Source organism: Musa acuminata, chromosome BXJ1-1 (assembly GCF_036884655.1).
Source record: "Musa acuminata AAA Group cultivar baxijiao chromosome BXJ1-1, Cavendish_Baxijiao_AAA, whole genome shotgun sequence".
Classification (NCBI taxonomy): domain Eukaryota; kingdom Viridiplantae; phylum Streptophyta; class Magnoliopsida; order Zingiberales; family Musaceae; genus Musa; species Musa acuminata.
This window is the reverse complement of record NC_088327.1, coordinates 36,309,599-36,446,581: the sequence shown is the minus strand read 5'-3', so window position 1 is coordinate 36,446,581 and position 136,983 is coordinate 36,309,599. Positions and strand designations below refer to the sequence as shown.

At 38.0% G+C, this 136,983-nt stretch overlaps 6 protein-coding genes across 17 annotated transcripts; 2 read left to right on the top strand and 4 right to left on the bottom strand.

The window, feature by feature from the left end:
- Positions 1-28,064: 28,064 nt before the first annotated feature.
- LOC103973332 (pentatricopeptide repeat-containing protein At3g22690-like) lies at positions 28,065-33,604 on the top strand. Its single transcript, XM_065190900.1, has 2 exons — positions 28,065-30,346; positions 33,326-33,604. Exon 1 carries the CDS (start codon positions 28,065-28,067, stop codon positions 30,219-30,221), a length of 2,157 nt encoding a protein of 718 aa, XP_065046972.1. The 3' UTR covers positions 30,222-30,346; positions 33,326-33,604.
- On the bottom strand, positions 29,364-36,738 carry LOC103973333 (uncharacterized). 3 transcript variants are annotated; one of them, XR_010514892.1, is made up of 7 exons: positions 36,582-36,738; positions 35,634-35,792; positions 33,991-34,158; positions 33,615-33,769; positions 31,300-31,466; positions 30,544-30,697; positions 29,364-29,500 (listed from the first exon to the last, which is right to left on the bottom strand). XR_010514892.1 is itself a non-coding variant. In XM_009387868.3 (6 exons), the coding sequence occupies exons 1-6, from the start codon at positions 36,661-36,663 to the stop codon at positions 30,643-30,645; spliced, it is 786 nt and encodes a 261-aa protein (XP_009386143.1). In that variant the 5' UTR covers positions 36,664-36,738; the 3' UTR covers positions 30,442-30,642. The 3 variants fall into 3 exon arrangements, 1 of the variants encoding a protein (XP_009386143.1); XR_670828.3 differs by lacking the exon at positions 29,364-29,500 and adding an exon at positions 29,797-29,928; XM_009387868.3 differs by lacking the exon at positions 29,364-29,500 and having other exon boundaries at positions 30,442-30,697.
- Positions 36,739-37,058: 320 nt separating this feature from the next.
- On the bottom strand, positions 37,059-42,775 carry LOC103973331 (potassium channel AKT1). 2 transcript variants are annotated; one of them, XM_009387865.3, is made up of 11 exons: positions 42,397-42,775; positions 41,583-41,948; positions 41,414-41,471; positions 41,008-41,325; positions 40,654-40,899; positions 40,456-40,554; positions 40,290-40,319; positions 39,972-40,157; positions 39,626-39,823; positions 39,452-39,527; positions 37,059-38,228 (listed from the first exon to the last, which is right to left on the bottom strand). In XM_009387865.3, the coding sequence occupies exons 1-11, from the start codon at positions 42,591-42,593 to the stop codon at positions 37,333-37,335; spliced, it is 2,670 nt and encodes an 889-aa protein (XP_009386140.2). In that variant the 5' UTR covers positions 42,594-42,775; the 3' UTR covers positions 37,059-37,332. The 2 variants fall into 2 exon arrangements, with proteins under 2 accessions (XP_009386140.2, XP_065046962.1); XM_065190890.1 differs by lacking the exon at positions 42,397-42,775 and adding an exon at positions 42,043-42,157.
- A 15,142-nt stretch (positions 42,776-57,917) lies between these two features.
- On the top strand, positions 57,918-59,921 carry LOC135678268 (probable receptor-like protein kinase At5g20050). Of its 2 annotated transcripts, XM_065190874.1 has the most exons (2): positions 57,918-58,434; positions 58,546-59,921. In XM_065190874.1, the coding sequence occupies exons 1-2, from the start codon at positions 58,361-58,363 to the stop codon at positions 59,726-59,728; spliced, it is 1,257 nt and encodes a 418-aa protein (XP_065046946.1). In that variant the 5' UTR covers positions 57,918-58,360; the 3' UTR covers positions 59,729-59,921. The 2 variants fall into 2 exon arrangements, with proteins under 2 accessions (XP_065046946.1, XP_065046939.1); XM_065190867.1 differs by having other exon boundaries at positions 57,918-59,921.
- Positions 59,922-86,850: 26,929 nt separating this feature from the next.
- LOC135678258 (uncharacterized) lies at positions 86,851-89,322 on the bottom strand. 2 transcript variants are annotated; one of them, XM_065190856.1, is made up of 3 exons: positions 89,099-89,322; positions 88,531-88,598; positions 86,851-88,251 (listed from the first exon to the last, which is right to left on the bottom strand). In XM_065190856.1, exon 3 carries the CDS (start codon positions 88,194-88,196, stop codon positions 87,273-87,275), a length of 924 nt encoding a protein of 307 aa, XP_065046928.1. In that variant the 5' UTR covers positions 88,197-88,251; positions 88,531-88,598; positions 89,099-89,322; the 3' UTR covers positions 86,851-87,272. The 2 variants fall into 2 exon arrangements, with proteins under 2 accessions (XP_065046928.1, XP_065046923.1); XM_065190851.1 differs by lacking the exon at positions 88,531-88,598 and having other exon boundaries at positions 89,099-89,320.
- Positions 89,323-94,256: 4,934 nt separating this feature from the next.
- LOC103973326 (uncharacterized) lies at positions 94,257-129,891 on the bottom strand. Of its 7 annotated transcripts, none has more exons than XM_065190836.1 (15): positions 129,604-129,723; positions 128,405-128,546; positions 128,068-128,204; positions 127,814-127,956; positions 126,698-126,846; positions 126,346-126,425; positions 110,010-110,267; positions 106,268-106,378; positions 102,064-102,186; positions 97,322-97,443; positions 97,174-97,243; positions 96,316-96,408; positions 95,906-96,033; positions 95,675-95,816; positions 94,257-94,630 (listed from the first exon to the last, which is right to left on the bottom strand). In XM_065190836.1, exons 2-15 carry the CDS (start codon positions 128,439-128,441, stop codon positions 94,499-94,501), a joined length of 1,725 nt encoding a protein of 574 aa, XP_065046908.1. In that variant the 5' UTR covers positions 128,442-128,546; positions 129,604-129,723; the 3' UTR covers positions 94,257-94,498. The 7 variants fall into 7 exon arrangements, 6 of the variants coding, with proteins under 6 accessions (XP_065046908.1, XP_065046894.1, XP_065046875.1 ...); XM_065190822.1 differs by lacking the exon at positions 128,405-128,546 and adding an exon at positions 129,419-129,471 and having other exon boundaries at positions 129,604-129,686; XM_065190803.1 differs by lacking the exon at positions 128,405-128,546 and having other exon boundaries at positions 129,604-129,889.
- Between the last annotated feature and the right edge of the window lie 7,092 nt (positions 129,892-136,983).

Below are 136,983 nucleotides of genomic sequence, written 5' to 3'. Positions count from 1 at the left end.
TGGTGAAACCCTTTGGCCATTAGACGTACTTTGTATCTAGCAACAGATCTATCTTAGTTCACTTAATTCAAAATATCCACTTATGCCTGAGAATATTTTGTACATAATGAAATAGTACAAAGGTCCATATGACATTATAGAGTTAGACATCATATTCTTCATACATGGTTTTGCATAAGTGTGAAAATTTTTAGGCTTGGATAATAGTTGTGGGTTCAATGGGTTTAAGTGAAGAGCTTGTGATAGAATATAAGTCAAAGATTTGACGTGGTTTGAAGATATCATTTTTGAAGTATATTATTATATGACGTTTAAGCATAATAATATTATTGGATTATGTTGGAGGCATAAGAATTGGTGAAGTGTTATTAACACATACCTGATCAGGCTGATGCACTTCATTGTAACTTAGCCATAGAGAGAATAAAGGTATTATTTGTGGTGTTGAGGGTATTACTTCATTGGTCATTGTAGGAAGAATTTATGAAGAAGTAGGTGGAGAAGTTACAAAGGGGTGAGGTATTATTAAATTGGAGTAATAAGGGAGTATATGTCTTGAGAAGAACTACTAGTTGACGTGGTGAGAGATATATTTTAGTTGGAGGAGCGGAGGAGTGCCTACCATGCAAGTGTGAGAGAAGACATGCATGATGGGATATAATGCGAAATAACATTTGTATATGAACAAATACTAGCAGGCCATGATATGCAGCAAAATTAAATGAAATTATAATCAAATAGAATACCAAGATATACGTGGAAAACCCCTCCAATATAAAGGGTAAAAACCATGGGGCAAACTAAAGATAATCCACGAGAATAATAAATATACAAATCTCAATCTCTTGCCCTAAACCTTAGTAATAATCACAAGAGAATAACTGGGATATAAGGATCATGTCACTGTCCACAATATCTAAAACCTCCCTAAGTAATCACAGCAAGAGTCTACTGTAGATTTGATCTAACCTGAGATGAGAACGCTGCTAGATGATTATGAACAATCTCTCTACGTTGTCCTTATTTTCTTTCCTATCTTTCTCTTGTTTTTCTGTCTTTTTCTTCTCCTCTTTGTTATTGTCAGGATCTACACTTTGCTATCCTTTTATAGCATTTTTCTGCCTCTAAAACATAGCCACCCACACCCCCCTAATATTAATTAGGGTTAGGTTAAGAGGGAGTGAGATGTAGGCTAATAAAGCTCATATTGGGTTGAATATGTGCAGTCAGCCCAACAATCTCCTCCTTCAGCCCATAAAGGAGGTTGTTCCATGACTCCTCAATATGAAGCCATGCCGACCAGCTGTCGGCATATCTCCTGTCTTTCTTTTGGTAAGGTCTTTATTCCATTGGGTAGTAGCACCAAATCATTTGGTAGTAGCATCCATCTCTTCCTGTATAGCAACTAACAATTTCTCTTTCTGCTCACTTTCAACTGCTTCCTGATAACTCTCTGGTTCACCTGCATCAGTAAGTATCACATACTCATTTGTAGAGTACCTTATGGAAGGTTGACGTTGTCTAAAAGATTTTCTCAATTGAGGTTCTGCAGGAAGTTGCTCTCCAACTTCTTCTTGCTCAACATGTCTTGTAGGAAGATCAACATCAGGCTCTACACTATCTTCTTGCATATCTCTCCCATCACCCTGATATACTGGAGGAGTAATTGGGTCACAATCTGCTAATCTTTCTGTAGAAGTATTGGTTGGTGCATTCTTCTTCAAATCTTCAAAAGTCTGATCCTCAAAGAAGACTACGCCTCTGCTTCTAAACACCTTCTACTTTTCTGGATTCCAAAGCCTGTAACTAAAATGATCATGTGAGTAGTTAAGAAAAATACATTCTTTAGTCTTACCATCCAGCTTGGACCTCTCATTGTCTGGAATATGTGCAAATGTACGATAACCAAACACTCTCAATTGCTTGTAGGAAACATTTTTCCCTGACCATACATGCTCTGTAACATCATCATCTAGGGTTGTACATGGTGATAAGTTGATCACATCAACTGCAGTCCTCAAAGCCTCATCCCAAAATCTTTTGGGTAGCTTAGCCTGTGAAAGCATACATCTGGTCTTTTCCATGATGGTGCGATTCATCCTCTCTGCAATTGCATTATGCTGAGGTGTACCAGGAACTGTCATCTCATGTTGGATCCTATGTGACCTACAATAATCATTAAATAATCATGTATACTCACCACCATTATATGATCTTATGCATTTCAATTGTCTTTCTGTCTCTCTTTCAACCCTGGCATGAAACTCTTTGAAGATATTAATAACTTGATCTTTGGTCTTTAAAGCATAGGCCCAAACTTTCCTGGAAAAATTATCTATAAAAATGACAAAATAAAGTGCACCATTTATACAAATAATATCAACAGATCCACTAGGAGTTTTTGTCCTCAAATGACCACATATATCTGTATAAATACGGTCTAAGGCATACATTTTTCTAGATAAAGCCGGATTAGCAAATGAAACTCTATGTTGTTTACCAGCCAAACAATCAATACAAGGGTTCAGATGTATACCTCTGAGGTCTGGCAATACATCTCTCTTGGAAAGAGCTTGCAGCCCCTTCTCGCTCATGTGTCCCAATCGCCTATGCCACAACTCCATGCTGAAGTCTTTTTCTGTAGCATTTAATTGCTCACCATAAGCTTTAGCCTGTAATCTGTATAAAGTATGATATTTCTTTCCATTGGCTATAACAAGAGAACCCTTACTGAGCTTCCATTGCCCTTTGTGAAATCTGCTATCATAGTCTTCATCATCTAGCCTTCCAACTGAAATTAAATTCAGCCTCAAGTCAACCACATGCCTTACATCCTTAAGTACCAACTTGCAGCCAAGGTTGGTCTTTAAATGGATATCACTCATGCCTATGATGTTTGCTGTGCCATAGTTGCCCATTTTGACAACACCAAAATTTTTTGTCCTGTATGTAGTAAAAAACTCCCTCCGTGGTGTAGCATGATAAGAAGCACCTGTGTCAATCACCCACTCAAGATCTTGACATACACAAGAAAAAATATCATCAGAAGGAGACAAAATCAAATAATCACCACCCTACACTGTAGTTGTGATATTATCTTTTGACTCTATAGACTCCACTTATTTTCCCTTTTTCTTGCTCTTCTTAGGTTGCTTACATTGATTCTTGTAATATCTTTTCTCACCATAGTTATAGCAAACAATATTTTTTCTTGATTTTGACATGCTCCTACTCATGCGTGAATTGCTTCTAGACTTTGACCTTCCTCTGTTCTCTGAGATAAATGCCTGTGAATCATTCTGAGATGTTGCTGAACTCTTTCTTTTCAACTCCTTATTCAACAAACTGCTTGTTACTTGACTCATAGTGACAACACCATCTAGCGCAAAATTACTGAGGGAAACCACCAGTGTCTCTCAACTTTCTAGTAATGAACTGAGAAGTAACAATGCTTGCAACTCATCATCAAGAGATATTTTCATAGAGGATAACTGGTTAGTAATACTTTGCATTTCATTCAAATGATCAGTAATAGAAGCACCCTCTCTATATTTTAGATTCACAAGTTTTCTGATCAAAAAAGCTTTGTTGCTAGCTATTTTTCTTTCATAGAAACTTTCTAACTTTTTCCAAAGAGAATATACAAAAATTTCAGTAGAAACATAGTGAAAGACACTATCATCAAGCCATTGTCAAATAAACCCAATTGTTTTTCGATCTAACCTCTTCCACTCATTATCTGTCATAGTTATGGGTTTTGCACTATCCCCCTATAAAGGTCCATACAAATCTTTGCAATACAAAATATCTTTCATTCTTGATTTCCATATCATCCAATTGTTTCCATTCAAACTAATCATGTGAGAAACATTATTGGCCTCCATGTTCAAATACAAAAATTAAATCACCAAAACCCTTGCTCTGATACCAGTTGATGGGATATAACGCGGAATAATCTTTGTATATGAACAAATACTAGCAGGCTATGATATGTAGTGAAATTAAATAAAATTATAATTAAATAGAATACCAAGATATATGTGGAAAACCCCTCCAATGTGAAGGGTAAAAACCACTAGGCAAACTAGAGATAATCCACTATGAGAATAATGAATATACAAATCTCAATCTCTTGCCCTAAACCCTAGCAACAATCGCAAGAGAATAATTGGAATACAATGATCACGTCACTGTCCATAATATCTAAAATCTCCCTAAGTAATCACAGCAAGAGTTTACTGTAGATTTGATCTAACCTGAGATGAGAATGCTACTAGATGATTGAGAACAGTCTCTCTACATTGTCCTTATTTTCTTCCCTTTCTTTCTCTTATTTTTTTGCCTTTTTCTTCTTCTCTTTGCTGCTGTCAAGATCTACACGTTGTTGCCCTTTGTTCTTGCATATATATAGACAAGATCTTCTTGGGACTAAACATGACACTATACGTGGTTACACAATGTGTGACATGATGATACAAGACAAATCATGACATTGAGATATTATGATTCCTCTCTCATCCTCCCTATCCCTAATCTATCAATCTAAGTGGTCCTATAAAAAGATAGGAAGAGAGGAGAAAAAAAGTCTAGTTCTCCTTACAGATCAATAACGATTTTCGGATCTAAAGATGATACCCCTACAAATCTAATAAAGTTATTTCTAAATTACATCGAAAGGTATGCATAATAAACCTGATCTATTATTATTTGATTTTAATCCTAGCATAAATTTTTTTTCACGTTACATATGTAGGAGAATCTAGGGGCAATATCATATACGTAGTGGAAGAACAAAAAGAAAAATCCTAATTTTTTTACAAAAAGGTTTAATCGTCATGCGAAGATTGGTGCGAAAAATCATAAAATCGAAAATCGTGCATATATAAGCGATGTTTTACTTATGGAGATTATATATCCTTAAAATCCTGTAGATCTATGGGAGAGGATGAAGGAGGTTAACTATCCTCCTCTCTAGTGGTGATCTACATGGTAGGGGCTATGAAGATATTCCTTAAATCGTTACCTAAATCTCTACAAGCCCCAAATAGGGGCTATTGGCTAAGGGGTAGAAGAAGAAAGGAGAATATGAGGTGATAACCAAAAAGGCCTAGCTTATGGCCCTTTAGTTCTCTCCTATCTATAGAGGCCCCTTGTCGATTTAATCCTAATGGATCTTACCCTATTGGGTATTGGATCTTCATCCAACTACCCAAGCCTCTTAGATTAGTGGATCTTTATCCAATAATCTCTCATTAGCTCTTATTAGATCTCATCCACAAGATCCATTAATTCAGGAGCTTATTAGATATCCAATAAGATAGAAGCTCTAATAGTTAAAACGTTTTCAATCAAAAGGTTTGATTTGTTACCTATATTTCTTTTGTCAATAATTTTTCATTTATTGTTGTCTCCGAATGTGACATATCTTTCGTCTTGGCTAGTGAGCTTAGAGAAATGTGCTAGATCTTCGGTCATGTGCCTTGTGCATCTACTATCAATATATCATCTCTTGCTCCTAGCTTTAGATTGTAGACATATCTACAAGAAATGAGGGTTTACTTTAGGTACCCATTTAGCTTTAGGTCCCTTATGAAAAAAATTATCTATCTTGACTAATGGTATTAAGTTATTTATGGGTTGTATCCTTTTTGAGTTTGTTTTTATTCTTAGTATATTTTTTTACAAGATTTATTTTATTTCTTCTTATAAATTTTTTAAATTTTCTTATTAGGAATGCCAAGTCCGCATCATCACTTGAGCTTTCGCTCAGAGTAGTTTTTTTTTGTTCTAAGTATCATATCATTCCTATTCTTTGGAAAGTTGTTCTCATATTCATCTTGTGTCTTACAAGTCATTTTGCAGGTTAATAATGACCTTATGAGTTCTTCAAGGGGAAAATAGTTCAAGTATTTTGCTTCTTGAATAGCAATTGCTTTTGGATCCTAATTTTTAGGAAAAGATCATAAAATTTTATTAATAAGTTCAAGATTAGTAAAACTTTCACCAAGTGCTTTCAAACTATTAATGACATTCGTAAAATGAGTGTATATGTCTCCAATGGTTTCGCTTGGATTCATTTAAAATAATTTAAAACTATGTATCAAAAGATTGATTTTAGACTCTTTAATTCTACTTGTGCTTTCATTTGTAACTTCGAGTGTGTGTCAAATGTCATATGCAGTTTCGCATATAGAAACATGATTAAACTTATTTTTGTCTAAAGTATAAAATAAAGTATTCATAACTTTTGTATTTAAAGAAAATAATTTTTTCTTTAGATCATTCTATTCATTAACTGGTCTAGAGGATTTTTAAAAATCACATTCGACAATGTTCCATAAATCAAAGTCCAAAGAAATTAAAAAAATTCTCATACATGTTTTCCAATATGTATATCCATCTTATTGAATATATGAGGATGAGTGATAGAGTGACCCTTTAGATTACCGATAAAAGCTATTTAATCTCTCTTGGGTGTTAAACTAATTGAGAGAAACTTGGCTCTTATATCAACTATTAGGACTTCAAATGACACAATGGGTGGGGTGGGGTGAATTAGTGCTTCTGATAAAATGTTGGTTTGAAAAATTTTATTCTATGAAGCCATATAGAAATGTGTTTAAACTTAGAGTGCAAGTAAAAGTAGTAGACAACTAAATCAATAAGCAGTGATAATGAAAAGTAGAATAGAAATTATACATCAAATTTATAATGGTTTGATCGTCGCGACCTACGTCCACTCCTAATTCCTCTTCCATCGAGGCCACCAACATTCACTAACATTTTTCTTTTAATGGATAAAGACCAACTATCCTCTTTACAACTCTTTCTCCTTTTCACAGGTTTAGGGAAGAACCTTTACAAGTCTTGCACATCTCTTAGAATGATCTCAAAACTTTAAGGAGGAGGAGGGCTCTAAGCACTTTTCAAGAATTTACAACTCAGAATTACTAGCCTTTTCATTCACTTTTCTTGCTATCTCAAGCAAGAAAGAGTGGGATATTTATAAACCTCAAATAGCTTCAAAAATGAAGCCAAAAAAGGTCCTATTCCGAGTTTCTAGGGTACTGATAGTACCATCGCTTGCTAGACTGACAATTGATAGTACCACCACCCAGTTTAGGTAGTACTACCACTAGACTTCATGGGAGACCATGCATTGGTGGTACCACCACTAGTCTAGGCGGTACCACTGCCTGACATTGGTGGTACCATCGCCTAATCTTTTGGAAAACGTACACTTCGTATATTCCAACTCATAGGTGGTTCCACTGCCTGATCTAGTAATGCCACTATCTGATATAACTCTAGATCATTGAATGGGCCTCCCAATAGGCCCAACTTAGCCCCAAATCAGGCCCAATAGGCCCCTAATTGAGTTAGTAGGGTTACACCCAAAAGTGACTCAATTTAAGACCTAACTATGATAATCAAGACCTAAACAAATACAAGATAAGAAACCTAAGTTATCTGGCATGTCATTGGTTCATTCGAACTCCCAATGAACTTCCAACATGTCGTTTGAACCTTCAACGTATCGCCCGATCCATCAGCATATTAACTCCCGCAACATTCGATCTTGGTGCAACATCCGATTCTTTCGATTCGATACCTGATCTCTGACTCTAACCCAACTTCTAATTCTTCTACTATAATTGTTTTGTCTTTCCATGATCAAGGTTAGTCCTGTATCACTTTTTTTAAACCACAGATTAGATCGTAAACTCATCAATTGATTCCATCATCAAAATTCGGGATTCAACAAGCCTACCCAAATATTTTTGGGTTGAAGCCGTTAACACGGCATGGTATGTTATAAATAGGGTTCTCATAAAACCCTACTATCTAAAACTTCTTATGAATTATGGAATAATAAAAGTTACAACATTTTATATTTTAAAGTTTTTTGTTGTAAGTGTTTTATTTTAAACGAAAAGGATGCCTTAGGAAAATTTAATGAAGATATTTTTCTTAGATATTTCTCTATTTCTAAAGCTTATCAAGTTTTTAATAAAAGAACTTTAGTTATTAAAGAATATATCCATATTGTTTTTAATGAGTCTTGAATTTAAGAATAATGATTTTGATTTTGATACATTGAATTTAAATAAGAATTCTCCTCTCCTAACCAACTTGGATGCATGTACTTCTAAAGAATCTTTATCTAAGGAATTAAAATATGTAGATGCACATTCGAATGAGCTAATTATTAGAGATATATCAAAAGGTATTCAAACTTATTCTTCATTTTAAATTTTTTGTGCAAATGCTACATTTTTGTCTCAAACTGAGCCTAAATGCATTGACGATGCTCTTAAAGATGACTCATGGGTTTTTGCAATACATAAAGAATTAAATCAATTTAAAAAAAATAAAGTTTGGATGCTTGTTTCTAGACCTAATGATCATCCTATAATTGGTACTAAATGGGTCTTTAGGAATAAGTAAGATGAACTTGGTATCGTAGTTTGAAACAAGGCTAGATTAGTTACTAAAAGTTTCAACCAAAAAGAATATATAGATATGAAGAAACCTTCGCTTCTGTGTTAAGACTTGAAGCCATAAGGATACTTTTTGCCTATGCATGTTGTAAAAATTTGAAGTTATTTTAAATAGATGTTAAAAGTGTTTTTCTTAATGACTTTATTTCCGAAGAAGTTTCTGTTGAGCAACCACTCGGATTTGAAAATATTCTTTTTTCAAACTATGTTTTTAAGTTATCTAAGACTCTCTATGGGTTGAAGCAAGCCCCAAGTGTTGGGACCAAGTCAGCACTAAGAGGGGGGGTGAATTATGTATACGTGAAAATTATATCGAGTCAAAAATCTTCGCACGATAAAATTGTATCAAGGAGTGTTTAACTTTGAAAGCATTCATAAGAGTATACAGCTAAAGTGACGAGGAAGTAAAGCAGTTTATAATAAAGGTAAATAGCAAAATAGAAATACAAACTGATTTATAGTGGTTCGATCGTCATGACATATATCCACTCCCGATTCCTCTTCACTTGAGGTCACCGGTTTCCACTACCGATTTTTTTTCAATGATGAAGATCAACTACTCTTTTACACTCTTTTCTCCTTTTCATAGGCTCAAGAGAGAATATTTACACCTCTCTTTTAGACCTCACTCCTCCTTTAGAAACCTTCTAACTCTAGGAGGAAGAGACTTACTAATTTAAAAATATTATAATTTTTACTCAAGTATTCTTTTCCCCTCTTTTACTCAAATTCATGCTTGTCCATGCAGAAATAGCTGGGGTATTTATAGACCCCAAATGGCTCAAAAATTAGAGCTAAAAAAGATCTCATCTCGGATTTTCTGGGTCCTAGCGGTACCATCGTCGATATTGGGCGGTACTACTACATGCAGCACTGACATTGGATGGTATAATCATCTAGTCTAACAGTACCACCTCCAATACTCTTTGACACCGAACAGGACCACTGTCCAGTCTAGTGATTCTATGTTAGAACCCTTACAGATTCTAAACTTGGGGTTGATCTCTTTAGGGGATCGGCCTCCTTGGAACTCTATAGGGGTTCCTCCCTCCAAGTTGCTGCTCAAAGGCTGCATAAAAGATTCATCTATTGCTTATGAAAAGAGAAGGAATACATGGCTATTTATAGGGCTTCTAAACCTTAACTCCTAATAGGACTCCTACTTAAGACTCTTACTTCTAATCAACTCCTAATAGGACTCCTACTCAAGACTCCTATTCCCTTACAACTCCTAATTCTTCTCTAAGAAAAAACTTCCTACATGAATGCCCCTCTCAATTAGGACTCTCCTAGCTAGAGTCCTAACAGAATGTCTATCTCAATTAGGACTCTCCTAGCTAGAGTCCTAACAGTTTTACATGAATGTCCCTCTCAATTAGGACTCTCCAAGCTAGAGTCATAACAGACCCGCCCTCTTCAAATCAGCCTTGTCCTCGAGGCTGATGATTCATGAATTCTGGGAATTTGATCTTCAAGTCGTCATAGTTCTCCCAAGTGGCATCTTCTATTGGTAGGTTCGCCCACTATATTAGCACTTCATTAGTGGGTCGTCATCGTCGAGTCACGATCCGTCGATCAATAATGGCATTTGGCTGGGTCTGGAGTTCTCTTTGGGTAGTCATATTTGGTGGGTGGCTTTGGGCTGTCTCCATGCACCTATTTAAAACTTTCGCTTGGCTGTTGGTTTGTGGGTGATATGTCGTACTTCTTTTCAATTTAGTACCCTGCATATGGAATAACTTTATCCAAAATCTGCTCTTAAAGATGCAAGTAGAATTTGTCACAAGCATAATGCGTCCCTTATAGCATAATTCTTTTGAATCCCGATTGTAATGAGCCACGGAGCTTGGTGCTTCCTCAAAATTTTTTTTTTTCTTACTGGTCTCCGAATCTTCCTGCCATTCCATCTTAATATCCTCAAGGAAGTCGTTGGTTGGAAGTAAAACGACCGAAAATTCAGCTTGCTCAGGTAGCTGCGAAAGCGCATCTGCAACAACATTCTCTTTCCACCTTTTGTAAGTTATTTCATAATCAAATCCAAGAAGTTTTGTTACCCATTTTTGCTGCTTGGGGGAAGATATCTTCTGCTCCAAGAGATATTTTAGGCTTTTATGGTCGGTCTTGATTTGAAAGTATCGCCTGATCAAGTACGATCTCCACCTCGTTGCTACGTGCACAATGGCGAGCATCTCCTTATCATACGTTAACATGTTTTGATAGGGGGGAGACAATGTCTTGCTAATGTATGTGAGTGGTCGACCATCTTGCATGAGAACGTCTCCCATTCTGTCTCCAGATGCATCGACCTTAATGATGAAAGGTTGGTTGAAATCTGATAGCGCTAGCACCGGCGTCATCGTTATGGCTGCCATAAGTTTGTCGAAGGCAGTGGAGGCTCTGTCCGACCATTAGAAGACATCTTTTTCCAGTAAGGAAGTAAGTGGTGCACTGATCTTTCCATAGTTTTTCACGAACTTACGGTAGTAGCCTGTTAAACCCAAAAAACCATGTAGCAATTTTATGTTCCTCGGGGTAGGCCAGTTTTGCATTACTTCAATTTTGAAGGGGTCCACCATCACACCTTCCTCTGATATGATATGCCCAAGATATTTCACCTTTTGTTGAAGAAAGTAAAAATTCGTAGTGGCCGTTGTGTGTTCGAAAGGCGATTTTCGGTATGACTTCTTCATACACTCGTATTTGATAATACCCAGATCGAAGGTCCAGTTTTGTGAAGATTTGTGCTCCCTTTCATCTAGCAATTCATCTGCTATTAGAATAAGGTATTTGTTCTTGATGGTTATGCCATTGAGAACTCGGTAATCAACGTATATTTTCCATGTTCCGTCCTTCTTGTGTACAAGTAGCACCGGCGAAAAGTAGAGGTTGCAACATGGCTGAATAACTCCTGTTTCAAGCATCTCTTTTAAAATCCTTTCTATTTCATCATTCTGGAGATGTGGATACCGATATGGCTGAGTATTTACTGGAGATTTGACTAAAAAAATCATTATACAATGATCATGCCGACGAGTAAGAGGTATGTTGTGCGGCTCATCAAATATATATGAAAATTCAGCAAGCAAAGGAAATATGTTTGGATTTTCAAATTCTATTGGCTCTCCTTTAATTTGCTGCTCAAGTTGTACCAAAAAGCCCCTGCATGCTTTATGCAAAACCTTCTCCATTTGTTGTGTGCAAATCATCGTTATGTCGCCCTCACGTTTCCCATGCAGTATCACCTGTTTCTCCTTACTGTAAAATTTTATAAATAGTTGCATAAAATTTCAAGAAATATCACCTAATGTTATCAACCATTTAATTCTGAGTATGGCCTCATAATCATCAAGAGGGAGGAAGAAGAAATCTGCAATTATCTCTTGGTCCTACAGTAATAGTTTCACCTGCGGCCACCTATGATCACACTTTAAAATCCGTCCGTTGGCGACCTTAACGACAAACCTACTACAATTCTCAATAGGTAAGTTCATATGGACAGCAACCTTACTGTTTATGGAGTTATTAGTGCTGCCCGTCTCGATGAGAACAGTGATCGGTTGTTGTTTGAGAAGGCCTCCAACTTTCATCGTTTGCGGGTTTGAGTAGCCAGCTAGTGCATGTACCGTAACTTCGACTGGTTGTGGCTCTTCTTCTGCATCTTTTTCTTCATGTTCAAGGCTCTCTTCTGAATGTTCAATGACCTCTTCTTCTATCGGTTCAATCATAAGAAGTCCTCCTTTACTACAGCACTTCTCTTGTTAACCTCTTTAGTCTAGGGACTTGGTTGATAGTAGGGGGCTGAGGGCTTCAATATTACTAGTTGAGGAGTGACCCTAGTCCTCCGAGATTCATGGTTCAATTGCTCCTCTTGATGTCGTGCGAAAGAGATGGCTGCCATAAGCGTATACGGTTGTCGCGCTTTAACTTCTCCTCGGATCTCTGGCTTCAAGCCCTCAATAAAGGTCCTCAATAGCTGTTTTTGAGACCAATCATGAGTTTGATTAGATAACCTTTCAAACCTGGTTTGGTACTCCTGAATGGTGGAGGTTTGTCGGATCTTTGCTAGTTGTCCGTCAATATTCTCGTAATCGATTGGTCTGAAGCGAATCAGCAGTCCTTCTTTGAATTGTCGCCATGAAAGGACTCCATAAGTATGTTCAAACCAGTCAAACCACTATATAGCATCCCCTTCAAGATGTATAGCTGCAATTTTCACCATAGATACATCCGCGATTTTGTGGTACCGAAAATATCGCTCCGCGCGCGAGATCCAACCAACCGGGTCTCCTTCTTCCCATCTAGGGAAGTCCACTCTCATGCATGGATAGTTGGGGTCAATTATAGAGCCTCCCCTCCCTTGGAAGTCATCTCTTTGGGCTTGGTGTGATTGGGCAAAGCTCTCTCCTTGATATGATTTCTTCGGGCTTAGTGGTCGGCCCAATCTGAGTTCGGTAAAGAGCATCCGAATCTTATCCTCCATTCGCGCCTCCAAGGCTTCGAATTTAGTATTGATTGCCTCCTTAGATGCCATAGTATATGCCCCCAAATCTATGATGTTAAGATCTCTCTTTTGTTGTTGGGTTAAAGGCATGTATAGGTTGAGAGAAGTGATGGTTGAAAGGGTTGGTGTATTGGTGGATGTAGGCTGCGGTTTAGGCTTGTTTTGTGGCTATTTTGGGTGCAGTTTGAGGGTGTGGTTTGGCAGAGTTTTAGGGCTGTGGATGAAAGTTTTGGATCTGTGGTAGATGGTAGCAAAGGTTTGACAGAAATTAGTGGAAGTTGCAGCAAGTATGTGTTGTCTTGTAAGAGCAGAATTGTCATCGAAGAAACAACGGTTTCTCGACATAATTTCTACCAAAAACTTGAGAGAATTACGGAGAAAATTGATAGCAAAATCACAGTTTATATGACAACAAGGATATCTAATTTAATCAAGAAAATTTCGGCAGTATAACAGTAAGGAAATTGGTGCAAGTTGCGATAGCAGAATTCTCATCGAGAAATTTCAGCGGGCTACGACGAAAATTTACAGCAACACAAAATCATTTTTTTGAGATAAATTTCTTTATAGATCAATCTTAGATGGAAGACAAGATGATCTATGAAGTGTATAAGAAATTTCATTCAAAAAAGATTGCAAATAGATGGGTTAAGCCAACAATATGCGGCTGAAATTTTCTGCAGCATAGAATTTTAAGTATAGCAGATTGGACGTAAAAGATCAGTGGTTTATATTAAGAATTTTTTGATGAAACCAAAGGGAATTCCACTATTAGGAAGTGTCAAAGCTATCATAAAAATTTCGTAGAGATTTGGATAGAAACAACATAGTATCAAGATCAAACAAACATTGCTATGCGGCTAAAATTTTACAGTGCAGATTTTCAAGTATAGCAGATTAGACATAAAATATCAATGGTTTATATTGAGAATTTTTTGACAAAACCAAAGGAAATCTGCTGTTAGGAAATATTAAAGATGTCATAAAAATTTTGTGGAGATTTGGATAGAAAAAACACAATAGCAAGATCAAACAGATGGTGCTATACGGTTGGAATTCTGTAATATATCTTTCGTCGTAGAGCTCAAAAATTTGTGACGAAAAGTTTATGCAGCAATATAGGAACAATATTTTTGGGATTTTTGAATAAGGATAACTAAATTACAGTAGCAGTAAGGTAGAAAACCAGAATCTGTTGCAATTCACGGGGAGATCAAAGGATGATCCGCGGGGGTGGAGATGATGGCGGAATTCGGCGACAATCTTTTAAGCAATTGTGGGAATTGCTTTGGGTGGTTGTGGAGGGTTGATGGATGGCTTCGGAAGGGCAGCGAGACGCCAAGAGCGCTGCTCTGATACCAGGAGTTAGAACCCTTGCAGATTCTAAACTTGGGGTTGATCTCTTTAGGGGATCGGCCTCCTTGGAACTCTATAGGGGTTCCTCCCTCCAAGTTGCTGATCAAAGGCTGCATAAAAGATTCATCTATTACTTATGAAAAGAGAAGGAATACATGGCTATTTATAGGGCTTCTAAACCCTAACTCTTAATAGGACTCCTACTTAAGACTCTTACTTCTAACCAACTCCTAATAGGACTCCTACTCAAGACTCCTATTCCCTTACAACTCCTAATTCTTCTCTAAGAAAAAACCTCCTACATGAATGCCCCTCTCAATTAGGACTCTCCTAGCTAGAGTCCTAACAGAATGTCCCTCTCAATTAGGACTCTCCTAGCTAGAGTCCTAATAATTTTACATGAATGTCCCTCTCAATTAGGACTCTCCAAGCTAGAGTCCTAACATTCTACTACATAATAGTCTCGAAGACTATCTTGGAGACTGAGCCTCTAGCGTTGCCACCGCCTAGACCGGTAGTGCCACCACTTGACCCAATATTTGGATCACTAAATGGACTTTTCTCTTGGCCCAAAACAATCTCAATTCGGGCCCAGTTGGCCTCTAATTGAGTTGGCATGATTACACCCGAAACCAAACTCAATTAGCCCTCTAAACTACTTTAATCTAGACAAATTATTACAAGCAAGAATACTAAGTTGTTTGTCATGTTATTGGTTCATCCGGCGCTTCGTCTGAACCTTTCGTGCTTCGTCCTCTTTTGCGGCATATTACCCAATCGGCATGTTAATCTCTATAACACCTGATCTTTTTAGCATAATGTCCGATTCTTCGACCTGATGCCCGAACTCATGACACGAAACCTTCTACCGATACATTGACCATTCCTCCGATCTGACGTCCAATCTTTTGACATGTTCAATTTTGACCCAACTTTTTATTCTTTCTGCTTTAATCAATTTATCTCTCTTGATCGAAGCTAGTCTTGCGTCACTCAAAACATCGATTAGATCATAACATTATCAAATGGTTGCATCATCAAAATTCGAGATTTAATAATCTCTCCTTTTTTATGATGACAACTAATTGATGACGGAGTTAACCTTAACTCCTCGTATCAATATGCCATATTGATAGACCTTTAAATTTAAAAAATTATATAATATTTTAAAATATAAAAATACATCATATCATATATGATTCAAATTATCTTCATTACTTCTCCCCCTTTGTCATTAACAAAAAAGAGAAGTGCATCTAACAAGTTTTTAAGATTTGCAAGTTTTACAACATACAAGCTAGCAACAATTTTGAGTTGGGCAAGTTTGTAAATTTAGCTTCCTCTTTTTTTTAGATATGCAAGTTTACAAGTTTTACTTCTTGAGATATGCAAGATAATACTTTTGCTTCTCTTGAGATTGCAAGCTAGTAATTCTTAGTGATGTTCATGATAACAAGTTCTTTCTTCTCTTTTGAGAAATGTAAGCTAGCAATTTTGCTTCATAGTAAGTTTTTCTCCTTAAAATATGCAAGCTAGCAATACTTTCTCTCCCTTTGTCATTGTTAAAAAGAAGAAAAGAATACAATAGTACAAAATTTTTCTTTTATATCAATGTTCTAATCTTAACAAGAGATATACACATAGAGAGACAAAGGAGTCATGAAAGATATTAATATAAAGGATCAAGAAAGATCATTTCGTGAATACCAAAAGACATGATTTACTTTGACAAATCTCCTTTTTAGTAAATAACGAAAAAAATTCTCAAGATAACAAAGATTTTGATTTATAAAAAAAAAATCTCAAGTATCAAATGAAAGATTTGGATTAAATTCATTCAAATTTAAATCAAAAAATCATCAAAATTACTTTCAAGAGATTCATAAATAACAAAAATAGATTCATCATTAAAGATCTTTATAATGAAATCTCAATAAGATAGAGATTCAGATGTTTTCAAAAAAAAATATTTTTTTCTTTTATTATTTTAATTCATCAATTGATTTCATATAAGCATACTCAAGTTTTTATTTTAAAGCTATGTATCATATGCAAAACCAAAAAGCAATATAAAAATCATCAAGACACACATTATTGTTTCTTAAAACTTATATAGAATTAATCTTATTTAGTGCACAATTATCACATTTAATTTTAACATTTTTAATTCTTTATCATAAAACATGTAATTGTCATGATATATATATATTTTTAAAACTAATTCATCAAAGTATGAAAGCACTAAGTAATTTCATGGTAAGGTAAATACATTTCGAGTGAGTTGCTTGTGAAAGGTCACATCATCTTTGTTAATTTTAAAAGATTAATTTTTGAATCTTTAACTCTACTAATGACTTCATATGTGATTTCAAGAGTGTATCAAATGTCATGTGTAATTTCATAAATAAAAATATTATTAAATTTATTTTTGTCTAATGCGTAAAATAAAGCATTCATAGCTTTTGCATTTAAAGAAAAAAAAAATTCTCCAAATCATTCCATTCATTCATTGGATTAGAAGACTTTTGAAAATTATTTTTAATGATATTCCATAAATCGAGATTTAATGAAAGCGAGATCTCTCATCCGAGTTTTCCAATAAGTGTAGTCCGTCCCATTGAACATAGGAGGATGAATGATAGAGTGACCCTCTTGAAAGCCAAAAATAATCATTTCTCTTAGGCGTTAAACTAAACGAGAAAAAACGTGACTTTGATACCAACTATTACGACCAAGTCGACACTAAAAGGGGGGGTGAATTAGTGCATACATAAAAATTACGTTGAGTCAGAAATCTTTGTACGCTAAAACCATATCAAGGAGTGTTTAACTTTGAAAATGTTCATAAGAGTGTGCAACTAAAGTAATGAGGAAGTAAAGCAGTTTGTAATAAAAGTAAACAGCAAAGTAGAAATGCAAACCAATCTATAGTGGTTCGGTCATCATGACCTATATCTACTCTTGATTCCTCTTCACTCGAGGCCACCAGCTTCCACTATTGATCTTCCTTCAAAGGGCGAAGATCAACTATCATTTTACACTCTTCCTTTTTGCAAGCTCAGGAGAGAACCTTTACACCTCTCTTTTAGACCTCACTCTTCACTTAGAAACCTTCTAACTCTAGGAGAAAGAGACTCACTAATCTAGAGAGATTATAATTTTTACTCAAGTATTCTTTCCCCCTCTTTTGCTCAAATTCATGCATGTCCATGCAGGAATAGTTAGGATATTTATAAACCCCAAATGACTTCAAAAATAGAGTCAAAAAGGGTCTCATCTCGGGTTTTCCAGGTCCTAGCGATACCATTGCCAATACTCTTTGACACTAGGCGGTACCACTGCCCAGTCTAGCAGTACTACCACTTGACAGTCTCGGAGATTGTCTTGGAGATTGAGCCTGCGGTAGTGCCACCGCCTGACCCAACTTTTGGGTCACTGAATGGGCCTTTCTCTTAGCAGAAAATAGTCTCAATTCGAGCTTAGTTGGCCCCTAATTGAGTTGGCATGGTTACACCCGAAACCAACTCAATTAGCCTTATTAACTACTTCGATCTAGATAAATTATTACAAGCAAGAAGATTAAGTTGTCTGACATGTCATTGGTTCACCTAGCACTTCATCTGAACCTTCCGTGCATCGTCCTCTCTTGCGACGTATTGCCCAATCAACATGTTGACCTCCACAACACCCGATCTCCTTAGTGCAATGTCCGATCCTTCGGTTCGATACCTAAACTCATGACACGAAGTATTTTACCAACACATCGACTATTCCTCTAGTCTGAGGTCCAATCTTTTGACATATTCAATTTCGACCCAACTTCTTATTCTTTCTACTTTAATCAATTTGTCTCTCCTGATCAAAGCTAGTCTTGTATCACCCAAAATGCATATTAGATCATAATATTATCAATTGATTTCATCATCAAAATATAATATTCAACACCTAAGGGCTTGGTATAAGAGACTTAGTTCATTTCTTATTAAAAATAAAATTTCAAAAGATAAGGTCAATATCACATTATTTATTAAATATTATTAAAATAATTTTTTTATTATTTAAATTTATATTGATGATATTATTTTTAGTTCTACAAATAAATCTTTATGTGAATCATTTGTGAAAAATATGAGCCAAGAATTCCAAATGAGTTTAATGGGTGAATTGACATTTTTCTTATGATTGCAAATTAAGCAACTAAGTGATGAAACTTTTATTAGTCAAATTAAGTATACTTTGGATCTACTAAAATGATTTTACTTGGATAATGCTAAGGCCATTAATACACTAATGAGCACTTCTACCAAATTAGATATGGATAATGAAGGAGAATGCTCTGATCAAAAGGCTTATAAAGGTATGATAGATAGCTTGTTATATCTTACTACAACTAGAACCGATATAATATTTAGTATTACACTTTGTGTAAGATTTCAATCCAAATGAAAAACATATTAGAAGACTATAGACATTACTTGAAAAATATCTCTATAAAATATAATAATACTATGTAATTTATTTAATAAAGAATCTCATTTAATACTCTAGAACTAAACACATTGATATTAAATATTATTTTATTAGGGATCATGTTAATAATCATGATATATCTTTAGATTTTATTAATACAAAACATCAATTAGCATATAATTTTACTAAACTATTGAATGATGAACAATTTAATTTTATTAAAAGAGAATTATGCATGTTGAATCTTTCAAACATATGAATTATTCTCACATATTTTTTATGAATCATTATCTTGATTTCTCTTTTTTTATGACTTGAGTTTTCTTTTGAATCAAGATTGTTTACTATGATTCATTCTTCTCGCTATTTACAAAAGAAGAGATTTGTTAAAATAAATCATAATTTTTTTTATATTCACAACTTGATCTTTCATGATTTGAACTTATCATTGTAACACCCCTGATTAGTCCCACATCGAAAGTGGGCAGGATTAAGATTGACTTATAAGGGTCTGATGAGTATATTACTATCAACTCCCGCTTAAGCATTTTGATCAGTGGTTTAGACCAAACGAAGTTGATAGACCAGTTAGCCCATCAGGCCCGGGTCATGACATTTAGTATCAGAGCCGACCTAACATTTGGGCATGGTGAGAGGGCTCGAGTAGGAAAGCGCCCGTAGACTGAGTTTCCCACCATTGTATCTTTCACCCTTTTTTTTTTAATAATGAAAGGGGGAGTGAAAAGTAGTAGCTTGCACATCTCAATAGAAGCAAAAAATTACTAACTTACATATCTCAAAAAATTGCTAGCTTGCATACTTCGAAGAGAAGTAAAACACTTACACATTTCTTATTTTTTTGATGACAAAAGGAGAGAAATTATGATGATTTGAAATTTTAATATTTTGAAATTATGCATGTTATGAGGTACCTTGATGATTTAAAATTATGCCCAAAGTTATGATGATTTGAAATTTTTATATTTTTGAATTATGGATGTTATGATATACTTTGATGATTTAAAATTATGTATGTAATACTCATGATTTTGTGATGATGACGATAATATATATATATATATATATATATATATATATATATATATATATATATATATATATGAAGTAAGTAATGATTACTTTGATATGATTAAAATTATTTTAACTTAAATTCAAATACTAGCATTAAAAAGTTATCATTATTTTTGAATTCAAATTTGTTATATTTCAAAATAGCATATAGATAGGGGGAGTTTAGTTAGAACTCCATCATCAATTGGTTATCATCAAAAGGGGAGAGATTATTGAGTCCTAGATTTTGATGATGAAATCAATTGATGAGTTTATGATTTAATTAGTGTTTGAGAAAAGTGATGCAGGACTAACTTTGATCATGAAAAAGTAAATCGATTAAAGTAGGAGAATTAGACGTTTGGCCAGAGTTAGATATCAGGCATCGGACCAGAAGAATCAGGATTATGCTAAGATCGAATGTTGCGGGAGGTCAACAAGTTGATGGATCGAAAAATATGCCGAAGGAAAGCACGACGCTCTGGGAGTTCAGATGAAATGCCAAATGAACCAATGACATGCCGGACAATATAGGATTCATGTTTGTAATTATTTATCTTGATTAAAGTAGTTTAGGTTTTAATTAAATTGATTTTGGGTACAACCATGCCAACTTAATTAGGGGCCCATTGGACCAAAACAGAGTTGAGCCTATTGGAAGGCTAATTCAATGACCTAAAGTTGGGTTAGGTGGTGGCACCACCAAACCAAGCGGTGAAATTGCCTATGAGTTGGAAAGTATGAAATGTACTTTTCTAGAAAACCCAACGGTGGTACCGCTAAGGTCTGGTACCACCCAAACTGACGGTAGTATTGCTAGAACACAATCTTCTATGTTGTTTCAGGTAATGGTATCGCCCAAGTAGGCAATGGTACTGCAAGTGCTTAATGTTGTAACTATTGGGCTGATAGCCCATATTCAGCCCATGTGGGCTAGGGCAGCCCACAACCCACACCCCCTCTTAACCTAACCCTAATTAAGATTAGGGGGGTGTGGTGGCTACATTTTAGATGCAGAAAAAGGCTATAAAAAGGCAGCAATGAGGCAGATCTTGAAGGTCACGGGATTCCAAAGAGAAGAAGGAGAACAAGGCAGAAAAGGAAGAGAAAGAAAGGGAAGAAGACTGTTCTCAATCATCTAGCAATGTTCTCATCTCAGGTTAGATCAAATCTACAGTAGACTCTTACTGTGATTACTTGGGGATATTTTAGATATTGTGGGCAGTGACGTGATCCTTGTATCCCAGTTATTCTCTTGTGGTTGTTGCTAGGGTTTAGGGCAAGAGATTGAGATTTGTATATTCATTATTCTCATAGTGGATTATCTCTAGTTTGCCCCGTGGTTTTTACCCTTCACATTCAAGGGGTTTTCCACGTATGTCTTGGTGTTCTGTTTGATTGTGTTTCTATTTAATTCCGCTGCGTATTATGGTCTTCTAGTATTTGTTCATATACAAAGGTTATTCCTCTTTATATCCCCATCAACTACGATCAGAGCGGAGTTTTGGTGATTTAATTTTTGTATTTGAACATGGAGGCCAATAATATTTCTCGCATGATTAGTTTGAATGGAAATAATTGGATGATATGGAAACCAAGAATGGAAGATCTCTTGCATTACAAAGATTTGTATGGACCTTTGCAGAGGGATAGTGCAAAACCTACAACTATGACAGATGATGAGTGGAAGAGGTTAGATCAAAAAACAATTGGGTTTATTAGATAGTGGCTTGATGATAGTGTCTTTCACCATGTTTCTACTGAAATTTCTGCATATTCTTTTTGGAAAAAATTGGAAAGTCTCTATGAAAGAAAAATAGCTGGCAACAAAGCTTTTTTTATCAGAAAACTTGTGAACCTAAAATATAGAGAGGGTGCTTCTATTGCTGAGCATTTGAATTAAATGCAAAGTATTACTAACCAGTTATCCTCTATGAAAATGTCTCTTGATAATGAGTTGCAGGCATTGTTACTTCTCAGTTCATTACCAAAAAGTTGGGAGACACTGGTGGTTTCCCTTAGTAATTCTATGCCAGATGGTATTGTCACTATGAGTCAAGTAACAAGCAGTTTGTTGAATGAGAAGTTGAGAAGAAAGAGTTCAGCAACATCTTAGAATGATTCACAAGCACTTATCTCAGAGAACAGAGGAAGGTCAAAGTCTAGAAGCAGTTCACGTATGGGTAGGAGCAAGTCAAGATCAAGAAAAGATATTATTTGCTATAACTGTGGTGGGAAAGGACATTACAAGAACCAATGTAAGCAACCTAAGAAGAACAAGAAAAAGAGAAAAGAAGTGGAGTCTACAGAGTCAAAGGATAATACTACAGCTATAGTGCAGGGTGGTGATTATTTGATTTTGTTTCCTTCTGATGATATTTTTTCTTGTGTGTGTCAGGATCTTGAGTGGGTGATTGACACAGGTGCTTCTTATCATGCTACACCACGGAGGGAGTTTTTTGCTACATACAGGTCTGGAAACTTTGGTGTTGTCAAGATGGGCAACTATGGCACAGTAGACATCATTGGCATAGGTGATATCCATTTAAAGACCAACCTTGGCTGCAAGTTGGTGCTTAAGGATGTGAGGCATGTGATTGACTTGAGGCTGAATTTAATTTCAATTGGAAGACTAGATGATGAAGACTATGAAAGCAGATTTCACAGAGGGCAATGAAAGCTCAATAAGGGTTCTCTTGTTATAGCTAGTGGAAAGAAATGTCATACTTTGTACAGGTTGCAGGCTAAAGCTTATGGTGAGCAGTTAAATGCTATAGAGAAAGACTTCAGTATGGAGTTGTGGCATAGGCGATTGGGACACATGAGCGAGAAGGGGCTGCAAGCTCTTTCCAAGAGAGAGGTATTGCCATATCTCAGAGGTATACATCTGAACCCTTGTATTGATTGTTTGGCTGGTAAACAACATAGAGTTTCATTTGCTAGTGCTGCTTTGTCTAGAAAAATGCATGTCTTAGACCGTGTTTATACAGATGTATGTGGTCCTTTGAGGACAAAAACTCTTGGTGGATCTGTTGATGTTCTTGGTATAAGTGGTGGACTTTATTTTGTCACTTTTATAGATGATTTTTCCAGGAAAGTTTGGGCCTATGCTTTGAAGACCAAAGATTAGGTTATTAATGTCTTCAAAGAGTTTTATGCCAGGGTTGAAAGGGAGACAGAAAGAAAATTAAAATGCATAAGATCAGATAATGGTGGTGAGTATACAGGATTGTTTAATGACTATTGCAGGTCACATGGGATCCAACATGACATGACAGTTCCTGGTACACCTCAGCATAATGCAATTGCAGAGATGATGAACCGCACCATCATGGAAAAAATTAGATATATGCTTTCACAGGCCAAGCTACCCAAAAGGTTTTGGGATGAGGCTTTGAGGATTACAGTTGATGTGATCAACTTATCACCATGTACAGCCCTAGATGGTGATGTTGCAGAGCATGTATGGTCAGAGAAAGATGTTTCCTACAAGCATTTGAGAGCATTTGGTTGTCGCACATTTGCACATATTCCAAACAATGAGAGGTCAAAGCTGGATGGTAAGTCTAAAGAATGTATTTTTCTTGGTTACTCACATGATCATTTTGGTTACAGGCTTTGGGATCCAGAAAAGCAGAAGGTATTCAGAAGTAGAGATGTAGTCTTTTTTTAGGATCAAACCTTTGAAGATTTGAAGAAGAAGACACAGGCCAAGACTTCTGCAGAAGGATTAGCAGATTGTGACCCAGTTATTCCTCCAATATATCATGGTGATGGGGGAGATGTGCAGGAAGATAGTGTAGAACCTGATGTTGATCTACCTGCAGGACATGTTGAGCAAGAAGAAGTAGGAGAGCAAGTTCCAACAGAACCTCAGTTGAGAAGATCTTCTAGACAACGTCGACCTTCCAGATGTAGGTGAACCAGAGAGTTATCAGGAAGCAGTTGAAAGTGAGCAGAAAGAGAAGTGGTTAGTTGCTATGCAGGAAGAGATGGATGCTCTTCAGAAGAACCACACTTATAATTTGGTGCTGCTACCAAATTGAATGAAGGCCTTGAAGAACAAGTGGGTTTTTAGGTTGAAGACTCAAGAATATTGTTTTCAACTAAAGTACAAAGCTAGATTGGTTGTGAAAGGCTTTGGTCAAAAGAAAGGTATTGACTTTGAAGAGATTTTCTCTCTTGTTGTTAAAATGTCTTCTATTCGTGTTGCTCTTGGTATTGCTGCTAGCTAGGACTTGGAGGTTGAGCAGTTAGATGTGAAGACAGCTTTCCTTCATAGTGATTTGGATGAGGAAATTTATATGGAGCAACCAGAAGGCTTCAAAGTCAAAGGTAAAGATAATTTTGTCTGCAAGTTGAAGAAGATCTTGTATGGGCTAAAGCAAGCTCCAAGACAATGGTACAGAAAGTTTGATTCATTTATGATAGAAAATGGATACAAAAGAACGACTTCAGATCATTGTGTGTACATCAAATGGTTTGGTGAGATTTTATTATTCTCTTACTTTATGTTGATGACATGCTTATTCTAGGGAAAGATATGTCTAAAATTGACAGGTTGAAGAAGGAACTGAGTGAGTCTTTTGCAATGAAGGACATGGGGCCAGCAAAGCAAATACTAGGCATGCAGATTTTTCGTGACAGGAAAAATAAGAAGATTTGGTTGTCACAGGAGAAATACATCGAGAAGGTATTGGAAAGATTCAGTATGAGCAACGCAAAACCAGTTGGTTCTCCTCTTGTAGGTCACTTCAAGTTGTGCTCAGAACGGAGTCCGTCAAGTGATGAGGAGAAGGAGAAAATGCAAAAGGTTCCTTATGCTTCAGTAGTTGGAAGTTTAATGTATGCAATGGTATGTACGAGGCCGGACATCGCATATGCAGTGGGTGTTACTAGTAGATTTCTTGCAAATCCAGGCAAAGAGCACTAGGCAACAATGAAGTGGATTTTTAGATATCTCAGAGGGAGCTCTAAGGTTTGTTTAAGCTTTGGAGGTGGACCACATGTGTTGACAGGTTACACAGATGCAGATATGACAAAAGATATAGATACAAGAAAGTCTACTTCAGGTTATGTACTTACTTTTGCAAGGGGAGCTGTGTCATGGCAATCCAGGTTACAAAGGTGTATTGCTCTCTCCACCACAAAAGCAGAATATATTGCTGCTACAGAGGTATGCAAAGAAATGTTATGGATGAAAGAATTCTTACAAGAATTGGGGCTGAAACAGGAAAATTATGTGGTGCATTGTGACAGCCAGAGTGCCATCCATTTGCGTAAGAACCCAATATTTCATTCCAAATCAAAACATATAGATGTCAGATACCATTGGATTCGAAATGTATTTGAAGAGAAGCAGTTGCAGCTTCAGAAAATTCATACAGATGACAACGGAGCAGACATGTTGACGAAGACCTTACCAAAAGAAAGACAGGAGATATGCCGACAGCTGGTCGGCATGGCTTCACATTGAGGAGTCATGGGACAGCCTCCCTTATGGGCTGAAGGGGGAGGTTGTTGGGCTGATAGCCCATATTCAGCCCATGTGGGCTAGGGCAGCCCACAGCCCACACCCCCTCTTAACCTAACTCTAATTAAGATTAGGAGGGTGTGGTGGCTGCGTTTTAGAAGCAAAAAAAAGCTATAAAAAGGCAGCAACGAGACAGATCTTGAAGGTCATGGGATTCCAAAGAGAAGAAGGAGAACAAGATAGAAAAGGAAGAGAAAGAAAGGGAAGAAGACAAGGACAACGCAGAGAGACTGTTCTTAATCATCTAGCAGTGTTCTCATCTCAGGTTAGATCAAATCTACAGTAGACTCTTGCTGTGATTACTTAGGGAGGTTTTAGATATTGTGGGCAGTGACGTGATCCTTGTATCCCAGTTATTCTCTTGTGGTTGTTGCTAGGGTTTAGGGCAAGAGATTGAGATTTGTATATTCATTATTCTCATAGTGGATTATCTCTAGTTTGCCCCGTGGTTTTTACCCTTCGCATTGAAGGGGTTTTCCACGTATATCTTGGTGTTCTGTTTGATTGTGTTTCTATTTAATTCCGCTACGTATTATGGTCTTCTAGTATTTGTTCATATACAAAGGTTATTCCTCTTTATATCCCCATCAGTAACTGGTGGTACCACCCAATATTGGTGATAGTACTATCAGTACCTTGAAAACTTAGTGATAAGATTTTTTGGCTCTATTTTTTAAACTATTTGGGGCTTATAAATATCCCACTCATTATTACTTGAGATAGCAAGTAAAGTGCATGAAAAACTTGTGATTCTAAGTATAAAAACTACGTTGAAAGTGTTAAGTTCGTTCCTCCTCAATCTTTTAAGTCATTCTAAGGGAGGTATAAGGATTATTTATAAAAAAGAGTTATAAATATTATCTCATGTGAAAATAATAAAAGAGTTATAACAATAATAGTTGATCCTCGCCCGTTGAAAAGAAGAATGTTAGTAAAAGTTGATAGCATCGACAGAGGAAGAATCGAGAGTGGATGTAGGTCGCGATGATTAAATCACTATAAATTCTGTGTGCATTTTCTTTTATGTTCTTCGTTGTTATTGCTTACTGATTTAATTACTACTTATCTTACTTATATTCTAAGTCGAATAAATTTTTGATATCAATTTTATCGAATAAGTTTTCATAATAATGATCCTAACAATGATCACTCATTCTCAAAATAATATCTATGAACCAAAAAGAGTCTATTAAACTACCAAACATTCATTACTGAACTTCATTGTACTAATATATGCCTACCAAATATTTAAACATCCTTAATTGGCATCAAGGATGATACTTAGAGACCTAGTCCTTATTATCCAGTTGTTTTTAATGCCTTAGAATTTATTATCATTGCACCATTTAATCCGGTTGTTAAATCAACAATAACGTAGGTGGTCATTTCCCTAGCTATCAATTATGCATGGAATTTTTATCAACTTGATATAGATAATATCTTTCTTACTCAATGAAGATATATTATTTATACAACAACCACATGGATTTATTGGTGCAACACATGTATGTCAGCTATACAAAGTAATATATGAATTCAAGTAAGCACCCAAAGGATGGTATAATAAACATAAATAATTTCTTATATCCTATGGTTTAACCAACCCTAAGTTTGATGTATCATTTATTTATTTATCACTATGATGGTTACACTATATTTTTTTTCTTATATATATTGATGATCTCTTTGTCATAAACATACACTCCACATATATCAGTTCTTACATATGCTCTCACATAAGTTTTTCATAAAATATTTTAGTGATCTTCGTGATTTCTCGAGTGTTGAGTTGATTCTGATGTCTAAAGAAAGTTTTCTTTCTCAACACAAGTACATTAGAGACTTGTGGACCTGAACAAACATTTGGGCTGCTGCAAAGCAATTGCTATAATATTTGAAGAATACTTTACATTATGGATTATATATTTATCGTGACCAACATCTCGATTTAAGTACTTTCTACATGAACTAAGATGATTTCACTTCAATCATGACATATTTTTATACTTTTGTAGTAATCATATTTCTTAGTATTCTAAATAAAAAACTAAAGCCAAATATCAAGTTATGACATTCACCATAGTTCAACTTTCATGGATCATATCTCTTCTATCTGAAATGCACATTTCGTTAAGAGTTAGAATCCTCGTCGATGATCTATTGTGATAATATTGGTGTTATTTATTTATGCACAAATCTTATATAACTATTGACTATCACTTGGTTCGAATAAAATATCAAATGGAGATCTACGAGTATCTATCTCATATTTCAACACATAATAGATCGATTGATATTCATATAAAATCTTGATTTCTTTTACTCAAATCCAAGATTAACATATTCAATGAGAGTATAATTTTATGGGGGACCAAATCAAATTATATCTAAAGAAATTATATAGATTATGAATATCAAATCATATCTACTAACATCCCGCAAGTCATAGATATCAAATTATATCCGAAAGATCATAAATATCATAAAAGATTAATTATATATTCTTGATTATAATTATTTCATATATCTGACCATCAATTAGCATAGGCTTTTGATGTCTGTATGAGCGGACGGCGATGCATAAAAAATCATTAAAGTGAATAACACGATTCAACCACTACACCGACGTCACATGCGCCATCTCTGCTTCGAACCCAAGCGATTTCCCGCAACCTACGAGCCATGGATCTCTCGAGACCATCGAAGCATCATCCTGCTCCTCCTCCAGAGCTGCTCCTCGAAGCAGCAGCTCGCTCAAATCCACGCCCGAATGATCCGCACTCGCCTCGTACAAGACACCTTCGCCGTCAGCCGAATCATTGCGCTCCTCACGTCTCCCTCTGCCCTCTTCGGCACGGTCTACGCCCGTCGCGTGTTCGACCAGATTCTCCATCCTAATCTCTTCATGTGGAACTCCATGATCAGGGGTTACACGCATCAGCGTGCTCCCAGGGATGCGCTGTCCACTTTCAAGTTGCTGCTGGCTTGCGGAGGCTCCTCGCCCGACACCTACACCTATGCTGCCACAGCGAGAGCCTGTGCGCAGCTCAACAATCTTCCCACCGGAAGCGCGGTGCACGGGCTGGTCATGAAATGCGGCTTCGATTCGGACATGTTCGTAACGTCGGGAATCATCAACTTCTATAACGGCTGCGGAAAGGTTGATGTCGCGAGGCAGATGTTCGATGAAATGCCGCACAAGGACGTGGTGTCGTGGACGTCGATGATCTCTGGTTACCTGCAACTGAATCAGCTGGATGAAGGTTTCCGGTTGTTTGATGAGATGAGAAAGGTCGGCGTCGAGCCGAACAAGGTCACCGTAATGAGCCTGCTCTCGGCGTGCGGCCAGTCGCGAGCCCTCGAGAGGGGTCGTCGGCTTCACTCGAGAATCTTGGAGCACGGATGGGAGAGTGACTTGGCTGTCGGCAACTCCGTGGTGAGCATGTATGCAAAGTGCGGAGACACGATAAATGCCATGGATGCATTCGAGAAAATGCCCGCTAGAAATACCGCAACATGGAATGCCCTGATGGGCGGCTTCGTCCGGAGTGGACATTGCAGAGAAGCTTTGAGTCTGTTCCAAGAGATGACGTGCAGCTACACGAGGCCTGATGAGATAACAATGGCTACTGCGTTGTCAGCATGTGCTCAGCTGGGGGATCTGCAGCAGGGGAAACTTGTTCATGCTTTCATGGAGGAGGACAAGATGATTACCTGTGACGTCTTTCTTGGAAATGCCTTGATCAACATGTATGCCAAGAGTGGAGACCTGGCTGAGGCCGAGGCCATCTTCCATAACATGCTTGTGCGGGATGTATTCTCGTGGACAGCTCTGATATCTGGTTACGTGCAAGGAAACTGCTACAAAAAAGCTTTGAGCCATTTCGAAGAGATGCGGCTTTCACGAGTAAAAGCAAATGAGGTCACATTGGTCAGTCTGTTGTCTGCTTGTTCGCAGCTTGGAGCTCTGGACTGGGGCAGACGCATTCATGCTTATATCGAGGAAAATGAGGTAAGGAAGGATACTTGTCTGCAGAATGCACTCGTGGATATGTACGCCAAATGTGGCTGCATTGACATTGCATTGCAAATATTTCACGAAATGCGCTGCAAAGATGCCCACACATGGAATGCAATGATTGGGGGTCTCGCGGCTAATGGACGTGGAAGAGAAGCTATAGGCCTCTTCGATCAAATGCATGAACTCAGAGATGTGAGACCTGACGACGTAACTCTCATGGCTGTTATTGGTGCATGTGGGCATTCAGGGTTGGTGAAGGAGGGGCTTGCCTATTTCAATTTAATGGCTCGGTCATATGGTATTGTTCCTGGAGTCGAACACTATGGGTGCTTGGTAGACTTACTTGGCAGAGCCGGGTTCATAGAGGAAGCGATTGATCTCATCGAGAAGATGCCTATGACAGCAAACAATCTGATATGGGGTTCGCTTCTTGCGGCTTGTAGGATCCATGGGAAGATGGAGCTGGCTGAGAGGGCTGCACGAAATTTAATGATGTTAGCACCTAATGATGAAGGGGCACATGTGCTTGTTTCGAACTTGTATGCGGAAGCTCGTAGATGGGATGATGTGGGACAGGTGAGAAGTCTCATGGGATGCAAGGGAATAGCCAAGTCCCCCGGGTGCAGTACCATCGAGGTGGATGGAGTCGTTCATGAGTTCGTTGCAGGGGATAGATCAATACGGCAGAATGAGTTTGCTTGTTTGGTTCTTGATAGCCTCGTGCTCCAGACAAAGCTGATTGCTGGAGGATCATGTGGCTATACTTGAGGCCACATATGTTGTGCTTCTTCTGAAGCATGGTATTCTTTCGTCCGATTCTTTTTCATTTGATGGGTCAAGAAGACAAAATCTTGATCTTGGATGACAGAAGAATTTGACGGAAAATTTAACAGGTACGTATGCATGCTGCCAAGTATTAATTCTACATTTTTGCATCGTTTCAGTTATCAAATTTGCACTTTCCGTAAAATTATCAGTCTCAAGACACTTTCTGCCAAAAGAATCGATATTTTCATTGCAGTTTTTATCAAAACATAACATGAAAACCACAATGCGTATATGATAAATGGGACTCCAACGACATACTGACCTGCTCCGGTTTGACACCACAGTTTCCACACGCAAACCTTTCGCATAATATACACAAATGAATTATCAGCTCAAGGATGACTCCGAAGAAAGCGATATCTCAAGAATACCCTTCCAGCATAATATACACAAAGCCACTTGGTGCCGAGGTTCTCCTGTTGGCAGTAGCAAAAAAGAAATGAAAAATTAACTTCATATCAAACAAAGAATGTATTCGATATAAATGCCTAGTCAAGCTCTATGTTAACCTGCAAGATAAACAACCGAAAATGGACGAAATGATCTGTAGCTTCCTAAAACTTCCCCCAATTCTACATTTTATTAGACAAACCAAAGGAAACCAGCCAGTATAATAAAAGCTATAATTGAGCCAGTATCTCACAAGCAGCTTTTTTGTTTTGCCAAATCAGTACATCCTGCCACAGAGATGACACCATATCAAAGTGCATGGCGGGTGGTGGCATTTCAAAGTGAATTGACATGCCACGGGCTTCGGAACTTCTAGGTAGATACAATTCCAATTGTAAAGCACAGGCTATTGTTTCAAATAACATATGCCACTAGGTACCTACAGTTTTTTTGTGTCGAAGGTCCAAAGCTGCTATGTTTACTTAGTGACTAACTATTGATAGGCAAGACATAAAATAGCCACCAAACAAGGAAAAAAAAAAGGTTCTGCTGTTTTTATCAAGTAGCACTATGTTCCGTTAAACGATTAAAAAGCACCATAAATTTAAGGAAAGGAACGTATCATTACCTCTTGTAACAAATGTAGCCTGCAAAACCAACCCCACCGACAGCCACGAGCCCAAGAATAACAAGCAAAGCAACCAACCACCCAGACATCCCGCTTGGCTTGTCACTTGATTCACTGATGCTCAAATCTCCACAGCTTTGCAGATTACAAGGCTCCTGCCTAAGGGGCTGAAAACAATTAAGAATAGTAATTAGACGTAACACATGAAAGAACTAGCTCATAATACATCCTAGCACCTACAAATGAATATCATAGGAGATTTTGAGCTTCAAGTCTCGAGTCTAAAGTTTCAGAGGAATCCCCAGTTTTCTGCTTGTTATGACATGAAGCCTTGTTCCAAAGCTAAAATCATTCTAATTTAGCCATTTCGCGCATAACGCTTTAAAAAATATGAATTTTGGCCGAAGTTTAGCTGATACTATCAAACTCAATAGTTTCATCTATTTGGATCATGAAATGATCAGAAAGTCCAATAATTCACCGTAAGGATGGGTACTGTGGTGTCAATTTTGACAACAGCCAAGTCATCCGAAAACCTAATTTGGTAGATATGAAAGGACATAGTAACTATACTTTAGCTCACCATCACGTGAGATGACATGACCCAAGCTCAAGACATGGAATTCAAATTGAAAGAAGGAAAATCGCCAGGCGCTGGAGACTCGAACAAAGAATCTTTCACTCGGAAACCATGCCAACTTCGGACCACTGCTCATTCATCTAATGCTTGAGCTACTAGACAAGATAGGCTTCAATATCCATATTGTAATACCTGGTTTGAGGACTAAAGCACCCTTCAAACCACAAAACTTTCCCCAGCTTAAATTTACTCCAAAAACATTCTCCAAACATTTTTCATCAAAAATCAAAAGAAACTAAGAGCCATATTCTCTTCATCAACAGATACATAATCCCCAGAAGCAACATCATGTGTTATTCACGATCAAGATAGCATTTAAAACCAGTAAATAGGTCTTTTTTACTTTATGGGATCTACGCAAGGGATCTCACAGTACACAAGAACATGAGATCTTCAGTTACTCCAAGCAAACCTTTAAAATGGATATTGAAATTAAAATATGTAGATTTGTTGCATTGCTATAAGAAAAAAAATTAGAACATGAAGATAAGTTGTATCAATTGCTTTGCTAACACTTTTTGTTTGCTTTTTCATGTCTTCATATCTTTAGTAAGACTCATATTGAAAAATATTCTAAACCATCATAATTGTCAGCTATTTGCACTCCACCCAGTGGTTAATAGATTAACAATAACTGCAAAAGTACAATTTTTTAAGGTTCTAAAGCTGGTGTCTTGTTATTTGCCAAGTAGAAGTTACCAACTATCTAGATTGTTGTTCTCCTGATCAAATCATGAAGTAAAAAGGTCTTAGACAGCAGAACACATTTTTTTATGAGTGAAGACACAATAGATTGTTTGCATTCAGACAGAATTTTATAAAAAGAACTATTAGGTAAGAATAACCTCAGACTGAAATCCTAGGAGCATACAGAAATGTTGCTCTAAATATAGTCCTAAGAAAATTTGGGGCATTAAGGCAGAAAACAAAGTCATAAAAATGGCATGTAGACAAGTCCAAAAACATCAAACTGGCAGAACAGAAAGAACAAAGAAGAAATAAGAACAAGGCAGAAATACAAACAAGAGAAGAATTGAGAGTAGTTATGGCAATATATGGTGAAGCATCCGTTCTTGGGAGCATCAAGGCTGAAAAATCATTACTATAAATGTGGCACATGAATTTTCTACTCAACAGATCACATAACATACAACTGGAAAAGTTTTGTTTCTTGTTTCTCTGGATCATTTCATTAATTCTTGTACAGCTTATGGAAGTAACATTTAGGGACATCTGATCAATATTTTTAAGTCATATCATGTGTAGAAATATAACTTAAGAAGATACGTAAATATTTCTCTTATTTGTCTTATGAGAGCCCTAATTAATAAGTTCTAGTCAAGGAAGCTTGGATTACATGACATGATAAGAATTTCTTTTCCATAGGTCAAGGAAAACAAATCAATTGGCTGAGCTTCTAGATGTTGGTTTGAAAGGGCTTTTTTCAGAGACATGCAAATCCATAGAGGTGTTATTCAGCAACCCATTCAATGATTGAGCCAAACACAAACTAGTAAATGAGCTTTTTGTGATATCTGTGACTAATCCAACATGTATATTGATGACTAACTTTTTTATCGATCCAATTTATATAATGTCAAGAAGAGACAAAGAGTTTATTAAAGATTTTGCAGATCAAGTGTAAATAATTTATCAGAGAAACATTTTGACTCACCATTTCTTGATCTGAACACCTACTGTCATCCACAGGGTAGTGCTTGATGGATGGATCATCAGTGCTTCCGTAGCAACCAACATCTCTATAACGAACTCCACCATCACAGGGAGAAGAACACTTCATCCATGGCCCAGCAACCCACTTGAAAACTTCTGAAATTTGTAGAGGTATTAAGTTGCATCTTAACAATGGATGAAACCACTTCCATTATTATTAACTTGTTAGACATGAAAACGGAAGTAATTTGTTTACCTATCGAGATGAAAATTTTACTTATCAATAACAAAATGCATTATTGCATTTCCATTATGAACAACCCTGTGGATGTTCATGGTGGCACAAACAAGGGGATAAAATACACAAGGATAGCTACCTTGTGGCTTTAGTTGCACTGCCAGCACTGCACCAGTCTTACAGTAGCCCAATTTTCTATTCTTTTCTATGAGGTAAGGATCTGAGCAGTCAGTGCAACATATGTACTCGTCACCAAAGTCTAACTTGTTCTTGCATATTGTGCACTTGTTGGTTAACCTTGGGCTCTCTGCTCATAAGACAAGGAATAATTAGTTTAATATACTTTTGAAATATTATTTCCATCTAACAACTATAGTCTCAGGGCACCAAAGATGTTCACCGAGAAAAATATATCCACATATGGATTTAAACAGTAAGGTTGTTTACAAGGAGGCAAACACACAATATGGCACATTTGCATTCAAACAAAAAGAAAAACAAAGGAAGTCTATGCTTGCCCAGGACAAGCATAGTAACCATTTAAGTATCCAGTAAAACTTTACAAAATGTTTGGGAGGATGTTCACCAATTCAACCATAGAGCACAGATAACACCCCATTAGTACCATAGAGAACATGCAAGGATTGGACCCATACAATGGATTTACTGTCTTACAACTAACATGCTGAATTTATACGTTCTCGACCAATGCTGTTAAGACTCATTCCATAGAAGCTGTTGGATAAGCATTAAAATGAGACCAATTTTCTGGACATCTCCTTGAGGACTGACAAGCAATTTAAATATTTGTTTCCTTGGGTTGGTCCAACACTAAAATATCAACTGTAGCTTCCAATCTGCAAAACTATCCATGCAGGGTAGCATGCATCAAGATATGTTGGTCCAACACCGAAATAGCAGATGATGGATCTCTAAATGAAGAAGATTGTTATCTTTAAACAGTTCTTCATCTGGGGAACTGGTTGTATGATTTCATTGAAAAGATGGATGTGGTTTATAACAAGACCAACGCAAATCTATCAGAAACAATCCTGTTTGTCATTAATAAAGTAAAAATAATTACAGTTTATTTTCAAGAAACATAAGATAATGGTCTTGACTAAAATGCCTGTTTAAAATGGTTTAAGATCTCATCGTCTGACTAGTGGAGTTACGCCTCTTAACAAACAAGAGAGAGGGACTTCATCGTAAGAATTACCCCTTCTGAGTGAAGGATGGAACTATGCCTCTGTTTACCAACTAAGACAGGTGAAGATATTCATGAGCTAACTGAGGACATTATCAAAGAATAAGAGGGCACTATCCAGAAGTAATATTGCCAAAAAGTACTGCAGGTTTGTCAACCACCAGTATCACATAAATGGAGATCCGGCATTGAGAAAATTAGACATAAACCTCTCAGAAAGAAGACAGTATCTCTATCCTTTACCTGCTTATTGTCTCCTATCTCAATAATTACTAAAGATTAGACACGTGATCTATGTTGTGAACTATTTCCAGGTGTCATATGAAAATGGTAAAACTGCAGGTTTGGCATCACAGTGATTTCAAGGTACAAAGAAACTCTCTGCCTCAACTTTCAATTTGCAATGAACCTGAAATTGCATCAGATATGTTTATAAAAAGGTTAAGACATGGGACCAAACGTTAATGTTCTCCTTTGAAGTATTCTTTGAAATGGTATTCAATCAATTTTAAACCATGAAGTTGAAGGATGTAAACAGCTTGCTTAAAGTTAAAGAAGAAGGGGGGCAATGATACCTGGTTTACAACAATGAAAATGTGTATGAAAGGGAAGGCATGGTGGAAATTTCGATTCTCCACAGAGACCATTGCAATTATCTGACCGATCAACAACCACAAGCCCTGCACTGCATCCACCCACCCATTTGCTTTGACATGATTCAGTCCAGAAGCACCCTACAATTTAAGTAGAAACAACATATGCGTTGGCCGACCAATCTATTTCACCTAGTAAACAAAATGAATTGTCATATATATAGGTGGAAACAACAAAAGGATGATGAAATTAAAGCTATCGATAGGCATTGCACAAGTTCAAGGTGAAGCCATAACGCATAACTAGATGGATAGAGGAAATTGTACTTGACCACCTAAGAAGACGCTTTACAAAGTGATATTTGGCTGTTGACGTAGGAAATCAGGTTTGTGGTAACAAAACATTGGATACCACACTTTTAGGACAGGCTTGGCTTTCTCCAACAAACACCAACCCCGATCATTTGACTGAAAACACAAACTTGCTAAGTTTCTAGAATAACGTGGAGGCAAAGCTTGTAAACCCCCTTCAAACAGCAATTTGATAAGAAGAAGATGTCTTCCAATCAACGCTCCCAAATTATCCTAATCCTGATGAACACTAGACCCCAGGCAAAACAAAAATCACCAATTATTGCAGATTAATCAGCTGGTTTTACAAGTGGAACAGACAACAAAATCACACTAGTTTACAGATACAACTGGATCTTAATGTCGAGTGGAGTTGCCAAAATCAACTGGCACCGATCTAGTAACAGCCAACAATTAACAGTCAGACGAGCAGAAAATAAAAAACGAATTAGATAGAACCAAGGACTCAGAAATTACGCTACGAGATCGATCTCGAAATGACCGATTCAAGAATGGGAAGCACGCCGGCCACATGAGGATTCAAGAGAAAGAACGTGAATCTGGGTTTGGCGGTGTTACCGTGGGAGTGGAGATCGACCGGGACCGCCGAAGCAAGGTGAGAGATCAGGAGGAGGATGTGGAGGAGCGAAGCGGGCTGCATGTCTCGCCGCTTCCGTCCTCTGTCGAGTGTCGCCTCTCGGCTGCCTTCGACGCCCTCCTTTCCCTTCTTATATGCACGGGAGGCAACGGTGGACCAGGGCGTGCGGCTCAGCTGTCTCAGTCCAGGTAGGGCACAGGGAAAGTGAGTTCTCACTTGCCTGTGATAACAACCCTTCTGTGGGACCCGCGTAGCGACGTAGATGAGTTTTCCTGCGCTCGGTTCCCGTCCCGACAGCTACGCCTTTATGGTGGACGGCGGTCATCGTTCGGTGGAAGGGTGCAGCGCATTGCCGCGTTTCCCGACAGACGGTTGTTAGAGCAGCGATGTTCAATCAATCCAGCATTATTTTCTTTGATTTTATTTCCTGAAGAGTGTCAAAATAACTGAAAAGCTCATAAGCTGAATGAGAAATATTTTTTAACAAGATCGATCATATGACTCCCATGTACAGACAGAAAGGGAAGGACGAGATACAACTCTTCTGCAACTCTCCTTACATCCATCGTGAAGCATTTAAGAAAAAGAAAAAGGAGAAGAGACCCAGTGTTGCTAAAGTGGCTCATAGAACTGCAGCAAGCTCAGGTCAGGTTGCTCAATGGTTGAGTTCCTGTTATACGTGATGGACGATGCGGTCTTCGTAACATAGCAAGTTCACTGAGGAAGCGTGTTTCAATCATGTCTCGTGGCCGCGACGGAACCTCCCCCGACCAGAACGAGACGATCACCATCTCTTATCAGTTTCACGTCATCGATCTCGGCGCCATCCGCCGTGAGCACTTTGCTTGCCGAGAAGCCAAACTTTTTCGACCCGATGTCGAGGAGCTCCTGCAGCGAATCCGGCAGCAGCACGAGCTTGTCCGCCGCCTCGTCCCGCTCGGGGCAGCTGATCGTCACCCGCAGCAGATTCATGCGCCGTTGGTTTCCACGGCCCCTGCCGCCAAGCATTGGCCTCGGAGGGCCAGCGACGGACGAGAGCATGCCGCTGTGGCCCTGCGTCCTGCCGAAGTTGGCAGTTGATATGATCCCGAAGAGCGAGTTGTGGAAGTTGGCCCGCCGTGCCCGCTCGCTCTTCTCCTGCGGACCGTCCTGCGATGGCGGCCTGATCGCATCGGCCACGATAGGTACGATGGGCTCGCTGCTCAACCTCCTCAGTTCAGAGGAGAGCGGTGCGCCAGAGATGGGATCCGAGGTTTTCTTGCCTTCAAACAGGGCTTTAATTTCGTCGTGGCTTTGCTGATCCGCCAGTCTCCTGGGAGTCCAGCCCTGATGGTCTGGCTTGTCCATGTCGGCTCTGTGTTCGAGCAGAAACTCCACCAACTGCAGGTTCCCATCGCAGACGGCTCGGTGGAGGGCTGTGTTACCGTCCCTCTTGGCCGCCGCCGTCACGTCTCCTCCGTACCGGATGATGTCCTCGAGCAGCTCTAGGCTGTTCTGCTCTGCGGCCGTGCAGGCGAAGAGGCCCATGTCGCCGGACAAGAGTTGTGCGCCGTTCTCTCTGAGTACTTTTGCCACTTGCTCGTGCCTCCCGAGGATGGCCTCCCACAAAGGAACGCTCCCTTCTGAATCTGTTTCATGTTTATGGTACACATATTGGCAAGCAGAAATAAAGCCAAGAAGAAATGAAGCTGATGTTGCAGGTTTACATCGAGGTGATCTTTGAGTTTTAGATGAAAGTAATTAGATCCTCGCAGCCATGGTGCATACTAGACCATGGTATGCAGTACCGAATGGTACTGTCCGGTACAGGCGGTATGTACCAATCCGATAACATACCGGTACGTGGACCGTCCGATACCGCTACAGTGATACAGTGCTATACTGTAGCAGTGCTAGAGTGTTACAGTAATAAAAAAATATATAAAATTATTCGGTACACCATAGTGTACCGCTCGGTACGCTTTGATGTATCGCTTGGTACACCGGTACCGTACCATACCGAGCCAACCTCGAACCACCGGTACGATACGGTATTACATACTTTCTATATTACTACATGATTGACCAGCAAATAAGGATAGTCAAAAGGCATTTGAGTCATGAACTCTAAATTATTGTGAACGATGTTACTGAATTCAAGTTTGTAGAACTTGATTGGGTTTTACATGCATATGAAGTTTTACTGTAGCAATCGTTTCAAATGTAGCAATCTTGTAGTTTCAAACTTAAACACCAAATTTCTTTGACTGAAAAGATATAATAAGGATCATTAGTTTTACTCAAAAAGATCAACTACACTATTGTGGTTCATGATAGCCTAGTAGCAGATACAAAGGAAACGTGCAGGCAAAGCATGGCTTAGAGCAACAATAGGGTAAGTAAAACATGTCTATATATGAATGAAGACAACCAAACAAGCATAAGATGGTCTGTTTAAAAGTTCACTACCAGCGAATCTAATTATCTTCTAGGCATAATTAAGGGCGACTAAGCATTGCAAGAATGAGGATGCCAGTGAGAAGTCATGAGATCATTATCATGCCTAATTAAAAATAGCAACCGAATAATTAGAAAGAGGAAGACGTATGAATTTGCATGCATATGACAGTTAAATATGATTGTTTAGTCTGCAAAGGGAAAAGGATAGTGACACCCTTTTGATGATAGAATTCTGTAATGCAAAAGTCTAAAGCTTGTCGAGCCATTAACTTTTGCAACTAATATGATGCTGGCACCTAAAAGGATAGGCACACCATTTTGATGAAGTGAAATTCTACATGCGTATAATACCATGGCAGAGGAACTATGAATCTAATAACTTGCAAGGTTTAAGAACAAGTTTGCAGCATACCTCTACGATTGGGATCTGCCCCTTTATCTAGCAAGAGATGAACACAATGCTCATTTCCCTTTGATGCTGCTATATGCTAAATGTTACAAAAGAATGAAATGAAGTCAACCTCTGGTTATCTTAGATAATATAAATGAATGAAGATTAGAGATGTCAAAATAATTGTATTCAGACCAGTGCTGTGTGTCCATTGTTATCTGACTCATTTGGATCTAATTCGCGTTTTAGCAGTTGAAGTAACAACAAATCATCTCCTCTGATAACTGCGAAACATAGAGTAAGAGGCAAATCCAATCGGCCATGGGTCAGCATGCTTTCTGTTTCTCTTAGAAGTCCTTCCATCAAAGGATCATCTACCTGCTCCTTGAGATGCTGTACCATGAAAAGTTGTATCAGAATAGTGCGTAATAATAAGTAATACTTAATATTAATGTTATATATTAACTACCAAATACGCAACACTTAAGTGGTGAAAGGTGATTTTATAACTATCCGATAAATTGTACTATCATATATTAACCTGTAGAAAGTTATTGATGATTATTGTTCCATCCCCGATGTTCGATTGAATGATACTGTGGAAGACAGTTCGGTTTAAACGTAATAGTTGGCACAGCGATCTTGTTCGCACTGTGAACAGTTGAGGTCTGTAACAAAGAACCCCAATCTCTCCAAGGACATCACCTTTTTTTGCGACCTGAACAATCTGCAGAATATGCACAAGATTTTCAGAAAACTATTATGTAAATGCTTTAGTATCATGGATTATACAATGATACTATTTATAATCACAAAATCAAGTAAATATATTTTTAGGGGAGTTAATCAAACAACTTGCCTCTTTTTCATCCTTGTGATTTATTACCTCCTGCAAAGCAAGTCCATGTATCAGCATTGTGGCAACTAAGAAGGATTACTAGAAACATAATATATAGAGAACATTTTTTTAGTCTGTGATCCTAGATTCAACAGTAAAATACTTCTGAAAAAGGAAATTTCTTTACCAAAGTGCCAGTCACTAGTATGTAAAAATCTGTAGGTGCTTCATTCTGCAAGATCACATCTTCCCCTGGAGGAAAGTATTCACCTTTCATCTCGGAGACCTTCAAACAAACCAACGAAAGGATGCCAATGTGAGAGCAACATTCATGTAGCAGCAAAACTGAGATAACCCGGGAAAGTCTGACATTTATAATCATTACCAGTTGAAACAGCAGGTCCTGAGAAACTCCTTGAAACAAGTACACCTTTTGAACAAGAGAGTAAAATAAATAGTGAGAAATGCTGGATCGGATTGCTTTCGGAAGAGCATCCAAAGTCTCTTGCTGCTGAAGCCCTTCTGAATCAGTCCTGAACTTTAAACTGAGATGTGAGATCATCTGGTCTTGCAGCCGTTCAGGGAGATGGTTTCTCTGTGCAAAACCTGTGGCTGCTTGAATAGTATCCCTCTGCAATCCAAGAGACATCCTTAATAACATAGACAGATTAAATATCAACTGCAAATTCAGCTTCTTGCTTGCTTATGGAGCAGCACAATTTTTCATGAAAGAACTTACATATTTTCTAGTTCTTCTAGTGCCATGAACAACCAAATTGGTCATATTACCAATCAAATAGGCTGTCAATCCAAGGTTAAAGAGCATGTAAAAAGTGTTAAAAATCATCTCCCCAATATTTTCAGCATGCAAGTCACCATAGCCGACCGTCGTAAGGGTGGTGATTGACCAGTACATTGACGTTACATACTGGATCCACAAGCTTTGCTCATGAAAATCTGGCATGGAAGCACCAATCCAAGTTTGGCTAGGATCATGATGCTTTGCAGCAAGAAGAAAATAGAAGCACCCAGCACAATGAATAGCAAATACTGTCACCTGTGAGATAAAAAAGAAATGACTATCAGTAGAGTTCTACACAAGGAAATGCACAGAAAAGCCACCACTTGAAGGTGAAATTGCTTACACAAATAAGTTTTGCGCATCGAACCCAAAAGTAGTTGAAGTTCCTATCTTTTTCTAGCCTGTAAAATCAATAAAATAAGCAGTCATCAGTCAGGTGCCAATCTATATTACTTCAGAACGAAGCCACCGACTGAAGCCTAAAAGCACGGCATCAAGCACGGCAGACAAACCTAGCAAATAGTGCGCTGACTCTCCGGAGACGCCAAAGCCGTAGCATGTTGAAGAATCCATAAGATCGGATCTTAGGAGGCAGCATTTTTCTGGCGATTTCAGAAGGGATTGTGGAGGCAACATCGAGAATAAACCAACTGTGCAAGTACCTCCAAGCTATTTTCTTACGATCGTCGACAAGCAGATAGGTTGCTTTGTCGAGGTAGGCCACGAAGAAGGTCAACATGATATCGATGGCAAAGAACGCATTGACGATGTTGTCTACCAGGGCAAGAGAGCCCCTTGAATCCTCAAGGAACCCAAACTCGAAAGGAGATACCCAAGCAGAGTAGATGACCAGAATGATCAAGAAAGTCTCCCATGCTCTGCAAGAAACAATTCTAACATCAGCAATGAATACAAAACTAAAGGCTCCCAGATAAAATTTCTAGTTTCACACTGCTCCCTTTTCCTTCTCACAGAGAAGAAAGCAAAAGGATTAAGCGGACAAGCACAACTCCATTTCCTTGTTCGTGTGGAAAAGCTCAAAAGGAAGGCAAACGAACGAATGACTCCGAAAGAAATCCATATCCACACCAATCGATTTGGGGAGAAATTTGTCCTTTATCACACATCTGACCACCTACCAACCACGAAAAGGAAACGGCACGGAAGAGCACACTTGCAAACAAAAGAAAAAGGTGCGTCAAGGCATCCCCTTTTCCTTCTTGATCTTCCCAAAGAAGAAGCAAAAGAAATCTCGATTTCAACAAATCATTAGCTAATTCCATATCTCACGATCTTTGGGGGAAGCAGTAGGAGCGAGAACAACACCTGTATCTTCGATCGTAAGGGGACACGATGAAGGACCGGAGCTTGACCCGACGGTTACTCCTCGCGCCGAGGGAGGGGAGAATGCCACTCGACAGACTGTAATGGCTGCCGTCCCTCGACAGCTCCCTCTCCGCCTCCTGGACGCAGATGGTCGGCACCGACACGTTGAACAACCCTGACTTCCGCCTCTCCGCCATCGCTGTTGTTCCACTCCTCCCCCACACTCTCTTTCTCTCTCTAGACCATGCTTTGATGGTTCTCACTCACGCTCTCCTCATCATCCGAAGATGGAAGGCCCAAAGATGATCTCCATCGGAGGAAGGGAAGGAGAGGATTCGAAGGGCTTCAGTTGGGTAGCGGAAGGCGGCTGTTCCTTCGATATTTATAGGGCCAGTTTCCCAGCTGGCCATGGTCTTTTATCATTTGTTTGTGGGAATGCGAGCTTCTTCATCTTTTCATTTCATCCCATTTTTATCTTAATCTTAATTCTATAAAGCATTTATATTTTTATTTTTATTTAAATATACCAACGGATGAGATTTTTAGAAAAACGCGGATTAACGGTTTTGAAACGACCTTCGTATTTTTAATATTTCTTTTTATCTGGATATATGAACGGCTGAGATTCAAACAAAGACTGATGAACGGTTTTGAGAAGACCTTCACGACTGCACGACATTCGCTTTCCTCTGTGGTTATATTCTCTCTCTCTCATATATATATATATATATATATATATATATATGATTATCCATTTCAAAATCGTTATTGCTCGATTGTTACTCTATCGATCATCCAAATTAGTCATTTGACTCCGAATCCAATTCAGGTAGAGAGTAACAGATAATATATTGAACGAAAAATAATTAGAGGACCAAAAAACAAAAACATATGAAAATGCCTACATTTTGCCGGCCATGTACCCAAAAATGATTTGAAATGAAAGAGGAAACAAAAATTCACATAATATTGTTTGCCGTGGACTATAAGTTGCTGCTGGTTGGTTGCATCAGAAAAGTCAAAGATCATTTTTCATGATTACATTACGCCGCAAGAATGAAGCCCCCTTCTTTTATTTATTGATTTTTTTATATTATTGAAGAATGTAGTCAACGGGGGTTTATCCAACTTGGGGATGGATGAGATGTACACGATTGATTGTAAGTTAAAAGAGGATATGAATTAAAGACCGTATTCGATGCACCCATACCTATCTGGTTTGCCTCAAATGATTGGCGATCGGCCCTTGTCCAATCACTCGCGGTTTTTGGACAAATCTCGATATCCCTTTTGCTTTCAATCACAATTCATAGCGTAACCTTAGACTTATTACAGGAAGAAATCCATACAAGTCATGAGCATTAATTTCATTTTGGCATATTATATATATATATATATATATATATATATATATATATATATATATATATATATATATATATCGTTTCCAATAACCGTCTTTATTAAATTGGGGACTTCCAAACTTATAAATATAGTATCAAAGAACGAAGTACTCAAATAAGACATCTTTGATGTTTCAAGTCTAAAGACTAAATACACGATTAGGATTATGGAATTGTTGTATAACGATGAAGTATAATTAACCAACCAATATATATTTATTATCTAATATAAAATAAAAAAATATAATAATAATAATAATAATAAAATAAATTATGCAGCATGTCACATGTGTCATCACTCATGTGATTAGCTTACACGATACTTGTAACTAGTAGAGATTATAGTCTGAGTTCATCCCACAAATATTAGAATGCAATAGAGATGTCAACAGGAGGCAGCATGGTGCAACGGATCATGGTAGAACAATTCGAGACAAATATGATATACATGAGAGAAGTATTAGTAAAAATTCTAAGTGTAAATACTAATGAGTCCCATATGGGGGGGTGATGATACAGAGGTATGATTACAGCAATTAGAGAGTTAGATTGGTCTAAAGCTCATATTCGCTTAAAGAAGTTTGACAAGTCAAAGGACAAAATCGAGTAAGTGGACATTACTACTAAGGAAGCAAAGAAGAACAAAATCGACATGAGTCCTATAACATGATGGTTGAGGTCATGTATGATAATTGTAGTCTATCTTTCCATCAACTAAAGGGAACTACTTATAGAACACAACTGTATTAAAGTATGTGGCCGAAAAGGGTGAGGAAGCGAGTCCGAAAAGACTCAACTACCCAAAACCAAGCATCAATTAAAATAGAGGTGGACTCGGAGGAGTGTCATAATACCATAAATGCGGATCTACTAATCATAAAGAAATGGACATAGATGCAAGGAGACGAATAGTAGGGCCATGGGTATGATAGTGCCATGGTACCATAGAGACGAGATTTTTATGGAGTCATCGATTATTGCTCTCATGGAGGGAGAGCGCTTAGTCGTGAAAGGGGCCTAAGAGGTATAAAATATAGAGGTAAACTTTAAGTACCAAGACAAGACTAAAGGGTAGAGGCTAGTGAATTTCGTAATCGATGTCAATAGGTATCTCATCAAAATAGCCAAAAGTATAATACTTCGGGTTGATACAGGAGTGCTCGATTAAAGAACAAAGTAGGTAATATATTGTGTTGTACCTTTTCTACTCGTAAGAGTATGTGATATAAATGATAGAGAAGATGTTATAATTCTAGAGGCAACCAAAACTAATGGAAACTTACTCTATGTTGAGGCAAAATTTTATTTTTTTCAAGCAGAACTTCTTCTATTCTAAAAGTTCGATGGCAATAATAAAGCAAATCACTATAGCTAACTCAATGCAAGGAGTGTAAATATTTCATGTACTTTAGAAGTATAAGCAAAGAGTAGATGAAGGCTAGTAACCAGCTCGATGCATGAAGTATAACCCTCGAGGAGGTGAGCGAAGCTGAGTAACACTTGCCTTCTCAGCTCTTAAGAGAATGGACAATATCAAGTTCTCTAGTTCTTTTATTTATCTAGTAAAAGAGTTTTACATAGGTTTAAAGACCCTTCAAAGAAACTTAACGGAAGATAATAAATCAAATCCTCACCAATGATGATCGGTGTTATCGAGAGTAGACTATTTGCTTCATTTCCTAATAAAATACTAATTGAAAGTAGAAATAATGTGAACTTACTTAAAGGTGATAACTAAGTAGAAGAGGAATCGATTGTCAAATTTTGTAGAGAAAAGATCCCAAAAATTTGAAAGTCTGCGAGACAATGCTCGTTAAAGCTCCAACAGACATCCATATAGGCCAAGCTACATGAGACATTTAAGAGACTAACGCATAATAAGAAAGGTCTTTTCCTTCATCTGAAGGATCTATAAGAACTAACAAGGATCAACACAACTCGACTAATCCTACACTAGAGTCAAAGTCATTGGGGAGTTGAAAATAACGTGACAGATCAAAGTTTGACTACTCAACTACAATGACGGAGTGTAGTTGGAAACCAAGAGACACCTTGCAATCGAAGTAAAAGATTAAATATTCAACAAAGGCAAGGCATTGCAGCATCCGCAAAAGCTTCGATGAGGGAATTAGAGGAATAAGAGGAGAAGAATGTGACAAACAAAGTTATAAATAAAGTGTTCGATATAATGCTCATGTATGTTCATATCTTTTGATTTTGTTTATGCTTTGCATAGCATGTAGAGAGCTTACAATAAGCCAGCCCCATTTTATTTGGCTTCTAGTGGTCATTTTAGACTTGTAAACATATGTTGTGTGCAGTCGTTGTGTAAAGATAAAATTACCTAGAAACAGACCATTCAAGTAGCCATTTTGGAGGTTTTTTAGTTCTACGGTGTTGAGTGTTAGCTACTATAGCACCCAAGAGCTGCCTAGGTGACATATAATTAGATGATCCTTTGGGATAGTATTTACGATTAGTTCATTGCTTTATTATGCAACAGTGTCATATGGGCACTTGTGGGGACTTTTTGGTTGTAGTGGATCACCTTATTGTGCGACCATTCAGATCTATATTTATAATTTGTATTGCCTATTAAGTATTTACTGAAATGACTACTTATGGATCCCGAATTAAATATCTTCTTTAATCCGTCATCTCTTTTGTAGGTCCGTAAAAGACCATAAGAGATTTCAATGAGATTAACATTTTACGGATGAACACACAATATTGCCAAACAATATAGGTAAAACCAGTTAAGTTTGTGATAACAAACAAATCTTCGTAATCTTGGGAGAACCAACTCTTAAGGAATAATCTAAGAAATCATATGCTTAATTGCGACATCAAATGACATCTATATTAGTCAATTACTAGAGTCACTAATTCATGTTATTGTCATTTCTTTCCTATTCTACAATCGATTTTATCAGGCTTGATGGTGGGAATACATTATGATGGGGAGTGCGAACGCATGCATGCTTACTTGACATGCCACGGAAACTCGTGATGCTGCGTTTAAATAAAGAGAGAAAGATGCTCGAGGAAGGACTTATGTGTGCTATGATGACACATTACGATCACAAGCACGCCTCGCCAAGTAATAATTGTTATAAGCTTGTGCACCAGGCAACCAACTACCAACCAATAATATCATTTTTTCCGTAAAAATAAATCATAAAAATTTAATTGTTCACATGAAAACAACTTAGGTGAAATTGTCTTGATTTATATATTAAATCTAATAATACTTCGAGAAAAGAGGAGGCGATTTGGGGTTGACAAAAAGCCAGTTGACCTTTGCAACTGTCTCGTGGGGCCCATCTTCACGTCCGCGTAAACCAGTGGCTACAGCTGTCGGGAAACGGTCGGTGTTCCCTTCCAATTTTTATTCCTCCTTTTTATGATCATATCACTGATCTCCTGTGGGGTTGACCAAGTTCGTCTGCTCTCGTGCTCCTGATGTAATCCACGAGGCTAACCAAATCTTTCGGCAGTCAACGCGCTTAGCTGCTAAATTATTCGACATATTATCATTTCCTTTTTTAGTTTCTACTCCATATTCCTTTTCTGGTTGATGATCATTTCGATGACGCGTGGGGCGCACATGTGGAAGTCTGGAAGCATCAGTGGGCACACAAGATCATCGTCGAGCGCGAATCATAAAGACGTCAATCAGGTTTTCCACTCTTTTGCGACTCGCAAGACGCGATGTTCGACTGGTATTTGGGCCCATGCTTCTGGCCCAGACAACGCGAGTCGAGGAACGCTTCACCCGCCACCACACGGCCGTCGGATTAGGTATTTTTCTTATCTCAGCGGCGAGCATTAAGCTCGTTCTCGTCGGTGATGGAGGAACTGGTTCGATCTCCGTCTCTTTCTCTCTATCTCTCTGTTCTTGTGTGTGTGCACATATTCCTCTCCGCATTTGATTTCACGAGCATATATCTATCTTTTCTCTTGTATTGGGAACACTATTCTTTCTGCTTTGATCAGTCACTTGGGCATATCGGAACTCCTTATTGGTGGTGTTGTATTTTTGGGTGTTTTGAGAGATTACTGCTAAAGGATCAAAATGCTTGTATGAAAGATTCGTAATTTCTGTCTTATATTCGTTGTTATGACTACAATATTTCCTTTTCTCTAAAGTCTTTTGTCCAAATGTTACTTCCTATTCATGCTGTCATTTGATTGCGGGGTTGCTTGTTAACGCTGACACGGGAGTGTTTAATTTGATACAATCTGCTCATACGGACATTGCCGATGCTATGATATTTTTTTCTGTCAATATTGTTGCCTTATAGTCTTCAACTCAGCTCATTCAAATATGACAGCTCATCAGCATATTCCCTGCAGAAAGTTAAAACTATTTCGAGATACTTTTTTTCATGACCAAGGAATACATTAAAGGAGTTGGTTAGCAGCTATAAAATACTTAATTTCGAAATTTCCTATGAAGGGGTGTTTCATACACTAGTATTTATTTTGGTACTTAGGGCTTAGAAAGAACTTTAGAAACTGATGATATCTTGGCAGAAGCTCTCTTGGAGAACCCCCTTAAACTCTGTATCTGTTGAATGCATCTTTTAGTGGTGAGTTTTTTTATTTTTGTTCTGTATCCTCGTTTATAATCCTTGGGATGGTGAATTTCTGTATCCCTTTGTGATTTTAATTTGGTGGTGAACTATTTTTCGATCTTATTTATGTTTTATCGTGAGTTTGTGCCTTTTCTATCCAAAACACTCATTTCAGCAAATACAACTATATTGCGACTTTTCTTTAAGAGTTCGTTCCTTTTCTATCTGAAAAACTGTTCCATCGGTGTTCTTTCGAAATCCATTCTGCATTTTACCCTCCCTGGTATCAGTTTGGTATCAGAGCTAAAGGCTATAGATCATGACAAGGTGGAATGGAAAAGATATAGTTGGTGAAGGTAGTTGTCATAAAGATGATGTTGAGTTGTTGAGGCTTCAACTACGAAGATTGCTGCGTAGTCTACAAGAAAAAAATGAAATAATTGAAAAACTTCGAAGTAGAAACAATCTGCATGAAAATGATATCCGTGAGTTTACTTCTGATGATGATATACCTCCTTTTCCAAGGGAGTCGAGAAGATGTCGGACAAGAAATGAAATCCAAGACAAGTGACAGAATAAATATAACCCAAGATTGGAGATTCTAGAGTTTGAAGGTAAAATAAATATTGATGACTTTATCGATTGACTTAATACAGTAGAAAGAATTTTCGATTTTTATGAACCACCAGAACAAAAAAAGGTCAAACTTGTGGCACTCAAACTCAAACGAAATGCATCTTTTTGGTGGGAAAATCTAAAAAAACAAAGAGAACGTGAGGGGAAGAGTAAAATCGTGACATGGGAATAAAAAAAAAGAGAACTGAAGAGAAAATATTTACCTGACAATTATTGACAAGAGTTCTTTCTCAAAATCCATGATTTTAAACAAAAAGATCTTAGTGTGGAAGAGTACATTGCAGAATTCGATAACCTAATGTTAAAAGAAGAGCTTGTGGAACCAGAAGAGCAAACCATTACAAGATTCTTAGGAGGTCTGAAGTATGAGATTGCTAAAGTTTTTCAATTGCAACCATATTGGTCTTTAAATGATGTGAGCAAGCTGACATTAAAAGTTGAAAAGCAATAGAAGTTTGAAAAGAGTTCTCGGTACGGCTCAAAAGAAGGCTATACAAAAGGAGGAAGTTCCAAGCCTACTATCCAAAGCAAGGTGATATCGAAGGTGCAAGAAAAGGGTGAAGAATCTATTGGCAGCGAAAAAACACATAATTCTTCTACCCCAAGTGGCCGAAAATGCTTCAAATGTTATGGTTTTAGGCATATTGCTTCAGATTGTCCAAATAGGAGGATTGTAACTTTGGTTGAAGATCATAGTGATGGAGGAGAAGATGAAGCTGATGACGAACCAAAATACGATGATGATGAGGAGGAGATTACTTATGCTGATCATGGTTTGTCTATTGTATTGCAATGTAACTTACAAGTGTCCTATGTAGCCGAGGATGAAAGTTGGGTGAGAAAAAATGTGTTTCATACTAAATGTACTTCTCTTGGCAAGGTGTGCTTGGTGATCATCGATAGCGTCAGCTTTGAGCATGTGGTATCTTTGGAGATGGTGCAGAAGCTAAAGTTGGACACAATCCCTCATCCATATCTATACTAATTATGTTGGCTGTAAAAAAGAAATGATATCAAGGTAACCAAAAGATGTTTAGTTTTATTTTCTATTGGCAAGTATTATAAAGACGAAGTATGGTGTGATGTTGCTCCTATGGACGCGTGTCATTTGCTGTTGGGAAGACCTTGGCATTATGATAGGAGGATGTTGTATAACGGCTATAAAGATACTTATTCTTTTAAGGTGAATGAAAAGAAGATTATCTTAGCTCCATTATAATCTTCCGAAATCAACGCACCAAAAAGGGAAGTTATCGTTTTTATGTCCTATGGTAAATGCAAAGGAGAATTGGAAAAGGGTGGTCATGTTATGGTTTTAGTGGTAGTAGAAGAGAATGAACAATATAAGGAGACACCGACAATCGTGAAATCAATCCTAGAGGAATTTCAAGATGTTATACCGGAAGAGATTCCAAATGACCTTCCACCTTTGAGAGACATCCAACATCACATTGATCTTATTCCGGGGGTTATTATACCTAATAAAACATCATATAGAATGAGTCCCAAGGAGCATGAAGAACTTCAAAGGCAAGTTGATGAATTGGTGAAAAAGCGGTTAATTCGAGAGAGCATGAGTCCTTGTGTGGTTCCAACCTTGTTGGTGTCCAAGAAGGATGGTTCTTGGAGAATATGCGTGGATAGCCGCACCATCAACAAAATCACAGTGAACTATCGTTTTCCTATTCCAAGGTTAGATGATTTACTTGATCAATTATGTGGTGCTTATATTTTCTCTAAAATTGATTTAAGGAGTGACTATCACCAAATAAGAATGAGGCCCGGAGATGAGTGGAAAACAATATTTAAAACTACAGAAGACTTATATGAATGGTTGGTTATGCCATTTGGGCTATCTAATGCTCCTAGCACTTTAATGAGATTTATAAATCACATACTTATGCCATGTATTGGAATATTTGTTGTAGTTTACTTTGATGATATATTGGTGTACAGTAAGAGCGAAGAAGAGCATATGATTCATCTGAAAGAGATCTTTCTTATTTTGAGACAGCAAAAGCTTTATGCTAATCTAAAGAAGTATGATTTCTTTACTTCTAGTGTTGTGTTTTTGAGGTATGTTGTTTCAAAAGATGGAATCATGATCGATCAAAGCAAGGCAGAAGCTATTCTCAATTGGCCAACACCTGCTTCATTGTATGATGTGAGGAGTTTCCATGACTTAACTTCTTTTTACAGAAGATTCATCAAGGGTTTCGGCTTTATTGTCGCTCCAATCACCGAATGTCTAAAATGTGATAAATTCAAATGGACTAGTGAGGCTAATGATGCTTTTGAGCTTTTAAAAAGAAAGGTGACTGAAGCTCCTATCTTAGTTCTACCAAATTTTGACAATGTGTTTGAGGTTTAATGTGATGCATCTAATGTGGGAATAGGTGCTGTTTTGAGTCAAGACGGAAAGCCCATTGCATTTTTTAGTGAAAAGCTAAATGATATGAGAAAGAAATATTCTACTTATGACGAGGAGTTTTATGCGATTTATCGAGCTTTGTTTCATTGGAGTCAATATCTATTTGCCAAGCCATTTATCCCATATTCTGATCATGAGGCATTAAAGTTCATTAATCACTAGCACAAGCTAGACAAGAGGCATGCAGCTTGGGTGGAGTTTTTACAATCTTATAACTTTACAATCAAGCACAAATCTGGTGTTTAAAATGTAGCTGCTGACGCATTGAGTAGCAATGATTGAAAGAGGTGCTCGGGTGCTCGCCTAGGTGCTCGGGCGAGGCGAGGTGAGGCCCGAGCGCCTCGCTAATGTCCCAAGCGGCGCACTTCAAACAGGCGCCGCTTGGGCGCTCGCCCGAGCCCAGGCGCTGGGCGCTTCGGGCGAGCGCTTGGGTAAACCAAGTGACCGAACTAGGATTTTAGGTCTGGTTCGGTTGTTAGTTGGTTCAATCGAACCAACTAAACCGATATAACCCTTACCCAACCCTAACCCGCTACCGCTACGGCTCCCGATCTCGCTGCTCGTCGCTCTTGCTCCCGCTGCCGCTGCTCGTCGCTTTTGCTGCTCGCGCCTCCCGCGAGCCCTCCAGCTGCTCGCGCCTCCCGCGAGCCTTCCCGCTGCTCGCGACTCCCGTAAGCCCTCCCATTGCTCGCGCCTCCCACGAGCCCTCTCGCTGCTCGCGCCTCCCGCTCCCTTTCCCTTTCCCTTTCCCGCTGCCGCTGCCGCCGCTCGCCGCTGCCGCTGCCGCCGCTCGCCGCTGTCGCCACTCGCTGCTGCTTCCTCGTGTCTCCGTCAGGCTCAATATACAGTATACTCTTAATATTAAGTTTATTTAAATTTTGAAATGATTAATTTTCAATGCTGTTAATAGATTAATAATATATTATTTTGATTTTAATGTTGTTAATTTTTATTTTGATGTAAAATTTTATTGTTTTGAATTTTGAAACTTTTTGTTAATGTGACATTGTGATTTTGTATCTTAGATTTTCTTAATTTAATAGCATATTTTTATTTAAAATTTTAAATAATTATATTTATTAATTATATTATATATTTTTATATTTTAGCGCCTCGCTTCGCTCGGGCGAGCGCCTAGCGCCTCGGGTGTTTTTGGACCTTGGCGCCTTTTGGCGTCTAGCGCTTTTTAAATCACTGTTGAATAGAAAGCATTCTTTATTATCAATAATGAAAGTCAAAGTGGTTGGATTTGAAACATTCAAAGATCTCTATGAGAGTGATGTAGATTTCGGCTTAATATGGCAAATTTGTAAATCAGGTTCCTTTCAACAATTTTCTATCTTTGATGATTTTTATTTTCGAGCTAATGCTTTATGTGTTCCCTCTTGTTCTTTGAGGCAAGTAATTCTAGCTGAAGCTTATGGTGGTGTTTTCGATGGACATTTTGGTAGAGACAAGACTCTAGCTCTTATTTAATCAAACTTCGATTGGCCTAAGATGTTTAGAGATGTGGAGAGACATGTAAAGCAATGTCGAGTGTGTCATTTGGCAAAAACAAGAAGTCAAAATTTTGGATTGTACACTCCATTGCCTGTGCTAGTTGCTCCATGGGAGGAAGTGAGTCTTGATTTCGTTTTGGGACTGCCAAGAACTCAAAGGAACAAGGATTCTATCATGGTTGTTGTTGATAGATTTTTAAAAATATCTCACTTTGTTTCCTGCAATAAATCGAATGATGTATCTCATATTGCTGATTTATATTTTAAGGAGATTGTTAAATTGCATGGTATTCCAAGAACTATGGTGTCTGATCGAGATTCAAAATTTCTTAGTCATTTTTGGAGAACTCTTTGGAGGAAGCTGGGTACTTCTTTGAATTTCAGCAGCTCGCATCATCCACAAACTGATGGGCAAACGGAGGTAATAAACAGAAGCTTGAGAAATTTGCTTAGAAGCTATGTTGGCAAGAATATTAAGTAGTGGGATCTCATTCTTCCATAAATTGAGTTTGCTTACAATCGTTCTATCCATCATAGTATCGGTAAGAGTCCTTTTGAGGTTGTTTATGGTGCTAATCCTGCTGGTCCTTTGGACTTCGTCCCTCATTCGACAACTAAGCAATTTAGTGGAGATGCTGATGAGAGAGCAAAGCAGATAAAGAAGCTACATGAGGGTGTTAAAGCAAACATAGAAAAGCAAAAAGAGAGGTACATGGAAGCTGCCAACAAACACAAAAAACATATGGAGTTTAATGTTGGTGATTTGGTCTGGATTCATCTAAGAAAGGAGAGGTTTCCACCGGACAAATTTGAAAAATTAAAATCAAAGGCTGATGGTCTATTTAAGGTGCTTAAGAAAATTAGTAAAAATGCATATAAGATCGAGCTACCTAAAGATTACGGAGTGTCCCCAACATTTAATATTGCTGATTTACGTCATTTTCACAATCAAGTTGACGAAACAAACAAGGACTTGAGGACAAGTCTTTTTCAACCAGGGGAGATTGACACGGGAGTGTCTAATTTGATACAATCTGCAATCTGCTTATATGGACCTTGCTGATGCTATGATATTTTTTTCAGCCAATATTATCACCTCATAGTCTTCAACTCAGCCCACTCAAATATGACAGCTCATCAACATATTCCCTGCAGAAAGTTAAAGATATTACAAGATGCTTTTCTTCATGACCAAGGAATATATTAAAGGAGTTAGTTAGCAGTTGTAAAACACTTAATTTCGAAATTCCCTATGCATGAAGGGTTGTTTCATGCACTAGTATTTATTTTGGTGTTTAAGGCTTAGAAAGAACTTTAGAAACTGATGATATCTTGGCAGAAGATCTCTTGGAGAACCCCTTTAAACTCTGTATCTCTTGGATGCGTCCTTGAGTGGTGAGTAATTTGATTTCTGTTCTATATCTTCATTTATAATCCTTGAAGTGGTGAATTTCTGTATCCCTTTGTGATTTTAACTTGATGGTGAACTATTTTTCGATCTTATTTAAGTTTTATCGTGAGTTCGTGCCTTTTCTATCCAAAACACTCATTCCAGCAAATACAACTGTACTGCGATTTTTCTTCAAGAGTTCGTTCCTTGTCTACTGTGATATTTTCTATCTGAAAAACTGTTCCATCGATATTCTTTCGAAATTCATTCTGCATTTTATCCTCCCCGGTATCAAACGCTTTTGCCATTCTGTCCTTGTCGAATTTAATCTTTTTTTGTGTCGTCACAATTAGGAAATCACCATTGACTATATTGTTTAGATTATAAACTGGCCTTTTGGAATCAACATGGATTTAGCGCTATGTTCATTCTTAATATGTAATATGATAACCATAGGTTTCTGTTTTCCTTTCATTTCCCGTCATTGTCTTCACATCCCTTCTGTAACAGTTAGGACCTCTTGTTCCTTCTATTGCTATACAAAAGGGTTCTCAAAATTTTGCTTCCCTTTTGTTATTTTGAATGAACAAGAACGAATTCTTATATATTGTATATGCTTTACTTATCTCTGGCACAGGAAAAACAACATTTGTGAAGAGGCATCTTACTGGTGAATTTTAGAAGAAGTATGAGTGTAAGTATCATGGAAGTTGCCACATCTTGGATATACTTATATTTTAGCTACTATCGGTGTTGAGGTCCACCCGTTGGATTTCTTCACAAAATGTGGGAAGATCCAGTTCTATTGCTGGGATACGGCTGGTCAGGAGAAATTTGGTGGTCTTCATGATGGATACCAGTATGTCATAAATTTTATTCTTTTTAATTTTGATCATTGTGTTTTCATGGATGTACGAGATGGTTAATTTCTGTGTTGCAAGCTGCAACTATTAACATACCTTGTTACTTAATGTCTAAACAAAAGGACTGAGTTCTTATAGTATATCTTCTCATAGCCAGCCCACATTTGATGCTGAATTACTTCATAAGAAGTTTATTTAAGCAAATGATTAGAGGCTATTGGCATTAGATACAATGAGTAAATTATTGTACCATGTAACTAATTTAGGTATATTAGCTTATCAGAAATCTAATTTGTTGCAAATAGTTCTGTTGTGATTGTGATGCATGACTTCTTTTTTGACTCTGAAAAATCTGCTCTCTGTGCTAACCAGATATGAAACTTACTTTGTAAAACATTATTTTGCCTTCAGCATTTGATTGAATTGTTTCTTGTTAAATGCATCTTAGATAGGCAAAACTGAGTTGTCGGTGGAAAACTGCAAAATTAAGATGTGCCACGATTTCAAGAAGACAATGAACAATCAGTATAAACACAAGTTGCTCTATGTCTAGGCCCATAAGAGACGTCAAACATTAAGAAGATTACCTTTTCAAGAGGGCTTGCTAAGGTGTGTAAATATCTAAATGCTACTTTGGGTAATCAAGCAGCATTATGTGATTATCTCCTTGTACATATCAGATCACAAAGACATTGCATATTAGCCAACAGTTCCTAGTCTATTTCGTAATTGATCATAATTGTCAGAATTGCAGGTAGATCAGATCAGATGAATTTTGTTTTAATATGATTCACAGTATAAATAGATAACCAATCTGATATACAAAGTATATCTGATGCAATGTTATGGGAATTTGACCAGTAAATTACTGCAATGAGATGTTTTTTGGATTTTTAAAATTGGTTGTCCTCATTTAAATTGTTCATTCTGATTCGTCTGTTGTGGCAATATTGCTAATTGGCCTTTTTATATTAAAGATTATAATTTTGGTCGTAGTCCTTGAGGGCTACACAAAATTGTTTGAACTTCTTTTTTCTGCCATTGTGATGTCACATTGGTACCATTGCAGTAACTGTTCTTGTGAACTTTGTTGTTTTGAACCTCACTCTTCCTATGTTCTGTCCGCAGCATCCATGGTCAATGTGCTATTATCGTGTTTGATGTCACAGCCAGGCTAACATACGAAAATGTTCCAACTTGGCACCGGGATTTATGCAGGTTGTTTGACGAGATGCTTGGAATTGAATGTGCACAAACTGTCCTCTTCACTTGCATTTTGAACTGTCTGATTCTTCAACCTGTTTTGTGAGCAGGTTCTACGAAAATATTCCTATTGTTCTTTGTGGCAACAAGGTTGATGTGAAAAACAGGTAGGTTAAAGCAAAGCAAGTTACATTCCACAGGAAGAAGAACCTCCAATACTATGAGATTTCTGCAAAGAGCAATTACAACTTTGAGAAGTCCTTCCTTTATCTTGCTAGAAAACTCGCAGGGTAAATGAGAGTCATTTTGGTGTAAGCATCCATCATGTAGAATTATATCTGCAAGGTAAATTTAATGACATTTTTTTATGGTAGGGACCCAAGCCTTCACTTTGTAGAGTCATCTGCTCTTGCACCTCCGGAACTTCAGATCGACCTGGCTGCACAGCAAACAGTAAGTTACACTGTTTAGTAGTTTGAAACTTGTTTCAATTTCTGTTCGATGGTTTCAGATTTTCTTTAATTATTGATTACAACGTGAAGCACTTTTGATATCTATATTAGATGTTTTCTCTGCATTTGTTATTGTGTTTTTTCACTTCTTGTATTTGCGTTGGATAATTCATTCACATAATCAATTTTTGAATAGTTGATGCAAAATTGGTTGTTAGTTTGATAATCGAGTTATCCTGGGTAAGAACTTTACAGAAGACCATACTTATGAATTGTGAACTTTTATATAACAAAGAATGTCATTTGACATGCTGTTTTAGTGTAACGGTATACAGACATTGTAAAAGGTTTCAGGAGATTTAGAATTAGGGTTTGTCTAATTTATCGATGGCTTTCTTACATTCGTTATCAGTTATCATGATCATATTCTAATCACCTAGTAGAGATCATTATGTTACATATTATATAAAGTCAAAGCACCTTCTGCTGTGGCTGTATATACTATAAAATGTTGCACTCTTTTTTACTCGAGTAATGTCCAGTGTCAGCAATTATGCTTCTAATTGTCTATTATGCTTCATTTGTGGTTTCAAATGTATAGGATAATGTCAACCATCGAACCTATTCTATCCACATCTTTTTCAGGCACGAAGCAGAGTTGGCTGCTGCTGCTGCGCAGCCTCTTCCCGACGATGACGACGACGATGACGATGACGTTGACGATGTATTTGACTAGGATATCTTAGGTCAAGTCTATCGCAGCGAGGTCTCACAAAGCGTCATGTAAGTTATCCTTTTTTGGGTTTATTGTGTCTCGAGTCATTTCGGTTCGACGTGCCAATGAGTTGGAACTTTCGATATTTTCCATTTTCTAAGTGATGGATAATAGTTTGCATAATTGATTCAAGAATTTTTTTTTTCCACCTTTGACGTGGATCAAATTTATTAACGAGTCATATCCAGTTATTCGATTTGTCAGTTTGATGTCTTACATTGTGATCTGTTTGATCCGACAAAACTCCAAAAACATTATAAGAAACATAACAATATATATGTCTTGATATAAATATATATTGCTAAACATTACAGTTTGCAAGCCAGGTCTCTTCTCCATTCATTCGGTGGCTAGTAGATATGCATTAATCATACCCAAACTATGGTGATGTTACACTCGAATTCGAACAAGTCAATGCGATTGAATTATTTAGTTGTCAGGACTGATACATTGATGAACACGACTTGGATTTAAGTAGTGTGGAAGTCAAGCTTTAGCTTGTGGCTGTAAAATGTTCGACACCTTTTAAGATCCGTGCTAAAACTTATGTATGGACGATGAGGCTTTTCATGCCATTGCTGGAGAGGATTAGTCTTCAGCCTAAGCTCCCATGCCATATTAGAATAGGGAAATTAGATGTTAGACATCGATCCCCACTTCAATTATTATTCCGATAAATTTGAGATTGGATTATGAATTGAACACTACCTAAGCTTATGGGCCTCGTCTGAGTCGATGGAGGCGAAGAGAGCAAAGGCTGTTGCAGCTGCTGTAGTCGTCAGCCTCCTGTTCCTGCTCGTCATCCTGTGGTTCTGCCTCGGCCCTTCCCTCGTATTCTTCATCGTCCTCGGGTTGGGTTTTGCCGTGATTCTGACGGTCTTGGCGTGGGTTTTGGCCATGTACACGGCCCTCGACCGCAGGCAGATGTCCATGGCGCGGCGATCGGCCGTGGAACGCGAGGAGCTCCGTGTCGACTACAGCTTCCTCCGCAAGGTCGCGGGCCTCCCCATCAAGTTCCGCATCGAGGTGCTCGTGGCTGCCACCGACAACTTCCAGGTCCTGCTCGGGAGCGGCTCGTCGGCGTCGGTCTTCCGGGGGATCCTCGACGATGGCACGTCCGTGGCCGTGAAGCGGATCGACGCGGCGGAGCGCGGGGACCGCGAGTTCCGCGCCGAGGTCTCTGCCATCGCCAGCATTCAGCACGTCAACCTCGTCCGCCTCCTCGGCTACTGCATTGTGGCCGGCGGCCCCCGGTTCCTGGTTTACGAGTTCGTCGCCAACGGTTCCTTGGACAAGTGGATCTTCCCGCCCGCCGGCGGGGACCGGGAAGACCAGCAGTGCCTGCCGTGGGCGCTGAGGTACCGCGCGGCCGTCGATGTGGCCAAGGCCCTGAGCTACCTCCACCACGACTGCCGCGACTGCGTCCTCCACCTCGACGTGAAGCCGGAGAACATCCTGCTCGACGAGAGCTTCCGGGCCCTAGTGACGGACTTCGGCCTGTCGAAGCTGATGGGGAAGGACGAGAGTACGGTGCTGACCACAATTCGGGGGACGCGCGGCTACCTGGCCCCCGAGTGGATCATCGGGACGGGCGTCTCCGACAAGTCCGACATCTACAGCTACGGGATGGTGCTGCTGGAGATGGTCAGCGGGCGGCGGAACGTGCAGCTGATGGGGGGCGGCGCGGCCTCCCAGAGGAAGTGGTCCTATTTCCCCAGGATCGTGAACGAGAAAGTGAGGCAGGGGAGGATGATGGAGGTGGTCGACGAAAGGCTCAAGAGCGGGGGGGAGCCGCCGGCCGAGAGAGAGGTGCGAACCTTGGTGCATGTGGCGCTGTGGTGCATCCATGAGAAGGCCGAGGCCCGGCCAAGCATGGCGCGCGTGGTGGACATGCTCGAGCGGAGGATCGCCGTTGACGAATTGCCGCTGCAGACGGAGATGATCATTTCCAGAATCTTAGCCTCCGACGAGCCGAACGTTCTCGACGAGGGAGCCGCCGGCGATACACGTGCGGCGGCTGCAGCCGCAGTTGCAGTTTCAGGGTTGGAGAGCCACTTATCCACATCCTATTCGTTGGACATGTCGGTCTTGTCCGGTCGATAGCACTCCTCTCCGGCTGTACCGTACCCCAGCCTCTCTCTCTCTCTCTCTCTCTCTCTTCATTTGCGGTGTCTACTTTTTATCTCATGGAGCTAATTCTTCATCCTACCCTTTCATTCTTTTCTCACGATTCACAAAGATTTGTACTGTATAATTAAGCTTATGTTGCAGTGTAAGTGTTGGGACATTGGTTGTATGGCTTCCTTTGTTTCACCACTCCTGAATGCCTCCAAAAATGCTTATACTGTGGGCTAAGTAATGCTTCAGGTGCATATATCACTCACTGGATTTAAGTTGAGAGAAAATGATGGAGAAGAAACCATTCAACCAATCACAACCATAAACATTAAAGACAAAGAAAAAACATATCTTACAAGAGTCATCCAATCGAAAAATTATTCACTTTGTGAGACATGTGAATTCTAAAAAATACATTTGAAAGTACGAGAGACTTATGAGACCTAAATTCTCATACTCCTCAATTAATATGTGATTAAATGATCTTATCGGATAGATGCCTTCTCTCATATATTAGAACCAAAATTAGCAAATGAAAACATAATTACTAATTCTTCGCGACACTGACAAAAAAATGTCCCTTTAATCCATGACTATGTTGAGCATTAATATTATAAAGAAAACAATGTGCTAAAGAGACTCCAACTTGCTTGAATGGTTTGTAGATAAAGGTCCCTATCTTCCACCTACTGAATAATAATGAACACACCCATTCACCACCTACTATTTATTGCTCCAGTTTGGTAAGCTTAAGATAGATAGATTACTCTCCACTGTTCTTAAGATAGATTGCTCACCCTACTGCTTATTTTTGTGCTTAAGTCTACAACAAGCGGCAGCGTTGGAGATTGAGGAAAGCCTCCCTGAAGCAAAGCTTGTTAAGAGAAAATTCATGTTTGTGGTAAAAAAATTTAAGAGAGGACTAAGAATAATGTGAACTCATAATTTAACATGTTTATGTCTCCCATTTGAATTTTCATTTATCGAAATCGAGATTTATAAACGAATTCATGTACGAGTAAAAAAAAAAAAAAGAGTCAATTACAGTCAAGTGAAAAAGAAAAAAATATATAAATAATAAAAATAATTAACAAATTACATATGTATGAGGTATAGATTGAAAAGAGGAATACAAATAATCTAAGAGAATCCGATAATATATATATCTCGGGCTCAAAGATCAAATTTGAGTCAATTCCAAGTCCTAAAGGTATCAAAGTCCTCCAAGTCTTAACTGCATTAGAACTCTCCAAATCATGACATAACTATAACTTGACCACTTCAAGGCTATAAAATAAGGGTTGCAATCTCCTTGAAGGCATCCAAGTCGGACTCCCTCTTAGAGTGTTTAATCAATCTTAAGTAAAGAAGAGAGGAGAGAAGACGAGAAAGAGATGAACACGTAGACAACCTTCAGAGTCATAGGACAACAAGTCACAGCCCCCTTGAAGGCATCCAAATTCGTGGCGTACTCACTCGGAGAAAAAACCACCAATGGGATAGCTTTAATGGATCTTACTACCCAAATAACAGTATTAACCCAACAAATGAATATTATAATGACTTGGATGAAAACCTAAGCCAATCTGACAATGAAAGAGGGAGCATCGTCCCCATCTAAGACACATAACTTTGAAGAAGATGTCGCAAAGCAAACTATAGGAGCAAAAGTTCAATCATTTTAAGTCAAGGCTCACATCAGTATATCCTTGATCAGTATTAGATTCATGTATAGATGAACTTGAAACTTACTTTAATTTATATGATTACAATAATGAAAATAAGGTAATGCTTACATGACTAAAGTTGACGGGGCATGTGCTCACATAGTGGGAAGTCTATCTTTGAATCAACGGTGACAAAGACACGTCATGAACATAATGAACATAATTCTAAAGGCACCTCATGAACATAATTCTAAAGACACGTCATAAACATAATTCTAAAGGCTTAAATGAAAAGAATTATACTCTTTGAGATAACTTGAAGAAAGATAAAAGGTGGCATTACTTAGCAAGGACTAACTTATGTAAAAATACACCACTAAATTTTCACAACAAACGGTGACACTTGGAATCTCCCTGGATGATCACTCAACAATAATTAAATACATCTCCATGCAAATATTTATATAGAGTTGAATCTTTTCAAATATTTATATAGAGTTGAATCTTTTCAAAGTATATGATATTTCGATCACTAATAATATAATGATAGTGTTTAAGAAAAAGAATCACATTCATAGCGAGAAGCCTATAGAAAAGGCTAAAGGAAGACATGCGAAGGTCCAAAAGAATTTTGGACGATAAAGGTTCTTCTTCCTCCAAACAAAGTGATCTTTTTTAATGAATAATATAAATTTATAAATCACTCTAAAAAAAGTACTGAAAAGTTCACTCAGTGCTCATTCCAAAAAAATGTTGAATCTCGAATTTGGATGATGAAACCAATTGATAATTATTTATGTTTTAATCTACGTTTTGAGTGATACAGGATGCTTTGATCAGGATTAGATAATTAAAGCAGGAAAACTCATGTTGTGCCGGAGGAAAACATGTCAGAAGATTGGACGTCGGGCTGGAGAAACAGTCGACGTATTGCACTAAGGATTCGGGTATCGGGCAAAGAAGAGTGGATATTGCACCAAGGATATCGGAGTTGCGGAGTCAACTGGCCGATTATGCAATAGGTCACAAGAAAGGACGATGTGTCGAAGAATCGGACGAAGCGTCGAAGGACCAATGACATACCGGACAACTTGATTAATACTTAGTATTAATTGTCTAGATTGAAGTGTGTTTTACATATGCAAGATTAACTACGATAGCAAGGCATGAAGCAAACTGAAGTCCCAGAGTCAAGGACGTGACTTCATTGGGAGCTCGAGAGCTCATCGGAAGTCCGGACGTTCATCGAAAGTTCTGGAGGAACCAACCGAGAAGTCTCGGAGCTTGCTAGAGAAGCTCATCGGAACTCATCGTGAAGTCCAAGAGCTTGCCGGGAGTCCGTCGGAACATTGCCGAGAGATTATCGAAAGTTTGTCGGAAGTTCACCGGAAGTTCGTCGGAAGCTCGCCAGAAGAATAGACATAGGGACTTGTTTAGCTTAGCAAATGTCTTAGGATTTCGTAGTTAGCACTTAATTGGGCTTAGATTTGGGCCAACCCAATTAGGGGCTAGCTAGGCCCATGTAAGAACTGTGTTGGGTCCAATAAAAGCCCAAACAGTGCCCCAAGAAGTGATATGAATGAGCAAGTTGATTATAATTCTACCAAAGACCCTTTAACTATTCATCGAGGACCAATGATAAGAGCGAAAACTAAAAGGATGAAAGAAGTCTTAACTTGTTTATTAGAAGGCATTTGGAAGGAGCAAGCTAGTCAAAACTTGGTCAAAGTTCTATGGATATAAGAAGAGCATAAAATAATCAACCTGATTCAAATAAATCAACATCATGAAGAGAAAGTCCAACCTTGAGAGAAGGATGAATTTTTAGCCATCTTTGAAGAATAAATGTCATTCAACCATATTGGACCATATTAGGAATTGTGGGCTTATTCATGAATAATTATTCAAAACAATTCAATGTAGATTCATGAGTAATCTACATTCATGCATTAGGAATATGGATGTCATTTAATATATTCATTCCCTTTGTACTTGACCTTTGTACTATATAAACAAGGCTGACTCTCTTTGTAAGGGGACATTGAGAAGTATATTCAACTTACAACACCGGTGAGTGTTTTGTTTTTAAGTTCTTGCATGAACTTTGGACTTATCAAGCATTTCTGTTTGTGGCGTTCAAAACCCAAGAAAAATCTTTGTTTTTCCTTTCAACCTATCAAGCTTCTTAGTTTGTGGCGTTTTAAGAGAATCAAAGTACTATTCTAATTACTTTATCAAATTTTCATTAATTATGTGATTAGAATAGTTTTCCTAACTTCAATCTTGAACGATCCATCTTGTTTCAAATCGTTGGAGGGGGTCAATTTGTATTCCATATGTATCATAGCTCTTTAGCTATTGGGGTATATGGTTGCTAAGTTGAAGATTTTCATCATTTGGTATCAAAGCTCGGCTAGGTTTACGTATCTATTTATTTGCTATCTTTTAGATTTTTTTTTTCTCTTCTTCTTCTTTTTGGCCAATATCTATAATTATTGTTCTTCTTTCATCTTTATTGTTGTGCTTCTTGCGTTATTACTATTCTTATTTGTAATTCCGCACTTTATGGTAATAAAAAACAAGATCAAAATGTCAAAAAAAAAGGAAGAGAGAAAATCAAAGGATAAAAACAAAAAGAGGGAAAATCAAAGGTAAAACAAAAAAGATCATAATTAAAAAAAAAATTGCGGATTCAAAGAATACTTGCAAGTTACAGAATTTGATCTTTGTTCATTTGAATTTCTATTTTGATTTGGAAATCTTTCTTCATTCCTAAAAAAAAAAAAAAAAAAATTCTAGTCTTTTGCTTATGATTAAAGTGCATTACACACACCTTTAAATTGGCCTATCTTTTGTTTGCTTTTAAAGCTGTCCAATTTCACTATTTTTTTTTAATTGTCATAATCTGAATTGTTTGTTTAGGTACCTTAGTTAATCTAAGAACTCAAATAACAAAACAAGAGAGGTAAAAGGCAAGAGTGGTAAGATCAGTATAGAGAAAAGCCAAAAAAAAATTATGTGAAACATGAGTGGAGTGAATCAAATCTAGAGGGAAAAAAAAAAAAATGTGAGGGAGTGTTGGTGAGGTTATTCTAACTTTGTTTTTCAGGTTGTATACATGTCTAAAGATAAAGAAGCGAGTTATTTATCCAATGATCTTTTAGTTCAAGCAATGCAGCAATAATTTGAACGTATGTTCAAAGTGATGGGAGATGTAAGAGATCATCTAGAAAGGAATGATGATGCAATTAATAGATTGCAAGGTGAACTATGACGTGGGAGACAACCAACCTTTGTCAATGATGAATATGATGGTGGTGATGATGTGGATGATGACCAAGTTACTCTAATTGGTTAAGATATTAATCCTAGGAGACAAACTAGGAGAGGACGTTTTGATTGTGTGGACAGAAACATAGGCAGCATCAAAATGAAAATTCCTTCTTTTCAAGAGAAGAATAATCCAGATGCCTATTTGGAGTGGGAACGAAAAGTGGAGATGATCTTTGAATGTCACAACTACTCTGAAGAGAAAAAGGTAAAATTAGCTGCTGTGGAATTTTTTAATTATGCTATTGTTTGGTGGGATCAATTGTGTAAAGACATGCGTAGAAATAGTGAAAGGCCCGTGGAGACTTGGTTGGAGATGAAACAAATCATGAGGAGGAGATTTGTCCCTAGCTATTACTATAGGGATTTGCATCAATGGCTGCAAACCTTGACACAAGATTCCATGAGTGTTGATGGGTATCACAAGGAGATGGAGATAGCCATGATAAGGGCTAATGTGGATGAAGATCGTGAGGCCACCATGGCTCGATTCCTGAGTGGGTTAAACAAGAACATTGCTGATATTGTAGAATTGCAACATTATGTGGAGATTGAAGACATGGTGAATGTGGCCATGAAGATTGAGAGGCAACTCAAAAGAAAAGGCACAAGGTATGATTCAAAACCTTATTTGGGTTCTTCTTCTTCTTGGAAACCGAATTGGAGTAAAAAGGATGATAGACCCATTGTTAAGCCTAAAATTGATGAGACTAAAGGTAGAAATGAATTAGGTGTTAAGTGTTTTAAGTGCCTTGGGCATGGACATGTGACACGTGAATGTCCTAATAAAAGAGTTATGATCATAAGGGATGGAATTGTAGAATCTGAAAGTGAGAAAGAGGATGATGAAGACATTCTAGAGGATACTAGTGATGTAGAGTATGCTAAAGGTAAAAATCTAGTTGTTCAACGCATACTTAGTTTGCAAAATGAAAATGATGAACATAGTGAACAATATGATAATATGTTTCATACTCATTGTTTGATTACTAACAAGTTGTGTAATGTGATTGTTGATAGTGGAAGTTGCACAAATGTGGCAAGCACCTTGCTCATGGAGAAACTGAAATTACCTACTATCAAGCATTCAAAACCTTACAAGTTACAATGGTTGAATGATAGTGGTATAGTAAAGGTAAATCGACAAGTGTTAATTTCCTTTTAATTGGTAGATATAAGGATAAAGTTTGGTGTGATATGGTACCTATGTATGCTAGTCATATGTTATTGGGGAGACCATGGCAATACAATCGAAGGGTACTACATGATGGATTCAAGAACCGTTATTCTTTGATCATAGATGGACAGAAATATCAGCTTGGACCTTTGCCTCCAAAGATAATTTTTGAGGATCAAATGCGTATAAAACAACAATATGAGGAGCTTGAGTCTTCATTAACCAAAACTTTGGGGAGGGAAAAAGAAAGAGAGAAAAAAGAAAATGGTGAGTTGAGTGATAAAAATGAGAGTATTGGGAAATACAAGGGGAGAGAAAACAAAGAAAGTTTGAGTGAAAGAAAAATGAGTGTTTATGTCAAAATGAGTGATGTGAAGAAAGCCTTACCCATGAGGCAGCCCTTACTTGTACTTATGTACAAGAATGTTCTGATTGCTTCTAACAAAATTGACAAGAGTTTGTCTAGTGTTATTGTTGATCTTTTGCAGGAAAATGAGGATCTCTTTCCCGAAGAAGTTCCTAATGGTTTGCCACCAATTAGAGGAATTGAGCATCAAATTGATTTCATTCCAGGTGCAAGCATACCAAATAAGCTAGCATATAGATGCAACCCCGAAGAGACCAAGGAAATCCAAAAACAAGTAAGTGAGCTTATGAAAAAGGAGTATGTGCGAGAAAGCATGAGTCCATGTGCAGTTCCTGTTCTATTGGTGCCTAAAAAGGACGGATCATGGAGAATGTGTGTTGATTGTCGAGCCATCAACAAAATCATGGTAAAGTATAGACATCCTATTCCTAGGCTAGATGATATGTTAGATGAATTGCATGGTTCTTGTGTATTTTCAAAAATTGATTTAAAATCTGGATATCATCAAATAAGAATGCATGAAGGTGATGAATGGAAAATCGCTTTCAAAACTAAACATGGTTTATATGAATGGTTGGTTATGCCTTTTGGCCTAACTAATGCACCTAGTACTTTCATGAGATTGATGAATCATATTTTACGTGCTTACATTGGAAAATTTGTAGTGGTTTATTTTAATGATATACTTGTGTATAGCAAAAGTTTAGATGAGCATGTAACACATTTAAAAGCTATTTTTGACGTGCTTAGAAAAGAAAAGTTATATGCTAATATAAAGAAATGCACTTTTTACACTAATAAAATTACTTTTCTTGGATATGTTGTTAATGATAAAGGAATACATGTTGATCAAGAAAAAGTGAAAGTAATTAGGGAGTGGCCAAAACCTACTAGTGTTAGTGATGTTAGAAGTTTTCATAGTCTTGCTAGCTTTTATAGAAGATTCATTAAGGATTTTTCTATAATTGCTGCACCATTAACTGAATGCATTAAAAAGAATATGAGATTTAGATGGGGTGAAAAATAAGATGATGCTTTTAACTTGCTTAAAGACAAACTCAGTTCAGCACCTTTGTTTGCTTTACCGAACTTTGCTAAAACTTTTGAGATTGAGTGTGATGCGAGTGGAATAGGAATTAGAGGAGTCTTAATGCAAGAAGGCAGACCCATTGCATTCTTTAGTGAGAAGCTAAGTGGAGCAAGTCTTAACTACCCAACATATGACAAGGAGTTTTACGCTTTGGTAAGAGTGTTAGAGACATGGCAGTACTATCTTTGGTATAATGAATTCATTATACACACCGATCATGAGTCCTTCAAATATCTCAAAGGACACGGAAAACTAAACCGTAGGCATGCAAAATGGGTGAAGTTTATTGAATCCTTTCCATACATCATCAAGTATAAACAAGGTAAGGAAAATGTGGTTGCCGACACTCTTTCTAGAAGGTATGCTCTAATTTCTCAACTTGATGCAAAATTATTGGGTTTTGAGTATATTAAAAATTTATATAATTCTAATCATGATTTTGCTAATGTTTATGGGGCATGTGAGAAAGGGGGTTTTGATAAGTTCTTCAGGCATGATGATTTTCTTTTCAAAGAAAATAAGTTGTATATTCCTCAATGTTCAATGAGAGAATTACTTGTGAGAGAGGCATATAGTGGAGGTTTAATGGGGCATTTCGGGATTAGAAAAACTTTAGATGTGTTAAGTGATCATTTCTTTTGGCCGCACATGAAAAGAGTTGTTGAGAGATTATGTGAGAAATGCATTACTTGTAAACAAGCTAAATCTAAAGTAATGCCTCATGGATTGTACACTCCTCTTCCTATAACTAGTGAGCCTTAGGTTAATATATCCATAGACTTTGTCTTGGGTTTACCAAGGTCAAAAGGAGGGAGAGATTCTATTTTTGTTGTTGTTGACAGGTTTAGCAAGATGGCACATTTCATTCCTTGCCACAAAACAAATGATGCAACACATGTTGCGGGGCTGTTTTTCAAAGAAATTGTAAGATTACATGGCATTCCAAAGACAATTGTGAGTGATAGAGATGTGAAGTTCCTTAGCCACTTTTGGAAAACACTTTGGAGCAAGTTGGGTACAAGGCTATTGTATTCAACCACTTGTCACCCACAAACAAATGGACAAACGGAGGTGGTAAATCGAACTTTATCAACACTTTTGAGCGCCATAATTCAAAAGAATTTGAAAATTTTGGAGGAATGTTTGCCACATGTGGAGTTTGCTTATAACAGAAGTATGCATGCTACAACAAACCATTCCCCATTTGAAGTTGTGTACGGGTTCAATCCATTAACTCCTATGGATTTGCTACCTTTACCTCTGGAAAAGGCCAATTTGGATGGTAAGCAAAAGCTGATTTTGTCAAAGCATTGCATGAAAGGGTCCAGACACAAATTGAAAAGAAAACTCTACAATATGAGAAACAACACAACAAAGGCCGAAAGCAAGTAGTAATTGAACCTGGTGATTAGGTTTGGGTACACTTGAGGAAAGAAAGATTTCCTAACCAAAGGAAGTATAAACTAATGCCAAGAGGAGATGGTCCATTTCGAGTCTCTTAAAAAATCAATGACAATGCATACAAGTTGGAACTACCGGGTGAGTATGGTAATATTAGTGCAACCTACAATATTTCTAATTTATCTTTGTTTGATGCAGGTGATGAAGACACTGATTCCAGGACGAATCTTTTCAAGGAAAGGGGGAATTATATGAATGAGCAAGTTGATTATAATTCTGCCAAAGACCCTTTAACTATTCATCGAGGACCAATGACAAAAGCGAAAACTAAAAGGATGAAAGAAGCCTTAACTTGTTTATTAGAAGGCATTTGGAAGGAGCAAGCTAGTCAAAACTTGGTCAAGGTTCTATGGATACAAGAAGAGCCTAAAATAATCAACCTGATTCAAATAAGTCAACATCATGAAGAGAAAGTTCAACCTTGAGAGAATGATGAATTTTTAGTCATCTTTGAAGAATAAAGGTCATTCAGCCATATTGGACCATATTAGGAATTGTGGGCTTATTCATGAATAATTATTTAAAACAATTCAATGTAGATTCATGAATAATCTATATTCATGCATTAGGAATATGAATGTCATTTAATATATTTATTCCCTTTGTACTTGGCCTTTGTACTATATAAACAAGGCTGACTCTCTTTGTAAGGGAACATTGAAAAGTATATTCAACTTACAACACCGGTGAGTTTTTTGTTTTTAAGTTCTTGCATGAACTTTGGACTTATCAAGCATTTCTGTTTGTGGCGTTCAAAACCCAAGAAAAATCTTTGTTTTTCTTTTCAACTTATCAAGCTTCTTAGTTTGTGACGTTTTAAGGGAATCAAAGTACTATTCTAATTACTTCATCAAATTTTCATTGATTATGTGATTAGAATAGTTTTCCTAACTTCAATCTTGAACGATCCATCTTGTTTCAAATCGTTGGAGGGGGTCAATTTGCATTCCATGTATCATAGCTCTTTAGCTATCGGGGTATATGGTTGCTAAGTTGAAGATTTCCATCAAGAAGTCTCACCGTCGTGGCATAGTCTTCGAGATTGTGTCAGGTGGTGGTACCGCCCAACACTACCCCCCAAGCGATGGTACCACCAGACCTGGGCGGTGGTACCACTTAGGGTAGTGTCAGCATCAGACTGACACTAGGCGATGGTACCGCCCGTGCCCGGGGAACTTGGGATGGGAAAGTTTTAGGCTCCAAATTTGAATCAACTTGAAGTCTATAAATACCCCTCTCATCCATGGGTAAAGCATATAAGCACAAAGAGTCTAAAGGCAAAGAAATTCTGCTACAATCTCTTTAGAATTCCCTCATTTACTCTTAAGTGTTAGATTTCTTTAAGAGAGGAGTGTGAGTGCTTGTAAGGGTTATCTCCTAAACCCGATAAAAGGAGAAGAGGGGTGTAAAAGGTGATTGGCCTTCGCCTATTGAAGGAAGACCTCTAGTGGACGCCGGTGACCTCATCGAAGGAGGAAGCCCAAAGTGGATGTAGGTCATGTTGACCGAACCACTCTAAAATTTTGGTTTACATTTACTTATTGCTATTTACCTTACTGCAAACCTCCATATGTGCTTTACTTCCTCATTATTTTTGCTGCACACCTTTACAAACATGCTTTGAAGTTAAGTTTCCGAAATCGATTTTTCATCGGAAACGGTTTTATCGCAATGAAGATTTTGAAGATGTAGTTTTTACCACTGCATTAATTCACCCCCCCCCCCCCCCCGCCCTCGCCTCTTAGTACCGACCCCTAATCCTAACAAGAAATGGTTGAAAAATGATCACAATCAGTGAATCACGATCATAATCATGGATAATGACTCTATCAAACTTTTGTCGGTTCCTTATATAGATCTGAGTCTATCATTGGTGGCTAGACCAAAAAATATAATTTTGAGTCTGACTCTTAGTCCAAAGGTTAGAGAAGAGAGAAGAAATCTTCACTATAAATATCAAAGTAAAAAGTCATTGGTGTAATTTTTGATATATTGGGTGCTAAAAAAATCTGATCTTGGTGAGCTTGGTTAAGAAGCTGAGCCTAGAGATAATATTGCATTCGTACCCATATCCTTATGGATGGTTTTATGATAAAATAGAGATGAAGATTGACCAACAATGCATGATATGCTTTACCCTCATGAAAGAATTCATCAACGAGATAACGAGGTGGTTTCACTTAATATATATCAAGTCATTCTTGAAAGCCTCTAATCTCTAATATGATAAAAGAGGAGGAGAAACTAAAACAGATAGCAATAATTTTGAAATCATTCGAAGTGAAAAAAAAAACTCTTAAAATGATAGAGATTGATGACAAGGAAAACCCTAATAAAATGATGCATTTTAGCTTTTTTAGGAGCATGAATGACATTCAATAAGGAGATCAACTATCTCCTTATCTTTTTAAATTGCAATTGAAGGACTCAATTGTATGTAGGAAGAGACAATTTCTAATGGCAACATTAAGGTACCCCATATTGGTTCTGTTCATATATCCCACGTAACCTTTACTAATGATCTTATTATCTTCCTTCATGAGGAATCTGATTGCTATTCTTAAAAAATTTGGTATAGTTTCTGACCTTAAGCTAAATTATGCGAAAAGCAAGGTCTATGTGGGTGCTTGCATTGAAGATAAGACAATGTTAAAGAAGGTTGGTGTGGACTAGTATGCACCATGTGGTGGATGGATAAGGTGGTGGTTCCCATTGTCAAGGGAGCAAGTATTAGGATAGTAAAGGAGGAGGGGGGGGGGTAAATTAGTATTTTCAAGAAATTTCTGTCTGAAAGTTCAATCAATAAATCCATATTGAAAATGTGATTAACAAAAAATGTGAGTAAGGATTGCTTAGTAAGTAAATCAATATGCAGTAGTAAATCAAGGAAAAAAAAAAATGCAAACCAGATTTATAGTGGTTCAGTTGTCTTGACTTATGTCCACTCCTGATTTCTCTCCCTTCGAGGTCACTAGCTTTCACTATGTTAGGACTCTAGCTAGAAGAGTCCTAATTGAGAGGGGCATTCATATAAAACCTACCTAAGTTGACCCTTATTAAAGAGGTGAAGAGGCTAGCTAGGGTTTGGAGGTTATTTCTTAAAGAAGAATTAGGAGTTGTAAAGGAATATATGAGTCTTGAGTAGGAGTTTTATTTAAGTAGGAGTCTTGAGTAGGAGTCCTATTAGGAGTTAGGGTTTAGAAACCCTATAAATAACCATGTATTTATCCTCTTTTGATAAGCAATAGATGAATTTTTTTTGCAGCAACTTGGAGGGAGGAACCCCTATAGAGTTTCTAGGAGGTTGATCCCCTAAAGAGATCAATCCCAAGTTTAGAATCTACAAGGGTTCTAACACCTGGTATCAGAGTAGCATTCTTGGCATCTCGTTGCCCTTCCACAGCCATCCATCAGCCCTCCATAGCCACCCAAAGCAATTCCCACAATTGCTTAAAAGATCGTCGCCAAATTCCACTATCATCTCCACCACCGCGGATCATCATTTGATCTCCCCATGAATTGCAACAGGTTCTAGTTTTCTACCTTACTGCTGCTGCAATTTAGTTATTTTTATTCAAAAATAAAAAATTATTCCTACATTGCTGCATTAACTTTTCATCGTAAAGTTTTCATCTCTACGATGAAAGATACATTGCAGAATTCTAGCCGCATAGCACAATCTGTTTGATCTTGCTATTGCATTTTTTCTATCCAAATCTCTACAAATTTTTTATGACAACTTTGACACTTCCTAACAGCAGATTTCCCTTTAGTTTTGTCAAAAAATTCTTAATATAAACCATTGATATTTTATGTCTAAACTACTATACTTGAAAATCTGTACTTTAAAATTTTAGCCGCATAGCATAGTTTGTTTGATCTTGCTACTATACTTTTTCTATCCAAATTTCTATGAAATTTTTATGATAACTTTGACACTTCCTAACAGTAGATTTTCCTTTAGTTTTGTAAAAAAATTCTCAATATAAACCACTGATCTTTTACGTCCAATCTACTATATTTGAAAATCTATGCTGTCGAAAATTTTGCTAGTCGGATCTCCATCTTCCCATCTCAGAAATCTTACCTTCATGTGTGAGTAGTTTGTGTCACCATCTTGGGGCCCTTTTCTTGTATTTCTAGATCTGTGCAATATAGAACTTGAGCCCCCGTCTTGTTGAAATTTGCTAAGGCTCTCCAATGGCTCTTTTTGAAATCATTAAGTATTTCTTGCAGTCAATTCTCAATTCTGATTTCCAATGCTTCTATTTGTGCTTTCACTGAGTTATCAGTGGCCATTGCATAAGACTGCAAATCTGTAATCTCAATTCATATTTCTGGTGTCGAGACTACCCTTTCAAATCACTACCTCATTCGGTGCTGCTATTGTGATGCAGTCGGTGGTAGCATTGTGGGAATGAAGGGTTGCTGCAAGGATGCATGGATGTAGCTCTGGTCGCTGCGTGGGAGGCAGCGATGCTTGTTGTGATCGCTGCGTGGAGGGAACACGGCTGCTGAGGCCTGGGAGGTAGAGATGGTGGTGTGGCTGGGGGTAGCTCCACCAAGGGCTCACCGTTGCGGTGGCAAGGATGGCACGGATGGGATGTAGTGATGCTTATTGCGGTTGCTGCATGAAGGGATCGTTGCTGTTGAGGGCTGGGGGCAGCAATGGTGGTGCTGCTGGGGGCAACGTTGCTAAGGGCTCGCTGCTGCGGTGGCTACGACGACTTAGATGGAAGGTAGTGTTGCTCTGTCTCTGTCACACTACGGAAGGAGGCACTAGTGACGCCGAGGAATCTGGTGTGGTTGAGGAAACGATGGTGGCTGCGGTGGTCGTGGTTGCCTTGTTCTTATCTCCGTGAGGAGGGATGGTTGAGTGATTATGGTTGTGACCCATGGGAAGGCAACGATGGTGGCGTAGTTGGGGGAAGCATCACCGACGGTAGAAGTGACGAGGGAGTGGTCCACTGGCTACGAAGTAGCGGCCGTGGCCCTTCTCGTTCAAACAAGATTAGGCAGCAAGGAGGCGAAGGTCATTGGCCGGGGAGCAGCGACAGCGGTGGTCGAGCAGCCGGGAAGCAGCGGTGGCAGTGGAGAAGGAATTGCCTTGCAACGACGGTGGGGAAGAAGGGAAGCAGGGGTGCGGTGGGCTGAAGCAGGGGTGCAAGCTACCGGGAAGCAGGGGTGATGGTGTTGGAGAGGGGAAGTTTGGTGGCCAAGGAGCAGCGACGGGGTGGTCAAGCGGCCGTGAAGCAACGGTGGCAGTGGAGAAGGAGGCAACAAGGGTCACGACAAGGATCGACGGGGAAAATGGCAACAAAGGGAGCTATGTTTCTATCACATTGTAGAAGGAAAGATTGTTGTTAGGGTTAAGAGGCAGTAGTGGCAGTGCGGCTGGGAGCAAGGTTGTTGAGGGCGAGGAGCAGCAAAGGGGCATCGAGGCTAGGCGCTACTAGGGGGTGGTCCGCTGGCCGGGAATAGCGACGATGGCCCTTTCTCGGTTGCCCTATTTTGGTCATCGCAAGGAGGGGAGATTGAGTAGTTGTGGCTATAACCCAAGCGGAGGCAGGCAATGGTGGAGAAGGAGGCAGCGATGGTGGCACAGTTGGGAGCAATGTCACCAATGATCACCGAGGAGGGGAGGTCGAGCGGTTGCGGCAGCAACCCAAGGGAAGGCAGGCGGCAGTGTTGAAGGAGGCAATGGTGGTGGCTCATGTAGGAGGCGACGGGCAGCGATGGCCTCTGGTCGGGAAGAGGGGCGATGGTGGTTGTTGGCCGAAGAGTAGTAGCGGCGGGTGGGCTGGCCGAAAGTAGGGGAAGTAGGCTGTGGCTTCTGTTGAATCTTGGATTTTGATAATGAAACCAATTGATAAGTGTGTATGATTTAATATGTATTTTGAGTGCCGCAGAATTCTTCGATCAGGGAGAGATAATTAAAGCATGAAGAATTATGTTGGGCCGGAGGAAAATGTGTCAGAAGATTAGACGTTGGGCCGGAAGATCGGTCGACGTATCGACAGAAGGCTTCGAGCTATAGATTCAAGCATCAGACCAAGAAGAATGGATATTGCCCTAAGGATATCAGAGTTACAAGGTCAACTGGCTGATTGAGCAATAGGCCGCAAGAGAGGACGATGCATCGAAGAATCGGACAAAGCATCGATGGACCAATGACATGCTGGACGCAATGATTCATGCTTAGTAATAATTGTCTAGATCAAAGTGTATTTTTATGTGTGTATGATTAACTATGATAGCAAGGCATAAAGCAAAATGATGTCCCAAAGTCAAGAACGCGATTTCGTTGGGAGTTCGAGAGTTCGTCGGAAGTTCGGACGTTCGTCGGAAGTTCTGTCGTAATCAACTAAGAAGTCCAGGAGCTTGCTAAAGAAGCTCATCGGAACTTGCCAAGAAGATCATCGTGAAGTCCAGGAGCTTGCCGAGAGTCCATTAGAACATTGCCGAGAGATTATCGGAAGTTTGCCGGAAGATCGCCAGAAGCTCGCTGGAAGAAATCGAACTTATCTTGCTTAGAATATATCTTAGGAATCGTAGTTAGCACATAATTAGAGTTGGGATTGGGAGGTAATCCCATCAACTCCGTTAGGGGCCAACTGGGTCCAAAGTTGGGTAGGTTTGGGCTAGATTCAAGGCCCAACTAAGGTGCCAAAACCCTAGCCGACGGTGGCACCGCCTGGGGAACAGCATCCCAGGAAATCTGGGCGGTGGTACCGCCAGTACCAATGTTGTTAGCGATGGTACCACCCCTATTCGATGGTGGTACCGCCTAGTAGCAGATCCTATGATGGTAGTACCGTCTAGGAACGACTGTGGTATCGCCAATACCTAGGAAACCTGGGATGAGACTTTTTTAGGCTCTAAGTTTGAATCAACTTGAAGCCTATAAATATCCCTCTCATCTCTGGTTAATACACACAAGTGTTGAGAGTAAAAAGGAAAGAAACTCTACTATAATCTTGTGTGAAACTCCTCTCAAAGTTCTAAGTGTTAGAATAGTTTGAGAGAGGAGTGAGTGGGGGTGTAAGGGTTATCTCCTAAACCCGGTAAAAGGAGAAAAAGTTGTAAGAAGGAGGTTGATCTTCACCTATTAAAGGAAGATCGATAGTGGATGCCGGTGGCCTCGATAGAATAGGAATCGACGGAGTGGATGTAGGTCATGATGATTGAACAACTATAAAAATCTGGTTTGCCTTTTCTTTTGCATAATTTATCTTACTACAAACCTCCTTACTTGCTTACTGCTTTCAATATGTTTATAAATACGCTTTCAAGTTGAGCAAGTTTCCAAAATCGATTTTATCATACAAAATAAAAGAAATTTTTAGAACCGATGTGATTTTTACCTCTGCACTAATTCACCCCCCACCCCTCTTAGTGCTGACTTGTTCCTAATAGTTGGTATCAGAGCCTCGTGATTTTTCATTTGGTTTAACACACAAGAGAAATAGCTCTTTTCGGCTTTCAAGAGGGTCACTTGTTAGGATCAAGAGCACTAAGAGGGGGAGGGTGAATTAGTGCAACGGATAAAAACGTCAACTTCGTCAAATCTCTCGTATGATAAAAATCGTTTCCTATGTAAAACTGATTTCGGAAACTTAGCTTGAAAGCATACGTAAATGTATTGAAGGCAGTAAGCTATTGAAGGGGTTTGTAGTAAGGTAATAGCATGAAACAAAATGCAAACCAGAGAAGACAAGAGTTTATAGTGGTTTGGTCAATCGTGACCTACATCCACTCTTCTGATTCCTCTTCCGTCGAGGCCATCGGCATCCATTAACGATCTTCCTTTACTAGGCGAAGATCAACCTCCTTCTTACACCCCTCTTCTCCTTTTACCGGGTTTAGGAGACAACCCTTACAAGCACTCACTCTCCTCTCTAAAACAGAATCTTAACACTTAAGCTAGAGGAGAGATTTCTCAACTGATTTCTACAGCATTTCTTTCCTTTTTTGCTCTCTGTGCTTGTGTGAATTAACCAGGGATGAGAGGGGTATTTATAGGCCCCAAACCAGTTTGAATTCTGAGCTCAAAACTATCAATTCCTTGAATTCCGGGGTCTGACAAGCGGGGTCTGGCGGTTGCACCGCCCGACAGAGCTCGGAGACTGAGCCTCTGGTTGGTGCCACCGCTTATCAGGGGCGGTTGCACCGCTTGGCAGAGCTTGGAGACCGAGCTCAGACGGTGCCACCGCCTGACTGGGTTGGTTGCACCGCCCAACCAGAGCTCGGAGACCGAGCTCAGGCAGTTGCACCTATGTCAGAGGTGGTTGCACCGCCTAGCCAGAGCTCGGAGACTGAGCCTTGGGCGGTGCCACCGCCAACCCAGGCGATGCCACCTCTGGCCAAGTAATCTGGGTCCGAATGGGCTGATCCATTCGGCCCAATTTGGGTCTGTCATCGGCCCAATTGCCCCAAGATTAAGTTAATGGGATCACCTCCCATTTCTAACTTAATCATCGTGCTAACTATGAATTTATTAAGACATTTACTGCAACTTGCTCTGGTGCGTCAATCGCTTCTTCCGGCGAGCTTCTGGCGAACTTCCGTCGATCATCCGATGAACCCTCGGTGATGCTCCTGCGGACTTCCGGCAAACTCCTGGACTTGCGACGATCCACTTGGCGAGTTCCGACGAGCTTCTTTTGGCAAGCTCCTGGACTTCTCGGATTTGTTCCCGCAGAACCTCCAACGACCGTTCGGACTTCCGTCGAGCTCTCGAACTCACAACGTGATTATAGTCTTGACTCCGGCTCAACTCCTACTGCATGTCTTACTTTTATCGTAGTTAATCCTGCACATGAAAATAAAACTTCAACCGAGATAATTAATCCTAAGCAATTAACCAAGTTGTCCGGCATGTCATTGGTCCCTCGACGCTTCGTCCGATTCTTCGGCGCATCATCCTCTCCTGTGGCCTATTGCCCAATCGGCCAGTTGACTCCGCAACTCCGATATCCTTAGCACAATACCCGCTCTTCTTGGCCCGATGCCCGAGTCCACGGCCCGAAGCCTTCTGTCGATACGTCGACCGATCCACCGGCCCGATGTCCAATCTTCTAACATGTTCTTCCGGCACAACATGATTTTTCCTTCTTTAATTGTCTCATCCTGATCGAAGAATCCTACGTTACTCAAAACGCAGATTAAAACATAAACACATATCAAGTGGTTTCATCATCAAAATACGAGATTCAACAATCTCTCCCTTTTTGATGATGACAACCACTTGATGACGGAGTTAACCTTAACTCCCGGAGTTTAAACAAACTCCCCCTATCAATATGCTATATTGATAGAACCTTGAATTCAAACTGAATTCAAGTCATTGCAATATTCATCATGAATACTTGCAACATGTCATCATGAACTTATGTATAAACTTATGCATAACATCATACTTCTCCCCCTTTGTCATCAATAAAAAGGAGAAGTATCACAATCAAGTGTTTGTTATATAGGTTCAACTCATTGCATGAAAAACATAGTATCATCATGCAATTTTGCTATCATCATAGATATGCAAGGTAGTAAGATAGCAAGTTCCACAACATCAAGCTAGCAAATTTTATAATATTTTAGAACATGCAAGCTAGCAGTTTTGAGATGTTCAAGAAAGCAACTCTTGCTTCTTGAAATATGCAAATTTGTCAAGTTTTGCTAGATGTGCAAGTTAGCATTTTTGCCTCTTGAGATAGGCAAGATAACACATTTGCTTCTTTTGAGATAGCAACTTTTTGCTTCTCTTTAGACTACAAGCTAGCAATTTTTACGATATGCAAGTTTCACAATATACAAGCTAGCAAAAATTTCGAAAGCAAATGCAAGATAGCTTTCTTATGTAAGCTCATGATTCTTGCTTCCTATTGCAATGTGCAAGTTGCAAGTTTTGCTTCTTGAGATAAGCAAGATAGCACTTTTGCAATTTTTGTTTCATAAGATAGGCAAGCTTATGATGTTCAAGATAACAAGCTCTTTCTTCTCTTTTAAGAAGTGTCATTTTTGTTTTTTTTGCAAAGTGCAAGTTAGCAAAATGCCAAACTAGCAAGAGATAATGTTTTACATGAGGCAAGCAAACAATTTGGCAAATATTACATTTGCATCTTCTCTTTTGAGAAGTGTAATTTTTGCTTTCATCTTGAATTGTGCAAGCTAGCTAGTTTGCCTCTTTTCATGATGTCCACACTAGAAATTCTTGTTCCCCCTTTGTCATTGTCAAAAAGAAGGGAAGACCCTTATATCAATTTTCATATTATGACAAAGGTAAGTATCAATCTTATTTGTGCATCATTATATATTCAAATTAAAACATACACAATTTCAAAAATCTTATTTTTCATGTCGATACCGAAAAATAAATCAATCATCATTAATGGGCATATCATATATGATACTCAAACATTAAAATTTTTAAGCATTTATCAACATGTTGATCATGATACCAAACATTTATTATTTAAAGCATTCATGATACACATCATATGCAATACATCATGTACATCATTGTAATAAGTATTGCATGCATCATTTCAAATTCATGAATATTTCATCATTGCATGCATCATACCAAAACATTTCAAGCCATGCAAGCCATAAATACAAAGAAATCATGTCATGAAGGATAAAATCATTTGAATACCAAAAGACATGATTCATATAGTAAATATCTTCTTTAAATAAAATATCAAGAAAAAAATTATAGGAGTACAAAGAAGAGATCGTGTTTTAAAAGAAAATCAAGTAATAACTCCAAGAACTCACAAGGAAAAATCATGATTCATTTAGAAAATCTCCTCTTAAGAGAATATCAAGTAAAATCGTAGAAGATCGATTAATGAGAAATTTTGATTTATAATAAAATCTCATGTATCGAATGTCGAGAAATCAAAATGATGATTTATATAAAAAAAATATCACAAGTTATATTCAAGAGAAAAATCATCATTCATTTTCAACTCATTCAATTTGTCACATCAATATTTCTTAGATATGCATGATACCAAAACATGGTTTCAAATCTTCAACATATAACATGCATAAATTCAAAAATTAAAAGGAGAAGGGAAGAATTCAAAGATACAAAGATTTCAACCATCTCATAAACAAATATAAGACCAAGTCATGAATCCAAAATTCCATGAATCAAAATGATCATCAAAGGTAATCTCATGTTATTCCAAGAAATCAATATCATGATTTTGATAAAACTCATTTCAAATTTAAATCATCAAAATCACTTTTATGGTTCACAAAATTCATAACATAAGTAGATTCATGATTTCATAATATATTTTCCCCATTTTTTTAAGTATTTGATTTTATGTTAGCATGCTTTTTCATTTATGTTAAATAAAAACATGCATCAACATTTAGGATCGAAAAATGAATTGTCATAAAACCATCAAGATCAATAGATTCTCAAAAATGAATTGTTATGGTCAAGAAAATCCGAAAATAAAATTTAACACTTTCATGCATTCGAACATGGTTTTGCCATATGTTTTTCAAGTACACTCATGAAAATAACACATGCTTATCATCATGTATAACTTAAAATCTCATGCATAAAATTATCAATCATTGTATCAAAAACATTTAATATTTTCATTACATCATTATGCATTACTTCAAATCAAACATGATTTCATTCAACAATGTTAATCAAACATGATACACATTATTACTTCTTAACCATGATTTCATATTTCCAATCAAAATCATTTTATTTGTTTATCATAAAATATGCAATATTATCATTTTTGAAATTACTAGCATGATCATAATTTTTGTATTTTTATTTTTAAACATGTAATTTTCAAGAAAATTAATTTTAAACTAAAAAAGAAAATACATCATGAAAGCATCAAGTAATTTCAAAATAAATCAGGGGGATTTCGATTACCTTATTATTGAAAGTGGTTAAGGCGTAGTTTGCCACCTCGCCTTTCTTGATTTTCTCCTCGTCTTCGGAGGAGCTCGATTCATCCCACTTTGTGTTCTTCTTCTTTAGTCTCTTCCTCCATTCAAGTTCATTGTTTATTTTAGATTTTTGTTTAATAAACTTACTAAGATTTAGTGTTCGAAGTTCAAGTTCATCATTGTCATCATCACTTGAGTCATCGCTCAAGTGGTATTCATTTGTCCGGAGTTCCAAATCCTTCCTGTTCTTTGGAAGGTTGTTTTGTTCATCATATGCATTGCGCACCATTTCATATGTCATCAATGAGCCAATAAGTTCTTCAAGTGAAAAAAATATTTAAATCTTTTGTTTCTTGTATTGCCGTTACTTTTGATTTCCAAACTTTAGAAAGTGATCGTAAAACTTTACTAACAAGTTCAAAATTCGAGAAACATTTGCCAAGAGCTTTTAAACCATTGACGACATCCGTGAAACGGGTGTACTTGTCAATAATGGTTTCGCTCGGCTTCATTCGAAAAAGCTCGAAATCATGCATCAAAAAATTTACTTTACAATCTTTTACACTACTTGTGCCTTCGTGTGTGATTTCAAGAGTGCGCCAAATATCAAAAGTCGTTTCGCACGTAGAAATCCGATTGAGCTCATTTTTGTCCAAAGCGCAAAATAAGACATTCATAGCCTTTGCGTTTAAAGAAAAATACTTCTTCTTCTTCTTCTTCTTCTTCTTCTTCTTCTCTCTCTCTCTCTCTCTCTCTCTCTCGGATGATAACTACAGTGAGAACACTGAGGGTCACTGTTCTAATACCAAATGATAGAACCTTAAGGTTTTATCATGGAAGAAATGGGAGAAAAGAGAATGATTGCTTCAAGGGGATCGGCCTCCTTGATCACTTCGAGGGGATCGACCTCATAGGGTGTTATCCATAGACTAAAATAATATTTCATTATCTACCAAGAGAAATGGTTACATCACTATTTATAGAGTTCTATTAGGACTTGGACTCTAATAATAAATAATTATTAAATAAACCTCTACCCGATTCTAACTGAATTAAACAGACTCAATAAACAACTGAACTAGCAGATTCAATAAACATTATTCAAAAGTTTAAAAAATAAAGGGATCCTAATAGACCATTCCTAAACTTGTGAGTTTCTCTATCCACTCAATTATCTTTAGGATATGGTTCTGAACTGGTGTCCCCTCAACCATCCTAGTGCGGAAAAGGCTTTTAGATATCTCATATAGTTGAGTCCTTCCCTGTTCCTCAAATAATTTGTGGACATGTAGGAGAATAGATCTGGCATCTATCTTTTCAAGTTATCTTTGTAACTCAAGGGGCATGGAGCCAACATGTAACACCGAGTAAAAGTGGAGTCATCTATGTACTTTACGTAGCGAGCAATCTTATCCTCGCTTACCCCTTTCTCGGGCGTAGGCATCATTGTATCAAGGACGTACGTGATTTTCTCCGTCATGAAAATAATTCTCAAATTGTGAAGCCGATCCATATAATTCGGACCAGTGAGGCGGTTGACATCAAGTATGCCATATAAGGGATTTGAAAACGATATTTTCTAAAAATAAAGATGTTGCAGAAATAAATAACATGCATATTTTACAAAAATAAACAAATAAGATATGGACTTCTATCTTAATGTGCTCCCACTATTTCATTAGCGAGTCACGTGATACCCTCAGCATATGAAACGCAAGTCTCCGTCAGACTTCTAGTGGGGATTGGGATCCAATCAGTATCTTAGTGTAACCTCGAGGGACTTGACCAATCACACTAAGCCCAAAAGGTAGGCAACTCTTGTCGATCATAACTCCTTGTGATTCCCGTCTTGTTTAGCCTCCGAACCACTATGGTCTCGAGGGACTCGACCAACCATGATATTCGGTTAAGTCAACACCATCATTACAAGATGAGTTTGATTCGATGATATACCCTCAAGGGACTCGACCAAGCATACCATGTCCTTAGGTCATCGGTGACATCTCTATGTCATAGGCAAGATAGTGAATCATGATATAGGTAAGCCTCGAGGGATTCGACCAACTCAACCTACATCGAGAATCGATCCCTACCTATAACGATAGAAGGTCACATGGGTCAATTGAATTGCATCATGTTTACCGACTTAATGTTATCGAGAGAGGAGATTTTGATTTGGTCTCTTAATATGACATGTCACACACAAACATATTTAATATATATCTACATTACATGTAAATATATATACATATATAGTAGGTGTATAGGCAATCACATATCTCATGAGCAATCACACCAAAAAATTATGGACTACAGCCTAATGTGATCATGCCTGAGCCAGTGGGCATAATCACTTACATCAAGATCAATGTGTGCAGCGGTGCATCTCTATGCCCTATGATCATCCATCTTGTCCTCATCGATTTTGTCAGCATCTAGACGTATCTCTATCGCATCGTAATCGTCCATCTCGTGGATCCCGTTATTGCTTCCATGCCCCTGCTGTACCTCCTCGTATGATTACAACTTAATCATAGGCACGTAGGCCTGACAATAAATGAAAAATAAAATAGAGGCTCATAGGCCCCAATAATAATAATCACAAGTACACACACATCACATAGTCCATGATCATCCGTCCACATTATATATCATATGTACACATCATCATTATGTAGGACTATTAGATAATAATAATAATAATAATAATAATAATTAACTAAATTTTTTAATTAATTAATTTTTTTAAAGCAAGGATATGCATGAAATTTTTTATATTATAAGGGGTATTTTGGTAATTTGGATAAAATCAAAATTTCTAAAATTTTGAGGGGTATTCCTTCTCCTACTTTCTATGGCCGCCACCACCCTACCGACAAGGGGTGGGGGCGTCGCCCCTGCTCGCGGGCGGTGTGCTTACGGGTGGCCCCACCACTACGTGCATGCGCCCCAAGGGCGCGGCACCTTACGGGTAAGTGTGCTCGTGCGTGAAGCTACACCTCAGGTTGGTGCCCTCGCAGGCGCCCCTATAGGCCCTACCGCCCCTATAGGCCCTACCGCCCCTATGGGCAGTTTTTCCTGTGTGTGCAATGCCCATAGGCACTGCCCCTTGCGGGGATAGTGCCCGCCCCTACGGGCACCACTACTAGTGGCCTGCTATAGGCAGGCCGTCGGCAGCCGGTAGTAGCTTGACGGTCGCCAGCCCCTTGCACACAGATGGCAGCCTTGGCTGCCATCTACGAGGGCAGCAATAGTTGCTGCCCTTCTTCGCTTTTATGTCAATGATTTTGACATCAAAAACTTATCCAAAATATAACACACGTAGTTCAAAACCAATCTTTCGTACGAACAATATGGCTTTGATACCACTATAAGGAAATATGAGGGCGACATCACATGCACAGCAGAAGAACATAAAAACAAATTTACTAAAATTTTTCATTAATGTTTTCATCGTCGTGCGAAGACTAGTGCGCAAAATCCTCAAAAATTAAAGCCACGCGTGAGATAGTTGTGTTGCCTAGGGAGATCATATATCTCTGAATCCCTACAGATCTCTAGGAAAAGGTGAAGGATGTCAATCGTCCTCCTCTCTGGTGGTGATCCACAGAATAGAGCTGCGACGATGCTCTTCGAATCTCTAGGCCTATTATTTGAGGAGGAGAATGGGAGGAGAATAGGAGATGACAACTAAAAAGGCTCTAGCCTATGAACCATTGGTTCCCTCCTATTTATAGAGGTCCCCTATCAACTTAACCCTGATAGATTTTGCCCTATTGGGTATTGGATCTTTATCCAACTACCCAAGCCTCTTAAATTAGTAGATATCTATCCAATAATCTCTCATTAGCTCTTATTGGATCTTATCTATAGGATCCAATAATTTGGGGGCTTATTGGATATCCAATAAGATAGGGGCTCCGGCGAATATCTCATATCCGAACCTCTACTCGCGTAATACTTACCATATATGTGTGATCCTCCAAGCCCAATATTAAGTTGGCCATGAGTCATACCTATCAGAACTCCTTTTGGCTCAATGAATTATTATCTCTATAAAATTCACTTGACTCATCGATTACGAACGTACTAGGTCACTACGCCATAGTCCTCAGATGATACAGGAGAATCCAATCCAATCGACCTGTTTGTCCTCAGTTACCATATACATATAGTCTCTCATCCATCTAATATTCTAAAGACTGTATACCAGACATGGTACTATCAGACCCATATAGTTTCTACTTGAGTCTCGCTCTAATCGGATTCTCTTAAAGAACTCTTTCTCTTTATATCCGAATGACCCTGGCCAGGGATTTGTCTGAGCAAGAGCATATGAGATATTCCTCTCATGATACCGAGAGTGGATGATTCTCTATCGATACTCAATAGTCCTCGTAAAGTTGGCTACCACTTTCGATGACCATCTATGCTAGATCTAGAACCTCCAGACATATAAATCTAGTATCAAAGAGTAGAGTACTTATATAGGACATCCTTGGTGTCTCAAGTCTAAGGACTAGATACACCACTGGATCTACAAAATCGTTGTCTTACAATAAGGCATCATCAACCATCCAACATTTCGTAAGCGGATCAATCAGTGAACTCATTCTCCAATGAGTACCTATAATATATCCTTAGTGTCCTCATATGGGCAACTATGAGACCAGCTACATCTATCATATGGATGGACATATAACATACCAGTATGTCCGGTTATCTCGATGTCCTTCTCAAGTAACTTATGACCAGGATTATTAAGGGTTTGTGTTTAAATGTGAATCAGTCTTATTATCATGATCTCATCACGATCTGATTCCTATTGCATAGATCCATGGACATCATAATATATTCAAGCAACAAGCAATATAAAGTGATAAATGTTAAATAATAATAATAAGCAAAAAGACTGCGTATCAAGTCACACGTGTCATCAATCACGTGATTGGCTTGCAAAACACCTATGACTAGCACATCTCAACAAAATGATATCTTACAAAGAAAAAATAAGACTATACTTAATATAGCCATATGCATGTAAAAGGAAAAAAGATTCCTAAAGAATTTTGGGGAGATATTATTGTTTATGCAATTTATTTGCTTAATAGGTTTTCGACAACGAATTGGTAATATTATATCATAAGAAGTATAGAGCCTATAGAAATCAAGAGTCGATCATTTAAGAATTTTTTAAAGTATACCGAAAGAAAAGAAAACAAAACTTGAGGATAAAAGTCAGAAACATATCTTATTAGATTATACTAAAAATCCCAGTGGTTATAAACTCTAAAATCTTATCACAAACAAAGTTGTAATATCAAGAGATGTTGAGTTTGATGAACAATAGATTTTTGAAATTGAAAAAATTGATCAGCAGCATAAGAAAGCTATATCTTTAGAAGATGATGATATAATATAAGCAAACACTAAAAAGTCTTTGTTTGAATCATTATCTACATTAACTAGATCATATGATTCAAGAAGTTCGATTATAAGAAAGACAAGAACGATTCATAAGCTATATAATATAACTCAAAGGATTGATAGATGATATTTCTTTTATTTTATCTTTTTGTAGGATATGATCCATTAACTTTTAAAGAACATTGTAGAAAAGAAAAATGACGATAAACTATGAATAAAAAATTTATACTATTAACAAAAATGATACATAGAAGCTTATGTTAAGTGGATCTTCAAAATAAATAGAAATACACAATGAAAGGTAAAGAAATACAAGGCCCGTTGTAAAGACACTAATTGATCGAACACGAAGATGATTGCAGTCTCTGTGGCCTACTGCGAGGCTGCGTCTCGATGGGTCGTCCTCTTAATGGAGCGGTTGTTACTCTTCCAAAAAGTATATCCAACCAGACAGTATACATGACATAGCGTCCGAGTCAAATCTGGAACTGCTGATACTTGTAGTGTTGCAAATGTATTATTGTGATAAGCTTGGTCTGTTTTATCTGTGTTTTTATAGTAGTAGGAACATTCGTATGATTACGATCCATCAATTGTTCCCTGAAGGTAAAACTGGCATGTGTTGCTTTCGGCCGGCCACCACATCAGACATATATCAAGAATGGTATTCATACATTTGATTAGAAAACATCAAATACATGAAGAACTTATTGATCTTTTGAAAGAACATGACATCGCAACTGATTAAAATGCCCAGTTTCTTCTCTTTTAATGTGTGCCTGTGTGCGTCATCATGTAGCTGAGCAGTTTGACAACATTAACAAATTACATCTGGAACAACTTTATAATGACCATCCATCAAATTAACTTGCTGCAGTAACAGTGGCTAGCCATGAACTATGGCCGCACAGCAGCTAGCTCAATGCTTCAAAGAGACTCGAGAAGGAATTGACATTGCAATATGCCAACATGATCCAGCATCCATCCTTGACCAACAGTAGCAGCAGCAGCTCACCATAGTCCAATGATGATGAGATCGAGTGCTTCAGCCACAAAACAAATAACTAGCATCATCATCCTTGGTTCTGTTGGGAAGCTGTATCCGCCTCACTGGATCTGCTATCACCATTAGCTCCACCATCATGGGCCTCCCTGCTAGTGGACCTTGAATTGCCTATGGCCTCTGCCAATGAGATCACCCCACTTCCCCTTCGGCTTCCCGATGAATCCCCTGAAGAGGGTCTTGTGATATAAAACCGTGGCTGAGATGATCGATCCGTGTTATCTCCTCCTGCTTGACGCACATGCACAACCAAAACCATGGCGGCGACTGAAGGAAATAGAAGCATGCTGTTGCTGTCCTCTTCATCATCCTCATCGATACTGACTTCCGCCTGGCCTTCAGTAACAGCTGAATGGAACATGCTGAAAAGATCTCCAAGGTCCCGCTGTTGTTCCATCCTCCTCCAGTCTTGTTGCCGCTCCGGATCAGCCTCTGATGGTCGTGTAGACGGATGCTCTTTCCTTGCGTGCTTCCTTAGATCCCCATAAGTGCCACTAAACACACATGATTCCGTAGAGCAGCTCCGAGATTTAGCATTCATATGCCTGCGAGCAGGCTCTATCACTGTCCAACCGCTGACGAGTCCACGACAGAGAGGGCATAATAGATTGGTTGGTTGCTGCATGCCATCAACATCCTGCGGTGGCTTGGATCCAGATAAGGCCTTGCAGTACTGATCCAGACAGTTAGAGTGACGGTAGCTGGTGTCACACATGAATGGATGGCAACCCTTGTCGTGTGAGGAGCAGAGAAGGAGAACAGCATTGTGGGGGTGCTCCAGGCACACAGGGCAAAGAGCCTCCTCCCATTCTTTAATATCCTTGGCCGACTCCACACGGTCAAGCGACTTCCGTGAAGAAGAACTAGCTGAGAAAGGAAATGCACGAGATCGCCGTCCAAAGGACAGAGACTGCACCCTCCTTTCCTTTGGCATTCCAAATAGTTCGAGATAAATAGAACCACTAAATCTTCTTGATACAATACTGTCCCTAGAGAAGGGGGCAAAAAGTGCAATCAATGAACAATGAGCTGAAATTACAGACTTTAAACTTTAAATAAGAATGCGACAAATTTTCATTGAAATAATCACATATGATCATCTTTTCCTGGTGCAAAAAAAGGAAATCACAGACTGCAATATAATGTGAACAAAGTCCAGCACCAAGAGTGTGCTTCACTGACATGGTTCGTGGACCAAGTAGAACATTCAGTAAAAACAGAAGCTGCGAGAACAAGCAAGCCACAGATAAGATGGATAGTTCTCATACCAATTTCATCAAGCAAAACCTACAAGCTCGTGCTATGCGTGACTATGCCACATAAATCGCCGAATTCACTGTGAATAAGTGCAACTTCTGCTTGTCAAAATCATCTATAAGTACAATAACAAACTATGCTTCTCAATCGGATAGAATTTGGAGCCAATAGGCAAAGATATCACCTTTGGTGACATCTCGCACCCAGAGAAAGAACGAAAGACAGTTTCTTTTTTGATTAAGGATTATTGTCGGAGGGAAAAAAGAATCTGCAGTACAATTCGGCAAACATCAACATCGTCAAACAGATGGCGCATGATTGGGTGGGCGGTCAAAACCATCCAGCCAGCAACGAGCTACCCAATTAGAAGCGAAAAAGAAAGAATCGAAAGAACAAGTACTGAAAAGAAGATACATCAAAGCATAAAACATAAGAAAATACACAGTCACCACAAACAATCAAAAACGATCTTTTTCCGGGGGAAAATAGGTGGAGGCGGAGAAAGGGGCTATCGCTGCCTATCGCTGCAGATCAAAGCACAGGGGGGACATGGAAACGATCCGGCGAAAGAGATGGTACCGTGAAAGAGCAGAGGAAGATCCGCGCTGCGAGAGACCAAACGCCTAACTCTCAGCTACTGTGGATTGCAACGATCCATCGATACATGTACGCTACGAGTAAAAGAAGAAGAAGAAGCTCTTTGTTGTACTCTGTTTGGCGGTGAACCCTAAATTCCCTATAACACAGGGAGGAAGAAAAAGCAAGCCATAGGTTAGGCCGGCGTATATAAAAAAATAGCAAAACAATTCACCTGTTCGTTCTGAACCCCAACTATACCCGTCCTTTTATTCTGGCGCCGACATCTTGATCTAATCGCCAGAGTGGTAAAAGTAGGGTATGAGAGTCAGGAAAAGGGCCAAGAGGAGGATCAATGACGTGGAGGGCTAGGGTTCTCATTCCTGAGTCGGCGGTGGAAGGGGTCGCGTGAAATGTACGTTTACGTAGACGATTTTGGTCCTTGTTTTCGTTTCATTTTGTTCAGCGAAATCCAAAAGAATCTGGTCTGCGTTGTGGGACCGCCCTAATCGAACGGCCAGGAAAAATCCAACCTTCATACGGAATATATATATATATATATATATATATATATATATATATATATATATATATATAGTTTCTGTAACAAAAAGTTTCTGTAAGAAAATCGCATCAAAATCCCAACTAAAATATCGAAAAATCAACTTGAAAATTCCTAAATTAATCGTCTAAATAATATTCATTAGTTAGAATAAGGTTATAAACTTGATGCGATTTTGATACAACATTTATTCCTAATGATTTTGATTAGGAATGAATGAATGAATATATAAAATTTGAGATTTCCCATCAAAAGATGTCATCCTTTTTCGTAAGATATTTATCATTTCTTTTATAGTTGTCTCCTCTTATAGTCCATCAATAGGAATAAGAAGTAAATTTCTTTTTTTAATAATTGGATCAAATTTAATTCCTCTTCTTTTATATATCATCAACAAAATCTATCTTTTAACTAATCGTATTTGCATTGATTATATACCTAAGCTTATCTTTTTGGTTCGTTCTGACCGATAAGATCTTTTTGGGTCTCGTATGAATCCGATTTATACGAATCTATATATTATTTTACATATTTTTTTAGTGTTCATTTGCGACTTATTTTTGGGATCTCATGTCATCAAATTTTGAACATTTCATTTTAATTCTTTCCTTTTTGGATTTATGGTTCCTAACTTCAAGAAAGCAATAATCTATAATCTAATCTTAGCTCTTTGCATTGTGCTTTTTATTGCTAACTCATTATGATTGCTTCATAGGAATCACAATAATTGCCTCTTTCGTAACCATCAACCTAATCTATCTTCTTCGAGGTGTACAGTTATTGTCACCATAAATGATATTTTTTTCATAGCTATTAGGAGTGAACAATTCTCTCTCATCTCTCTTGTTTCTCCTATCTTTTTCTTTTATCCCTCATGTCTACGAAGATGAAGACGAAGAAATTATGATTTGATGTCTCAAGAGAATAAATAACGAAGATGAAGAAACAAAATATATTTTCCTCTTCATGATTTATACAGGGAGAATTTTTCTCACAATACGATTTTCTCGCGTAGTTAGAAAAATATTAGCCGTTATGAATGTCTCCAGTAAATTTCTGTTTTTTTAATAGTTAGATCAAATTTATTTTTTTGATTTGTTTACCCCATCTTATATGTTACCTTTTTCTTTTTCTTTCATATATCATCAAGAAAATCCTCATCAAAATATATGTTTTAACTAATGGTATTTACTAGTGAGGATTGATTTATAAACCTTAAGCGGTTCATTCTGACGGATAAAATCTTCTTGGGTTTCTCATATGAATCTATATATATTATTTTACATATTTTAGAAAATTTATATACCATAAATATGATTTTTTTTCACTTCTATTAGACAAATGTGGAGCATGATTATGAAGAGCATTCATTAAACTTAATTTGTGACTAATGTTTCCATGGAATTGGAAAGTAGAATTTTGGAGTAGGTTTGTATACTTGGATATATAGTGCTGCCCTACTTTGGCAAATCTCTCCATATATATAGTGTTTTTGAAGTAGCTTATCATATTTTGACATCTCCACAAAAACACTATAGGCCTATTCACAAACACTGTAATTGAGGAATTGAACCCATTAACCCTATGGACTAATCCATCAAAAAAAGAATATTATTCAAAAAAATAAATAAATATATATATATATATATATATCTTGGGTAAATTGTACGATTTACTTTGCAACTAATCAACATTCAGTTGGCATAGTACACTGCTGTATAGTACTGAAATAATATAAATCATATTCGATGTGTTTGTGTAGTATATTTGTAGAGAGCACAGCCATAGATAAACATTACTTGTGTTTGTGGAATAGAGAAGCGTTTTAATTTATGGTCATGATAATTGGAATGTGAGCACTCTTATGTTTATATCATCCTTTTACAATACCACTTGTGTTTGTGGTTTAGATCTTATAAACTTTGTTGCATTAGTTGCTACAACATTATCTTAATTTGCTTAATTTGATACTTGATGTCCACATTTTCTTTTAAGAATGGATTTATTGAGAATGCACATTTTGATGTTGTCTAACGGCAGTGGCTTTCAATAGTAAGTGTTATTGCTAACTCTAGCTTGTTAGGAGTAACAAAAAAACACTCTTTAAGTTCGTTTAGAATAGAACGTTGGGCTGATAGCCCATGAGTTCAGTCTATAGTGGACTTTAATAATTCATAACTCACATCTATTTTAATCTAACTCTAGATATAATAAGGGGATGTGATGAGTATAAAAAATTAGGAGAAAAACTACAACAACAAAATAAAAAACTACAGTAGTAGAAGTAGAAAATTGCAATAGCAACTTGATTCAAAAAAGATGAGAAAATGATAGAAAAATAAGATAAAGGAAAGAAGACAAGAACAACGAATATAGTCTATTCTCAATCATCCAAGCAGTGTTCTCATCTCAGGTTAGATCATATCTACAATAGATTTTTACTATAATTACTTGAGGAGATTTTGGATATTGTGCATAGTGACATAATCCTTATATCCAAATTATTCTCTTGAGATTGTTGTTTGGGTTTTGGACAAAAGACTCTGAGATTTGTTTATTTATTATTCTTATAGTGGATTATCTCTCGTTTATCCATGATTTTTATCCTTCACATAAATCTTGATATCTTATTTTATTATAATTTTCATTTAATCTCACTATATATTACGATCTATTTGTATTTGTTCGTATATAAGAGTTTGTTTCTCTCTTTATAATCATAAAATAGCTCAATGTACTTTCATTATTTACTGTGATGCTATGCAACTGTTTATATATATAACTGTTTATATATATATATATATATATATATATATATATATATATATATATATATAGCTGTTGAGGAACCGAATAATCTGCCGCTGTTTGGTTGGCGAGACGTAGCAGATTTTAGACCTCAATCTGGCATCAAATTTCCATAAAGTTGAGGTTGGAAAATAAACTTAATTATTTATCTAAGATTTAATATTTAAAATACAAAATCTCGATCGAGTTCTTTGACCACCTCTCAATCTCTCGTTCCTCTTTCTAATCTTCTTGTCGACAACTGCTTATTGTTGGCTTACCAAAAACATAAAGAAGCTGCAACCTAAGTAGAGATCCTCGACGATACACTTGAGAAAGCTTGTTCTGGCCGATTCAGATGCTGCCACGAATCAAAGGAATTAAAAGGAAACAAGGATAAGGCAACGGCGCCGGTCCACGGATGCCCATCGCGACGATCCTTTCGCCCCACACGCTTCCCCATCCACCGCCACATTTGACTGCACCGCCGCCCATCTCACGTCGGCATCGGCATTTTAGAAAACACGGGGCGGTCCTCATCGTTGCGTGGACCGACCACCGAGTTATTTGATGATGCGAGCAAACGTACCCGTCTCTACTGATACGGCGGTATAGATTCATTCCAAAGGGGCCCAGCATTTTGGCCCAAGCTAACGAGGCACGTAAGTGGGACGGGTACGAAAAGAAAGCATTGCTCTCGCCGGAACGCAGTGCGTGGCGTGTTGCTCCGCGATCCACGTCTGGTGGCGCCCCGCATCACTTGCGGCGACGTAACGACGGCGTAAGTTACGTCCGGTTGAAGACACGACGGCACTGTCGTCTAGGCGCCGTTACAACTCAATGCCAGGTGGCTTTCGGCGTCTCACACTATAAATAACACACCATCTAAGCCCCCCATCACGTATCAGTCGGTCGTCGCCTCAAGGCTCGTCTCTAATAATCAAGAAGCAACCAGGCTTGTCTTTTTTCTTGTGTTGCTTCATCCGATGACAACAGTGGCCAAGGAGAAGATTTCCATGGCGAGGAACCCTATCACCACCTCTTCGACCCACGCCACGGCCGTATCATTGGCACCCACAGATCACAAAGCCCCATCGTTAAGAGACGGCAGCCAAAGCAATAGCAGCAGAAGCGGTAAGAGGAATACCTCAGCCGCTAATTTTGTCGCTGGAGGAGGAGACGCCGGCCTCCAGCCGCGGGATATCGCGGTCAACAAGGTGAGAAGAGGGGAGCGCTTTGCAGCGGAGGAAGAAGAGGAGGACATCAACGAGGTGGCCGATGCCTTCATCAGGCGCTTCAGAGAGCAGCTCCAGCTGCAGCGCCTCCAGTCCATCGAGAATTATAATCAAATGCTCGCTAGAGGTCTGTGAATTAATTGCATAGCGTGTGGGATGTCGGTTTGTGCTGTTCACTTAATCTTTATTTATTAGGGATGGGAAAAGGTCCTCAATTATTTCTCTGTGTCCTTATATATATATATATATATATATATATATATATAGTCCTCAATTGCAAGTCCGAATAGAAGATGATATCACATCGATTGCAAGTCCCAATACGTCCAATCGATGTGATATCTTCTATTCGCACCAACAGGGACCAAAAAATAAAACAAAAAAACACCGAGAAAAGGAGGTCAAAGCACGTCACTTCATGTTCATGATCCTTATTTTGAGTAGTGCCACATCTAGCAATATGCCCAGTGGAAACATAGATGAAACTGTCGCACCCATCTCGGTCCAATTAACACAATCAAGCCGCCGAATCATGCTGATTCCAACCTTAATATGATCCTGTTACTCAATTAAAAACTACCAACAAAAAGCACTTGAATTTTGACGTTCACAACAGAGGTACTGTGGCTTTTATTAAAACATCCAGTGTTGCTGCAGTTCTATTTATTTGTACTTAACTGATTAGTTTATTCAAGCAAACTCATAAGAATGACTGCTAGAAATCAATCAAATATAGTTTGCAACTTGATGACATCTACAGGAACAGATTTGTTCCCCATCAACCTGACAAGAATCCGTAGGAATTAAATAGTCTTCTCATCACAGGGATGGCTGAAGCTGGGAGACAGGCGCATGATCTGTTAGTTGTCTATTGTGTTGCTGAAACAATGGATGAAAAAGTTGAACTCCATCCCTATATGATGGTGTCTGCATTTCGATCAAGCGTGACACCTGCAAATAATGCCCATTACTAATTTGAAAATCATGATGAAGTTACTTTCAAAGGCTCAAAAACATTCAAGCCAATTTAGCTACTAAAATCAAGGGACAATGGAAGATGCATTAAGTTATGACAAGTAAATAGCAAACTAAATACAACTCATAAAATTGTATTTACATGACTACGTCCACAGACATGCTTAGTCACAACTTAGCTACTAAAATCAACTCATAAAATTGAATTTTACTCTACATTGCTTGTCAAAAAAACGACCACCCTTATTTTAGTAATTAAGATGCTGCTAATTCCAACAAGAAAACTATCCAACATAGGGTCTATCGGACAGAACATATGTCCAATAAGAAGAAACAAGTCTCCTAGTAGGCACACCCCACAAATCTGTCTTCCTATCTTTGTTATTTATACTTTTGTTACTCCAATTACTTCAGTCTGTCTTTGGGGAGACACCTCAGTGGTTAGGGTACCAGAAAAGGACTTCGATTCACATTGTCGGTATCTAGTGTGCATTGTCAAAAAGGAGTAAAAAGATTTGAAAATTTGCCTTGGCTTATTTCTTTCCTGCTAGAAACTATCTTTCTGAGGGTATATGTCCAAATACCCCAACATTTCTAAGCCAAACCTCTCTATCAACTGAACTTTTTGAAAAATTTGCTTGTCCTTAAAAGGCAGAAATCCTGGATCAGTTTTGCAAATTGCCTCTTAATATAAATTTTATATTAAAACCTACAAAAGTTCTCATACATTTTTTCGAAGTCTATGAAAAGTATAGTAAGATAGACTCATTTAAGCTGATAATTGCATGTATCATTGTAGATCTAATGTATTAATAAAAAACATTCACTTCAAGAAGTTAAACTAGATTTTCCCATTATGACCATCTTTAACCACACAAAATGCTCGATAATTGGCTACATAATTGCCTATTCCCACTTCACAAGATTCTTATAACAGAATCCCCACTCTCATAAGCTTAAAACACTTTTAGGAATTTGTAAAAAAAGGAGTGAAAAAAAAAAATTGATGCAGGTACTCACTGCTCTACGGAAAGCAAACATCTCCTCTTGACCAGACAATAAAGATGTGATTCCAGAAGGGGCAGGTCCCAAGCCAACACTACCTGCTGCTAAAACATCTCGACGCAGTTTTCCACCTTCTGTTTCAGTTTCAAACTGAAAACTGCACAAAGTCACAGTTTGAAGAGTTTTCTGCTGATTCCATCTGTAAATGTGTTTGTAACAGGACTATGGTAATACATTGGCAAGTACCTCTCAAGGTCAAAAAGAGTTCCTTCATCTGTCCCTTGAAAGAGATCATCAATTGAACAAGCAGCTAAACAGAAAATACAGCAGTGATGATTGTATAACTCATCAATCAAAGTGATAAATCTCCGTGCCTGAAAGTGCCAAACAGAAAATTATTAGTAGTAACAGTAAAGAAAAAGGAAAATTGAAATAGAAAGGAAAGGATATTCTTTAATGCCCTCGGAGAGTCTTGATAATTGACAATGACAAAAAAAAAAAAAGAAGCAAATTCTAAACAAAGATGGGAAGAAGAGCAAATCTCATTAACCGAAACTGAAGTTGCAGGAAACTAGAAATTTCAGAAGCCAAATTAAATTATAATGCAAGTGTTGTGAAGAAAACAATAATGTAAAGAATATCTGCAAAAAGAATACCTTGTCACGTATCCTCATACTCATGACCGGAATATCCGATACGAAAACTGTATGGTAATGTCTAGCTACTGCAATATAGTCTGATGCCCCAACCTGATTATAATTGAGACAGGAGTTAGTGGCATAACTGATTTAGAAAGAATTACATGGATTATGCAAATATACCCCTGAAAAAAATAGCATTTTCTAATAAACAGTAAAATTTAAAGAAGAAACTTCTAGGCCTATCTAAATCAAAAAAGAAAATCAAGTATGAACTAACCAGATTATCTATCTCAAACGAGAGAGTGGCATAACTCATTTGGAAAGAAATACATGGATTATTTAAATATATCCCTGGAAAAATTAGCATCTCTAATAAATAGTAAAATTTAAAGAAGAAACTTCTAGGCCTATCTAAATCAAAAAAGAAAATCAAGTATGAACTAACCAGATTATCTAGAAAGTTGTAGAACCACATTGGTTCTAAATCTCATGAACCAGTGGTACTTCAGGCAAAGAAATCTTACCACCTGATCATTTAGCAAGTCATCAGAAAACTTTGATGAGTGCATTAATAAGTTCTAGTTTATGTTTATTTCCATATCTCATATGAGTTTCTCTAGTAGTTTGGAAATTAATGGTTGCCAGTTAATAATTCTTAAAAAAATGAAAATAAAAAAGCCTCCAGTTGATGTTCTGTTTCTAGCAAATCCTCTAAAATTAAAATCATGTACCGTCATCCCTAATAATGAGTCATTTTGATGGTCAAGCTATCATAAAATAAATAAATAAATAAAAATGAAAAATATGTATTTCAAGTAAAAAGTGTTCCATCATTAAGGAAGTTTACACTCACAAATTGACATGAAACATTACCGGGCGGCCACATATATACTCGAAGTTGAATCTCGCTATTCCATTACAGCTTTCAGGAACTTCCAGACATCTGTTCAGGAAATTATTTACACATTAATTCACACCAATCATATATTTATCAAGTATAAATATGGAAAAGGACACATACCTCCCAAACATCACAGGAATAACAGTGGAAGTAATTGCCCCTCCAGCTTTCCTGGTGACCTCACTCCACATTCTTTCATACTCTCTACAAGCACCAGTGCTGGAAGGCCAAAAAAAGGAAACCTGCAGGTATATGTCAAGATGCTTAAACTTAAATTTTTGAACTCCTCGATAATAACTATACACGAAAATGCCCACTATTGAACCACAAGATGTTCCATATGCTGGATTTTAACAATGACATTTACATAAACATAAAGTATCACCACACGGCAAACCATGACTACTTGGTTTAGAAGTATGCTCAAGATTTTGGTATGTATAGTAACAGTAGTACATAAGAAGAACAGAAATAGTGATGTTAAGTGACTTGTAATGCAGTTGTTTTGTGGCTATTAAGATTATCGTTACTAGAGAGAGGCATTATAATACACCTTGAATATTCAATAATAAAGAATTTAAAACAATTACAAATTTAAATGTAAAGATGTCTGAAGTGAACTATTCTATAACAAAGGATTATTACCCAAAATTAGGCAAAGTTTGAGAATAATTCTGGTCAAACAATTTCACAAGGCATCAACTATGTAATTTACGCTCACAGATCTTTACTCTATTACAAAATGTGAATGGCCCTTTATGAAGCCAATAGAAGTGTGTTTGGCAACTCCATGCAAAGTACAGGCTGCTTGCAGTCAGATTTGAGACTTTTGTAATCCTAATAACCTAATAAGTCACAATGAAGGGTGATCTATCATAACCAGATTTACAAGTTTAGGCAAGTACTCCATGCGCATTTGAAAATTAACATCTGACAGAATTGGGGAATTGGCCCAGATGTGAGTCCACACCTTCTCTCTCTGTTTTGCTTGATCACACACCACTAAACATCCTCCAAGACCACAGGCGTGTTATGCCTATTTATTAGACATTAAAATCCTTGCTGTGCTAACCCATGACCCCTTTTTGAAAATTGTGGCACTAGTGGTTGAACATAATATAATCAGATAATTTGCTGGTATTTTATTAGTTCTTTGAGATATACAATCAATGTGTTTAGTACATAGTTACTGGAATTTAACTGGTGATTGACTGGACCATGCTTCGTTTCCCTATGTACTTGCTGAACTAGTGGGTCAATTGATTGGAGCTTAAATTTTTTTTTTCCTCTTTTAATTTTTTTTTCCCTCTTTTTACTCCTTCCCTTCCCCTCCTCTCCACTTCTCCTTGTTCCTCTCATTTTCTTCTCCCCTCTTCCTTTGCCCAAATTTCCTCTTCCCCTTGTTCTCCTTTGCTTCTCTTCTCCACTCCTTTATTCCTTCCTCTTCTCTTCTTTCTTCTATTTTCCCTTCTCTCTTCTTCTTCCTTCCTTTCTTCTTATTTTCCTTCATGCTCTTCTTCTCCTTCCTCTTCCTCCTAATCCTCCACTCCTTGGGCATGACAGTAGGTGTCCGCACAGCTGTGCAAGACAAGCAGGAAAACAACGAGAGGGACTGCTGGAGAAGATTGCAAAAGATTTTCTTTTTTAATAATGAAATTAGCGAAATTCATCTCATTATAATTCAATTTAATTTAGAAAATAAGGGTGTACTAACTTTTGAATATATTAGAAAACCGGCCAGTTCTTACGAACTCAACTCCAAAAGATTCCATGGTTCATTAAAGAAACAACTGAATTTGTCAGTCCAGGCTGGTTCTTTTACACTTCTGGTCTTTGCGTAGAACCAGACCAGTCACAAAACTGGATCATGGTTTTCCTGATCGGACCAGCCAGTCGATTTTCTTAATTGTGCTTCTGTTAGTCAACTATAACCTCTATGTTCTAATGACAACAGCTTGCTGCCAGGTAAATATGCCAAGGATCTATATTTGAGTGCATCTACTATGTAAAAGCTTATGACATCTTAAAGTTTCTCATGTTTAGTATCCCAAATAAAATTCTAAACTTTAACAATCACTTGAAAAGCTATAAAAGTTCTGCTGCAAGTTAGTCATATTGTGGAAGACACCAATCAAACTTGTATGGATCATCTTACTTCTATCCAAATTAACATATATATTATGAAGTGTGGAAGCTACTGAAATATGTTATGTCTACGTAGAGATAAAGGAGCCAGAATTTGTGACAAATTATATTTGTTTTTTTGGGCGAACATAAGGTTATAATAGTCACCATAAATTTTGAGTTCAAAAAGGAAACCTTGTCAAGATTTCTCTTAACAATAAAAATGTCACCTAGAACTAACCAGCTGAAGTTTTCCTATTTAATCTCTAGAATGGAAAAGAAGCCAGGATATACAAATTTTGCTAGGTATTTGATCAGAATAGAAAGAGTAGACAATAACGAAATGTTGAATCTCGGATTTTGATGTTGAAACTAATTTATAGTGTTTATGATTTGATATACGTTTTGAGCGACGCAGGAAGTTTCGATCAAGGAGAGACAATTGAAGCAGGAAGACTCATGTTGGGCTGGAATAAACATGTCAGAAGATTGGACGTCGGGCCGGAAGATCGGTCGACGTATCGGCAGAAGGCTTCGGAGTTGCGGAGGTCAACTGGCCGATTGAGCAATAGGCCGCAAGAGAGGATGATGTGCCGAAGAATCGGACGAAGCATCGATGAACCAATGATATGCCGAACAACATGATTCAAGCTTTGTAATAATTGTCTAGATCGAAGTTGGTTTTTATGTGTGCAGGATTAACTACGATAGCAAGGCATAAAGCAAAATGAAGTCCCGGAGTCAAGAACGCGATTTCGTTGGGAGTTCGAGAGTTCGTCGAAAGGCCGGACGTTCATCGGAAGTTCTGTCGGAATTGACCGAGAAGTCCTGTAGCTTGCCAAAGAAGCTGTCGGAACTCACCAAGAAGATCGTCGTGAAGTCCAGGAGCTTACTGGGAGTCCGCCGGAACATTACCGAGAGATCTTAAGTTCGTCGGAAGATCGCCGGAAGCTCGCCGGAAGAAACCTAGACTTACAGACTTTGTTTAGCTTAGAAAATGTCTTAAAATTCGTAGTTAGCACATAATTAGGATTAAAATTGGGCCAACCCAATTAAGGGATTGTTGGGCCCAAGTTTGGGCTATGTTGGGCCAAGAGAAAGGCCCAAACAATGACCAAACAAGTGAAACCATCGTGGCATAGTCTCCGAGACTGTGTCGGGCGGTGGTACCACCAGTCTGAGCAGTGATACCGCCTAGACATAGTCTTCTAGGCGGTGGTATCGCCAAACTGGGCGGTGGTACCGCCCAGTGTCAGATTGCAAGCGGTGGTACTGCTCGTACCCTGAAATTTCGGGGGAATTGAATTTTAGCTCTATTTTTTAAGCCATTTGGGGTCTATAAATATCCTACCTATTCCTGCATGGAGAAGCAAGAAAAGTGAACAAAAACTCTGTGTTTGTAGAGTTGAAAACCCTTGTAAAGTATAGAGTCCCTCATCCTAAAGTTTAGAAATCATTCTACGAGAGAGTGTGAGGGAAGCTTTGTAAAAAGGGGGTGTAAAAGTTCTCACCTAAGCCTGCAAAAGGAGAATAGAGTTATAATAAGGAGGTTGATCTTCACCTATTAAAGGAAGATCGTTAGTGGATGCCGGTGGCCTCGACGAAGTGGATGTAGGTCACGGCGACCGAACCACTATAAAAACTTGGTTTGCATTTTTATTCTTGCTATTTACCTTCACTGCAAACTACTTACTTGCTTTACTTCCATTACGCTTACGAATACGATTTCAAAGTTAACATCTCTCCGAAATAGTTTTCGTCGAAATCAGTTTTAATCGAGCGAAGATTTTTAAACCGACGTAATCTTTCCGCTGCACAAATTCACCCCTCCCCCCCCTCTTAGTACCAACTCGTTCCTAACACGAAATACGTTGACAGAATAATTCTTTATACAGTTACAGTGACATAAACAAATAATCTAGGTAATTTGACAAGCAGTCTGGCTATGATAACTTGAAGGATTGGCAAAGGCTAAAACATCACATTTTAAAAGGTCACTTGTGATTTCCCAACCTTTCTTTTCATGAATTAGATTGCAAAACTAGGACCAATCTATAATGAACCCACTTATCATTTAAGTGGGCCAACATCTAAGGGCCATGGGACAATTCAATGATCAAATTCAAACAATTTACAACTCAATTTGTAGTCACTGTCCATACATAAAGATTCTTGGAAACCCTAAAATAATTCTTTGAATGTTTATCTTGTTAATCTCCATTAGTGACTCATGCATGATCTTCATAAAACCAACATCCACTAGCCCATACTTGGCAAGCATGTCGATGCATTAAGAACAAGTGCCAATCCTATAGTATGGCAGTCACAAAGGTCATATATGGCCATGTATTGACACACACACACACATGCCTTGTGCAAATATGCCTCCTATGTTATGCAATGGACCAATAGGATGGGGCTGCACAAAGCAGGCAAGCTGGCACCGTTGGTTCATGGATGACATTTTAAATTCTATACATTCTTTCAGGATGAATCTGATCTTTCATTGAATGTCTTACAAGTTATTAGTAGAAAACAATTAGGCCACCAATAATCCAATATTCATTTGGGGTACCATCAGAGTCAATTGTACTTCATCAAGCAATTACATGATCCTCATGATAAGCATTAATGTGAGGATGCATATGAAAGAAACAAAGGATAAAAAAATCTTCAATAACATGGATTATAGTAACTCCAAAAACATCAGATGTAATGGTAATCTAATTTCAGCTTACTTGGTCCAATCTTTTATTTGGTATTAAGCGACGATAGTCAATATCACTTCCAATGAGGATTTTCTGGCAATTCTCCTCCAACTTGGATAAAAAGGATAGAAATATATCTTTCTGCATACCATCCTAGAATTCCAAAATGAAGTGTTTCTTAAGAAGTTCAAGATAGAATTCCAAATATAATAGACATTGACTAACTTAAAAAATTACTAGTTCTCTACCAATGATGTATCCAAATAATTAAAATAAGATGAATTAGATATTGATTGAAATATACAAACTCATATTTTTAAAAGACTTGAGATATTTTAGAAAGATGGTGCATGCATAGAGATGCAAGAAACACAATAACCTCTTTCTACAAAGATTGCAGTATCTAGCATTATTTCTTACATAAAGAAGCGAACTAACTAAATTGTTGAATGCAATGCTTCTCAATTTATCACCCTAATCACTGGAATAACAAAATTTATACATTATGGTCAAAGTTTCAAATTCACATTCATAATGTTGAAGTGAAGACCCAGATCTATCTTTTATTTGTTTGATTGAGCTCCCATTTGCTTAAACTGATTCTCAACCATAATATTTTTAATCATAAGTGAAGGATGTGAAACAAGTAATATAAGAATAACAAGATTTAAGACTGTTTCTTAAAATTAACTATTAAAAAAGACATGATAAAATATTCCAAAAAGGTACAAAAGGAGCATTATGGATAAAAGGTTAGAAGACATTATTGGTGAAATTATACAAGTTTATGTGTTAAATATTTGAGAAACATACGAGGATATATAGTATTGCAAATTAGCATGGTCATAAAAAATGTGCAATTTCACGTGTCACTAAAGAATAATATATTAAATTATGCAAACATACAACAATATCAAAACTATAACTCCCAACTATTTAACATTGGCTACATGGATCTTTTGCTGCCATTGAGATCCATAAAAAGCTATATACTTAGTTAAATTCAGAGTACTTAAACATTTATTTATAGTTTTTATTAAAGTTATTTTAGATCTTCCTCTACCTCTTCTCATACCACTAACATGAATCATTTCACCTCTTTTGATTATCAAATCCAGAGGTCTCTTGAGTATATGCCCATATCATCTTAAATGATTTTTTCTTATCTTATCCTCTATCGAAGCATTACCTAGCTGTTCACGAAAGGAAATATTTTTTTCCTATCTTTCCTAATAACTTCACATATCCATCTCAACATTTTCATCTTAGCAACACAAACTTTTTATATATGTTGTTTCTTAACTGCCCAACACTCGGATCCATAAAACATTATTGGTCATCTCACAACTACCTTATAAAATTTTTCTTCTTATTTCAAAGATATCCGATGATCACACGAGACTCCTGATACCTCTCGTCATCTTAACCATCCTATTTTTACTCTTAGAAGAATATCTTCATCTTATTGAACAATTGATCCAACTTACCTAAAGCTTTTACTTAAAGGTTTTCATGTCTATCCAACTCAACTATATTCTCCGGTCTATTCCTAAGACAAACATAGACATATATGGTCCAAAGAGTTGAAACATTAACTATTTTGCCTAAAGAAGTATTAGTTATTTTCAATTTTTGAATCATAAGAGATCCATTTCAAAATATTATAAGCACATTTCATCACTTGATATACAAGGTGCTCCTGTCTGGAGTCATTATTAATGTTCAGACCAGCACATGTAATGGTGAAAACCACTTACAGTAGCACAAAACTTGTTTGCCATGCTACACTATGATGATGTATGCAGATATCACTCAAATAAGAATAAGGAAAACAATGTCACAAAATAAAGACAGTATAGAAAAGAGATATGTTGTGTACAAACTACAAAGAATGACTTATTCTAAATACCTAGAGAAATACGACTTACATGTGATTCTAGCTATACATTGCACCTGATAAGGAATACATGCTGACAACATTGCACTTTTGAGTCAAAATAGTGCTGGTGCAAAGGCAAGGCCCATAAGTTCCCTATCAAATTCCAACATTCACCACCATTATTGACTGTTACCCAGAGTACTGCATCAACGCTGTCCCTCATTCATATGATATCATTTTCTGTTGCCTCTTGGATGCTTAGGAAGAGTCGATGCATCACCTTATGACTGACATTTCGAGTGGCATCATGAATTGTTTCTCCTCTATAAAAACCACCAAAAAGTCAATCACTACAAGAACAATTGGTTAATCGACATCTAGCTTGATTCATTCAAAATTGATAATACAGTATAATGTTGCTCCTCAATGAAGACCACCATGAAGTTAATCACTACATGTTTACAATTGCTTCTTCATCAAAGACATCTAGCTTGACTCCATCAAAATTTATAACACAATATATGAAAGTAATCTCCTTCAAGCTAATCCATTCAGATATAAACAGAAGTAGACATCAGTCAGAAGCAAATAAAGAAAATTCATGACAGCCATAACATGTCAGTAGTGGTCGAACTGAAACCACTTCGAACGAGAGTGTTCCATTTCTTTTCCTCTTAACATTCCTTTCAGCAGTTTGTTGCTACATCTCCACATAATATATCAGCTGGGTATACCACAGTTCTGGTGCTCAGATCCACATGTTGACTTTGACCTTGTGGAGGCAGTGAACATACTTCTAGTGGTGCCACTCCAGATGATACATCACAGCACTGAAGACCATGCTGCTGTAAATGGCGTGATAACTACCACAAGCTTAACCCACAAGCAACAAAATTGAGCTTTAGGCCAGTCCTGACTATAAGTGACACAACTCTCCAAAAAGCAGTTGCACCAATTACTAGATCAGCACCTTTATCACTAGATTCACCATCTGTCCCTCAGACCCATCCCATCAATTCAGATGCTCATCCATCAAATCTTACCTTATATAGCAACATTGATGCTTCAAAGTCTTCATGCATCATACTCCACATTCACTACAAATCTGATTTCTTTGGCATGTTGCACATACAGAGACCTACAAGCTATATGCTTCTTTCTTCTGAAAAGGTCACCAACTTCACCAATCACATGACAAGATACACATATTTAATGCATTTATTTTGATAGATTTGGAAAAAAGAAGGCAAAAGGTTACCCATAAGTGAAAAGGCATATGCTAAGGATAAGTGTAAAGATTTGAGTAATATCGGGTTGCACCAAAGACCAGCCTTGTCTAGTAATTAGCACTAGCAATTGATGAACTTAATAGATACATTTGAAATAAAGTTCCACTATGTTATCTGATAATCACATTGTTACGATCAGTAAGTGCTAGCAATATCTCAGGTAGTGCTATTTTGATGAACTCTAAAATCCATAGGGTTTAGATCAAGTATATGAAGTTTAACTTGAACAATATGATATAAAGTGGAGTATAACTGAAAAAATATGGCCAAAAGATTTTGAAAAATAAAACAAGAGGGATGATTGAAGATATACTTAATAGATTTCAGGATGGTTGAAATTGACAGAAAATCTTACAATGTAATATAATTACAGAACAACCTATCTGAAAGGCTAGGGTCCATCTTGCCTCCTGTCACCCTTTATGAGTCATGGTGTCACTATTGTTAATTGTGCATTTTTATTTCAAAATCATATGGATTGAACTTTCTATGTTTTTTCACTACATCTGTTAAGACAAACCTCAACTATTTACATAGCAACAAGAAAGGAAAGAGAGTAGTACAAGAAATGAATATATCAGATAAATCAGATATTAGATATTTTAGAAGCAATAATAAGAAATACATTAAAAGTTTAATTAATCACAGTCAGGAATCATAAAAAATTAGTTACTATTTCCTCAAAAGCTACTATAGCAAAGATGAGGATACTGAGATGAACCTCTGCTGTTTTCAAAGGTTATGCATAGCACTAACTGAGCAAAAATTAAGGGAAAAAAAATAAGGTGCCTGAGGTACACCAGATAACTAATTTGGTGAATCATTTTATATTGTAGAAATGAATAGGATCGAAAAGTCTAGGCCACAAAGACTAAGAAAATATATGATTATCCTCAGATTATCTTGTGGCAATAGCCTCCATAGAGCAAAATGCAGGACAGAGATTCATGTAATGATTTCATATAGTTCGAAACTTTTCCTCATTGACATTAATTCACAAATGTCTACTTATGTTGTAAAGGTAGAAAACGACCGTACCATGACTGCAGGCAGGATGAGAAACTACCTGATTCAGATTCTCAGGTGCCTTGTTACTCGTAGCCACAAGAACGGTTCCAGTGGTCAGTAATTTGCTTACAATTCCAGATAAGGCCACAATAGCAAAGACATCAACAGTCTGTACATAAAAACACATAAGTTGAAGTTTCATAAGGCCTTGCTTGCCAATCTAATAAATATATTACTAATGAATAATCAATGACTAAATAAAAGCTAAAATATACATTTTGTTGCTTGCCATAATGCTTGGTACGGGCGGCACATACCAGTCCAACAGGGGATCGGTACAGGGACCAACCTCTACCGAGCGATACCATAATCTGACCCCGTATCAAGCGATACGAGGTCTGTACCGATCGGTAATAGTCGAATTTCGATCGTTACCGATCAAGGGCTGAGATCACCCTATTTAAAACGGTCAAATTGACTGTTTGAACCATAGGAAAGGGTTTTTAAACCATTTCCTCCCCCCTCTTTCAACTCATATTACTCTTTCAATCTCTTCAACTCTCTCAAACTTATTCTCACTCACATCTCTCTCTTATTCTCACATTTTCACTCTCATAAACTCAACAAAGCTACAATTTATAGATTGGATCAAATTTAGGAGGATTAAAAGGATGATCCCTCTCGGTCAAAACGTGACAGAAGGAGTCGAACAACATCGAGTCAAACTGCTCGAGGAACTAAAGACACCCAATTGTCACAGTCATCCGCCCAATGTGCAAAGGCAAAGGCAAAGGCAAAGTGAAAGGCAGTAGCATCAGCCGCACCATTAGAAAGAATCAAGCCGAGTGACGAAACACCTTCTCAATCGCATTTAACAACCCGCTCAATCTAGAGACATGGCAACGACATAGACAACAGTGCCTCAACGGATGATGGGGACGATGTCAGGGAGTCAATGGTCCCGTCTACACAATTTGAGGATGGTGCATGGACCAAGCAATATTTTACACATGCCACTCAAGATTCAAATATGGAATTCGACGGTGTACTGGTCAAATTTATACACATAAGGGGAAGGGGAAGACAATGGATGATTTTGAGTAGATGTGATAGAGAGCCTACACGACGTAGACATAAAGCGAAGCTCATCGTATTCACAGTCGTCATATCATGAAGAATCTTATGGCCAACGATAGTATGGTGATAATTGGTTATACTTCTCTAAGCAGCAATACGATAATTGATCTTATGATATAGAACAACATATCAATGGCGAAAGTAGAAGTTCTGACATTCTCCACACTCTGCATTAGGAGCCGCCTTGGACATGTGTAATTCACGACGATTAGACTTCGACCATTACTACATTGATACACCAATGACATATAGTGCATAAGCATACTATGTCATGGGATCAATTTCAAGATTGGTTCTAACAAACATATCAAATTGATATACAGATATATATAATCGAGGACTCCGATCCATCACCCGTGGAGTTTTTCTTTTTGGTGATAGAACTAAGTATTTCTTTGTAGATAATTCTTTTTGGTGAATCTTAAAGTTTAAGTTGTTTAAAAAAAATCTAACAATTCAAATCATTTCTTTGTAGATAATTCAATATTAACGGAAGGACGATCCGGAACATACCATAATTCTACTTCTCAAAACTCGAAAAAGATGTGTCACTATTCTTTCCTAATTTAGATTATTTTCGTAAAAATTATATTAAATTTATGTTTATTTTCAACTTAAAAATCCTAATATATTTTTTTATTTTTAGATATTTTTGGAGCTATTTTTATTTTTTGGGCATACCGTCGGTACATCACTATATGTATACCGACCAAGCACACTAGCACAGATCGAAATTAAGAACCTCAGTAGTTAAACCTACTCAAAGCAAAATACAACATATTTGATCTCATAACATCAAATAATCTATAAGAAAATTACTTGAAATAAAGGAACAAGCTCAATTAGTAAGGCTGGGATATCACATAAATGAAATTAATTTGTAAAATAGAGGTTATGCAATTACAATAGGTAATAGAATCTTCAAGAAAAAAGAGAAGACTAAGTCATGTGGTCCATAAACTTCAATTTTAGTTGCTCTCGTCCAATTTGTACATTAGTATTGTCTAAGGACACTAAAAAGATAGTTATCAACCAAAAGAATTTATTTGATAAAGACAAAATAATGAAACATTATTAAAGTTCACTAGTAAAAAAATATTACTCAAGTGTACTCACCAACCATATGAAATTCCCTCAAGTGTACAATAAGTTTACGCATAGGCCTACGAATTTCCAACTATACAAGGAAAACCATTAGGCAAGCCTGTGGTCATCTCAAGAAAAAGGTTGAGTATAGGAAAGATGATGTTATAGTCATTATATGAGTCCATTTAGGCTTCTAAGTTCAGTGATATACAGTCAGACCTTCCTTTTTCATTTATTTTTTCTTTGTCTTCAATGTGTTTTTCGTACTATTTCTTACAGACTATAATATGGTCTCAAATTTGTCTCATGTAAATCTTGCTCCAAATCATAAAAGAAATTCAAGTACCATGAGAAAGTTTGTCATTTGGATATTCTAGGAGTTGATTTCATATTGTTTTCATTTTCTTTTATGGAGTCCAAACCAAATAAGGATGACTTCTAACTTGATGTAATATGCAAGAGATTGATCCCTATTTGAATGTACATCAGATTTGAGAGGTAAAAAAGAGGCAGTTTGCTTGTTTTATAGTAGAGCATTTCCTATTATTATACTATCTGACAGATTTGAGAATGTACCGTAGATTGGTCTTATCCTCTCTTCCTATGATCCAATCTTATTCATTTTCCCTATAATCTAAAGCTCTATGACTTCCTTTCTCTTAACTAACGAGTTACATCAGTTGCCATCTATTTTCTGGAATTTATCCTTGGACTGAAAATAGCTAACTTATTCTTTACAAAATATCCAAAATACAGAAGATCTCATTTTAGTTCAAATCTATGCTGAATTACATCTATTGCCGACTATACTAGCTATTTTCACATAAAAGCATTGTTCTGAAAACCATATCAACATTCAAACGAGTGAAAGCTTGAAAACAGAGGCACTAATTCATCCTTAGTAACCTGGTCTATCATCTACAGGCCTCTGCTACACCACTCTCTCATCCTCAGATCAATATTTGTAAAAGTTTATATATATATATATATAAGTTATTTTTCATTCTATTCAGAAGTCCCAGGATGCTCCAAATGAATACGAAGCTTAAAACTCTTTAGAACACACACACACATACAGTAAAGTGAGGAGGTTGGAGTCAAAAGGTCAAATGGCAATAACAAAAAACCTGAGCAATTTAATAATGAAAATGAGACGGCTTAAGGCCACAAAAATTCCCTTTTTCACTGAAGGACACTGAGATGTACAATGAGATTTACTTTAAATTTAATGAGAATCTCGTACTTATATACATAAGCAGTCATCTCTTATAATGTTTTAGTATGCAATGAGCAAACATATGCCAGCACTCAGGAACTACACATCCAGATACTCAGATCCTTCCTGAAGGCATTTATAGAGAAGTTTGCCTCTGATTTAATCTTATCTTCAGGTTTATGCTCTGTCTAATATCCCATGAACGTGGTCCATTCTCATATAACTAAGATATTATATTTAAAATTAAGAGTGACATCACTATAGTTTATTAGAAGACTACCATCAGAAGGCTACAACATTTCTTGATGATGGAAAAAAAATTAAGAGCATATATTCATGGATCATTCTCATTATACAATACCTGTATCTCATCAAAGCAAAGAATGCTTGCTCCAGTCTTATCTGCTTTCCTGTCAATAAGAAAATTGTCTGCTACAGCAGCAAGAATATGCTTTGAATGCAGTTCTTGCTTATATCTCTCTTCTCCAACCAACCATTCTTTGACTTTTGCATTGAATGGAAGACTATCTATCCAACTAAAAACACTGGATTGTTGAGATTGTTCCTCAGCCTGGTTCTTCCATATCTCATGCATATGCTCATGTATTTTAAGCATTGCCTGCATATGAAGAATGCAAATGGCAAGCTTATCACATATAAACATAAAAACCACAGAAACCACAAAATATGATAAAGAATATAGTAACTTTTAGTAGGCAACAACATGCAATGACAGAAACGATTGGATATCTTTAGGCTTAGCCATATTTTCTTCTCATAAAAAGGAATAATGAAAAAGATATATGACTATAATAGCATCAGTTCTCAAGCAGCTACATTCATCTCACTCATCTAGCCAAGCTGTCTCAGACATGGATTCATCTTAAATATTGATTTATCTAACCAAAGTTGACACTGGACTGTTGATGACTTGATGTGCACCAGGATTGCCTTATCGGTCCATACCGGTGTATCAATCGGCCATCGGTATAGTACATACCACTGTATACTGGCCTACCATGTGTCAATACGACAGGATGTACCGACGAAAAAATGATAAAAAATAGTCCAAAAATTTCTAAAAAAAAAAATAGATTAGGATTTTTAAGTTGAAAATAAATATAAATTTAGTATAATTTTAACAAAAATAATCTAAATTAGGAAAGAATAATGGCACATATCTTTTTTGGGTTTTGAGGAATCACATTGTGGTACGTTCCGGACCATCCTTCTATTGATATTGAATTATCTACAAAGAAATGATTTGAATTGTTAGATTATTATTTGTTAAACAACTTAAACTTTAAGATTCAAATGAATCAAGTAATCAATTGATACATATACATAGTTCTACCATAAAAAAAAAAGACAGGACTTCAGGGGTAGTGGATCGGCGACCTCAATCCTATGTATCTATATATCAATTTAATATATTTGTCAAACCCAATCCTGAAATTGATCCCCACGACATAGTATACTGATACACCGTATGCCATTAGTGCATCAATGTGGTGATTATTGTAGTATGATCGTCGTAAACCATACGTGTCCGAGGCGACGCTTGAGGCAAGTACGATTGTGGCATGTATTAGTGCAAAGCATAGAGAATGTCAAAACATCTACTTTCGCCATTGATCTGTTGCTCCATATTATAAGTTCAATCACTATACTACTGCTCGAAGAAGAATAACCGACTATCACCATATTGTTATTGGTCGTAAGATTCTCCCTAAGATGATGATTGTAAATACGATCGATGAGCTCCCCTATTTGTCTACGTCGTGTAGGCTTTGTCGCATCTGTTCAAAATCATTCCCTGCCTTCCCCTTCCCCTTCCCCTTCCATATATAAACTTGACCAATACCTCACCGAGCTCCATGATCTTAATCTTGAGTGGCATGCTGTCATGGACTTGGCTGGTTTTGCCTAAGTCATGTGGCACCCTTGCATTTCATTTGCAAAGGATCAGCCTCCCCAAAACCTCTTATGACCCCTTAAGGACCTACAAAAGAGAAAATAAGTCAGAGGAAATATTTAACTCAGGATCCAACAAGCAGTCATTTCAACAAACACTTGATAAATAATGCAAATTACAAACATAAACTTCGCAAGCTCTGAATGGTCATGACAAAGGGTCTAAGGTGGTTCGTCGTGACCAAAAGTCCCCACAAGTGCCCACATGACACTATTGTGGAACAAGACAATGAACCAACCCTAGACACTACCCTAAAGGCTCATGCAGCCATGTGCCACCCGGGTAGCTCTTAAGTGTTGTACTGGCTAACACTCTGCACCATTATGCAGAGCTAGAAAACCCCCAAAATGGCTACCTGGATAGCCTATTTCTAGGCAATTTTAACCCTGGATGATGACTGCAAACAACCTGTATTTACAAGACTAAAACGATCACAAAGGCCAACCAAAATGGGGCTACCAAGCCCTCTATATGTTGTGCAAAGCATGAACAAAACCAAAAGACACAAACATACACAAGCATTACATCAAACACCCTATTTACAACTTTGTCTGTGACATTGTCCCTCACTTAGTCCTTCAACGTCCTTGTCGAACCCTTTACGGATGTTGTATCTCTTAGCCAATGCTGAATCTTCAATCTTCTGCTTCAATTGCAACGTACCTCTTGGCTCCTAGCTGCTCTCCGTCGCTGTTGTTGTGTAGTCAAACTTTGATTAGCTATGCTGCTTCAACTCACCAATAACTCTGACTATGGTGTAGGGTCAGTCAAGTTGTGCTGATCTTTGTTGGTTCATGCAGATCATTCATAAAGGAAACGACCTTCCTTGTTGTGCACCAATCTCTCAAACGTCTCATGCTGCTTGAGTTTGTAAGATGCCTATTGGAGCTTTAACAGGCATCGTCTCACCAACTTTGGATTTTTGAGATCTTTCCTCTGTAAAATTTGACTATCGATTCCTCTTCTACTTAGATATCACCTTCAAGTAGGTTCGCATCACTTCAGCTTTCGATTGGCATTCTATTGGGAAATGAGATGACCAATCTACTCTCAATAAGATCGATCACCATTGGTAAGGATTTGACAACTGATGTCTTCCCCTAAGTTTATTAGAAGGGTCTTTAAACATGTGCAGAGCTCCTCTACTGGACAAATAAGATAACTATAGTACTTGGTTTCGCTCCTCTTAAGAGTTGAGAAGGCAAAGGTTACTTGACTTCGCCTGCCTCTTCAAGGGCTGTACTTCGTACATCAAGTTGGTTACAAGTCTTTGCCTGCACTTTACTCATATTTCTTAAGCACCCAAAGTGTTCGCACTCTTTGCGTTGAGTTAGCTACTGCGATTCGCCTCCTCATTGCCATCAAACTTCTAGAATATAAGAAGTTTTTCCCGAAAAGAGCAAAATTTCACCAAGCCTTGGAACAAGTTTCCAATTGTTTTGGTCGTCTCTAATATTGTACTGTCTTCTCCATCATTTTTATCGCCTACTTAAAGTAAAAAAGGTACTGCATCACATACTGCTTACTTCATTCCTTGGTCGAGCACTCCTGCATCGACCCAAGTCCCCCACTTTCGGCTATTTTGATGAAAAGCCCATGGATACTAGTCTTATGAAGTTCTCTAGCCTCCGCCCTTCAGTTTTGTCTCAGTACTAGGAGTTTGCCTTTGCATTATCCACCTCCATAGCCACTTTTATGACCAAACGCTTTCCCTTCATGAGAAAAAGGGATCGATGACACCACGGAAATCTCACCTTTGCAATACCATGGCGCTACCATGCCCATGACCCTATTATCCGTTACCTCGTATCTACATCCCTTTCTTCGCAATCGGTAGATCTACCTCTACGACACTATGGCACTTCTCTAAGTCCACCTCCATTCTTTTTTACGCTTGATTTTGGGTAGCTAAGTCCCTCTGGACTTGTCGTTCGCTTCCTCGCCACTTTTGGCCACCTACTTCAACCCCTCTATGTTCTCCAAGTAGTTTCCTTTAGTCGATAGAGAAACAAATTGCAACTCCCGTGCATGGCCTCTGCCACCATGCTGTAGGGCTCGCACAAATCCTGTTCTCTTTTGTGTCCTTAGTAACAACGTTCGCTCACTCGACCTTGTCCTCGAACTTGTCAGGCTCCTTTAAGCAAATATAAACTTTGGAGTAGTCCAACTCCCCAACCGCTCCAATCATACCTCAGTATGATCAAGTCCCCCAATGGGACTCATTGGTACTTGCACTTAGAATCCCTCTTGGTGGTACACTGCCCTCATATGCTAATAACCAAGGCTTTCATCCGATGCAAGATTCGATGCACGCATGGAAGATCTGCCTTTGTGGTACTATGGCATTCACTCTTTGAATCCATAGTCCTTGTTGTGTTGTTCACCGAAGTGGAGCTCCTAGTAGCTCCTAATCATACCTTCGTATGATCAAGTCTCTCACGTGACTTATCCCATGTGTGTCGTATTGCTTTGAACTATTCCACCACGATCCGCTGCACCATGTCACCTCCTGGTGACATCTCCATTATATTCTGATCTTTGTGGGATAAGCTCAAACTGCGATCTCTCCATGTGTGGTCAATACCAGCACATCACAAGGCCTCCGCCACCCCCGAATGTATTCGCTCCTTTAGCAATCAACCTTCATCCACCCGTTCTTGGGTCATAAACGGACAAAGCACAACCCTAGGATCATCTGTCGCCTAGTATCTCTCAAAGTCCTCCAACTTCGCTAAAATTAGTGCACCATTATCTAGAACTTAGGCCCTTACTCCTAGCACAATCTCGATTGTGCTTCCTTTACGACAACTTAAATGGTAGCACTACGGTATTTTCTTCAAGAGTACCCGCATCTACGTCCTCTTGCCCTATGTCAAAGCCTTCTGACCCCAACTTTGCTTCCGCAAGTTGAGTTATCTTAATCCCTCCGTCAATTGCTTTGCCGAGATAAGATACATGTCCCTCGAAGCTCCCTTTGACTTTAGCACCATGCAAGATAAGTTCTATCCATCAGAACGAGGGACCCATGGAACGACATGACCTTACTCTTGCCTCTGCAAGAGTTTATGTCCTTGACCTCTATCCAAGGACAGCTTCGTGCCTCCGCTCCATGTTTTATATTATATATCGACCCTTCAGGTGGCTTGGGTACCTTACCAAGTTCCACTCAAGTTGCTCTGCTATTCAGTTTGCATCAAGTTGATGGTGGTCCTTATGCCCACCATTTCACAAGTCAGCCTTTCGTTGAGTCCAATCTCCATATTGGCTCTAAGTGCGCCTTTGTTTGGTATTGCTTAGAGTTGCTCCCTCACTTGATCTTGCAATGTGTCCACCAACGCATCACCTCATACGAGATCATGCAACAACTTATCGTCACTCGCTCGATCCATTGAGCATTATAGAGCTATCATATTGAGGTACCAGTCCTTAACATGTGCGGTCCTTTACACAAGATTCTCCCTCTTGTCACGGACAAACTTCGAAATAGGATGTTTGATATAATGCTTATGTATGTTCATGCTTTGCGCAGCATGTAGAGGGACGGCCGAAGGCTTAATAGTCCCATTTTAGTTGGGTTTGGTGGCAGCTTTAGGCTTGTAAATAAAGGTTGTGTCATGTGGACACTTGTGAGAGATTTTCGGTCTGTAATGGACCATTTTGACCCTTTGTTGTGCAATTGCTTAGAGCTTGTACAGTCTGTTTGTAATTTACATTGTCTATGAAGTGTTTTCGGAAATGTTTGCTTGTGGATCCCGAATGAGGTGTTTTCTCTAACCCGTTCTCTCTTTTGTGGGTCCTAAGGGACCGTGGGAGGCTTCGGGGAGGCTGACCTTTGCGGACGGACACGCAAGGGTGCCGCACGACCTAGGCAAAACCAGCTAAGTCCGTGACACTCTGGAGAACCGAACTTAACCCTCCTGAATATCTATCCCGTTATAGCAACTTTTCTCTTCGCATCCTTCCCTCTGAAAGTTTCGGAGACCACCATCCCCTTAGACTACTCCACCTTGCTGAACAAACTGTGTAGTGTTCTGCTACCGCGAACGCATTTGCTAGAATGCAACTCTTCTCCAATACAACCCCCACAACGCCCCTTAAGGCCTAATAAACATGCTAAACTTACTGCACACTTCAGCCTTCCAATAATTTAAAAAGTGCTAAGCGCCAAAGGTCCCAAAACGCTCGAGGCGCTAGGCGATTGCCCGAGCAAAGCAAGGCACTCTGAAATATTAAAATATAAAAAATATATAATATAATTAAAAAAAATATAATTATTTAAATAAAAATATGATATTAATTTAAAAATATACTGTTAACAGTATATTAGTTATTGTTAATAGTAGTTAGAGGGAAAGAAAAGAACTATTAATAGTAACAATGGGGATAAAACCAACAAAAAGTGGCAACAACAACGGTGAAAAGCTGGCAGCAACAACGACGAAAGCTGCAGACAACAGTAGCAGCAGCGACGAAAGTTGAGGACAGCAATGACGACAACTGCAGCGACGAAAGTTGTGGACAGCAGTGACGACAACGACAATGGCGGGAGTTACGAATAACAGCAGCGGCAGTAATGGAAGCTGCAAACAGTGGCAACGACGGGAGCTGCGGACAGCAACAACAGCAGCGACGGGAGCTGCGGACAGCAGTAGCGACAGAAGCAACGATGGGAGCTGCGAATAGTAGTAGCAGCAACGACATAAGCTCTAGAGGGCATCCTGTAACGGACAAACTTCGAAACAAGATGTTTGATGTAATGCTTATGTATGTCCGTGTCTTTTGGCATGTTCATGCCTTGTACAGCATGTAGAGGGGCGGCCAAAGGCTTGATAGTCCCATTTTAGTTGGGTTGGTGGCCTCTTTAGGCTTGTAAATAAAGGTTGTGTCATGTGGACACGTGCGAGAGATTCTCGGTCTGTAATGGACCATTTTACCCTTTGTTGTGCCACTGTTCAGAGCTTGTAAAGTATGTTTGTAATTTGCATTGTCTATGAAGTGTTTTTCGGAGATGTTTGCTTGTGGATCCCGATTGAGGCGTTCTCTCTAACCCGTTCTCTCTTTTGTTGGTCCTAAGGGACAATGGGAGGCTTCGGGGAGGCTGACCTTTTCGGACGGACACGCAAGGGTGCCGCACGACTTAGGCAAAACCAGCTAAGTCCGTGACAGATGGTATCAGAGCGGGACAAGCATTCATAGAAACACTTAGCATGCAAATGTGGGGGACCTAGCGGGGCTACGATGAGGGCAGTCAGCACACGCGCGACCGTTTGGGGGAAAACGGGCATGGAGATGTAGGGAAAAGGAGTCGCTCAGAGGAGCGAGCATCTGAGATTGGCATTCAGAGGAATGGCCAACCCTTCGCGCAAGAGGCACCACGAGAACAGGCAAGCTTGGAAGAATGTGGAGCGCACAAAGGTTGGGATGGCTGAGTTTGAGCTGCGGCTCAACGTTGACAACTATACTTGATGGTGCTCAAGGCAAGCGAGGCGCTTGGTAAAGGATGAGACAATGCAAGGTGGAATGAGTTGCTCAGCGATCGAAAGAGTTGTGCAAAGCTCACAGAGGTGAGGGGAATTGCTAACTCAAAGAATTCGGTACTCATGCATGGGCTTGTATGCGGACGATGGAATGTTCGTGGCCATCCCAAGGCGACCGAAACTCGGCGCCATGGAGCATTGAAACTTTCTCTTCGGCATGTGAAGGATACGTCCGTAGGAGGCTGAAGTGTGCAACGAGTTCAGCATGTTGCTAGGCCTTGAGTGGTGCAGCGGGGGCTGTATTGACGTGGAGTCGCAATCTAGCAAGTGTGTTTGTAGGAGGCAGAACAATGCACAGTTTGTTAAGCAGATCGGAGTAGTCCAAGGGGATGGTGGTCTCCGAAACGAAGAGAGATGTTGCTCCAATGGGACAGTTATCCAGGAGGGATAAGTCTCGGCTCTCCAGAGGGAGAATCATGTGGGACGGACTGCACATGTTGAAGAGGAGTACCTCAACAAACAACAACTCCACGAAGCTCAATGGATCGAGCAAGCGGTGAGGAGTCATCGCATGATCTCGCTTGAGAGAATGTATAGGTGGATGCATTGCAAGATCAAGTGGGGGAGCGTCCCAAAGCAACACAAATGAAGGCACACTTGGAATCGATTTGGAGATCGGACTCAAGGGAGGGCTGACCCGTGGAATGGTGGGCGCGAGGGCCACCATCGACTCAATGCAAAAACGAGGAGCAGAACAACTTGGGTGTAACTTGGCGAAGTACCCAAGCCGCATGAAGGGAGCCATCATAGAAGTTGGAACATGGAGCAAAGGCGTAGTGCTTTCCCTAGACAGAGGTCAAGGACATGAACTCTTGCAGAGGCAAGAGTAGGATCATGTTGTTCCATGGGTCATTCATTCTATCAGAGAGGACTCATCTTGCATGGTGCCAAAGATGAAGGGAGCTTCTGGGCACATGCACCTTATCTCGAAGGAGCATTTGATGGAGGAACTAAGGCGACTCAATTTGCGGAGGCGAAGTTGGGTTCAGAAGGCCTTCGCACGAGGCAAGAGGGCGCAGAGGCGGGTACTCTTAAAGAATATGCCACAATGTTGCCATTCAAGTTGCCATAAAGGAAGCGGTGCGCAGCGGAGATTGTGCTGGTAGGGGCAGAGGCCCAGGATCCAGACAATGGTGCACAAATTACAGTGAAGTCGGTGGACTTCGGGAGCTACTAGGCGACGGACTGTCCTAAAGTGGTGCTTCATCTAGGTGTGACCCAAGAGTGGGTGGATGAAGGTCGATTGTCAAAGGAGCGAACAAAATCGAAGGTGGAAGAGACCCTGCGATGTATTGGCAGAGGCCACACATGGAGGGTTCACAATTCGAGTTTATTCCACAAGGATCAGAATGCAATGAAGATGTCACCAGGAGGTGACATGGTGCAGCGGATCGTGGTGGAACAGTTCGTGGCAATGCGATACACACGACATAGTCCCGGGAGGGACTAGATCATATGGAGGTATGATCGGGAGCTACTGGAAGCTCCACTTCGGTGAACAACACGACGGCAAGAAGGGCTATGGATTCAAGGAGTGAAGGCCATGGTACCGCAGAGGCGGGTCTTCCGGGCGTGCATCGAATTTTGCATCGGATGAAAACCTTGGTCATCAGCATATGGGGGCTGTGTTCCACTAAGGGAAAAAGTTCGAATGCAAGTACCAGTGGGTCCCATGGGAGGGACTTGATCATGCAGAGGTATGATCGAAGCGGTTGGAGAGTTGGACTGCTCCAGAGCTCATATTCGCTTAAGGGAGCCCGACAAGTCAGAGGACAAGGTCGAGTAAGCGAACGTTGCTACCAAGGAAGCTAAGGAGAACAGAATCGGTGCACCCTATAATGCGATGGCAGAGGCCATGCATGGGAGTTGCAGTCTGTTTTTCTATCGACCAAAGGAGAGCTGCTTGGAGAACACAGAGGTGTTAAAGCAGGGGGTCAAAAAGGGCGAGGAAGCGACGACGAGTCCAAAGGGACTTAGCTACCCAAAATCAAGTATTAGTTAAAATGGAGGTGGACTCGGAGGAGTGCCACAGAGGCATATCTACTGATTGTGAAGAAAAGGGATGCAGATGCGAGGCGACGGATAGTAGTGCCATGGGCATGGCAACGCTATGGTACCGCAGAGGCGGGACTTCCGTGAAAGTCATCGATCCCTTGCTCTCATGGAGGGAGAGCGCTTGGTCGTGAAAGGAGCCGAGGAGGTGGAGCATGCAGAGGCAATCTCCAAGTACCGAGACAAGGCGGAAGGGCAGAGGCCGAGGAACTTCATAAGACCGGTGTCAATGAGCTTCTCATCAAGATAGCCGAAAGTGAAGGACTTCGGGTCATGCAAGAGTGCATAACCAAGGAACGAAGCAAGCAGTACGCGGTGCTGTACCTTTGCTACTCAGTAGAGTAGGCGGTAGGGTTGATGGAGAAGACGGTACAATCCTAGAGGCGACCAAACCTATGAGAGAATTACTCCAAGTTGGGGTGAAAACTTCCTGCATTCCAGAAGTTTGATGGCATTGAAAAGGTGAATCACAGTAACTAACTCAACGCAAGGAGTGCAAACACTTCAAGTGCTTCAGAAGTGTGAGCAAAGTGCAGGCGAAGGCCAGTAACCAGCTCGATGCATGGAGTACAACCTCGAGGAGGCGGGTGAAGTCAAGTAACCTTTGCCTTCTCAATTCTTAAGAGAATGGGCGAAACCGAGTACCCCAATTCTCTTATCTATCCAGTAGAGGAGCTCTGCATATGTTCAAAGACCCTTCAAAGATAATGGAAGACAATAGTTGTCAAATCCTCACCAACGGTGATCAGTGTTACTGAGAGTAGATTGTCCGCTTCATTTCCCAACGAAATACCAATCGAAAGCGGAAGTGATGCGAACCTACTTGGATGTGACAACTAAGTGAAAGAAGAGTCAATGAGCAAATTTTGTGGAGGAAGGACCCAAAACTTCAGAAGTTTGCGAGACGATGCACGTTAAAGCTCCAACAAGCATCCACCCAGTTCAAGCAATATGAGGAATTTGAGAGACTGGCGCAATAAGGATGGTCTTTTCCTTCATTTGGGGGATCCGCAGGAATCAACAAGGATCAACACAACTCAGCCAACCCCATACCAGAGTCAGAGTCATTGGTGAGTTGAAGCAGCATGGCGGATCAAAGGTTCGACTACTCAAAAACAGCAGTGGAGAGCAGCTAGGAGCCAAGAGGCACATTGTAGCAGGAGCAGAAGATTGAAGACTCAGCAAAGGCGAGGAGTTGCAGTGTCGACAAAGGCTTCAACGAGGACGTCGAAGGAATAAGTGGGGGAGAATGTCACGGACAAACTTCGAAACAAGATGTTTGATGTAATGCTTATGTATGTCCGTGTCTTTTGGCATGTTCATGCCTTGTACAGCATGTAGAGGGGCGGCCGAAGGCTTGATAGTCCCATTTTAGTTGGGTTGGTGGCCTCTTTAGGCTTGTAAATAAAGGTTGTGTCATGTGGACACGTGCGAGAGATTCTCAATCTATAATGGACCATTTTACCCTTTGTTGTGCCACTATTCAGAGCTTGTAAAGTCTGTTTGTAATTTGCATTGTCTATGAAGTGTTTTTCGGAGATGTTTGCTTGTGGATCCCGATTGAGGCGTTCTCTCTAACCCGTTCTCTCTTTTGTTGGTCCTAAGGGACAATGGGAGGCTTCGGGGAGGCTGACCTTTGCGGACGGACACGCAAGGGTGCCGCACGACTTAGGCAAAACCAGCTAAGTCCGTGACAGTCCGTCGGTGACAGAGGAACCTACAGTCCTCTCCCTCGATAGTCGAAGGAACTACACACGGAGCGACAACGGAAGGAAGCTATGGGCTCTTGCTAGGTCGTTGAACTCGTCCGTTGACGACAAAGGAAGACTCGGTCTGCTACGTCTGCGATGGAGGCAGTGGCAGAAAGCATCAGCGGCAAAGGTAGAAGCAGTGCTAGGGTTGGCTTAGGGTCGCGCAGGTATAAAGGGTGGCGTAAGAAACTGCATTATTGTACCAAACTAGACTTAAAAGTCTAGTTCGATTCACTCATTTGAACAGGGCGCTCGCCCGAAGCACTCGACGCTTGGGTTCGGGCGAGCGCCCAAGCAGCGCCTCATTAAAGCACGTCGCTTGGTCCACACACGAGGTGCTCGGGCCTCGCCTCACCTCGCCTCGCTCGAGTGCCTATTTAAATCACTATAGCCTCCTACGAACGCAACATTCTCATACCGAAAAGAAAGTTTTAATGCTTCATGACACCGAGTTTCAGTCGCCTTGCGATAACCATGGACAGTCTATTGTCCGCATACAAGCCCTTACATAAATACCAAATTCTTCGAGCTACAATTCCCCTCACCCCTGTAAGCTTTGTTCAACTCTTTTAGTCGTCGAACAACACATGCCTCCTTCCACAGTCTCATCCTTTGTCAAGCGCTTTGCTTACCTTAAGAACCATCAAGTTTAGTTGCCGACATTGAGCCGTGGCTCGAACTCAGCCATCTCAACCTTTGTGCGCTACGTGTTCTTCCCAGCACGCTTATCATCGTGGTGCCTCTTGCATGAAGGGTTAGCCATCCCTCTGAATGCCAATCTCGTATGCTCGTTCCTTTAAAAGACTCCTTTCCCTATGTCTTTATGCTTATTTCCCTCAAACGGTCACGCATGCTGGTTGGCCTCAATGCAACCCCGATAGATCCCCCACATTTGTATGTCAAGTGTTTCTAAGTGTGATTGTCCCATTTTGATACCATCTATCACGAACTTAACTGGTTTTACCTAAGTCGTGCAACACCCTTACATGTCCGCCCGCAAAGGGTCAACCTCCCCGAAACCTCTTATGGTCCTTTAAGGACCTACAAAAGAGAAGATGGGTTAGAAGAAGCGTTTTACTCAAGATCCAACAAATAGTCATCTTAGCAAACACTTGATAAGCAATGCAAATTACAAACATAAACGTCGCAAGCTCTAAATGGTCGCGCGACAAAGGGTCCAATATGGTCCACCGCGGCCAAAAGTCCCCATAAGTGCCCATATAATACCATTGCGCAACAAGTCAGTGAACCAACCCTAGACACTACCCCAAAGGCTCATCTAGCCCTTTGCCACCTGGGTAACTCTTGGGTGTTTGTACTGGCTGACACTCTACACCAATGTTCGTAATTTCGTACCATACCGGAGTTTCGAACTCAGCTCGGTATAATACGATATAAGTATACCGAGCAGTACATTACGGTACACCGCTGCTCTCTGCCCGCGTGAGGAGGAGGCTTCCTTCTCCCTGCGCTCTACCCGCATGAGAAGGAGGTTTCCTTCTCCCCGTAGAAAAAAAAAAGGTGACGTCGCTCGGTTTCTGCCCGCATGGGGAGAAGAAATTATTTCCTTCTCCCCGCGTGAAAAAAAAAAAGAGAAAGGCGACATCTCCGAGGCAACGTCGCCCAGTTTCCCCGCGCAAAAAAAAAAGGGAAAAGAAAGGCGACGTCACTCAATTTCTGCCAGTGTGGGGAGAAGAAATTGTTTCCCTCTCCCCACACGAAAAAAAAAAAAAGAAAAAGGCAACGTCGCTCAGTTTCTACCCGCGTGGGGAGAAGAAACCGTTTCCTTCTCCCTGTGCAAAAAAAAAAACGAGAAAGGCAACGTCGCTTAGTTTCTGCCCACGTGGGGAGAAGAAATCGAGGGTTCCTTCCCCTCGCGCAAAAAAGTAAAAAAAAAAAATGCCTCGTTCCTTCTGCTTGTGTGGGGAGAAGAAACTACTTCTCCCTGCGACATCGCCGAGGCTTCTTCTCTCCCTGTGCGGATGAGGAGAAGTCGCCGACACCGATGCCTCGTCGCCGACAACAAGGAGGCGACATCATATCGAGATCATCGAGGGAGAGCGACACCGAATCTTCAAGTTTTCTCTTTTCGGCTCCCTCTTATTTCTTCTTCCACTACTAATAGCGGGTGGTGACAGTCGACTTAGGGTGATAACGGAGCGGAAACAACCCCAATCGACGCTATCGCCCGATAGCGAGTGGTCCACGTACTGGTCCGTTGATGAACCAGTATGTTTCGCCCGGTACTGGAGGTATTATTCGAAATTAAAATCCTTGCTCTACACCACTCTGCGGAGCTAGAAAACCCTCAAAATGATTGCTTGGATAGCCTATTTCTAAGCAATTTTGCCTCTGCGCGATGACTACATACAACCTATGTTTATAAGACTGAAACGGCAACGAAAGCCAACTAAAATAGGGCTATTAAGCCTACTGCAAACCCTCTACAAGCTATGCAAAACATGAACAAAATCAAAAGACAAACATACACAAGCAGTACATTGAACACCCTGTTTACAACTTTGTCTGTGACAATATGTAAAAGATTGCTCCTCGATCCATGCACCACCCTCAAATTATGTAGATGGAACCATCGACTCGCCGATGTCACCGCCATCACAATCCGAGGCATTGTTGTCCATGTCGTTACTATCTCTAGACCGAGAAGGTTACTAAATACGATTAAGGTGTCTCATCCCCCGACTCAATTCTTTCTAATGGTGCAGCTGATGTTATTGTCTTCCTCTTTGCCTTCGCATGCTAAGTGAACAATTATGACGATTGGGTGTCTCTAGTTCCTCGAGTAGTTTGACTTGATGTTATATGGCTCCTTCCGCCACATTCTAACCGAGAGGGATTCTCCTCCAGTTGGGGATGTGCATCCTCTTCTTCTATTACCTCGGTAATAAAACGCGAAAGACATAGATGATCACCCACCTCATCAAGTAAAGGATCCTTATGGTTCTCCGCTGCTTTAACCCACTCTAACATCAGCTGTGAATCTTCATTGTAGTGTATTTAAGGTCAATGGGATCAATCTCTGGTTCCTTTGGCGCCTTGTCCAGCTCGACACATCGTAACCTTAGTCGCATGTTATAATGGACATATACTAGTTTCTCCAATCATCTATACAATAGTTTGCTACAAACCTTCGTGTGAATCAATGTGAATGCTAAACAATTACGTTTGCAACCACTAGATATCGTAGTCTGCGAAAGTGCATGAACAAAAACCTTCCTTAAATTTGGTGCATCCCCTCTAAATTGTAGCCACAATCCGATCTCCTCTACCACTATGTCCATTAGGTTTTTAAAATAATTTGCATCTTGAATCTTTTCGAAAACATTAACTGACTTATGAAAAACCACACGTCTATTGCAATACACAAGAAAATTAAACACACATTGTTTTTGTTGGCCCTATCCAACTATCACACATCAGTGTTATCCCATATTCGTCTCACTACCTCTTAAAGAATTTGATCCAATCCTTTAGTTCTGCCACCTCCACATTTAAACACACATCGTGAATCTCCTTCGGTGTTGGAGGTTGGATCTCCATGCTAACCTTTTAAATAGAAGAGACCATGCATTTAAAAGCGACCAAGCTCTGATAATATGGACCTTGGGTTGTGTTCACTGGAATCCTATGAAATTTGAACCATTTAGCTATTACCTTCCTAATATTCTGTTTCTTTTCTTTTGTATATGCATCATCATCCCGTGTTTGCTTCACTGTTTGTAGAGGATAAGGTAGATCAATATCAATAATATATGATACTGACCTCTTGCCAAGTCCTTTGATAAAACCACAAATTCTACCCTATCTCATGCTACCAATCCGGCTCAACTGAGGAGGGGCAGTTGGCCGCCTCATACTAGTCGACCTCTAGTCTCAAAATGTCTTGAAATGATAAATCAATCCCCACGTAGCCCTGTAATATTCTTCCTCAGCTCTAGCTTTTCTTTTAATTGTATATTTCCTTGCCTGTTGTAACTTGTTTTAAAATGATTTACAGATCTACGTCAAAACCTTCTTGCATTTTGTAATATCGGGATACTCACAGACCAAATGCATCATCACCCGAGTGATTCCTCCACCCTTACCAATGTAGTCATAATAAATACATTGTCAATGATAATCGTTCCCATCTATCGTTCAGGCATGATCCCAAGTGTCATCATATGTTTGTTTCTTTAGTGGCATATTCCCACCAAAAGTGAATCAAATAAGCAAACTGCGATTAGCCCTAATTTGAAATAATAATATGAGATTATACATAATGAACCCTACTTTGTCACTATAAATATGTCAATTAACCTATATGTTAATTGAACCCTAATTAGTTTTATTTACCACTATAAATATGTCAATTAACCTATATGCCATACCGAAGCATACCACCCGTAACGGGTAGTATGTACCAGTCCGACAGGTTACCGGTATGCGGACCGTCCGGTACCGCTACAGTGCTACAGTATTATACTATAGCACTGCTACAGTATAAAAAGTATAAAATTGTTCGGTACACCCTGATGTACCGCCCAGTATACCGGTACCATACCGTACCGAGCCCAGGTCGAAACGTCGGTACGGTACGGTACGTCGAACCTTGGGTACAACAAACCTTGGTTTTCATTACATGAATAGACAATATCATCAAATGCAAGCAACAAACTAATAGTGGAAGTGAGGCGAGGAGACAATAGATTCATCTTGTCATGGAAAAAAACATGAATCATAAGCTCAATGTACATGAGAAACAAAAAATTCTTTTCTATCACACCCTTACACACCCAAAATAAGTAGGCTTCTGATGGCATTAACCAATTCAAACATTCAAAATCAGATTCTAAAAGGGTATGAGAGGATATTTGTTTCCAAAATTCCTATAAGGACCAGCATGTTAAAATTCAGAATCATTCCTTTCTTTTCCAATATAAAGGCCCAAATCAACTATTAATTTAACTGGCTAAATCAGACCAATCAATTGTTTCAGCTTGATTTAAACTATTTAGTCAATCTAAGTCTGACCTAATGTAGTTCAGTTCAATCAACTCAACCAGGTTACAGTTGAACTTCACAAATCATATGAAACAAACTCACAGCCCCAATAAGACCCCAAAAACTTGAGTTACACCAGGCTCTCCTACCCATTCTTCTGTCAAGTCTTTTCAGCCATTTTTACCCTCTTTAAGGTCTTTAAAAATATTAAATTTCATTAATCTCTGTGTAGACATAACATACACATAAACTACAATCACAAATCAATAAAATAACAAGTGTATATGCTTACCAACACACTAATTTTTGTCCATGTAAACACATAATTACGCCAAAGAAAGATCAGTATATGACGGTCCAAGAAAGAAAAAATATCACCTCATGAAAGTGAAATCGCCTCCTATGCTTAACAATACCTTTGGTGGCAGAGTAAAACATATCCATTAGCATGGTCTTTCCTGCATCCATCATGGATACTTCTTTAGATACAACTATCCAGAAAACCATATAGAATAACAACAAGAGCTCATAAACTGGTATACAACTAAATTCATGTAGCAGAATACTCCCAAATGCAGAATATCTTCCAAATGATCTATTATGTCAATGAAAACAACAGAAAAAGTCGTACAATGTCAATTATAAGTATAGACAACATGGAAGATGCAAAATGTTTAATTAGCCAGAACTTCATGTTTAAAAAGCTATGAGGAATATGTTAAAAACATACCACTTCCAACATTTCCATACAAGTATAAGCCTTTTGGAGCTGTGGGTGGAACTGGTTGGACACCAACTACTGAGTCTAGCTTTTTTTCACGATTAAGATATGAGACCATCTTCCCAACACCTGGTTCTACGTTCTGTCGTCTTCTCCTCCTAAATCGACAACAGATATGAAACAACAAGCATAATTCATCAAGTTGTATTATCAACATAAGCATAAGTAGAAGACACAAAGCAAGAGCTGGAAGTTCCACAAGAGACATGCCAAAGAAGATAGAGAGAGAGGGGGAGGAGATAGAGATGCAAGAAATCCTGGAACAATATTCATGATAACTTGATGAGAAATACTATCATTCAATACTCTGTTCTTTGAAAAATTAAAGAAATGCAAGTCAGTTCCATCCCAGGAGCCTTCTTTGTACCACAGATTATGTACCAATTAGCTTTCATCCAGTATCAAACTGAATTTTCGACTTCAAAAACACAATCACAATTGTCATTTATCAGCTTAAAATAGTCAGCTGCATGGTTTGATATTCATCACTACACAAGGACAAAGTAGAAGAAAGGCATAGCTTTTATCGTATACATATGCTTATATATATTTAAAGGGGGTACCCAGTACACGAGACTCCCACCAACTCGGGGTCTAGGGAAGGTAAATGTATGCAATCTTGCCTAAATAGATGGAGAGATTAGTCCATGACTCGAATCCTAGTCAACCATGTCACAAAGGAGCAGCCTTACCGTTGTACCAAGGCCCATCCTCCCTCAAACCAATTTGTCAAATCGAATGCAGGATTGAAAGAAATTATCAAATAACTTCAAAAACCAACCAACAGAATATCATGCTACATTCAGAATTTATTTTAGGATAGTCATAACGCATCACTTTGATCATCACAAGACAACTAAATTGAGTTTTCTAATTACACACTAAAAAATCTAAACATATAATTTTACCTAGCAGTTGGTAGAATTCAAATACTCCATCGACTTAAGACCTGCATTAGCAGCTTTCCTGTTTACATTTGTCATGTTAACAGAAACAATGTGACTATGTATGCAACTTCTGCATTGCCAAGTCACTGCACATAAAAGAAACATAAGCAATGCCCACCTTGAAATCCACTTGTCGATAAAACTACTTTTACGATTCTTTGTATCTATCCATACACCATCCTTCTGTTTAAGCTCAGCTTCTTCCAATAGAAGTTTCCGCCTTTCATTCTCTCTATTGTTCTCCCAAGTTGCCAATTTAACCTGAGGATTAAGTTAAAAGATGGTATTTTACTAGTTGATCAATCAGAATACAATATATTTGACAAGCAAGCCTTAACATACTATAGAATGATAAATGCATAAGTACTTTACATGGTAATCCTCCATTTCCTTCTGATAACACTGTAGCTTTCCAAGTAATTCTTCAAGTTCAAAGGCAACCCTTTCCTGATAAGTATCATATTTAAGTTTTCCTTCTCTAACCATGCTCCTATAGTGAGCCAGTGGACCTTTAGATCAGTAACCACAAAAGAAAGAAAAAGAAAAAGACGACGAGTTAACAACCTTGATTTAGAAGCTATGATTAAATAAAATGTTTTTTTATAGCTTGCTTGTCAGATCTCCTACAGATACAATCACATAAAAACAAGTTATCTTAACACAAAAACATACACTCAAGCAGTTAATGAAGATGCCAACAGTATTTGACCTTGTATCTTGAAATATATGCATGATAACCATGACATAATGCAACATCAATCGTTGACCATGTATTCCTTTTTGCAATTTTGAGATTGTTACACTTCATTGTTCACATAGGCTTCAGGCTTTTGTTAATCCACCAAAACAATCTGGTGTTACAAACAACAAAGCGGGTAAGGATGATTATGCAATCACCAAGTGGAAAAACCAATACATAACCAGCATTAAAAGAACTTACGAGCTCATTAGTGAAAAGGCCCCTTCTATATCTTAGTTTTAAGCAAGACAAATAACCAAACAAATTTGGTATAGATTTATCAAGAATCTTATATTGCTCTAGGATTTTGGCAACCTATTCATCGCTATACTCGTTTCAAAGTTGAGATCAACTTTTCAAGGCCTAAGTTGATCCAATACAGTATGGAAGGCCATTGCATATTGAACAGGAAACTTCTACATTATGTGGAAAATATCAATTTTTTGTTTAGTCAACTTCTAGAATCTACAGGATGTTAGTCAACTTCCCACTTCATATGCGGAAAATATAATACCAATCTTTCGATGAAAATTTTGTACCTGTATTTCCAATACTAGGATATATGTCCATGTTCAAGCTTCTGGAGCAATATCTTAAGTGTTAATTTTCCTTTACGGGAACTTTTGGAAGTCCATAGAAGGGGATATCATTATGTAACTGTGGCATGACCATATAGCAATCTGACAAGTAAATATGTCTACGAAGGAGTTTCATGCTTCTGATTCCAGTCAGTGTGATATATATTGAAAGGCATATTAATTACCGTTTGTTGCTAATCAGAGATGGGTAGAAATTATGATGTCCGAAATCTAATCGGTTTATAAAACCCCTAAAACTCTATAGTAAACGAACGACAAAGCTGAAACGATACCTAGAAGAAAGAACAGGCTGACAAAATAGTTGAAGAACGGAAGCAAGGGGGCAAACTGGAATTTCCAAGTGTGATCCATTCATTCGAAGACCATAAAGAAATCCAAGAAATACCTAAGGGGAATTCCGATATGCAAACGTTGATCCAGCAAGCAGCCATCCGAACCCTAGAAGGTTTGGGGCACAAAACACCAAGTAGCCAAGAAGGTGATCGACCAAGAATGATGAAGATTTCTGGGTAGCAAGGACATGTAATTGGGGGTGTGAGAGGCGAGGAAGGATGATGCTGTCGAACTCACCTGGACGCAGACACGCCGAAGTCTGCGAAGGCTCTCCGGAGAAGTAGCGAGCATTGATCAGGGGACGATGACGATCATGATTGGAAAATTCATGCGCTAAGGTACGTCGACTACGGAAGAACGCTCGGGAGAAAAGGGAAGAAGAGGAGGAGAAGAAGCCCCTCATCCCTCTTGGTTTCCGGTGGAGGTTGAGAAATCAATAGAATGCGGAAGAAAGAAGAGATCCAACCGACGCTAAGAAGCGAGGGCAAGGGGAGGAGGACGTTATGGTTGGGGTGGGTAGCGAGCAGCGTGGGCGATTCATACACGGAAACGTGTCGAGAGGACGTGGTGTTTACAGCTTCAATCGAATTGAACCTCCTCCGCACATAAAATGTGACGCAATGTTGGATTGTGAATTTTAATGCACATTTTGTGAGCAAAGGCCAAAAATTATTTAAAATGGAACATTTAATGGCGATTTCTTGGGAAATTTATTAATTTTAATTTTTTTTCAGAGTATTTCTATTTTAAAAATATTTAGATTTTTTTTACTTTTTAAAAGATAATATTAATTTTAAAAAATCACTTAGGTCCATATAACATTAAACTAGATAAAAAATCTATTTAACTTGAATCGATACTTTTACCTACACTATCTATATACTCCTATTTTATATTTATCAATCAACATGACTTATATTATATGTGATAAAAATTAAACGAAGAATATAAAAAGATAGAAATTAAAATTGTAGAAGAAACTATAAAATGTATAAGATGTAATTGTCTAGTTCATTTTGATAGTGAGTTTTTTATAGCTATTTATACACACTCAGCATAGAGGTTATGCACATTCAGCATGAAGGATTTTTCTCAACTGCTTAGAGATTGCCTCAACTGCCTTGAGAAAATTTTATCTGCTTATCAGTATGATCTTTCATCTTTGAACATTTCTTAGTGATGATTCCATCATCATTGTTATAGTGTGCTCCGAAGCCTCCAAGTATTATCAATTTCATGTGTCACATTACGTTTAGGATCGAGTTCCACAATCGACGACACCTCCTCCTTTGAGCTTCTGTTTTATCACAGCTGCAATGAGAGTTCTAAGGTTCAAGCATTTCGTATTTCTAGGATTGTAAAACTATAGTGGCAGTGAATATTATTTATGATAAAGCTGAGAATTCTTTAAGATATATCACTATTTCTATAAAATAATTATTAGAAAATCTAAATTTATGATTTATTGTGTAGCTAGGGGTATAGGGTTGCATTAATGTTTACTATTCTGAATAGTTTTCATAAAACTTATTGTTTTACTACCAATATTTTAAGTATTTTTATAAAATTAAAATCTTTATCTAAAACAATGTGTTATTTTAATCTTCTAAGAAATCTTACTTTAATATGGACTTCTTTTCTATTGGCCAATAACCGAATACAATCATATCTATAATATATCTTACCTAATTAAATAGGGCTATATAATCTAACACTTTAAGCTTCTGTTTTATCACAGCTACAATGAGAGTTCTAAGGTTCAAGCATTTCATATTTGTAGGATTCTAAAACTATAGTGGCAGTGAATATTATTTATGATAAAGCTGAGAATTCTTTAAGATATATCTCTATTTCTATAAAATAATTATTAGAAAATCTAAATTTATGATTTATTGTGTAGCTAGGGGTATACGGTTACTGTTTACTATTCTGAATAGTTTTCAGAAAACTTATTGTTTTACTACCAATATTTTAAGTATTTTTATAAAATTAAAATCTTTATCCAAAACAATGTGTTATTTTCACTTTGTTTATTTTATTTCTAATAATTTATAATTCGTCTATGTAATATTTTTTTATATTTGAGCTTCTAAAGAGATCCACTATGTAGAAAATTTAGCCTAAAGAAAAAATATTCCAATAGGTGGTGTACTCTTATTGAGGAAATTTTAAAAAACAGCGTATCTATATAAATATTTATGATATTTCTATAAATATTTTAGTATCTAAATAATGTGTTATTTTTTTATTTTCTCCTTTTTATTTCTAAAAAATTATAAGTTATCCATACAATGTTTTTTTCACATTTGAGCTTCTAAATAAGTCTGCAATATATGTAGAAAAGTTGGTCTAGAAAAAATTCTTTTCTAATAGGTGTTGCATTGTTATTAAGAAAAAATTGAAAATAGAGCATCGCATAGATGCACTTTTTAAAATGATCTCAAATTTTTACAAAAGCTTTGAATATGACACTTATAGGCATTTGTTACTGGTTTTTTAATTTTAGAGATTTTTTTTTATATTTCTATGAATTTTTTAAATATCTGAATAATGTGTCATTTTTTATGTTCTCCTTGTTTTTTCTATTTTTAACAAAGTATAATGCATCCATGCAATGGTTTTTCACATTTGAGTTTTTAAATAGATTAACAATATATGTAAAAATTTTGATATAAAAAAATTTCTAATAGTGATGTATTATTATTTTCGAGAAAAAATAAAAAATAGTGCATTGCTTTGAATATGACACTTATGGACATATGTGACTGGTTTTATACTTTTATAGATTTTTTAGCATATAAACAGTGTGTAATTTTCTATTTGCTCCGTTTTTTTTAGTTAGATAATTTTTAATTGAATTATTAACTCCAATCCTTTTGGCTTTAGACAAGAAATAATCATTTCATTAAACAATTATTATATGTGTAGGATGTCCAAAGTCAACTGCAAAAATGTTGATTTAAGTATAGATATTCCTATTTAATTTTTATTTAATTATCATAGATCATGTTTTAAGTTTTATCTTTACTTGTGGATCGAATCATTCTAACGATGAAGAGGGATCGAAAAGTTATTCTAGTTTGATAGTTTCAAGACGAAACTTTATAGATTATTTTCACACTTCTTATGGAACCTACTAAGCATAGTCATAGTCGAGCAACATTAGTCTCATTATCATAAATATAGTGTCACTTAAATATTATAAGAAGTACTATATCCCGTAATTTCATGAATATCCCTAATATTCTTTGTATATTAATATTAGTAATTATGGAATGATGGTGTAAGAATAATAAGTTTTTAGTGAATGGAATGAAATTATCTTTTTCTGTATCTAATGTATATCTTCTACTTAATCTATCCAATAAAAATTATTGATTTGAAGGCATTTAGATCCAAATGGTATCTTACATATAAATATTTTTTATTTAAAGGATCAACCCATAAGGATTTGAAAGGTTGATGGTAAATTTGCATCTAAATAATGATGAGGAAGTGGTGAACTTTTATCATGTGTTATATATTTTTGCCAGCATATTATTTTGTTAAAGCAATTATAGATTACAGTGATCCTTAATATCAATCGTTGATGATTTAAAAATTTTGAATAAATATAATTGGCCAACAACAACCCATTCATTTATTTCTAAGAGGATTCCAATAGTGACAGAGAAAATACATAGATTCAAGAGGAATGAGATTTCAACTATTGGTTATTTGAAAGGTTGCTTACCCATATTACCAATAACTTATGTATAGGTATATAGTTTATAAATTACTATATCTTTTTTTTTTTTTGTATAATATGATTTGATCGTCACATGTATTTGATATTTGATAAGGGTGATTTTATAAGTATGTCCCATGCTTTAAGCCGTCAAGTAGAATATTCAAGATTATGGAAATGACCTATTCCCACATTGTCTTGGAAAGTAATTAATAAAATAACATCAACAATATCATCTAATAAAATAATTATTTTGTTTTAGAATCAAGTTTAGATTTATTATTATAGCTTCTTTTGAAAAACTATACTAATAATCACTTTTAATTATTTGTATATCATTAAAGAGTTAAATCTTTTGCTATGTGAGGCATGGTTATATTCTTACGAGGTACCAAATATTGAGGTACTGGTAATTGAGGTATCAATAATTAAGATACCATCAACTAAGGAGCCATGATCTATTAAAGGATCATACACTATTGAGATATATTTTTCATCCTATAGCAAGTAACTTAAACCTATAATATATGTATCGATGATGTCGGAAAAGAACAATCAAAGCCACATACATGAACTCAATAATCTAAATACAAAAGTTGTGAGACATATCTTAAAACACTTAGGAGGTAAATGATGTTAGTACAAAAACATGATTTGACTGATGCAGTTCATAAAATAGTACCCAAGCATCTTAAAAACCATTTATATCAATAATACAAATATGCGACTTTGAAGATAAAAGTCTAGAAGAAATTAGAAAAAAAGATAAGGAGGTGGACCCAAAAGAATTTGTGGATCTTCTCCGGTACAAGTGAAGGTGAAACCTTGAAGGAGATGACTGTCATATTGAAAGTAAATTTTTAATAGATTTTATAAGATACCAAAAGTACAAGTGAAGCTTAAAATTCAAGAATAGTGCATCGAGGACTAATCTAAATGACCTAAAATTTTTAGTAAATATTAGTATTGGACCTAGATGGACATATGTCACTAGTTTTTTTATTTTAGGAAATTTATTTATTATTTTTATGAAATATTCAGCTTTCACTATGCATCATTTTTTATTTTTGTCCAACTTCTTGTATTTTCACATAAATATTATAGATCCATGCAATGTTTTTGACATTTGAGCTTCTAAGTTAGTTGAAAGTACTTGTTAAAAATTTAGGCTAGAGAAAATATTTTCTAATATGTGATGTATCATTTTTACTCAAAATCTAAAAAAAATAATATCGCATAGAAGGACTAGTTCAATTGACCTAAAATTTTAGGAAAGAATTACATTGGAGCTAGATGGACACATATCACTAGTATTCTATTTTAAAAAATTTATTTGATATTTCTATGAAATATTTAGCTTGTGAAATGAGTGTTATTTTCTATTTTTGGCCAACTTTTTCTCACTTCTACATAAATATCATAAATCGATGTAATATTTTTTGATATTTGAGCTTTAAATTGATATAAAATCCCTGATAAAAATTTAGACCGAAGAAAATATTTCCTAATATATGATGCACTATATCTGCCCAAATCCAAAAAGTATAGAAGGACTCATTCAATAGACATGAAAATTTTAGGAAAGGCTTCATTTGGACCCAATTAACAAATATCACTGGTTTTTTATTTTAAATTTTTTTATGAATTATTCAGATTGTGAACTATGTATCATTTTCTTTTATTTTTTATCAACATTTTCCCATATGGGCATATATCCATGATATTAGTAGGACTGGTCTAAAAGATATGAAATTTTAAGAAAAGGTTTACATTGAACCTTGATGGATTAGTTTTTAATTTTAGAAAATATATTTGATATATTTATGAATTATTCAGCTTATGAACTATATGTCATTTTTTTATTTTTGACCAACTGTTTTCTATTTCCACATAAATATCATGGATCAATACAATATTTTCTAACATTTGAACTTCTAAATTGGTTCAAACCATATGGTAAAAATTTAGGTCAGAGAAAATAATTCTTAATATGTGATACACTTTGTTCTCCAAAACATAAATCACATAAAAGGACCGATCCAAATGACTTGAAATTTTTACAAAAGGTTTTCATTGGATCCAGATTGACATGTCATTCTATTTTAGATTTTTTTTGATATTTTAAGAATTATTTAGCTTGTGAACTTTGTGTCATTTTCTATTTTTACCTTTTTTTTTAATTTTTTATAGAAATATCATTGATCCATATAATATAATGTGTTTTGACATTTAAACTTCTAAATTGGTAAAAAATACCTAATAAAAATTTTGACCAAAAATAATTTTGTAATATGTGATGTATTATTTTTGTCTAAAATCCAAAAAATAGTATATCATATATTAAAAATTATTTTCTCTGGCCCAATTTTTAATAGATGTTTTAGACCATTTTAGAAGCTCAAATATTAGAAAACATTACATGGATCCATGATATTCTTATAAAAATAAAAAAAAAAATTGTCTAGAAATAGAAATGGCACATAGTTCATAAGTTGAATAATTTCAATAGATGGAATGGATTTATATTTATATTTTATTTTTGACCAACTTTTTTTTTTATTTCTACAAAAATATCATGGATCTGTAATATTTTTTGATATTTGAGTTTCTAAATTAATCCAAAATACTTGTTAATAATTTGAGCCAAAGAACTCAACCCTAAAAGTCAATCTCAAATTTATTGAGTTTTTTCAACATGTAAAATAGATTATGTATTGTAAAACAATGAATCTACTAAAACTTATGATTCCAATATAACTTACATCAACCAAATAGTTAGAACAAATTAAAGCATATTATATTACAAATGTATAGAGTCACTGAAAGTAAGTTTTCACTAAACCACTTCAAAATTACAATAAGTTGTTGCAACCAAAATTTCTATCTAAATGTCATTGCCTTCAAGCTGATGATACAGGTGAAAATTTACACAAATGATGATTATGTCCAAATTGTTAGCATCTTGGACACTAATTCTTTTTCCTGTCACTATATGTTGATTTAATTTTTGATTTGTTTCTTCTACCAACCTCCACCATGCTTCTTGGAGGTGATATGATATAATCATATTCTTGTTATATTCAATATTATTTGTTTCTCATAAAGAAATAGTTTATCATTATAGGTCTTCTTATATATGTCAGCTCTATAATAATCTTTACAAAATCAATATGGATTATCATTCCTACACCTAATAGCATGAGAATATAGAATTTCCAAAATATCAAGACACTAACGTGAACAAATTCTTTCTCTAAATCTATTATCGCTCAATCATTCAACAATCTTCCTCGTAGTCATTTCAATCATAAAAGTAATAGATAAGTCACGAATAGTTTTCAATAATGAATTCATATTTTTTAATATATTTATAATGAGTGTTGTACAAAGACGTTTAGGAAATTCATAGCTTTTCAGCATCTTTCTCTCTCGTATATCGCTCATAAAATTTTTAGATAGGTGAACCATGCAATGCAATGACCATATTATACTATCGAGAATATCTTTCATACATAAAAGAATGTTTAGATTTTGATGACCGATAATAGTCAAATTTTTGCATCCCATAATATATATTATGAATTGATGCAAGAACTATTGCCATGAATCTCTACACTCAATTTCTATTACACCTAATGCAATTGAAAATAATATATTACAACCATCATAAAGGCATCATCCAAGCACTAAGATATTTGTCTGATAGATGTGCAACGTCAATATTAAAAATAAGTCACATATATAATCTGAAACTTCTAAGATTTGTTCTAAAAACATAAAATATTCTTTGAAAATAATTTTTAGATAAAATTATTATTTAGACGTGAGTCTCATAGTCATATAGTTTTAACTCCCTTATAAAAGAAACTATATTGACTTGTCAAAATCAC

Coding starts and splice junctions, on each gene's coding strand:
- LOC103973332 (XM_065190900.1), top strand. CDS start 28,065: ATGCGCCATCTCTGCTTCGAACCCAAGCGATTTCCCGCAACCTACGAG.
- LOC103973333 (XM_009387868.3), bottom strand. CDS start 36,663: ATGCAGCCCGCTTCGCTCCTCCACATCCTCCTCCTGATCTCTCACCTT. Junction 34,159..35,633: donor TTTTCATTGTTGTAAACCAG/GTATCATTGCCC, acceptor TCTTATGAGCAG/AGAGCCCAAGGTTAACCAAC. Junction 33,770..33,990: donor AGTGCAACTAAAGCCACAAG/GTAGCTATCCTT, acceptor TACAAATTTCAG/AAGTTTTCAAGTGGGTTGCT.
- LOC103973331 (XM_009387865.3), bottom strand. CDS start 42,593: ATGGCGGAGAGGCGGAAGTCAGGGTTGTTCAACGTGTCGGTGCCGACC. Junction 41,472..41,582: donor GTCAGCGCACTATTTGCTAG/GTTTGTCTGCCG, acceptor TTGATTTTACAG/GCTAGAAAAAGATAGGAACT. Junction 39,824..39,971: donor TCATCAATAACTTTCTACAG/GTTAATATATGA, acceptor TTCATGGTACAG/CATCTCAAGGAGCAGGTAGA.
- LOC135678268 (XM_065190867.1), top strand. CDS start 58,361: ATGGAGGCGAAGAGAGCAAAGGCTGTTGCAGCTGCTGTAGTCGTCAGC.
- LOC135678258 (XM_065190856.1), bottom strand. CDS start 88,196: ATGCCAAAGGAAAGGAGGGTGCAGTCTCTGTCCTTTGGACGGCGATCT.
- LOC103973326 (XM_065190803.1), bottom strand. CDS start 129,769: ATGAGGGGCTTCTTCTCCTCCTCTTCTTCCCTTTTCTCCCGAGCGTTC. Junction 96,409..97,173: donor AGTATATATGTGGCCGCCCG/GTAATGTTTCAT, acceptor AATTATAATCAG/GTTGGGGCATCAGACTATAT. Junction 96,034..96,315: donor GTATGAGGATACGTGACAAG/GTATTCTTTTTG, acceptor TGGCACTTTCAG/GCACGGAGATTTATCACTTT.